Source organism: Chelonia mydas, chromosome 1 (assembly GCF_015237465.2).
Source record: "Chelonia mydas isolate rCheMyd1 chromosome 1, rCheMyd1.pri.v2, whole genome shotgun sequence".
NCBI lineage: Eukaryota > Metazoa > Chordata > Testudines > Cheloniidae > Chelonia > Chelonia mydas.
In genome coordinates, this window is record NC_057849.1 from 38,526,996 (window position 1) to 38,667,501 (window position 140,506).

General features: G+C 44.4%; 2 protein-coding genes and 2 long non-coding RNA genes across 5 annotated transcripts; 1 reads left to right on the forward strand and 3 right to left on the reverse strand.

Annotated features, from left to right (window-relative positions):
- Positions 1–2,389: 2,389 nt before the first annotated feature.
- LOC122462001 lies at positions 2,390–3,356 on the reverse strand. The gene is made up of 3 exons (XR_006284320.1): positions 3,224–3,356; positions 3,021–3,120; positions 2,390–2,496 (listed from the first exon to the last, which is right to left on the reverse strand). It is a non-coding gene; the product is annotated as an uncharacterized LOC122462001 (long non-coding RNA).
- An 895-nt stretch (positions 3,357–4,251) lies between these two features.
- On the reverse strand, positions 4,252–5,598 carry LOC119565807. The gene is made up of 2 exons (XM_037895488.2): positions 5,084–5,598; positions 4,252–4,939 (listed from the first exon to the last, which is right to left on the reverse strand). Exons 1-2 carry the CDS (start codon positions 5,231–5,233, stop codon positions 4,253–4,255), a joined length of 837 nt encoding a protein of 278 aa, XP_037751416.2. The 5' UTR covers positions 5,234–5,598; the 3' UTR covers position 4,252.
- A 19,194-nt stretch (positions 5,599–24,792) lies between these two features.
- Positions 24,793–25,987, reverse strand: LOC122463105. Its single transcript, XR_006286111.1, has 2 exons — positions 25,853–25,987; positions 24,793–25,187 (listed from the first exon to the last, which is right to left on the reverse strand). It is a non-coding gene; the product is annotated as an uncharacterized LOC122463105 (long non-coding RNA).
- Positions 25,211–73,969, forward strand: FDX1 (ferredoxin 1). Of its 2 annotated transcripts, XM_037890492.2 has the most exons (5): positions 25,211–25,352; positions 25,513–25,656; positions 49,242–49,366; positions 61,282–61,411; positions 72,724–73,969. In XM_037890492.2, the coding sequence occupies exons 1-5, from the start codon at positions 25,306–25,308 to the stop codon at positions 72,836–72,838; spliced, it is 561 nt and encodes a 186-aa protein (XP_037746420.1). In that variant the 5' UTR covers positions 25,211–25,305; the 3' UTR covers positions 72,839–73,969. The 2 variants fall into 2 exon arrangements, with proteins under 2 accessions (XP_037746420.1, XP_037746425.1); XM_037890497.2 differs by lacking the exons at positions 25,211–25,352; positions 25,513–25,656 and adding an exon at positions 25,944–26,233.
- The last annotated feature ends 66,537 nt before the right edge of the window (positions 73,970–140,506 follow it).

The window sequence follows — 140,506 nt, forward strand, 5'->3', positions numbered from 1 at the left end:
CCAATCAGGATGGGTTTTGTCCCCATAAGACCGGCCCCAAGAGGAGATTTGACCAATCAGGATGAGATCTGGGGCGGGGTGACCCGTCCGGAAATGATTCGTGTGACCCCTCTAACATCTCCTCCCACTAACCTCTACCAATCAGGCCGCCCCGAGAGCAGATTTCACCAAAATAGGGCAGGTTCAGGTAAATGAATGCTTAAGAGGTGACGGTCGAGGTTGGGGGTGTAACGGGGCTAGGAACCAGGGATTGTGTAAATCAAAAACCAAGCAGTGCGGTGCTTATGCTGTTTCTTTTCTAAAAAAAAAAAAAAAAAAAAACTCTCGACAGTTCGACGATGCCTTTCTAGAGGACACGGAGACCCTGGACAGCGTTGCACCAAGCAGCGAAGATGAACCGGGCCCACCTTGTTTTTGCTCAACGCCGATACAAAATGTTGAACAGGACTCCGGGGATGACAGCTATGAGGACTTTAGGAGGAGGCTTGGCATGGAACTGACTGAGCCAGTGCCACGTCGTGAGCGTAAAAAAGTCATGCGGACTATTGTACACGTTGCTGTTTATTCTGTTCTTAATCACTGTCTTAGGGAAAAGCTTTTTGAAGATTGTGAGGGCTGTGTCATAGATGCACCAGGCCAGCGGCACCATGACTGTGTGACTTGGACTTCAGTGGATATAAACTGCAAGCTCCGGGGCCTGTGTGCTGAGCTTTGTTTGGAAAGCTTATTAAACACTGTTATTGCCATAGGTTATGCTATGCAATGTCTGTGCCTAACCCAAGAACATTTAGCACAAGGGGTGACCTTGATAAATGCTGTGCAATTCAGTGGAGACCCTGACCATGTTTTAAAGAAAAAGACCAAACCGGAAGATGTCTGCTTAGAGCATTATATTGACCGTCTGGTCCGCACAAAAAGTTACAGAACCCTGCTTAAGAAAAAGGCTATTTGTAAGAAATCTAAAAGGATTAAGTTAGAAAATGGTGAGGGGCCAAACATGCGATATAAAACTTGGTAGCTGTAAAATTTAAAAAAAAAATCTATTGAAAGAGACTTTGTGACTATCTGTATTTCTGTTAAAAGGTCTCTGGCCCTTAAGGGAGCTTAAAGTTTTTTTTTTTCTTTCTTTTTTTAATGGAGCATCTTGGTTTGTTTTCAAGGAGCTGTATGTCTTAAATAAAAAAAAATTGTCCTGTTATAGTTACCTCTTGGACCAGATCCTGCACTCCACTTAGGACTAGATCGAGAGTTGCCTCTCCCCTTGTGGGTTCCTGTACCAGCTGCTCCAAGAAGCAGTCATTTAAAGTATAGAGAAATTCTGTCTCTGCATTTCATCCTGAGGTGACATGTACCCAGTCAATATGGGGATAATTGAAATCCCCCACGAATATTGAGTTATTTGATTTTCTTAGCCTCTCTAATCTCCCTTAGCATTTCATCATCACTATCACTGTCCTGGTCTGGTGGTCGATAATAGATTCCTATGGTTATATTCTTATTAGAACATGGAATTACTATCCATAGAGATTCTATGGAAAATATGGATTCAATTAAGATTTTTATTTCATTTGATTCTACATTTTCTTTCACAGATAGAGCTACTTCCCCCGGCCCCCTCATGACCTGTTCTGTCCTTCCGATATATTTTGTACCCCGGAATGATTGTGTCCCATTGATTATCCTCACTCCACCAGGTTTCTGTGATGCCTATTATATCAAATTGTGCAAGTGTCTCTTGTGGAGGTTTGACCCATGGAGGATATGATCTGGCTATTGATAATTTATATAAGTCAGTTTTTTCTTCCCTTTACTGGTAATACTAAAAAGGTGAGTTTATTCAAGCATGAGTTGCTGAGATTTCATCCTGCTGGTATCCCCACCAAGCCTGATGCAAAAGAGAATGAGGGAGGTGATCAGATTTGCTTCTTCTCCTTGGTCAGCAGCCATACATCTTCACAAGGAAGCAAGGAGCTTATCTTAAAGAGCACAAAGGACATATATGTGGGGCCTTACTCACTCGCCTCTGCTGGGGTTGGGGAGGTTACTCAAGTCCTATGACTCATTTTCCTCCACCAGCCCCAGTTGCAGCTTGGGTGTGGGGAAGGAGAGAGTGTTGAATACAGAACCCCAGCCATCAGCCTCCCAAGGGGTTACTGGGATGTGGTGATTTTTACCCTTCAGATCCATCACAAGCTGATGCCAAGGGGAGGGTGATGCACTAGCCCAATGATCCTTGTTGATAGCTCTTTTCAGGGCCTTACAGCTCATTCAGTTTCCCCAGAATTCCATCAGCTGAGGAGGAACCCCCTCCCTGATGAGACACTGGCTTCTGACATCTAGGGTATGTCAACATTGCAAAATTAACCAGACTAATAAGCAAAATATATTTACCCGGCTTCATCCATCCATCTGTCACTGATACTTGTGAATTTTTCTTTTCAGTTGTCTCTTTCCTTTTTCTTTTGAGCATTTTTACCCGCTCATGTTTTGACCGTGCTGTAAAGCAAACAACATTCTAATAAAACACATGAAACTGTCTAGTAAACTTTAAAATAAAATAAAAAATATCCATTAGGGTGTTTTTTCTATTTAAAAAAGTCATAGCTTTAAAACAAAATAATCCATTTCAGGCTGTACAACAAACACAGGTTTTGAGTTTATTTCTACCACTTTGAAAACAACCCCCACAAATATTTTTTTTTAAAAAATACATCTCATTTTGCAAAGTAAAAACCCTGTTAATTGGAAACACACCATCACCATCAGTTTGTAGACATATACTTTTTAAAAACCACCTATGTTTTACACACACACACACACATACATACACACACACAGAGTTTAAAACACTGTTTGCAACAAAATACTTTTCAATAAACCCACATGCTTTTAAAAAGACCCCTGGTTGTTCTGTCCCCCGTCCCGCCCCAGCCATGTGTGCTTGGGGTCTTTGGGGTAAAAAACAAACCAAAATGTTAGTTAGTATTAGCTCCCAAATCCCTATTCAACCTATGTAATACCTGAAGTTATTAAGCACAACTCCAGTTAAAAATGGTTTTTCCCTTGGCCTGGTGATGAACTGCAACTTAAAGTTACTGGCTCCATGCTAAACAGATCACACTGCAATAAAGATATGCACCATTATTTACTAAGACAGCATGGCCAAAGAATGGCATTATATAATATATATATTTTTTCAGAGTTAAAAAACCAGGGAACATACCTCCACTTGCAGTCCAGCAGCAATTCAAGAGAGTTTCTGTTGAAAGAGACAGTCTCCAAGCTACCTGAGTTTTTTGTTTTTTTTTTACACCATCCTAACTCTTTTGTTTCAAAACAGTTAGCAGGTTGATTAGATCACCCCTCCCTAGCATTCCCTTTTGTGATCGGGGGTGAGGAATAAGTTTTCTGCACAATTGGGCTCCTTTTCTTTTTTAAGTTCAAATACTTTTTGTTTTTTTTTCCCCCCTGTAGGGCCTTCTTACAGTAACCATTTCAAGTGAGGGGTCCTTTGCAGATATCAATGAATGTCTTGGGGCTTGTTTTTGTTTTTAAAAACATGTTTCTTTCATGCTTAAAGTTTGGTGGGGCGGGGGTGCTTTCTAGAAAAAGTGCCCCGTGGCCTTCAACCAACTCCTGGGCCATATTTAAACTGGCCTATAGCGTTCCACCAACTCCAGGGATTATATTTAAACTGTCCAATAGCATCTGTGAACTCCTGAGGTTTTATTTCATTTCATATTAATCAGAACTCACCATCCTCACCCACCTACCTCCCGTACTATGGGTGCACCCCCATCAAAATTAACCCTATGGAAACAAGGGTGAGTAATCACAGGCACCCTGGCTATTCAGTGAGGGGGGTGGTTAAACCCGTTCAGTTCAACAGAATAAGTCAGCTCTATTGTACTCAACCACATGTCTGAACTATCCCTGTTTGTTTTATTGTAAACACATTTTTAGGATATTTTTCCCCCTCCCACAACATACATTTCAGGTTTTTTTTTTTTTTTTTTTTTTTGCTGTAAATGGGTCTCTCTTACACAAAAGACACAAGAGCTAGGTTCTCACAAACAATTTTTTTTTATTTAAGACATACAGTTCCTTGAAAACAAACCAAGATGCTCCATTAAAAAAAGAAAGGAAAAAAAAAAAAAAAACTTTAAGCTCCCTTAAGGGCCAGAGACCTTTTAACAGAAATACAGATAGTCACAAAGTCTCTTTCAATAGATTTTTTTTTTAAATTTTACAGCTACCAAGTTTTATATCGCATGTTTGGCCCCTCACCATTTTCTAACTTAATCCTTTTAGATTTCTTACAAATAGCCTTTTTCTTAAGCAGGGTTCTGTAACTTTTTGTGCGGACCAGACGGTCAATATAATGCTCTAAGCAGACATCTTCCGGTTTGGTCTTTTTCTTTAAAACATGGTCAGGGTCTCCACTGAATTGCACAGCATTTATCAAGGTCACCCCTTGTGCTAAATGTTCTTGGGTTAGGCACAGACATTGCATAGCATAACCTATGGCAATAACAGTGTTTAATAAGCTTTCCAAACAAAGCTCAGCACACAGGCCCCGGAGCTTGCAGTTTATATCCACTGAAGTCCAAGTCACACAGTCATGGTGCCGCTGGCCTGGTGCATCTATGACACAGCCCTCACAATCTTCAAAAAGCTTTTCCCTAAGACAGTGATTAAGAACAGAATAAACAGCAACGTGTACAATAGTCCGCATGACTTTTTTACGCTCACGACGTGGCACTGGCTCAGTCAGTTCCATGCCAAGCCTCCTCCTAAAGTCCTCATAGCTGTCATCCCCGGAGTCCTGTTCAACATTTTGTATCGGCGTTGAGCAAAAACAAGGTGGGCCCGGTTCATTTTCGCTGCTTGGTGCAACGCTGTCCAGGGTCTCCGCGTCCTCTAGAAAGGCATCTTTGAACTGTCGAGAGTTTTTTTTTTTTTTTTTTTTTAGAAAAGAAACAGCATAAGCACTGCACTGCTTGGTTTTTGATTTACACAATCCCTGGTTCGTAGCCCCGTTACACCCCCAACCTCGACCGTCACCTCTTAAGCATTCATTTACCTGAGCGTTGTCTCTTCCGTTCATCTTGTCCATTAGTGACTTCCCCGAGCTGTGATCACCTTCCTCCTCCAGGGGGGTGGACAACAAGAGGCCATCACGCTCATCGCGGGGTCCCACAAGCGGCTGGGTTTCAGGGTCTGGGGTATCCATCAATGGCTGGGCCAAAGGGCTCCCCTCAATCGCCCCCTCCTCCTCCTCGGAACTGTCGCTGATGTATGCTTTCTCTGTGGTTTGTCGAAGGCCCTCGGGGCTAAAACAAAGTCTGAAGTTCTCACGGGGGTGGTAAAGGAGTCCATGTTTCCACGATTTGTAAAACACGCGCTCTTGGTAAAAGACAGCCTCTTCTGCCCGACGCTGGGACTTATGGGGTGATGGTGCTGCGCTCTGATTGGCAGAGGGGCCACACGCCCCTCTTCCGGGCGGTTCACCCCATCCCAGAACCTGCCCTATTTTGGTCAAATCTGCTCTCGGGGCGGCCTGATTGGTAGAGGTTGGTGGGAGGAGTTGTTAGAGGGGTCACACGAATCATTTCCGGATGGGTCACCCCGCCCCGGAACTCATCCTGATTGGTCAAATCTCCTCTTGGGGCCGGTCCTATAGGGACAAAACCCTGATTGGTAGAGGGTTGGGGTGGAGTCGTTAGAGGGGTCACAAGACCCACTTCCGGACGGGTCACCCCCGCCCCGGAACTCTCCCTGATTGGTCAAATCTCCTCTCTGAGTGGTCCTACAGGGGCAAAACCCATCTTAATTGGTAGAGGGCAGTGGGAGGAGTTGTTAGAGGGGTCACATGACACACCTTGCTTCCGGGCATGTGGCAGCCTTGACCCCGGAAGTAATATCCCCATGGGACGGGACTTCCGGTGGGGGGGCAGGGGTCAAGGGGGGGGCTAAGGGGCGGGGTTGGGGGGTCACACGACACACCTTGCTTCCGGCAGCCTTGACCCCGGAAGTAAAACCCCAGATGGGGGTGGGACTTCCGGGCAAGAGGGTGGGGTCAAGGGGTGGGGTTAGAGTTTGATTGATGGTAGGGCCCCCTTGAGCTGGGGGCGGGGCTAAGGGGTCAAGGGGTGAGGTCAAGGGGTGGGGTTAGGGTTTGATTGACAGTAGGGCCCTTATACTACTATTCCGCACAAAGATGGACTACCAGCTGTCAAGAACACTATCCCCGATAATGTCACGGCTAATCTGGTGGCTGAACTTTGTCCTTACCCATAACTATTTTACATTTGGGACAATGTATACCTTCAAATCAGCGGCACTGCTATGGGTACCCGCATGGCCCCACAGTATGCCAACATTTTTATGGCTGACTTAGAACAACGCTTCCTCAGCTCTCGTCCCCTAACGCCCCTACTCTACTTGCGCTATACTGATGACATCGTCATCATCTGGACCCATGGAAAAGAAGCCCTTGAGGAATTCCACCATGATTTCAACAATTTCCTTCCCACCATCAACCTCAGCCTGGTCTAGTCCACACAAGAGATCCACTTCCTGGACACTACAGTGCTAATAAACGATGATCACATAAACACCACCCTATACCGGAAACCTACTGACCGCTATTCCTATCTACATGCCTCCAGCTTTCACCCTGACCACACCACACGATCCATTGTCTATAGCCAAGCTCTGCGATACAACCGCATTTGCTCCAACCCCTCAGACAGAGACAAACACCTACAAGATCTCTATCAAGCATTCTTACAACTACAATACCCACCTGCGGAAGTGAAGAAACAGATTGATAGAGCCAGAAGAGTTCCCAGAAGTCACCTACTACAGGACAGGCCTAACAAAGAAAATAACAGAACGCCACTAGCCGTCACCTTCAGCCCCCAACTAAAACCCCTCCAATGCATTAAGAATCTACAACCTATCCTGAAGGATGACCCAACACTCTCACAAATCTTGGGAGACAGGCCAGTCCTTGCCTACAGACAGCCCCCCAACCTGAAGCGAATACTCACCAGCAACCACATACCACACAACAGAACCACTAACCCAGGAACCTATCCTTGCAACAAAGCCCGTTGCCAACTATGCCCACATATCTATTCAGGGGACACCATCACAGGGCCTAATAACATCAGCCACACTATCAGAGGCTCGTTCACCTGCACATCCACCAATGTGATATACGCCATCATGTGCCAGCAATGCCCCTCTGCCATGTACATTGGTCAAACTGGACAGTCTCTACGTAAAAGAATAAATGGACACAAATCAGATGTCAAGAATTATAACATTCATAAACCAGTCGGAGAACACTTCAATCTCTCTGGTCACGCGATTACAGACATGAAAGTTGCGATATTACAACAAAAAACTTCAAAACCAGACTCCAGCGAGAAACTGTTGAATTGGAATTCATTTGCAAATTGGATACAGTTAACTTAGGCTTGAATAGAGACTGAGAGTGGCTAAGTCATTATCCAAGGTAACCTATTTCCCCTTGTTTTTTCCTAACCCCCCCTCCCCCGATGTTCTTGTTAAACCCTGGATTTGTGCTGGAAATGGCCCAACTTGATTATCATACACATTGTAAGGAGAGTGATCACTTTAGATAAGCTATTACCAGCAGGAGAGTGGGGTGGGGAGAGAGAAAACCTTTTGTAGTGGTAAACGCCGATTTTTTCATGCTTTGTGTGTATAAAAAGATCTTCTATACTTTCCACGGTATGCATCCGATGAAGTGAGCTGTAGCTCACGAAAGCTTATGCTCAAATAAATTGGTTAGTCTCTAAGGTTCCACAAGTACTCCTTTTCTTTTTAATTCAGGAAGTATACTCTTTGGAGGAGGCTACTTTCTTAGATGAGGAAAGGAATAATCATGTGAATGAGTTGCTAGTGTATCCTTTTCAAGCTCCAATACAAAATCCTTATAGGAAATGCACAGTTTGCCTGCCCAGGCACACATGATAGCATTATAAATGGGACAAAAGCTTTGTGAGTAAGCAAAGGCATCTTTAAAAAAGAAAACATCACTTCACTCCTTTACAGTGAGTCAGTCAAGATATGAGCATAGGACTGAAGTGCTTAAAGATCTTGACTCCTGTAAATATTCTGGGAGGCAGAATCACGTATATAGAGTCCAAAAAACAAAGGGAAAGTGCAAGAAAGCCCACCTATAAATAATTTCTGGTTTTCAGCCAGGGCATATTGCGCAAGGCTTTGTCTGGATCTCTTTATTCCTCTGAGAAAGTATGTGTCAGAACCCACCGGGATTCCCAAAATGAGAGAATCAGCCACCTTTGCCTTCCCCACTCTTCCTGAGTCGAGTAGTCAAAAAATCCACGTGCATGTACTCACACCTCTACACCTTGTTTTAGTTGAAAAGCCATTTTTAGTTCATAAAAATCCCCCCAGAAGTATCTGACAATTTCCCCTCACTAGTTTTAGTCCTGAGCTGCACCAAGCGCAGCACAGGATCTGCCCCATGAACACACAAAGCTGCTCTGAAGAATACAGCTGCAGTCTGCAGAACAAAAAAGATCCTAGCATGAACACTTGCTTTATATTAAGAAACAAATAAGTAAACTTAGGTTACCCAACTGTTCCGATGTAGTATGGCTTTTTACACCTGTGTAAGTCCATTGATTTCAGTGGAGTTACTTCTGATTACTGCTGGGGAAATTCTGTGCCACTGCACGTGTGCAGAATTTATGTCCCCCGGAGATTTCTTTCTGCAGATGACTTTCTGTCAGGGAAGCAAAGGGAAGCTGCAAGAGCAATCACGCACCACTCCCTAGCAGCACAGGTACATCATTTCAGGCACCCAGAGCAGCCGGCAGAGAGATGAATCACAGTGGGGCTAAGAACACCTCAGCCAGTGGCTCCTACCCTGAGCCAGGATCAGCTGCTAGTCCTGCCTAGGCTTGAGCCAGGAGAGGACGGGACTTCCTCCTCCCCTGCAAGGAGTAACTGCGGCTGTGTCAGACCTACCTCCAGAAACCTCCCCCAGCTGCAGGAAGCTCAATATCCTCCCCTGCTTCCTGCCCCCATCACTCCTCAGCTGTGTGGGTAGGGGTCACTGTACGGGGAGCTGCTCCCCCCATCCGCCCAACCCCTGTGCATCTGAACATCCCATACCCAGACACCCCTGCCAAGCCTCATCCCATACACCCAGAATCCCCCTAGCCCTCTGTGACATTATGAGTGTAATATCATACCTCATTGAAAGGTGATGGGGCCAGAAAGAGTTAATTAACTCACAGACTGACCTGACCCATGGCCGAACTTTAAAGACTGGTTAGGAAGATATGTAATTGAATAGAGCTTTGAAACGCAAATCTGCATTGTTAGAGGTAGAAGGGTAAATGTTTGCTCAGGTCTTGTGATGTAAGCAAACAAGTCTTGTCTATTGCTATAGCTTTGATTCAAAGATCAAAAAAGGAATATTAACATTTAGGAAGACACTTGAGTGAAATACTATTATTGTCTATGTCTCTCTGAAGGTTGTGATAACCTGTATCTGAACGGTTTAATGGATAAATTATCCTGTGCTAATTGCCATGAGGTTTGGAAGAAGGAAAGTTAAGCCTATCATCTTCTCAGGAAACCGTAAGCCATAAGGATTGAAATCTCCAGTCACTGACTGGAGTCACCCTGAATATGGACCTTGGACTATAACCTATGGACTATTTCTAAAAGGACTTTTGGCAACTACAAGCTGAGCTCTGCTATGTATCTGAACCTCAAGAATTGAATTCAAGTCTGTATGTGTATTGATCTTTTAACCAACACTCTCTCTTTTTTCTTTTTTAATAAATTTTAGTTTAGTTAATAAGAATTGACTTTAAGTGTATATTTTGGGTAAGATCTGAGTTATCAATTGACCTGGGTCTGGGGCTTGGTCCTTTGGGATCAGGAGAACCTTTTCTTTTATATGATGAAATAAGATTTTCAAAATTTATCATCATATGTTTGACATGTGTGTCTGGATGGAGGCCTGGGGCTGGGTACTTTAAGGAAACTGCATTATTTGGACTTCTCAGTAACCAGCGAGGTACTATAGAAGCTGTTTTGTGCTGGCATGGTAAATCTAAGTATCGGAATATCCACCAGCGTTTGGGGTTTGTCTGCCCTGTTCTGTTTGCAGTTCACCCTGATTGAGTGACCTTAGCTGGCTCCCACAGGCAGCACCGTCACACCCTCCATACCCAAACCCCACCCCACTGAAACTCAACCCCTGCATCTGAAGCTCCCCTGCACCCAGACCCCCTGCCTCCAGACCCCGACCCCTGCACCCAGACTACTCCCTACTGAGCTCCCTGCACTCAAACCCCCAACCTGATGCCCCACCCCCTGCACCACCCTTAGCCCCCACATCCAGACCCCAATCCCACCAAGCCCCACTCCCCCAGCACCCAGATCCCCCCCACACTGAGGCCTCCCACACCCAGACCCCTCCGCTGAGCCCCAGCTACCTTCACCTGGAAGCCCCTATAGAATCCCATTGCCCCTGCACCTGGAACCCGCCCCCACAATGAGCCTCTGTGCATCCAGATCCCCCCACACCTGGAACTCCCACTGAGTTGCCTGCACCCAGATCGTCCCGCACAGAATCCTTTCACCCCACACCTGGATCCCCCCACACTGAGCCCCTCCACACTTGGATCCTGCCTGGTTGAGGCTGTCTGCCCCATACCTGGTGCACCTGTCCCAGAGGGACATTGGCCCCAGGGTGTGTCTGGGGCATGCCCAGGCTTTGTGCTGTGTCATGGTCGGGTGCAGCCTCACTGCTGAGTCCATGTCCAAGGGGTCGGGGGGCTGCAGGGTGATCTCCCACCTTCTTGCACCAATGGCCTGTACTCCCCACCGCAATGCTGGCGCCTCTGCATTTATTTATTGACACTTGCAGAATTTTAAAATATTGTGTGCAGAAATTTTAGTTTTTTGGTGTAGAATACCCTCAGGAGTATCTGTTGTATACTAGTGAAGATTAAAAACCTTAAAAGATTAAGTCCTCAAGCCTGGGTGGTATTCCTCCAAGAGTTCTGAAGGAATTTATCAATGAAGTGGCTGAGCTGCGAACAAAAGTATGTGTTCTCACATTAAAATCAGCTATTATGCTATTAGTGAAGTGAATGCCCACATCCTTTTTTACTTCGTGAGCATAGTAGGAGAGAGGTGTACCCAGAGATTTCTTTTAGAGGGGCTTGATTAATCCTACAAATTTGTCTTATGCTGTGTGATCTTTTACATATCTGTATGCATCCAGTTTCAGGACTGGAGCCTGAGAAAATAATTTAGCTTTACATAAGGCATGTGTTCACATGTCAGTTGTCAATGTTTTGCAATTTTACATTATCAGAGTGGATCATCCTTGATCAAAGTTCAGTGGAAGAGAAAAAACAGCAGTGGGGGAAATGGTAATACAGTTTGCTGTAAGAGAGTAAAAAAAAAAAAAAAAAAAAGCAGCCTTTCCCCCCTTCATGTTGTATAAAGAAGGCCTGAAAACTCATCTTTTTACTTTTTTTTAAAAAAATCAGATTTTTTTTAAAAGTTAAAAGTTCAGATCTTTCCTATCCTGCAGGAGTGTAGATGGCTGAAGAACCAGTAGGATTAGGATATAAAATTACCAAAGTAGTGAAACCAGATTAACTTGATAGGGAAGTTTTTATTTAGACTGTTTAAAACTCTGGGATGTTAACAAAAAACCCTCCCCGTTAAGGTTCGATTATATGTATCAGAGGCCCTCAAAGATTTCTGCAGCAAGGGCATGGAAGGCCAGCCTTGCCATTCCTGATAGTTCTGAGATGTAACTTTTTGTTGTGTTTTAAGAGTCTGAAAAAATATTTAAAGTAGTCCCTCTTTAAATCATAAAGCAGCAATAGAAGTACATCGAAGATACAGCCTTTCCTATCCATCCACACAGCTAGAACACTCATCATATTGTGTCTCAGTGACTGCAACATCTTTCTCTCTGGCTTTGACAAATGCAATCTTTCCCTGCTTATACCCATTCAGAATGCTGCTGCAAAGATCATCCTCCCAACATGTTCCTTTGACCACATCACATCTCTTTTGCATCTCTCCAATGGCTCCCCTTCTCTATCCTATCAAACATAAAATGCTTGACTTCATTTTCAAGGCCCTTCATGACCTATCCCCATCCCACCTGTGATCTCTCATTCACTATCAAGATATCTACTCCCACCTCCAGCCAGTGATTTCAGCCTTCATGCCACATTTCAGGAAATCTTGTTATTATAGAAAGCCACACCTTCTAATCCATTTATGCTTCAACAGTTAGTTTATATAATAAACAATTTCAAGTGTTATTATACAACTGACAGGGCTTGGACCCATGTTTCAGAAAACCTTGTTAGATATGCCAAAATACTGCAAACTTGGAAAAATTTATTTGAATCCAAACTTGCAACTCTACTTCATAATTAATTGCGTCACAAAGTTCGAAGCTTTACCGGCTCTTATGCTCCTCAAAGAACTCTTGCCATTCTTTATGGAAGGGCCCTATCAGAACTCTAGCTAGGGTTGTTTAAAGTTAACCATATTTGAGAAGATAGTTTTCATTCTCCCAGCCACAGATATCGGAAGAGTTAAAAGCCTACATTCAGCCTCAAGAAGCAGTTATAAATACATCAGAGACTGAAAGAAAGTCACAGATAGATACTGATTTACAAAATAACCCATATAAGTGGTAGTTGAGGTCCATGTTTTGCCTTCTTATATCCTGTTTAGGGTGTTCTGCTGGAAAAATATAGATGGCACAATAGGCCATGAATAATATTTTTGTAATTTGTCTGTTTGTTTCTGTAGCGGTACAGAAAGCGGTAAGGAATATTAAATATAAATTAACTTAATATACACATCAAATGATCAAATTCCTTAGACACACATGCTAGGCCTTTAGATTGTAAGCTCTTTGGTCCAGAGACTATCATTTCTCTATATGCAGCATCTAATGGAGTCTTTACCTGGTTGACTCTAGCAACTACTGCAATATGTGTTAATACTACACCTTTGCACAATAACCATCAGCTTTCACTCATTTTTGTTCTGACATCAGATAGGAAAACAACTTTCACAAAAATATTGCGCGCGCACACACACACGATAGGCTCTTTTAGGAATGCCTCAGCCAGTGAGTTTTTGTAAGGCATGCAACAACTCACTTGCGTGCCTTAGGCAGTCCAAAATGGCATCCTCCATGCAGCATGACCATGCACGTTCTACAAAATGGCATCCTCCATGGGAGACAGAAAGAATTATCTCATGGGCCAGATCTGGCCCACGGGGCCACCAGTTGGACAACACACAACTGGTCAAGAACGCAATGCATGCCTTGTATAGTCAGTCGCATGCCGTCTGTGTAAGGCCCAATACTCGTATCATATATGTTGGCATAACTATTGGCTCAGGTACCATTATTCCAGATGTATATCTGTGCAAATAAGAGCAGAATAAAGCGTTTTAATGTAGTAGGTTGTTTTTTCAGCAGTTGTGTAGTTATATTAGTGCTATTAATGGTGAAAAACTAGACTCTGGCATTTTTCCACAATGTCTTATTAGTATTGTGGTAACCCCAGTTATGGATCAGGGCCATACTGTGCTAGACATGATACAAACACATAACAAAACAAAAAAAAACAGAGGCTGTCCCAAACTTGGATTGTAGCCTCTTCCCAAAGTGGCTATAATCCAAGTCATTTCACGTGCTCTATTCATAGCAGGTTTAAAAGTAGTAAAAATCCTCACTTTCAGTCTGGATTAGAGCTCCCATTATTGATTGTGTGATGCAGCTGTACTGTTGAGAAGAACTGCCAGTAAGAAAATTCCTCATCTAGACAAGACCCCAGGAAGTCACCCTAAACAAAGAGGACAAGCCTCTGTTCCAGGTGTTATGATGTCCCAGGCAATTTGTCAGAGCCCCTAAATAAGACTTTAATTTTGGTAACATTTTACTCTATATTTCTGTTAACAAGATCATCCGGGACCTGCAAACTTGGATCTAAACTTATCCAGCACAGTCACAAAACTACTAGCTAGCCAGAAGCCGTTTGTACAGCACCTAGCACAAGCTAATCTTGATGGGCCTCTAGGCACTAATGCAATACAAATACAATACTCTGAGAGTTCAATCCTGCATACCCTTAAACCACACAAGTAGTCCCATTAGTTTCAATCAGATTTACTCATTGACTAAATATTGCTGAAGTGAATTATGATTGTAGGACTGACAGCCTAGTTCTTAGAGGTTTAGTTTGAATTCAAGATATTTAACCGGTATTCAAGCTATTTTTTAAATTCCTGTATGTAGTTACACACTGAAACTTTGTATATACTGTATAGATGACTCAGAGAACCTGCTGGGCAAAGCAATTATAACAAATCTTAGTTTATTTTTCTTATCCCTATCTAAAGAAAAGGTTCTCTTTGTGCAAATAAGATTAACGTAATATAATATTAAGAGTACACTTAATCAATGGTAAACAATATGTGATTAAAATAACATCTCTGATAAAATTTAAGCACTCAGAGTTCCACTGAGCCAATGGAAGATCTGGGAACAGAACCCAGGATTCCCAACCATTAGACCTACAAAGCTCTGCTTCTTACAAAGCAGAAAGTCTGATTTTAGGCCCTGAGCCCACAAACAATGATGCATGTGAGTAACTTTACTAATGAGTAGTCCCATCTTCTGTTGCACCATCTAATTAAAACATAAAATCCTGAAAATTAAAGCAAGCCTTGTTTTAATATTTGCATCAACCACTGTATGATAATATCTCACAATCAAAGTGATTGTCCAGGTCATCTGGCTTTTCACACAATGGAACTGGTCATGTGAGTAAAGTTGTTCACATGCTTAAGCGTTTGCAGCATCAAAGACTTTGGCCTTTTCTACACACAAGGGTTTGTACCAATTTAACTACATTGGACCAATTTATGAAAGGATGTGATGAAAGGATGATGTTGACCTTGGCACAAGCATAGTTTTATTGGCTTCAGAAGAAAGAGAAGATAATCTGGGTAGTGACATGCCTACTGTTTTATCCCTCACCAATATCTGTCCGTTATGATACGGGGCAGAAGATTAACCTCTACTTTAGTGCCCAAGAAGAGGAGTTCTTAATGCTTGATCCTCAGCTGATGTAAGTCAGCACAGCTCCATTGATTTCATGAGGGTTGTGCTGAATCTTGTGCCCGCTCAGGAACTAGCGCACACTGAAGTATTATGTACTGAGAACCTGAGGGCAATTTCTAGTAAGCAGACATTTTGGGGGGACAAGCAATGGCTAGGATACCTGTAGAAAACACACAGCAAGGTAATCCAGCGTGCAGTCTCTAATTATGCATCACTTGCTATCACACCCTGAAGTTAGTTTTACTGTTGCCTTTAGAAACGTAGGAAGAGAGACTGACAATATGTTCTTATGTTGGTTTGAAGTAGTGTTCGCTGTCCACATTTACTGCCCATAGCATTCCAATCTATCAAATACTGGTATTGTTAATCTGGAACATATGGACATTATGTTTCTTCATCTGTCTTTATGATTTAGCAATTGGAGACAAGGGAAGAGATCTAGCAGCAGGTGAACTAGTCAGCTCTCTACAGACCACAGGCAAGTGCTCTACAGCAGCGGTTCTCAACCAGGGATCTGCGGTGCCTTGGGGTTCCGCGAGCCCTTTCAGGGAGGCCACGGAGCCCCGCGGCTGAAACCCGGTGCCCCGAGCCCCAGCGCCCCCCACGCTGAAGCTGGAAGCCGCACTGGGAGCTGCCCCTGCCCATACACACCCTAGCTACCCCCTGCCTGCACCCTGAGTGACTCCCCTGCCTGCACACAGCCCCTAGCTACCCCCTCCCTGGACCCTGAGTGACTCCCCTCATTTCACACAGCCCCTAGCTACTCCCTCCCTGCACCCTAAGCGGTTTTCAAACTTTTTGAACTGAGTCCCCCCCTTTGAGTTATATTTTTTGGTTGCATCCCTCCACAGCCCAGACAGATTGGGTGGCCTCCTGAGTGAGTCAGGGGGTGAAAGTGGCGCTCCCTCCTTGGACTCTGCTGTGCGGAGCTGGCTCCAGCCCCATCAGGCCTTGCCCCCCAAATAGAAGTAAAACTATGCCTATGCCCAAGGGTCCCTCCCAGCCCAGAGCCCCAAGTTCCCTCCCCACCTCTGCTGGGCCCTGGCATTTTTATAGCACATTGAGGGGGCCTTAGAAAGAAAAAGGTTGAGAACCCCTGCTCTACAGGCCACAACAGATCGCTGGTGCCTCCCCATACTTGGGGAGGGGATGGGGGCACAAACTAAAGGGGAGGACATGTGACCACCCCACATATCTCCCCTGCCCAGCAACCCCTCCCACCCTGCACCCAGGGCCACAGCACTCTCCCCACCCCATGTTACCTGCAGGGAGGGAGAGGGGCTCTGTCCATCTCTCCCTGCACCTCCCCCCGAGCATGTTTGGCTGCTCTCCCTGGCAGCCGGATGGGGAGCGGGATGGAGCCACTTCTGCCTGAGAGAGCCTGGCTGGGAGGGAGAGCTCTCTGAGGCAGAAGTGGTGCCATCCCGCTTTCCCTCCCACCCCTGTCCTGGCTGCCAGCTGAGCAGCACAGCATGCCACGGGAGAGGCGCAGGGAGAGAAGGACAGAGCCCCTCTCTCTTCCCACCCCCAGTAGGCCAATCTGGGGGGGTCACTTGACCCCCCCGATGCCCTCCCCTACGCATCACCTCTGTTTGAAAATCCACTGCTTTAATCTAGTTATGATCAAGCCTTTGGCCTGGTGCAAATACTCCTGTTGATTTCTACAGAGACAAGTCAGAGAGACAGACATCTGTGGAAGATCTTCACAGACATGTTGCAAATGTCCTGGAGAGTAACTGAACAAAATGAAGATTTTGCCAGCCCAGTAACCCAGCACAAAGATATGGAAGGAAACTAATCCACTATTAATGCCATACTTAACTTTTCGCAATATTAGGTTTCCACTGCAATTTTGACAGTGGGAGCCCCGGATGCCCTGGGGCTGAGAGCAGGAGCCCCTACTGTCAGCTGCAGGCAGCCGCTGTCAGCCTGGGTGGCCAACAGCAGGAGCTGTTGCGTTCCCACTGTCAGCCCTGGGCCCCTGCTCTCAGCCCTGAGCGGCTGATAGCAGGGGCTCCCACTCTCAGCCCCAGTTGGACAGTGTCAGCCTTGGGCGGCCGACAGCGTGAGCCCTGCTCTCAGCCCTGTGTTCCCACTGTCAGCCCCAAGTCCCTGCTCTGAGCCCTGGGCAGCTGACAGCAGAAAAGTAATAATGGACTTTATTACTGCAAATAATAAGGTTCAATATTACTTTTCTGCAATTTTCCATAGTTTGTTTGCAACTCGGCTGCAATTTTTTGATAATCATCCTGCAATTCAAGTAGGACCTTACCCACTATTCAAAATCCACACAGCCAAACAGATACGTTTAGCGGTCTACACCCTAATAAATCATAAAGAGATACTCAAGGTGAAATGAGATGAGAAACATATAGAAATGCTGGCTGACAACAAAAATAGCTGTGATCTGATTTCTGGAAATACCTTTAACTTCTTCATTGCATAACTGAAAAGTTAAGGATTCTTTCCACCCTAATAAGATACTGCTCTACTCATAAGAGCTCTTAAGTACCATAGTTTCTCACAAAACTGGGTGATTGGGCAACAAAGTGGCAGATGAAATTCAATGTTGATAAATGCAAAGTAATCCAGATTGGAAACATAATCCCAACTATACACATAAAACGATGGGGTCTAAATTAGCTGTTACCACTCAAGAAAAAGATCTTGCAGTCACTGTGGATAGTTCTCTGAAAATATCCACTCAATGTGCCGCGGCCGTCAAAAAAGTGAACAGAATGTTGAGGATCATTAAGACAGGGACAGATAACAAGACAGAAAATATAGTATTGTCTCTATATAAATCCATGTTTCACCCACATCTTGAATACTGCGTGCAGATGTGATCGCCCCATCTCAGAAAAGATATATTGGAATTGAAAAAGGTTCAGAAAAGGGCAACAAAAATGATTAGGAGCATGGAACAGCTTCCGTATGAGGAGAGATTAATAAGACTGGGACTTTTCAGGTTGGAAAAGAGATGACTAAGGGGGGATATGATAGAGGTCTATAAAATCATGACTGGTGTGGAGAAAGTAAGGAAGTGTTATTTACTCCTTCTCATAACATAAGAACTAGTGGGTCACCAAATTAAATTAATAGGCAGCAGGTTTAAAACAAACAAAAGGAAGTATTTCTTCACACAACGCACAGTCAACCTGTGGAACTCCTTGCCAGAGTATATTGTGAAGGCCAAGACTACAACAGGGTTCAGAAAAGAACTAGATAAATTCATGGAAGATAGGTCCATAAATGGCTATTACCCAGGATCGAAAGGGATGGTTTCCCTAGCCTCTGTTTGCCAGAAGCTGGGAATAGGCAACAGGGGATGGATCACTTGGTGATTACCTGTTCTGTTCATTCCCTTTGGAGTACCTGGTATTGGCCACTGTTGGAAGACAGAATGCTGGGTTCGATGGACCTTTGGTCTGACTCAGTATGGCTGTTCTTACATTCACAGACACCCTATGTAAAATCCTGGCCCCAGGAAGTCAATGGGAGTATTACTGGGTTTCACTGCGAGTCCCTATACAGTAATACAGTTTTCTGACCACACAAGCCACTAAACAATACACTACACTCAAATATATAGGAATTTGACGTAAGTACTAGAAGTTCAGTTGTTTCTTTTATGTATACAGAGTGTAGAGATATTAGACCAAGTTTTCTGTTATTAACGGGGCATGGCTCCATTGACTTCAGTAGAGCTATACAAGTTTGAAATAGAATTTGGCTAGTTTTAAGACCAGAATACTGCATGATTTTGTTACGACTGCTTCTCTGTATGGAAGAACAAAGTCAGAAGAATAAAGTAATAAAACAGATTGCTGCCTCAGCCGTTTTGGGATTGCAGTAATACTTCTGTGGCTTTCTAAATTCAAAATGGTGCCAACATATTGGCAGAGAGCCCTAAAATGGTGCAAAGAATACCCAGGGAGTCACAGATATTTACAAATGCATTTCTCTACCTCTACATGAGAACTGTGACAAAGCAAATGCAATATATTTACAGCATTGTTTTACCACTGTCTGCGGGATTGCCGAATAGTTGAGAAATATTAGAAGCAGCTGCTGTAATGCTCCAGCAGGATGAGATGTGCTGCAGAGGTTGGGCCCACACAGTGTCAGCTTGGCATAGATCAATCGACATCACACGTAAATGCTAGAGAGAAATAAAAAATGTGACAAAGTCAGACCAGACAGCTATAAGAGTTGTGGAAGTCAAGCATATCAGTCCTAGAATGGTGCAGGCCCTTTTCCTATTAACGGAAAATAGGTTATCTTAGGTCAGCGAGCTGCAACTGAGTCCAATTAAGAGCTGCCTGTGACCTTTAAACCCCCCTCACTACCTGGCAACAGGGAGGAGAGATGAGACACAAGTGGCAGTAGGGAAAAAAGGCTCCTCTTCTCCGTATAGGGGAAGCTACTAAGCACACTGCCTGGGGAAGGACTGGCATCCAGAAGCTAGCATAACAAAGCAACACCCTACAGAGGGGCTAGGGAGAAGACTATTTTCCTTTCTGTGTTATGAATTTGTTTCTTTTGTTTGGTTGACGAGTACTGCTTGAGCCTACCCTGAGGCCCACCTTGTAAATATTGAAAAATAAATACAAGGGAGAAATAGAAAAAAAATTTCTGGAGTGGGACTGATTGACTCCAGGCCCTCCCGCTGCTAGAGGAAGAAATGCTGGACCCAGTGAGGTAAAGGAAGTGCAGTGCCACAAGAACAAATTTGCTTCAAATGCCAAGATGCAGTTCTCAGTCTGAGTTTCCAATAGAGGGCTCAGACAGGCATGAGACAGCCTGTCTTGTATTGCAAGGGGCATACCCCTCAGCTGTTCTTAATCTTGCCCTAAACGGAGGGGGTTTGGGTAAAGCCAAGAGCCAAATACAGTATTGCCAACTCCAAGCGTTCAAAAATCATGAGTCAGGCCCCAGAAAGTCATGCTTTAAAAAATCATTACATTTTAAAAACAGACTTTAAGTTCTCTTTACTTGGCTTCTGGTTTGAGCCTGTAGGGTTCACATTTTCAAGCTTCTTTACCCACAGCCATTAGAGCTGAAAGCTACTTTTCTTTAAATGGTTAAAGTTCTCACATGATCCCAGACTCCACGAGCTGGAGCATTAAGAAAACATACACCAGATGTTGCAAGAATTGGCAGCACAGCAAGAACCACCATTTAATATGCTGATACTGTTTGCATGATCCCAAGATGGTAGAGGAAAGGAGCCAACTCCGAGTTACCTCCTGTTCCAATTACATCACTGATGGGACAGCCTAGCTGCCCTGTAAACTGCAGGACTGTACAGTGTCCCAAGTGTCTGTGTACTTAGTGCTGACCCTTCAGTTGGTTTTATAAATTTTTATTAGAGTATCCACAATTAGGTAGTTATGGGTGTATTGTTTTGAATGGATCTTCAGATACTTGAGTGCTTCATAAATGAGCTCTATTGCTGAAAATATACATATATTGGGTTATGTAATGATAGCATTTTTGTTTCCAACATAGCTTTTGTGACTTTATTCACTAATAAATAACCATAAAAGTGCTGGGTTTTTTTAATTCACAAGTAGCCGCTTCTGACCAGCTATATTAATGGCAATGGGTTGGAATATGCCAGAGTGACATTTCCACTAGATGCAGGCTGTATTCCTTGAAGGAGATTTTCTTGCCAGTTCTCTCCACCCATAGTTCTCTTATGAAAAAATATACTATTTAACGATTATAAGTCTTTCATTTTCTATTGCTTGAAATTTTTTACTCCATACACTACCTCAGAAATGTAAAATACTGTTTAGGGGTGTTATGAGCAAGGCATATCCCTTTCTTAGCTGCTATGATGGCCCCTGACGGAGATGCAAACCTCTTGCATGATAGGAGACGTCACTCATGCACAGCACCTTTTCTAAACATCTTCTGCACATATTTAATGAGCATCAGCTCAGTTAGACTAATACTGACTTGCTGCTTCCCAGATCACTATTTCTCAATAACCAGTCCGTGGACCAGCACCAGTCCCTGAGATCTCCCTGACACAATTTAGGAAGGCAACAAGCTGGTCTCAGATTTTAAAAGGTTGAGAAACACTGCCCTAGAGGACCATACAAGGAACTACTTTTCAGAGTTCAATACAGCCAGGCAGACGGAGCCCGATTATTCACTTTCCTACTAAGTGAATGGAATTAAAACTGGTGTTATGGTGCAGACAACCAGATACACAGTAACTACAGTCTCCAACGTCAAAGGACATTCACTTATTCTTTTTGTATTGTTTGTGTGTTTCAGTGGAGGGTTGTAAGGATTCATTTTTGTCGAGTACCACCATCACAATGGTCCCTTCTGGCCTCGGAAACTACAAACTATATCTGTTACAGATAATAAGGTTTAACCAGCAAGAGAGAAATAACAGAGGAAGCACTGACAAGAGGAGTGAGCATTAGGCTGAAAGTCATGGGTTTGTAGTTCATGGCTGCCCTGCACCCTGTGCAGTCATAAACAGGCCTTTATTGTTATTTCCACTGGGACCTCTAGGTGCTACCATAATCAGGAGTTCAGACCACATTGTGCCATTATTACATACATTTCTAATAAAAAAAAAAAGATGATACCAGCCCCCCAGGAGTTTACAGGGTGTGGTAGAGGTAGGACCACTCCTGGCTTCCTGTTTTCCACTCCCCCCCCCACCCGGCCCCTATCAATTATATTGTGCCCCCACATAATAAAATACATGTAACCCTTCTGCCCGTCAGAGTTGGCAGCAACAAGGTCTGGGTTCAGTATCTAGGGGTTCCGTTTCAATAACACAATGCAAAACTGGCTGGAACCCCCACCCAGTAACCTGGGACAATTACATACCATCCCCCTGGGCGCCTCTAAGAAGCAATACTTCCCCTCTCGCAAGCACAGAGTCTGAGTGTAGCAAAAGCCTTTTAATAAAGGAGGAAAACATTGCAGCATTATGTGGGGGAAACACCACAAACATGATTCATAACACCAACCATGAGCAAAAGACCCACCACAAGTAAGTTTGGCAGTTTCCTTTTCCCCTCAGGGTCTTAAGTCCAGCAACGCAACATTCATCCTCCCTCCCCCTCCAGTTTCTGTCCTTGATCAATTCAGCCCCCCCAGAGTTCAGAAGTTCATCTGCAGAGTTTACCTCCCAGCCTGGGTGGAAGTGGAAGGCGGTATGGGTGAAGCATCTTATATGCTCCGCTGCTTGACAGCCAAGTGCCATGCCTCTCCATGGGGTTCTGCTGCAGTCTTCACCACCAGCCACACCTCTCAATCAGCTGCCCTGCTATCCACTCCACTCCGCTAGATGTCCTGCTGTCTGCTCACAAACTTGTCTTCAGGCCCCCCCGCCCTGCTTAACACAGCTCTCAGCACTTCAGCTCTCAGTGATTTTTAGCTGGTAGTAGGAGAGAGCCTCAGTGCTGGTACACCACTAGCCCAAAGTAGGTCTAATGCTTAGACCTAGCTGTCACTGATTTCAGCTCTGCAGCAGGTAACAAGACTCCTAATGGAGCCAAAATTAGCTCTGTTAGTAGCATTTCAGGCCCTCAGAAGGGGACCACATAAATATCCCCAACCTCTCTTAATTCACTGGGTTTTGGAACCCATGTCCCTTGCCTAGCAAGTGCTACTTAGTTGAGGGCGAGTCCCTTCATCATAAAATGCCAAGTACAGTTCTACTGTCCTTGATTCACATAAGCAGGATAACAACCCTTTATTACTCCTGCCCCAACAACAGAGAGACTGGGGATCCCACAGCAGCCAAAGTGACTATTTGGACAAGCAGTCCATCAAGTTATGCAGGCTGGGTGTGCCCATGCAAACAAGAGTGCCCATGGAAACGAGATCAGCTGCTGAAGTCCTTTTCCACAGCTTACCAGCAGATGTCAGGGTAGAGCTCATTCTGACTCTGCTTACATCCACACAAGATGGACTTTTAGAGGGGAAAAAAAAAACTACTTAAACTTACCCAAGTTGAAATTTAGAGCTCTCCTTAATGTCTAGGTAATTCAAATACTTTTTTAAATCACAGACTCAGGGTAAGCCAAAACTGGGAAGAAGATTCTCTTGATTTGTACAAAGCATGGAGATCTTTGGAAGGAAAGGAAAATGAGGAGGATCAACTTCGGAAGGGATCATAGGACACAGCCACCACTTCACTTACTCTTCTGAGTGCCAACTATTACGGGCACTGTGAAAGCTATGTTGACATAAACAATGACTAAAGAGGTCCAAATGAAGTTTGACAGAGAAACTTCAGCACCAGATTCAGACTCTATTTGAGGTTATTGTCCCTATTTGAACTGTATAAAAGCATTCTGCTCAAAAGAAATGTAACAAGGCTTGCCCCCACTCTCCATTACCTCTAACTCCACATCTGAGAGCAGCAAAGGCACTCTGAATTCAGCCAATCCTGAATTCATAAGGCAGCCAGGGCCAAACGCTCACCAAATCAAACTTCTGGAAAATCCAAATTCAGGGATTCCTGTTACCCATCCCTCTTCACTTTTGTTTAAATAAGGTATTTTGAAATAAATATTGCACTCTTTCCTCATTCACTGTCCAACCTGCATGCTGAAGGATGTAGGGAATCTGCAGATACAGTATTGTAGTGCATGATCATGTAACTAAAGACTGTGTACTAATGCATACGCACAAGGGGTCTGAGTTAAGATTGCATAGGCAATCTCAGCTTTGACTTTTCCTGACTTTTGAGTGCTTCATTGTGCACTTTCAACATTCTGTTATTATCATTGTTCATACGGCATGTATTGTTTCAGAGTAGCAGCCGTGTTAGTCTGTATTCGCAAAAAGAAAAGGAGTACTTGTGCCACCTTAGAGACTAACCAATTTATTTGAGCATAAGCTTTCGTGAGCTACAGCTCACTTCATCGGATGCATAAAAGTGGAAAATGCAGTGAGGATGTTTTTATACACACAGACCATGAAAAAATGGGTGTTTATCACTTCAAAAGGTTTTCTTCCCCCACCCCACTCTCCTGCTGGTAATAGCTTATCTAAAGTGATCACTCTCCTTACAATGTGTATGACAATCAAGGTGGGCCATTTCCAGCACAAATCCAGGGTCTAACAAGAATGTCTGAGGAACGGTGGGGGGGCGGAAGGGGGTAGGAAAAAACAAGGGGAAATGGGTTACCTTGCATAATGACTTAGCCACTCCCAGTCTCTATTCAAGCCTAAGTTAATTGTATCCAATTTGCAAATGAATTCCATTCAGCAGTCTTTCGCTGGAGTCTGGTTTTGAAGTTTTTCTGTTGTAATATCGCAACTTTCATGTCTGTAATCGCGTGACCAGAGAGATTGAAGTGTTCTCCGACTGGTTTATGAATGTTATAATTCTTGACATCTGATTGGTGTCCATTTATTCTTTTACATAGAGACTGTCCAGTTTGACCAATGTACATGGCAGAGGGGCATTGCTTGCACATGATGGCATATATCACATTGGTAGATGTGCAGGTGAATGAGCATGTATTGTCATTCCTTTGCTGAGTGGAATCAGATATTGGGGGGTTTGCTGGTTCCCACCTGGGAGGAGAAAGAGTCTGAGAATATTCTTAGTGTAACTTGTTTTATTCACAAATATACGCCAATCCTGAAATAGAAGTGGTCACAAATGGCATACAGGCAATCCCCTCTTCCAGGTAATCAATGCCAACAACAAAGCCCATGATGCAACTCTGCCTCAATAATTGACTCCAGCTGGAGATATTAAGGCAGACAGCAAGTTCCCTTGATGCTTGCCAGAGATCTCCTATAGAAACTGCACGAGATAAACAGCACCACAGCATTTTCTTCCATGACTAAAAGTTTCCTCACAAGCAAAAATAAAAAACTATGTTTAACTGTGCTGACCCTTGCCATAATAAGATTACATGACAGTGTGAAAAGTTTTATCAGACTGGGTACAGGAGGCTGGCTTCCTGCGGCTGGGGCTTGCCTGGTGCCCTTCCTGTAAAAGACGGGGAACAGAGCTGAGGTCAGTTTGCTAGGATCCAGCCCCACTAGGGAAAGGGCGATAATGATCCTTCTGACCTGTTAGATCCAGGGGGAGGTGAGGGCCCTGCTGCATGCTAGAAATGGGGCGATGGGTGAACCGGTCACCCCTGGAAGAATGGTTTGACCGCACTCCCGTCCCTGTTTTTCATTAGTTGTCCCCTGTAATTTTTTGGCCTCCAGGTCCTGTGGATCTCCCTTAGGCTGGGGGGGGATCCTTTAGCGGTGGGCGAGCTTTGCCCGCCCACTTCCTGGATCCCAATAGGACCCCTGGAAGAATGGAGAGTAAAAAGGACTGTCAGTCTCCGCAAACCCTGTGACAGGGGAGCTGGGGCCAAGGGACTGAGAAGCCAGCTCCTGAGAGCTGGGGCTCATGGCGGCACCGTGCCGTGGCCAGAGACAAGCAGTGGGGGCTGCAACAGCAGGTAGGGGCATTGGCGGGGCTGCATGTGGGGGCACCCAGAGGGGTGACTGGAGGGCAGGGCGCTGGAGCACGAGACAGGGGACGAGGTTGGGAAGGGCGCCCGGGATACGGCCTAACCCCCTCCACAGCTTCAAACAAGGAGCACGCTACGCAATTTACTCGTCCGCAGCTGTAGACTAGAGGACGGTTCTACGTACGTTGCGTATCTCCTGCACAGAAGGAGGAGCTTGCTCTGCGCCTTTTGCGTACCAACTATCACCACTCACTCGCAAGTGGAGCGAGGGCTACGCCCCGTAGAAGACGTAAGTGCCTTGGGGAATAGCCGTAGCTTGTGCCGGTTGTATAAGCGGGTGGACTTTACTCGCTGTGGACGGGGCCGGGTGTGCTTTCTTCCTGTCTACCCCTGCTATGGCTGCTCCGGGCACCGCCAGCCTCCTGCGGGCCGCCGCGGCCTCCTCCTGCCGCTGGCTCCTGGCCGCGTCCCGGGGAGCCGCGGGGAGGCCGGGCGGGGGCAGCGTCAGCGTCGCTGCCCGGACACCGGGCCGCTTCTTCGGCGTCTCTGCCCGGGCGCGGCTCAGGTAAGGGGGGGGGGGTGGGAGACCCGGTGGATCGCAGCCCCCCGCCGCCCTCCCTGTGGGGCTTCCCTCCCGCGCTCCCTTCCTTGGTGCTCCGCCCCCCCGGCGCGCTGCCCCCGCGCCCGCCCCTTAGACCAGAGACATGTTCGATCTTGCCAAGGTGAAAGTGTGATAAATATTGGTCACCTATTCAGTGTCCCAACCTGTATGAGCAGGTCAAGCAAAACCTGTTTTTTATACTCCACTTTCTAGTTAAATTTTTATGGGTAAATAAAAATTGTAATCTCCTCTGTGTCTTCATTAAGGCAACCTGATGTTAGTTTTAGAAGTTCAACTCTTGAAGTCATGCAAACATGCTGGAGATTTGTCCTGAACAGGGCAGGCTTGATACCTAGCCAGCCAAGTAAAGCTCTAGTTAGGGGGTCGGCAACCTTTTAGAAGTGGTGTGCCGAATCTTCATTGATTCACTTTAAGGTTTTGTGTGCCAATAATACATTTTAAAGTTTTTTAGAAGGTCTCTCTCTATAAGTCTATATATTCTATAACTAAATTATTGTTGTATGTAAACAGGGTTTTCAAAATGTTTAAGAAGCTTCATTTAAAATTAAATTAAAATGCTGATCTTACACCGCTGGCCCGCTCAGCCTGCTGCCGGCGTGGGGTTCTGTTCACCTAGGCCAGCAGCAGGCTGAGCAGGGCCTGTGGCCGGGACCCCGGTTGGCAAGGGGCAGCAGCTAGAACCCCAGACCGGCAGGGGGCTGAGCAGGGCTGGCGGCCGGGACCCTACACCAGCAGTGGGCTGAGCAGCTCAGCCTGCTGCCGGTCTGAGGTTCCGTCCGCCAGCTCCTGTCAGGCAGGGTCCCAGCTGCCGGCCCCGCTCCGCCTGCTGCCGGTCTGGGATCCTGACCCTGTCTACATACCTACCTTCTCCCTGGTTCTAGCCTATCTCTTCCTCTCTCTGCACTGAGATGAGGGTGGGAGTGCGCTGAGAACAGGACTGGGGGTGAAGGAGCAGGTTGGGGTGCAGGAGCAGGTTGGGGTGCAGGGTCTGGCCAGGAGCTAGAATGAGGGAGGGGACTCAGGGTTGGGGCAGGAGGTTTGAGTGTGGCGCGCTTACCTGGGCAGCTCCCATTTGGTGCATGGGGTGCAGGTGGGAATGTGGGGAGTGTGTGTGTGTGCAGGAGCTCCGTCTGGTGCTCAGGGTGGGGATGGGGATGTGGGGGGTGCAAGGGTGTGGGGGATGCAGGGGTCAGGGCAGGGGGCTGGGGATGTGGGCGGCTCACAGCAGGGGCCTGGAGGGGATATGCCAATTCCACCCCCTTCCCCAAGGTCCCCGGAGCAGAGAGCGCGCTGCTGCTCCGCTTTTCCGCAGGGAGGGAGAGGAGGAGGGGCAGGAATCCAGCACACTGGGGGAAGAGGCGCGGGGAGGGGGAAGCTTGCTTGCCCCGCAAGGAGAGAGCGGTGGGCTGGGCAGGATTTTTAATGGCACGCTGCTGTCTGCCAGGGTCCCAGACAGCAGCGTGCCATTAAAAATTGGCTCGCATGCCATCTGTGGCACACGTGCCATAGGTTGCCGACCCCTGCTCTAGTTCTTGCCAAGTCTAGAAATAAAATAGCTGTACCATGGGGTGATCTTCTTGAGGTTTCATCTAGAAGTGCAAACAATGGCACTGAAATAAATACAATATTTGTTGCAATTTACCAAATGACAAGAAATTGTATTTCCACTGTTTAGATTAAAAAATCCTGTATTGACAGGACAAATATTCCTAATTGCTTTGCGTTTTAAAGTAGTACATTAAATCCACAACTTTCTTTGGAAGTAGATTTTGGAATTTTACTCTAATTAACCACAGGCCTCAACATAATACAGCCTCGTTGTCCAAAGAAACACTCTTTTGAAGCCTCCCGATGAATGGGAGAAATTGGCTTTCTCAACTTATTGTCTGTTTAGGCACAGTTCTGCAAACACTTATGCATGTCCTTAATGCCAAGCAATAGTCCCTTTGATTTAAAGGCATGTGTAAATGTTTGCAGGATTGGTGCTGAAGATTATAGTCTGATCAGAGTTTCCTGGCACTACCATTATACAGAGCTCTCTTCTTTTTTCTGATTTAAAAACAAACAAACAAAACTTTTAAGTAGAAGAGCACTTTGAACACTTGATTTCAGAAGACATGCTATTATAGCACCATCTAGTGTTTGGTCAGCTTTGTTACATCTAAATATTGTTAATTCCTAACTTCAAGTTGCAGAGTAGCAGCCGTGTTAGTCTGTATCCACAAAAAGAACAAGAGTACTTGTGGCACCTTAGAGACTAACCAATTTATTTGAGCATAAGCTTTCGTGGGCTAAAACCCACTTCATCGAATGCATGCAGTGGAAAATACAGTAGCAAGATAGATCTATATACGTACACACACAGAACATGAAACAATGGGTGTTATACACAGTATAATGAGAGTGATCAGTTAAGGTGAACTATTACCAGCAGGAGAGGAAAAAAACCTTTTGTAGTGATAATCAAGATGGGCCATTTCCAGCAGCTGACAAGAACGTGTGAGGAACAGTAGGGGGGGAAAATAAACATAGGGAAATAGTTTTATTTTGTGTAATGACACATCCACTCCTGAGTCTTTATTCAAGCCTAATTTAATGGTGTCCAGTTTGCAAATTAATTCTAATTCAGTAGTCTCTTGTTGGAGTCTTCTTGAAGTTTTTTTTGTTGTAATATTGCGACTTTTAGGTCTGTAATCGAGTGACGAGGGAGATTGAAGTGTTCTCTGACTGGTTTTTGAATGTTATAATTCTTGACATCTGATTTGTGTCCATTTATTCTTTTACGTAGAGACCGTCCGGTTTGGCCAATGTACATGGCAGAGGGGAACTGCTGGCACATGATGGCATATATCAGATTGGTAGATGTGCAGGTGAATGAGCCTCTGTTAGTGTGGCTGATGTGATTAGGCCCTATGATGGTGTTCCCTAAATGGATATGTGGACACAGTTGGCAACAGGCTTTGTTGCAAGGTTAGGTTCCTGGGTTAGTGTTTTTGTTGTGTGGCGTGTGGTTGCTGGTGAGTATTTGCTTCAGGTTAGGGGGCTGTCTGTAAGCAAAGACTGGCCTTCAGGTTGTTTGCCTTCTTTTGATTAGATCTGTGCTCAAGTTTAAAAGTTAGGTTATGGCATGATCCCAAAGTGCACTTATGCACTTAATTTATTTTATGCATATAAATAGTCCCATTGAACTTCCACATGTGGAAAGTTTGTGTATGTAAGTGTCTGCAGGATCAGACTTTAGGATAAAAATCTGCTTTAATTGTCAGTCACTGACATGCCCATTTACATTACAAATACATGTTTACATTTTAAAGTATTTGAAATTCAGTTTTGGCCTTACTTAACCAATGTACGTAATGGAATTCTTGACATTCTGATAAGAGAGCTTAGTTTTACTATCCGAGCTTTTGCCTTAGTATTCCAGGCTTCCTTTTCCCCATCGGGGGGAAGTCCTGAATTTTCTTCTAGGAAGTTTTATTAAAACTTAGAAAGCTTGTTATCTAGTAAAATTTACGTAGAATCACACAATACCTAACTCTTACGTAGTACTTAACATCAGTAGATTTCAAAGCACTTCATGATTTTTTTTTTTTTTTTAATGCATAGTTCAAATTTAGCCTTAATCCTGCAAATCCATGCAGGTTCTTTAAGTGCACAAGTATTTCTGTTGCCGATGGGACAATTTGCATAGTTAAAGTTTGCAAGATTTGGGGCCTGAGATAAACTTGTGCCCATTAAGAGGGTCTGTGGTCACCTCACCTAGATTTGTCTAGCTTTAGAGTTGGACAGCAATCACTTCTGTGGCATTCAAGAACAAGATTGTCTAGTTCAGAATTTCTCAACCAGGAGCAGAAGCAGATTAAGATTTCCTGGGGTCCTGGGCCAGAGCAAGTGGGGGGGGGGGGGGCCCACCCCCACCCTTCTGCTCCTTCCTCGGGGTCCACCCCAGTTCCACCCAGGGTCCCCTCCATTCTGTCCCCCCCCCCCCCCCCCACTGCAGCCCGGCAACCCCTTTTGCTCCTTTCTGCACCTTCCCCCCCCCACCCCCCAACTGCGGCCCCCAGACCGGAGAAGCTCTGTCCCCACAGCCCTGGTGCCACAGTGGGAAGTGAGAGCTCCTCCAGTCCCAGGGCTGCAGCTGGGGTCTGGCTGCTGGGGCTTCCCCTGCCCCCCGCCCCTCCCCTCCCCCCCCCACACCCCCCGGCGCTTCTGCGGAGGACCAGGGTTGGGGCACTGGGGCTTCTCCTGGCCCAGCACTTCTGCTGGAGAGTGGGTTGGGAGTGGAGGCTTGTCCTGCTGCCCCACGGCTTCCGATGGGGTTGGGGGCTGCTAGTGGGAGAAGCTTCTCCTGTCCTGTGGCTGCTGACTGGGTCGGGGCACTGCTGCTGTGGAGGTGGGGGCTTCTTCAGTCCCGGGGGCTGGGACTCTGGGCTTCTTCAGGACCCTTGGGCACTGGCCCCATAGACCCAGTGGCTAATCCACCACTGGCCAGGAGGGTCACAACCTGCATGTGTAATGAGGGTGGGTCTTGAAAGACAGAGAGGGAGGGGTTGTCAAGGCATTAATTTTATTACATCCTAAAGCAAAGAATCTTGCTTCCCTACTGGCTGCACTTCTTACTCTTCAAGGTCCAAAACGAAACATCCAAAACATTTATAAGCATTTGATCAAGATATTTTGAAATGGGCTAATGCCAGGAGTGCTTAGACCCGTATTGGTTGGCTCCAACATGGACAGGCAGTTTTTAGCAATGAACCTCTGTAAGAGTTTACTTTTTATACCCTTTGAGAGTGGCTCTCAACCTTTCCAGACTACTGTACCTCTTTCAAGAGTCTGGTTTGTCTTGTGTACCCCAAGTTTCACCTCACTGAAAACTCTGCAAAATCAGACCTAAAAATACAAAGAAGTATCACAGCAGGCTATTACTGAAAAATTGCTTACTTTCTCATTTTTTACCATATAATTATAAATCAATTGGAATATAAATATTGTACTTACATTTCAGTGCATAGTATACAGAGCAGTATAAACAAATCAGAGTACCTCCAGGAGAGCTTCATGGAGATGTCCCTGGAGGATTCCCGCTCCATCCCCAGACATGTGAACAGACTTTTCCAGTAGCTGTACTGGCCGTGAATGCATCCCAATTCTTCAGGACAAGTTAAACATTATTGCTTTTAAACCCTGTACTGTAGTTACAAATGTGCACTCACCAGAGCTGCCTTCTCTGGCTTCAGGGTTGGGGATTCTGCCTTCGGAGGGTATTGGGTCCAGGGTGATGAAAAGGTTCTGGCTGCCGGGGAGAATGGATTCACTGCTTGCCTGCTGCGCATTCTCCTCCTTCTCCTCCTCCACAAAATCCTCCTCCCTGTTGCGTGAGACTCCCCCCCCGCCCCCTTTGCAGGTGTCCACGGACAGTGGTGGGGTAGTGGTAGGGTCCCCCCCGCCCCTAGAATGCCATGCAGCTGATCATAGAAGCGGCATGTATGAGGGTCTGACCCGGAGCATTCGTTTGCCTCGTTTGTCTTTTGATAGGCTTGCCTGAGCTCCTTAACTTTCACGTGGCACTGCTGAGTGTCCCTGTTGTAGCCTTAGTCCATCATGCCCTATGAGATTTTTGGCAAATATATTCGCATTTCTTCTTTTTGCTCGGAGTTCTGCATGCACAGATGCTTCTCCTCATACAGCAATCAGATCCAGTATCTCCCTTTCGGTCCATGCTGGAGCTCATTTGCAATTCTTGGGGGGACTGCATGGTCACCTGTGCTGCTGAGCTCGCCACGCTGACCAAACAGGAAATAAAATTCAAAATTTCCTGGGGCTTTTCCTGTGTACCTGGCTAGTGCATCGGAGTTGAAAGTGCTGTCCAGAGCGGTCACGTTGGAGCACTCTGGGATAGCTCCTGGAGGCCAATAATGTTGATTTGCGTCCGCACTATCCCAAATTTGACCCAGCAAGGTCGATTTTTATCACTACTCCCCTTGCCGGGGAGGAATACAGAAGTTTATTTTAAGTTGATGGAACGGGGTTGGTTGTGTGGATACATCCATTTTAAAATCGACCGAACGCGGCTAAATTCAACCTCAGCCTGTAGTGTAGACCAGGGCTCAGAGCTGGTTGGAATGTCAAGAGACCAACTCACAGAGGTCACGGTGGCAGCAGACAATGATGGCATAGGGCCATTGGCAACAGAGCGATGGAGTGAATGGTGGCACAATGAAGAACAGTGGCCAGAGGAAACAGTGAGTAGCTGGAGGAACGAGCAAGGTGCTTTCTTGCCCACCACCTGGGAGGTGAACTCATGTGAAAGCACCTCTGAACTCTGAGTCTCCACTGACCCAGGACAACACCGGGGAATGTTAATGAGGCTGTTAAGAATGCTGGAGACACAACACTGTTCATGCGAACAAACATGGCATCATACTTTCTATTTAAGCAAGAGATACCACACACTACAAACTGGAGGCCAAAGTTAAGTGCATTGTCACTTGGTCATCCTGAAATTGAACACTGGTTCCGAACAAGACCAGCAAATGCTCCCTAGCTTTCTGCAAGAAGCTCAACTGACTGGCTAGAAGCATGTGGTGCAACAGTGAAAGACTCAACAGTTGAAAAAGTGAAGAACTCTCTCATCACGTTCAAAAAATTTGCATACAGGGCTGATGAATGTACTGATGCAAATGGGCATCAAGTATTGAGTCATTGTGTACATTATCTTGATGTCAGTGGTAGGCCAGTAGATGCATTTCTATATCTTCAAGTTTATAGAAGACACATCGGCTGCATCTGTGACAACCCACATCTTAGAGTTAAATGCTGGTCAGTTGGACCCCAAACATATGGCTGCTTGTGCATTTGATGGAGCTGCACATGTCTCTGGAAGACATGGTGAAGTACAAGCTTTGCTCAGAGAAAAGTGTAACCCTAATCTCTCCTATACACATTGCAGAGGCCGTCTACTCCAACTAGCACTAGTACAAGCTGCAGACTCTTCAAAAGACATTTTAAAAAGCTGTACATTTAATGTCTTCATTGTATTCTTCTTTCAGAAAAGTCCAAAAAGACTGAATATCTTGGAAAATATAGAAGATCAAACTAGTCCAACCTGGGAAAACCCTCTGGCTTTCTCATGAGCAATCCTTAGCTGTTGTCTTAAAATTACTCCAGCCATTATTACTGACTTTGGAAAGTATCTACCAAGATGGGATGGATCTAAGTAATGAGGCTGGTGAATTACTTTTGCTACTACGTTCAGAGAAGACTATTGCCATTCTCTCTTGTAAGTCTACTGTTGAAACCACTTGGGTCATTAAACAATGTTATCCAGGCATCTGCTACAACAGTAGTAGATCTTTGTCTAGCAATAGAAGCTACATTTGGATGAATCAGAGAGCTATCCATTGAAAAAGTACTAGAAGCAGCAAAAACTTCAGTCCAGAAGCTGACTAATGAAGGCATTTATATTGAATCTTAAGTGAAGAAGACAAGAAGTGTTTTGTTAAGACAACCGAAAGTACACAGACTTGATTCTTAAAAATCTACAACAGCGACTTCTAGATTCTACTCAACCTCTACATAGCTTTTACAGATCCCTGTCCAATAAAACACTGACAGTCGAGTGGAGTGAGGCACTGTCAGCAAGTGCTCAGGATAGAATAGAGAATTTGAACACAGTAGAATATCATACAACAAATGAATGAAGATTTGACTGCAACTTCTTTTTTATCATCACTAGTGGCTCGACCAAATCTTTATGCTATGTGACTGGGAGTAGCAAGAGATGAATTCCTACTTCTTTCATCCCAGGAAACAACAGTTACAGTTGAGTGTTCTTTTTCATCGTTGAATAGAATTTTGTGTTCTGAAAGAAGTTGCCTTCTGCCTGATCGTGTGAATGAACTAATGAGCATATCAACTGAAGGAATGGAAGTACCGGACACACGAGAAGCCACCAAAGATGAATGCATTGCATTCAAGAAGTTCATTAACAGAGTTGTGCAAAATTTTATAACAAGAAACCAAGAAAGATGTAGATGTAGTGCTTCACAGAAGGCTTGAGTAGCCAACTTTAATTTGTGTGATTTTTAAAATGGTCATGAAACATTTTTCAGATTTTACTATGGTGCTATACAGCCCACCTCCACCCTCACGGTCTCACCCCGCATCGGCCGTGACACCACCCCCACACCCCTGTAAATTCAAACCCCACCCCCCATTTCAATTCCTGGGGAAAGCAGTGTGTGTGACAGCCCTTCTCTGGAGTCACTCTCTCTAGGGGGTTAGCCCTAGCATCCACTGCCTTCTGCAGCTGCACCTCTGAGCCTTCAACAGGCCTGTCTGTCTCCGTGAGCCCTCCTTGGAGAGTCCACTCGCTCTCGACCCCCTGAGAGGGCCTCCATACCCAGAGGGAGCATGGCAACCCTGATTTCTAGACTGGAATGACTCTGTCAGCTTAAACAAGAAGGGTTTATTGCACGTCTGGAACACAGCACAGAAAGTTCTCAGGGGCCTTGAGCATAGTCCAAAATAGGACTTTCCAGCATCCAGGTGGGTTCAGGCTGCTCTTTGTCCCAGTCCAGAAGTGACCACTTCTTCCAGTGGCCCACGCTGTACCACTTCCAGGGCCCCTGCTCGGTTTGTCGTCTTTTCTGGGCAAACAGATCACCTGGGATGTCTCCAGCCCTTAGTTCTCCTGCTGGTCAAAACTGGCTGGCTCCCAAGATGGAGTAGGCCTTCGGGCCATCAGTTGCTAAGTTACAAAGTGTGCAGGCTGTCTGGGTCCAGGCTACTATGTGGGACCACACTTGGTCCTCTGCAACAATAAACACCCTTTCCTACCACCTCGTTAAACATGCACATAGAGGAAACTGAGGCGCACACATAGCATTCATACAAATAAATTCCCCACTTCGTGACACAGCTCTTTCTTTTGTTATTTTTGAAATCATACATCCTTCCCACACTACAGTAATACTACTTGTTAGGGCTGTTGATTAATCGCAGTTAACTCTTTAACTAACTAATTTTGGATTTAATTGCACTGTTAAACAATAGAATACCAATTGAAATTTATTCAATATTTTGGATGTTTTTCTACATTTTCAAATATATTTATTTCAGTTACAATACAGAATACAAAGCGTACAGTACTCACTTTATATTTTTATTATAAATATTTGCACTGTGAAAATGATTTAAAAAATTTTTTATTTCATCTCATACAAGTACTGTAGTGCAATCTCTTTATTGTGAAAGTGCAACTTACAAAGGTAGGATTTTTTGTTGTTGTTGTTTGTTACATAACTTCACTCAAACAAAACAATGTAAAACTTTAGAACCTACAAGTCTACTCAGTCCTACTTCTTGTGCAGCCAATCGCTAAGAGAAACAAATTTGTTTACATTTACGGGAGATACTGCTGCCCGCGTCTTATTTACAATGTCACCTGACAGTGGGAACAGACGTTCGCATGGCACTTTTGTAGCCGGCATTGTAAGGTATTTACATGCCAGGCATGCTAAACATTCGTATGCCCCTTCATGCTTTGGCCAGCATTCCAGAGGATATGCATCTGTGACGCGCTTTTTTTTTTTTTTTTAAAGGTGTGTTAATTAAATTTGTGACTGAACTCCTTTGGGGAGAATTGTATGTCTCCTGCTGTGCTTTACCTGCACTTTGTCATATATTTCATGTTATAGCAGTCTTGGATGATGACCCAGCATGTTGTTCGTTTTTAAGAACGCTTTTTCACTGCTGATTTGACAAAACACAAAGAAGGTACCAATGTGAGATTTCTAAAGATAGCTACAGCACTCGACCCAAGATTTAAGAATCTGAAGTGCCTTGCAAAATCTGATTGGGATGGGGTGTTGTGGAGCATGCTTTCAGAAGTCTTAAAAGAGCAACACTCTGATGCAGAAACTACAGAACCCAAGCCACCAAAAAAGAAAATCAAGCTTCTGCTGGTGGCATCTGACATGGATGATGAAAATGAACACTGCTTTGGATTGTTATCGAGCAGAACTCATCATCAGCATGGATGCATGTCCTTTGGAATAGTGGTTGAAGCACAAAGGGGCATATGAATCTTTAGCACATCTTGCAACACCGGCTACAACAGTGCCATGCAAGTGCCTTTTCTCAATTTCAGGTGACACTGTAAACAAGAAGTGGGCAGCATTATCTCCTGCAAATATAAACAAACTTGTTTGTCTGGGTGATTGGCGGAACAAGAAGTAGGACTGAGTGGACTTGTAGGCTCTAAAGTTTTACATTTTTGTTTTTGAATGCAGGTTGTTGGGGGGGGGGTTGTTTGGGGGGGTTGTTTTTACATAATTCTTTATCATGAAAGTTGAACTTACAAATGAGATTGCACTACAGTACTTGTATTAAGTGAATTAAAAATACTCTTTACAGTGCAAATATTTATAATAAATTGAGCACTGTACGCTTTATATTCTGTTGTAATTCAAATCAATATATTTGAAAATGTGGAAAACATCCAAACATTTGTATCAATTGATTTTTTTTTTTAATTGCTTGACAGCCCTACTACTTATTATTCTCACTGCCTTATTTTACTTGCAGATTGGTGCCTTCATTTCTGTCTCTTTCTTTCTATAAATATTTCTCCTTAAGCTAACTTTAATTCTTTAATTTTATACTTATCATAGAAGGTGCTCATCAAAAAGCCTAAAGAAAATGCATCAAGTCCCAAAACTGGGTGCTCCCATTACATGGATCTTCACTAAGTCTGTTTAAATCTCCCATGTAGTCTTTACTCAGACCTCTATCATGGTACAAGTTGTACTGAGAGTTTTTTGTCTGGGAAAGGAGTGCAGGGTCTGGCTCTAAAGCAATATCCAAGATACATGCATAGGATTATACAGAATTTATTTATTCTAGAGGTATTCACCCTTTGACTAAAAAGGATTACAAGTACACTAACTGTTACATCATGATATTAAGATTTCCAGTAAGACTTCTATGTTATGCATTATTCACTATTCTAGGCCTATGTTTGACCTGTAAGTAAGAAATCACTGCTAATGACAGTGTTTCTCCTACTGTACGTAATTTAATCCGAAAACTAAACAATTAGAACTCTTAAATTCAAACTGTGATATGTACCTTTTGTAGTAAAATATTTTGTATACATCTGAATAAAAGCACACCAGAAAATTAAATATTAGATAGATAATAAAGACTGCACTAGCAATACTCAACTTTAATTCTAGTTCTTTAGTGTTTTCCTTTATCAAAATACTTATCTCGATTAGCATTCTGGATTTTTTCCCCATGTACGCTGGACACCAATGAAATCTCAAAATATATAGGATTTCCCACCGTGGGTAGATGTTAATTTTGCTGGACATATGATAAAGGCTTCTGTTCCTTTAGTCAAATTTGTTGTTTATTATTTTATTGTAGCAAGGTCTCTTCTCCTAGTCTTAGTGTTAAAGCAGAGATCTGGAAAGAAAAGCAATTTTACAACTTTAATCTCTGTCATTAAAATAATGCTGCTCACACTACTAAAACTTTTTACCGGAAAGATAAAATAGTGTTCCATAGATCTGAGTCATCTTTATTACTTTCTTCATAGGGATGTTGGTAGGTCTTTTCATGAGTAGCATCATGCAGTGGGGGAATTTGGACCAGACGAGTGGTCCCTAAGCCTCTTCATAGGCCCTTTTTGTCACAACCCCTGATGTACTGCTTTCCTATGTTGATAGAAGGTCCTTGGGCTTTCCCGCTCTGAGCCATGAGCCACTATATACCCATTCCTTCCCAGTCTGCTTTGCTGTAGCCTACATTTCCCAGAGTTCTTCTGGGAACCATATCTCCCAAAATTTGCTTGCTTTAAAGGGCCAAGATAATGGGCAGGCTTGAAGCTCCTTTCCTTAAAAGGCACACTCCTGTTACACAGCCCATGTTCACTGTTACGCCATCTACATTCAAACCAACCAGTTTTTATCTTATTCTGCCATGATCCCTAAATTTCCTAAAACTGTTCTTTTTTTCCTTTGCAATACCGTCAGCTGCACCAGTTTCCAACTCTACAATGTCAGCAAACAAATTTTTAAAATTTATTGAAGCTAATGTTAATACACAGTCTGAAAAAAGTGTCTGTACATCTGGGTATAGTGCTTAGATTATCCACAAATACAAAGTTTTGTTTTTAAAGTGATAAGATACATATAGTGCATAATCAGCAGTAACCCAAATTTAGGTGAGTAAATTTAAGAATACAGTTTAGATATTAGCATCCAAGTATTCAGGTTCATCACTCATGAAAAGTTAGAGTGGTGGTTGTGGAAAGCACATATATCAATGAGTGAAGATTGTCTCTCAGTAATTGAGAATTTAGGGTAGATTATCCATTTAGAAAATACAAACCATGAGGATATAAAATTACTATCCTGACCCAGTCTGATGTATGCGCTCAGTTGCAGATCTGTCAGTGGATCAAACAGCAAGCACAGTGACAGATCTATCTATCAGCCTTCTTGAGTGTTTCCTTAGTGGTTTTGCAGTTGCCTTTCTGCAGTCTTTCATTCTGTCTATTAATATAGATTGATCAAACAAACATTCAAACCACTTTTGACTTGAAAACTACAGAACAGTTCATTGCTAAAATTCAAATAATGTTTAGCAGCTGTGTAAGCTGTTAAACAAAATGGCATTTTATTTCTTTCCTTATGCTGTATTTTATGGATCAAAGTGACACATTTCTATTTCTGTGTGTTTCACACGAGCAGCTTGCCTATGTATGTGTGGTGAATAAGAAGCCTAATACTTATAGGAGGACTGCACTTTGTCAGAAAGCTTCTCCTGCTTTTTGCAAACCCACAGGTACTTATCCTTCTATGAATTCTGGAATTGTTTATATATTTAATACCCCTTATTGTTTTCTGAGCCACGTACTTCATTTGTCCCAGGGCCTTTCCTCTACTGATTTAGGACGAGGGTTTTTCACCCAAAAGGTTCCCAGACATTTTTCAAATTCTTTTAAATCCACCAAAACTATATGTAATTGTTTATAAAGATGTGTTTTTAAATGTTGGGCTGCAGTCCTGTGACGATTTACACATGTGCTTCACTTGAACATGTGAGTAGTCCCATAGACTTCAAAGTTAAGCATATACATACATCTTTTTAGGATTGAGGATTTTTTTACATATACATACATTTTACATAATATACGTACATTTTTTTTAGGATTTTAGGTCTTAGTGTGTAAGTCTGACTAATTTGGAAATGAAATAGCCTGGCTCTGATCATAGTCGTAGTTAAAATTGTGATTGTAATAGTCTCTAATACTTATCTTCCTACTAAAATAAAGTTAAACTGTTTTACTGCTGCAGCAAGTAATAGAATCATAATTTTTATACAGTGTCCTCCAGTTTGTTGGCAAATTGAGCTCGTGTGCATTGTTGACAAAAATGATTAACTTCATATCTGTAGCTAAAAATCCCAGATGCAGCCTCTCCCTGCCTCATTTACTACTAACAGGTGACACATTCAAACTGAGATGGCTTCAGACGTGTTCAGTTCAGCGGAGGGCTTTTTCCTTAGCCTCACCCCCTTCTCACGAGATATTACTTATGTGGCTGACATCAGCTGAGCTCACCACCTTCCCTGCTGACTAGTGACATACCTACAGTTGTTGTCTTTAAAGCCTTTTTTTTTTTTTTTTTTTTTTTTTTTTTTTTCCCTCTCCCCTCCAGGGTGGCAAGCAGGGGCATGGGGTTCCTTCAGCCCTGGGGCTGTGCGGGGAGAGCTGACAGTGTTTCTGGCCCCGGTGCCACACAGGGGCACAGAATGTGCCCCCACAAGAGCCATCAAATTTTTATTCCTGCACACGCCCCTGTTCCCCTCTAATTGGTTGCCCAATTTTCTTTGCTCCGCTCCCGTTCAGCCCTTCTGGCAATTCTACTTGCTGACTGGAAGCTTAATGCTGTATGCAGCCCACTCCCAAGTTCCCTATTGTCCTAGTCTAGTAGACAGGAAGACTGACACTTACCTAGGTATCCCTTCTGGGCAGCAGAAATGCTAAGCCAAGCAGGAATTTTACCAGCCTGACATCATCAGGAAGAATGTTCTTCAGAGGCTTAATGCCTTATAGCCATGTGGCCTGAATGGAAGAACGTCTCCCAGATGCAGGGCCAGACCCGTAGGAGCCAGAAACTGCTCTGAGCACTGCTGGAGCTGCTGAAAAACTGGTGTAGGCATCCAAAGGCCTTTTTGTCCTTCCTTTTCACGTTGGGGGCATGGAACAGAAGATGGTTAGATAGTGACCATGGAAGGTTGAATGAGAGTTTTGTTTAAGGGAGCACTTTTCCTTGAAAGACTTTTTGCATATTTTGGAGAAAGAAGCCTACATAACTAAGTAAGCCTAAATTTTTATTTTTGTAACCTCTGTCCCGCCAACCTATGACTTGCCCAACTATTGTTTCTCTCCCACACTTGTTGCATCATGTCTGCTACTGGATTTTGAGCACGTCAGGGCACAGAACATATCCATTCTAGATGGCCTGGCATGCGGTGGGCACTCTGAATAAATAATATTTTACATTTAGCACACTTACAAAGTAGTTCCATAAAAGCAGTCAGATCTGTATCTCCTTCACCTGCTGGGATAAAAAAGTATTCCAAATAGACTGAAACATGCTTTGTCTGTCAGAATGTATGCACTTCTGTGTTCTTAACGCTAAACGACTTTGTCCAGAAATTCAGAAACCCCACTAAAGTTAATGTAGTACATGCTTCACTTGAATTTTGCAGATTAACAAGGTCAGTCTTTCATCACTGATCATATTTTTTGGATTAATTCATTGTTGAAAGTAGCTTGTAGCTATCTTCTGGAAAATGGACTGAAGGAATATTTGAGAAGAATTGAACATGGCATCTTAATGAATCATGCCACATATTGCTGCCAAAGTTTTTTGCAGTTATGGCAAATATAACAACTCTTTTTCTCAAGAAACATACAATTTTATTTAAAAAAAAAAATAAGTGTAAGGATACTTCTAAATATATCATTGTATGACCTGTTTGAAAATCTTTGATTTAATGTAGTCGTTATTAAGGCACTTAAGGTTTTAGTCTAATTGTATAGTAAATTACATGTTTTGTGAAGAATATTAAAATACATTTTGGGGGAAAAATGTAAATTTCAGTATGAAAACTTTCATAATTTTGTTTAGCATTGGCTGTGCAGCTTAGACTTCTTATAGATTGGCTTCATGTACAGGATTGGTAATTATTATACATAGCAGGTCATCCAGAGCCAGTATGCATTAGAGGTAATACTTGGATTTAATTTCTTGAAGCTAGATGTAATTTTAAAGCAAACATTGTATTGGTCTGCCTTTTTGCTGGTGGGAGCAGTCCTGTTGCCAGTCCAAGGATAATTCTGTTTACTAGTTGACACACGTGCGCATGCTCTCATGTATACAAAATAAAATAGCAGGACCTCCAGTGAAGAATCTGATCCTCTTGGTTTGATTGATAATCCTTAAAGTATGGTTCTGCTCTTTAGAAGTGACTTTAAAATGGTATTCTTGAATTCCTAGTTGTTGTCTTTATTTTTTTTATTGAAACTACTAATCTCACAAATAAGGATTTCTTTTCCCTCTCAACCGTGCAAACCCAAAGTTAAATGGTGTTCTTTCATGCACATCATTAGTGGTTTAAAAAAAAGTTATTGCAGACACCTGTGCAGCCATATTGCGGTCACTGGTGTTGCCGGCACCCAGTGCCGAGAGGCAAAACAACAGCAGGGGTTGCTTCGCTACCCGGTGTGCTTCACCCAATAATCGCAACGGGGTGGAGAAGCAGAAAAGTTTATTTGAAGCTTCAAAAAGGTACAGGGAGAATAGAATCTCAAATCCTGTACACAGAGCAGGAAGTTACACAGGCTTTTATACATCCTTTCTTCAGCATACTTATCCAATAGCAAGCTGCCCTAAGTATCCATATAGCCAGCCAATCCAGTTACCAGCTAGTGCCCTTGTTTTTTGTATCATTTGTTAAACTATACATAAAGCTGCTTTATTCAGCATTTTTCTTCCATATCTGCCCTGTTTGGCCTTGTTTAGTTTCAGGCAGTCTGACTCTGCAACATATTATTGCAGATCCTCAGCATACCTGCTGTGAGCGCCTCCAGGCGGCGGGGCCAAGGACACTTGGGCCTAGTACACAGAGCTGCTGCGAGTGCCCCCAGGCGGGAGGTGGGGGCCAAGGACACCTGGGCCTAGTGCGAGGGGGGCTTCATTGACACTCGTGGTCTTCCATCCCCTCGAGTTACCTAGTGGCCATGCCCCAGTGTCCCCAACAACTCCCTCCTTTGAGAACACTCAACAGCCTTGGCTCTGAGTTTTCTCACTTGGGCTATTTATTTCTTTACAATAGGACTTTGCATAAGCACTTTGTGATAGCCCTGAAGAGAATGACTTATTAACTTTTGCAAAAGGGCCCTGACACATGATACTGCACAGCATAATACCATTAATACAAGCAATACAGGAAAGAGAAATTTCAATAACAGGCTAAATAAACCACCAAGCCAACCACCAGCCTGAAAACAAGGTTTGCAACCAATCGCTCTCTGGGGCAGTATAGGCAACCTCTGCTCCGGCTCGGGCATGGGCCTCCAGCCTGTACCACCTTTTCATAGATCTCATAACTGCTATCATTTACATATACACAACATCGGGGCCCAACGAGGGCACGGACCCCTCCTTGGGATGCCAAGAGATAGTCCAAAGCCAGCCTGTTTTGGAGGGAAAACGTCCTGAGCTGCTGTACCTCTTTATTTAATGTTTTTACTGCTGACCCTAAATCACTAACCGAGTCCTCTAACGCTAAGGCAACTTTCTCAAGTACCATTTGCAGCCTTACAGTATAGCGGCCTATGCATGCCATGGCTGGCCCGGAAAACAGTGGCGCTATTTCCAGTACAGAGCACCCTACAAGCTTCTCGGTTGTGAAGGAATTTTTCATATTGCCCTCCAATGCCGTAGTCAGTCGCCGCAGGGTCTCTTCTCGTGACTCAACAGAGGTGTCTCGGGCATTTCTAATCTTTCCTTTGGGCATTGTGGCAGTTATTGACAGATGAGGAACTCCATGAGCTATATAACAGCTACCTGTCCAGTTGGCTGGCAGTACCTTATAAGCCTTTCGGCCACATACAAAATAGTGACCCTGTAGGGCCCAGTAAGGACTGTTTCTTAAGGGGATTCCTAGGATATTTAAGGCTGTTTTTCCAAACAGTTCATATGCCCCTAAGGGGGCATCCCATCCTCCTGATTGGGTACAAGTGGGGGCGTTTCTAATTGTGCCGTTCAAATTACACTCGCCATAGGGACCACTACAAACCCACCGTTGGCTTGCTACATTGGAGATATTAACTGGACAGTAAGTTTTATATTTCCAAACCTTTCTTTTGTGGTAAGATTATTTGTAAGAGTTTCCCTAAAAGGGGAGGAACCATTACACCCACACTGCTGGCCTCCCCTTTTGGTCTTTATCCAATACTCATCAGCCCACTGTGTAATAACACAGGAGCTTTTCCCCACAGGACGCCCATAGTAATCAGATGGGTTTCGGGTAAAACATAACACTCCCTCAGTGAGTACTGCAACTGAATACTCCTGGTCCTGATTGGTGGCTTGCTGTAAAGAGGTCTTATTTCAGAACAGCGAGTCCATTCTTTCCTGCTCTTTGGTGGCGGCTAATTCTGCTAGGGTCAGGGGCAGCATGTCAAGGGGCATTCCCATTTTGGGGGACAGTGGAGTTGGAGCACATACTCGGCAATCAGTCTGGTTTGTTAAAGTAGCAACATGGTGCGCAAGCGAAACAAAGGAGTTATGCTCCTGATATGCACAGTTTGGAAATACCAATACAGAGAATAACAATGTTACCCAATTAATTATCACCAGAGTCTTCCCAACCCAGGGTCTCCAGTACCTGGGTGGGCCCATTTTAGTGTTAAGGTGCCCGCTATTTGTGTCTTTTAAACAGTCGCTTTAGCCCGAGATCGTCACTAGATGAGGAGTCAGCAGGTTGGACGGTCCACTGTTCTGCTGACAAGGGGGCGGGTACTGCCTTCAGACGAGAGTGATAGATCCAGTTCTTGTGTCCCTCGATCTTTGCCGCTGTATGGGAGACCAGCAGGACTGTATAGGGTCCTTTCCATTTTTCCTGGAGAGGCTCGTCTTTCCAGGTACGAACAAGCACAGAGTCACCGGGCTGTAAGGAGCGGACGGGAGAGTCCAAGGGGAGAGGCTGGGAATCCTTGGTATACCTGTGAAGAGACAAGAGAACAGCAGACAGGGAACACATATACTGTGACAAAAAACCATTACCCAGCTCCCATTCCCCTGACAGAACCGGGGTGCCATTCATAGGCCATGCCCTTCCAAACATAATTTCAAAGGGACTAAGCCCTAATCTACCCTTAGAGAGAACGCAGATATGAAGTAGGACGAGGGGCGAAGCATCAGGCCATCGCAGTGAGGCTTCTTGGCACACTTTTGAGAGATGCCATTTAAGGGTCTGATTGGTACAATCCACTACACCACTGGCTTGCGGTCTCCAGGGCGTATGGATTTTCCAGGGGATCTGTAAGGCATGTGAGATGCTTTGAATGATTTTTGACGTGAAATGTGTCCCGTTGTCAGATTCCATCCACAGGGGGAGTCCAAAGCGAGGAACGATCTCCTTAACAAACTTGAGGACCACTGTTCTGGCAGTGCATTTACGGCAGGGGAAGGCTTCTGGCCATCCGCTGAACCGATTCACTATGACAAGGAGATATTTGAACGCTTGGGTCCGGGGAAACTCAGTAAAGTCTATTTGCCACACTTGACCGGAGCCCGGAGTGGGTTCTAGGGCAGCTGGTGGCACAGGATGTCCCGGTTGGGGTTATTGTTTTGGCAGACTAAGCAGTCCGCTTGTACCTGGGCAGCCAGAGATAGGAGTCCGGAAGTGATAAAGTATTTTCCCATTAGCTGGATAAGTTCTTCCCTGCCAGCATGAGTGGTTTGATGTAGTTTCTGAAGCACTGGCCGGATCAGGCCCTTTGGTAAGAGGACCTTCCCTTCCGGGGAATGGAGCCATCCCTCCTTTTCCCGGAGACCGAGTTTGTCAGTTAGCTGTCTCTCCTCCCCAGAGTACTGAGGGGTTGGAAGCTCCCCTACTGATGGGATAAGTGCATGCATATGGGCGTTCTCAGTCTGAGGGGATGGCAGGGTGGCAGCATGCTTAGCCTCTCTATCTGCCCGGGCATTACCTCTTGCCACATCTTGATCTTCCCTTTAATGGGCTTTACAGTGTACCACTGCCACTTCCGAGGGAAGTTGTATGGCATCTAGGAGCCGGAGGATTTGGGGCCCGTACTTGATTGGGGAGCCTTGGACTGTCAGCATTCCCCTTTGCTTCCATAGGCCAGTATGAGCATGTAGCACACCAAAAGCATATTTTGAATCAGTAAAAATGTTGACCCGCTTTCCTTTTGACAGTTCAAGTGCACGGGTCAGGGCTATTAGTTCGGCAAGCTGGGCAGAGGTCCCAGCAGGCAAACCTTCAGCTTCTACAGTGTCATGGAGGGTCACAACAGCATAACCCGCCCTCCTTTGCCCATCTATTATAGTACTGCTACCATCAGTGTATAATAATCTATAATAATAATAGTAAAATATAATAAAAATAGTTGTTGTTAATAGTAAAATATCAGACAATCTGCATTTGGGAGGGGTACATCCTTTAAATTCGGATGGCTGGAGTACTGGGCATCTATGATCTCTAAACAGTCTTGTTTCTGTTCCTCTGTTTCTGGCAAGAGGGTGGCTGGGTTAAGGGAGGGGCAAGGCTGTAAAGTGACTTCAGAGTTCTCCAACAGCTTAGCCTGATACCGAGCAATCCGAGCCTGGGTGAGCCAAAGCCCTCCCTTTGCATCCAATAAGGCTCGGACTATATGGGGAGTATAGATTTGCATAACCCCTCCCAATGTTAGCGTCTCGGCTTCCTCAAGCACTAGGGTAGTAGCTGCGACGCCCGTAAACATGCCGGCCAACCCTTTGCAACCTGATCCAGTTGCTTAGAAAAATAAGCCACGGGACGTCTCCATGCTCCTAACAGCTGTGTGAGCACTCCTAGGGCCACCCCCTTTTGTTCATGTACATACAACTGAAACGGCTTAGAGAGATCCGGCGGGCCCAGTGCCGGGGCTTCCATCAATTTCCTTTTCAGGATTTTAAATGCCCTGTCAGCGTCTGGGGCCCAATAGAAGGGGTCATGATCTGCTCCTTTTACACAGTCGTACAGGGGTTTAGCCCACAGTCCAAACTCTGAGATCCGTATCCTGCAAAAGCCTGCCATACCCAGAAATGCCCTGAGCCTCTTACGATTACTTGGAGTAGGAACTTGACAGATAGCTTTCTTTCTTTTTTTTTTTTTTTTTTTTTTTTTTTGCTTGAAAGCTGACGCTCCCCTTGCCTTAGCTGTAACCTGATCCCCCTCCACCTCAGACAACAGGGTTCTCCGGAGGATATTTCAGTCGTCTCAATCCGGCTTGTGACTACTGAGGCACCCCTCAAAGACTGAAATAAACCGGCCTGGGTTCATGGAGAATTCCCCAGCCTGTGCTTTAAAAGCTGCTAGGTCTATTGGATTGAATGGCAGATGGGTGTAAACTTGCATAGTGGTAGCCTGACGTCTGTCTGCCCCTGGGCAAGCCACAACAGTCTCAGTAATCAAAGGATAGAGTCCCACCAAGGCGGCAATCTCTGTAACCCGAGGCATCCTACCCTTATAAGGTGGGGGTGTGGGGGGCCGAAGGGGACACCGGCTCTGCCATTACAGTGGGGGTATGGGCCTGGGGACTAACATTAGCTACTACTGAACCAGTCGGAGTCAAATTACAGCTCTGCAGAATTACAGCTCTGTTCTATTTCTTAAAGCCATAAACGCTTGTGCATACAAATGTTCATTCCATTTACCCATTCGCTGACAAAACAAAATTAATTGGAGGATCGTGTTGTAATTAATTGACCCTCCTGGTGGCCACCACTCCTGGTCCCCTAGTTGATATTGAGGCCAGTCAACTGTACAGAATCGTTTTAATTGGCTCTTAGTCATCGGATCCGCACCAAATACCTTCCAGTTTGCTAGAATGCACTCTAGGGGCATACACCGTGCCCTAACCCCCGAGCTCTGTCCCTGTCCCATACCTACAGGGTAACTCTGGACGTCCCCAGGTTCCAACAGAGCATACAATCCGGATTTCAAAAGGTTCCTACCTTATCCAAGGGACCAGTTCATCACTGTCATCCGCAGCTGCTTCTCCCCTATGTCCAAGGGACCGGTTCCTCACTGTCGTCCACAGCTGCTTCTCCACTATATGAGTGCGTTGCACCGTTGTGCCCTCCGGGGTCGATCAAATCGCGTCTCCTCTGAGGCCCCCGATGAACTCACCGGTGCGCGCTGGGCGTCGGTTCTCGCCACAATCCTCGACCTCCAGGAGGGGTCCGGGCAAGGCTAAATAGCAGCCTCGTCGCCCACCCAGGGACACCAAAAGCTGTTGCCAGCACCCAGTGCCGAGAGGCAAAACAACAGCAGGGATTGCTTCGCTACCTGGTGTGCTTCACCCAATAATCACAACGGGGTGGAGAAGCAGAAAAGTTTATTTGAAGCTTCAAAAAGGTACAGGGAGAATAGAATCTCAAATCCTGCACACAGAGCAGGGAGTTACACAGGCTTTTATACATCCTTTCTTCAGCATACTTATCCAATAGCAAGCTGCCCTAAGTATCCATATAGCCAGCCAATCCAGTTACCAGCTAGTGCCCTTGTTTTTTGTATCACTTGTTAAACTATACATAAAGCTGCTTTATTCAGCATTTTTCTTCCATATCTGCCCTGTTTGGCCTTGTTTAGTTTCAGGCAGTCTGACTCTGCAACATATTGTTGCAGATCCTCAGCATACCTGCTGTGAGCGCCTCCAGGCGGCGGGGCCAAGGACACTTGGGCCTAGTACACAGAGCTGCTGCGAGTGCCCCCAGGCGGGAGGTGGGGGCCAAGGACACCTGGGCCTAGTGCGAGGGGGCTTCATCGACACTCGTGGTCTTCCATCCCCTCGAGTTATCTAGTGGCCATGCCCCAGTGTCCTCGACACTGGGGTTGCACAGATATAACTATTTGGAATTGAGTAAACAATTCAGTTGATGCGGCAAAGAGTCCTGTGGCACCTTATAGACTAACAGACGTATTGGAGCGTAAGCTTTCGTGGATGAATACCCACTTCATCGGATGCATGTAGTGGATGCATCCGACGAAGTGAGTATTCACCCACAAAAGCTTACACTCCAATACGTCTATTAGTCTATAAGGTGCCACAGGACTCTTTGCTGCTTTTACAGATCCAGACTAACATGGCTACCCCTCTAATTCAGTTGATGTACTTCTGAAGCCAGACCATCAGATGTCATGTAAGCAGTGAATGAGGTTCCTCCGTTCCTGTCTGTCCTGGGCCACTCTTTGCATATCCTCTGTTGGAAGTGGCGTTCAACGAAGGGATTTCGTCAGTTAGCCTGTGTCTGAAATAAAATAGCTCTAACTTTTATGGAAAAAAGGGAAATTCAGGATCTAATACTCTTCCCTCTCTCTATCATTCATGATGACAAAACACAAAACTTAGCTGTTATTCCTTATTTCTTATGTTGGTGCGGTCAGCACTGTACAAGATGTAGCAGGAAATACTTTCTTTGTCATGAAGAGTGACAAACTTAATTATTTCCTGGGATTTTTGTGCTAAAAACTTTTGGTAATGTTTAGTGTTTTATTGGTGCTTCTTTAAAATTGGTAGACTACCATAAAGCTCTAAAATTCTTCTGCCAATCACATTATATGCTTTAGTAATAGTTAACAAGGATGTGCTTTTATTTTTCAGCTCAGAAGATAAAGTAACTGTCCACTTCATAAACCGTGATGGTGACAAACTAACAGCTGAAGGGAAAGTTGGGGACTCGCTGCTAGATGTTGTTGTTGATAAGAATCTAGACATAGATGGATTTGGTAAGTAAAATCACTTGAATACTGTACTTAATTTTTTAAAGTATAAATGACCAATTTTTTCATTTGCATGGGATGTGTCTAAAAACATAATTATCTTCTTTGGAAACTTCAGAATTTGTCTAACTTTTTTCTTTTTCTGTCTGGGGCTGCATAGAATATTTAGCATTTATTTAATATACAACATAACTTTTTGGAAAACGGAAACATTTGCTTTGAAGTTTTTAAAAATTTACACGAGATCTCTGCAGACAGATCTCAAAATGGAATTTTAAACAACATTAGCTATAGAACTTTCTCTGAAGGGGATGCACTCCATCTGACTGCTCTCTTCTAATAACAAGTAGTTTTTGCCATGAAAATTTTCACTCCTATGTCTTTCAAGCAATCTGTTTGGAGCCCGAGTCTTTCTCTGTTTTGCCCACTGTAGAGATGCTACACAGATAGCTACTGCCATTAGGAGATTAACTATTCCTACAGGTGCAAAATCTGTAGAACTGGCATATTCCCATCAATGGCAAGTTCCTTCTGCCTCTACTGTCACTTTAACTCCTCTTCATCTGTTGTAGGACTATCTGTAACACCCATCACTGTTGAATGTAAGTGCTGAGAGGAGGAACCAGCTAAGGCCATCTGCAGATATGGGCACACAGTTTAGCTTCTGTGCACAGGGATGGAGGGAAACCCTTTTACTCATCCCAGTTCAGTTATTTCAACTTCATCCTATTAAACTCTGCCTTCAAGGAAACCATATCTATTTTTTAGAGGGGTTGGGGCGGAGGGGATAAAAAACCTCCTTTCCCTTCCTCCCAAGAGAAGTGTGGTCAGGAGTATTTCCCCTTTTCCACAGAGTTTCATTAAGGGAACCAGAGTCCCTATTCCCCTCTGTCTCTCCCAGTCTGTTTCACAAATGCTCTGAGTAGTCTTCTAGGTACCTGTTTTTGCAGGGAGAGAACTCTCACACTTCTGTTGGCTTCTCCCTCTCCTTGTCTTTCCCAGTTTGTTCAGGACGTGGAATAAGCAGTCTCCACCTGTTAGACTGGGGTGCCAACTGGTTCCTCCAGATGAGTGCTTCCACAGAATGAAACTTATCTCCTCTGCCCCCTTCCCCCCGCCCCACTAGAAAAAGCCAGATTGCTCACCATGTAGGATTTAGAAGTTGCCTCTTCCATTTGTTATTTGTTTGGGGCAGAGTCTAAGGATCAGATAATCCCTTGAAAGGGGCTGTTGAAATTTAGGGAGAATTTTTCACGAGACCAGGAAGATCAGTGATATGAAGTTGGGGCGGGGGGCAACACACAATGTCAGATATTTGCTCCTGAAAAAGTGTCAGTGAATCTTGAGCCATTCTGGCATGACTTAGCACAGAGGTGACTTCAGTAGAAAAAATTTATTCCGCTCTTGGAAAAGGTGTGTATCCCAAAAGAATCTTGCAACAGACTCTAAAGCAGAGATTCTCAAATTGTGTTCTGCGGACCACCAGTGGTCCGCAAGCTCCATTCAGGTGGTCTGCAGATAGTTCCCTCTAAGATGAGTGTCTGAGCGGCTGCACAGAAGAGAATGAAGGGCCACGCACCTAATTAGTGGAGCCATGCCTGCGCGGCTCCACTGATTAGGTGCCTGGACCCTGGAGAAGACGCACATGTAAGGTGAGATAGTGGCCTTGGGGGGAACAGGGGGTAGGTGGGAGGGGGAAGTGGGGGTGAGAAAAGTGGGTGGGAGGAATTTGGGACGTGCAGGGCTGCGGTGGCCAGAGAAAGAGGCAACTTTCCCCAGCTCCAGGGCTGCAGCTGCCAGGGAGAGACAGCCCTCCTTCCCAGCCTCAGCTCTGTGGCTGCTGTGGCTGGGGAGAGAGGGCACATCCATCACATTAGAAAGGTAAGCTTTTATTTGTAGAACCAAAAAAGTTTATTAAGGTTTTTTTTTATATAGCACTTTTATCTAAAGCGCTTTACAATAGTTAGCTAACAGTACAAGCAACATTTGGAAAAATCATTAAGTGGTCTGTGAGACCCTCGGCAATTTTCAAGTGGTCCGTGGAAAAAAAGTTTGAGAACCACTGCTCTAAAGTCACAAGGGGCCATCGTGGTGATCTGTTCTGACCTCTGGCACGTTGTAGGCCACAAATTCACCCACCTGCTCCTGTTATAGACCCATAAACTTTGGAAGAATTACTGAAATCCTCAAATCTTGATTTAAAGATTTCAAGTTATGGAGAATCCACCATTTACTCTAGTTCAAGCCAGCCAGTGATGCATGCCCCTTGCTGCAGAGGAAGGGGCAAAAAACAATACCTCTGGATCTCTGCCAATCTGACCTGGGGAGAATTTCTTCCCAATCCCAAATACGGTGATCAGTTGGACCTAGACCATGTGGATAAGACCCACCAGCCAGACACTTGGGAAAGAATTCTCTGTAGAAACTCAGAGCTCTCCCCATTTAGCATCCCATCTCTGGCTGTTGGAGATATTTGCTAATAGCAGTCGCAGATGGGCCATATGCCATTGTAGGCAACTTCATCATACCGTCCTTTCCATAAAGTTATTGATAGTCTTGAAACAAGTTAGGGTTTTTTTGCCCCAATGCTCTTCTTGGACGGCTGTTCCAGAACTTCACAGAAACCTTAATCTAATTTAAAGCCTAAACTTGTTGATGGACAGTTTAAATCAACTTGTTCTTGTGCCAACATTGTCCCTTAACTTAAATAACTCCCCTCCCTCCCTAGCGTTTGTTCCTCTGATGTATGTATATACAGCAATCTTATCTTCCACCGTTCTTCATTTGGTTAGGCTAAACAACCAAAGCTCCTTAAGCTTCCTTTTGTAAGGCAGGTTCTCCATTCCTCTGATCATTCTATTAGTCCTTCTCTGCACCTGTTTCAGTTTGAATTCTTCTTTCTTAAACATTGGAGACCAGAATTGTGCTCAATATTCCAGATAAGGTCTCATCGATGCCTTGTACAATGGTAATGACACTTCCCCAACTCCTGGAGGAGTTGGAGTATTTCAGAATTCAGGATTTGATTTGACTTCATAATTTTGGCCTCTGCTTGATCCAGAGGCAGTCTTGGAATTGTTCTTTATGAATAGTAAAGCACCAAGCTCCTTTATGATGCTGTGGAAGTATTACTAATCCGTTACATTAGCCACCAGCCAGTATTGCTTTTTGAGTCACAGAAGTAGGAATAAATAGTCAACAATAACGGAGGCAGTGTCAATAAATCTGCTCTGTTAATGTACTAAAGTAGCAGTTTAGGTTTCATTTCAGAGATGCAGTACTTAACTATGGTTGGGGTGAGTTTGATGGCAGATGTAAGAGGAAACTAAGTTGTCACATTTTTTCCTTCTCCCTCAGCCAATTGTACTGGAGAATTTCACCTGTGTGTCTCTTGTACAAAAAATAAAATGTGATTGTAGACTAAAATATCCAAGCCGTTGAAGTAACATCTCTTAGCTTTTCCATATTTTTCAGGAAATGCTATATATTTTCATTTCATTTACTGAACTAAAACTTTTCTCTTTCATAAAATATCCATTTTACAATATTCAGAATGTAATATTCTGTAATTCCTAGATAAGAATCTTATCTATTGTTTTCCTGTTGTCTAATCATCTTGCAAAGTTTAGGTACATATTGCTTAGTCTGTATATGCAATAGTACATCAAGTCACTGGCCAAAAGCGAGTAATTTAGGACCTCATCTAGTGCTCACTGAAGTCTGTGGGAAGATTCTCCTTGATTTCAGTGGAACTGGATTGGGTCTTTGGCAAATAAATCGTAATTTTACTAAGTATCATGTGGAGATCCAAATTAATGGTTTCCAATTTTTATAATAGCATCCAAAAGCCCATATCAGATTGGGGCCTTGTTATACTGGGCACTGTATAAACTAAATAAGAGCTGGTCCTTGCACTGAAGGCCTCACAGTCTGACCCCAAACTGCAAGGTTGTCTATGTACGCAAACCACTGAGCTCCACTGAAGGCAATAGAGCTCTGCATGGCCAGGGATCTGCCCAGACAAATCAACTTTCCGGATTGGGGCTTGAGACTAGAGCTAGAATAAACAAAAGGAGGGAGTGGGAGAAGATGGATATGAGTGACTGAGATAGGAATACAGTAATTAGAGAGGAACAAAATAGAGTTAACTAGACTAGTGAGGTGCACAATTTGCAGGATTCAGTCTTGTTTAAAAAGCGTGTAAATAAACATATTGGTGATGTCAGTAATCCGAAAACTCCTTGGTACACTTGTAGAACCTCTGTTCAGGTCAATAGAAACTGCATACATATTGGAGAAGAATAGACTCCTAACATGATCATTTAAAACTAAAATGATTGGCTTAGTTAAATTTGTAACACATTCCAAAATATTATAGTTATTCTATTAAGAATTATAAATACCATCTAATACCTTAAATACCACAGCATATAGGTCTGTGGCTACTCTGCTTGTATTCTATATAAAAATATCCCTTGTTAATCTTGAAGCAAAAAGTGGTGGTCTGTAGGTTAAGAAGCCAAAATAAATATGTGAGCAAATTAAACTGGGGTGGGGTGTGGGGCGGGGGGGAGAATCACAATCTGGCTGTGTGAGGCTACCCTACATAATGTTTAAAGAAATTCTGTTTTATTAAAACAATCCTATGTATCGAAGTACTTGGTCTTGTAAAACCTTTGCTAGGAGTGCAGTTTGGTCACTAGGGGGCAATCCAGATGCAGCAATCGTGCTATAGGGATACTTAACTATAACCACCTCACTTAATACTACTTGTTTAACAAAATTAATTATTTAAATGGAATGGTCAGTGTAATGAGATTACATAATCTCAACTGAAAATTTATTTCCTCTATTTGTGTGGCTAATTTAAATAACTTGTTTGGCTGGCCAGCCAAACAATTTTTAGTATTATTTCCTAACTGTGAAGTCAAATAGTATCTAGAGGCATAATGCTACTTTTTACAGAATGGAAAATCTGTTCTATTTAATCATTCTTCCCAACAGCATTTTAGTTTTGATGGGTAATTGCTCTGTGGTGCCTTCTAGACCCTGGGTGATTCTTCAAGTACGTGTCAGTGTGGATCTCGCTCTGAATGCACCTCATGTGCGCCACAGCTAGATTGGAATATTTCGTACTGCAGTGTCCACTGCAGTCATATGTGGCTTGTGCCATCTATGCTCCAATGCGAGGACAAAGGTAAGAGCAGCCACGATCCTCTTAGTTTCCTCTTACTGCCAATAGCAGCAAGATGGAATGTAGCAAGTGTCTGACCAGGTATTCTTTTGAGAGCTTCAAAACTTGCATTTTTCACAAATTTGAGAAGAACTTTGTTTTCTACCCTTCTTTTAATTGGACATTGTCCCCTGTACAAGTTGAGACACCTGGTATCAACCGCAACATGTCATGACAGACTCTAAGCTGTTGGGTTCAAACCCTGCTCATCCCCCTTACTAACAAATGTAGTGGATGCTTGTTCTGCTTGGGAGAAAGCCACATCCCAAATAGGTATTCTCTGTGCTTGTCTTTCTCTGCAAGGACTTGCTAGTCCAGAAACTCTTGGCTCAAGCTACATCTTTTAGAGCAGGTTGTGTGAGTCACTTCTGACCCAGAGGAAATGTTAACCACCAGATAGAGCCAAACATCTAATCAGCCAGCACTCCTTTAAGTGGACACCATATTCCCGGATCTAGAGAGAAAAAGGTATCAGAGAAAGTACTGGCAGCCTCTGAGCCAACAGTGGCAGTTCTGGCACCTGTGCCCCTGACACCAGAGGGCAACTTTGAGAGATGAGGCCAGATGGAGTATAAGCTTGGCTCCAGGTACCACGCAGGACAGTCCTGCCAGGAGGACTCTAAGCATTAGTCATCCAGAGACACATCCTCCCTGGCTTGCAGTTTTGAACATGCACCGTGCAGGGAAGAAGACCGTGTGCCAACCCGGGTACTGATATTGGTGACTGTACCCATCAAGGGCCTGAGATGCATCTGTTACAGGTCTGGGCAAGTGCCTCAGTTTGGCCCCTCATCAGAGTACTGTGAGGGGATCCAACAACTGAATCCTTGGGTATTTTAAGCTTTTGGAGTCTGAACAGGAACCAAGCATTGTCCCCATCTTGAGGTGTCTAGGCATGCTTTCAGGGTGCAGATTGTTTGGCACTTTTCCCTCCTGAGAGTTGCAACCACTTGCTACAGCTTCCCAGCCCCTAGAGCAGGGGTGGGCAAACTTTTGGACCAAGAGCCACATCAGGGCGCAAACCTGTATGGAGGGTCAGGTAGAGAAGGCTGTGCCTCCCCAAACAGGCTGGCCCCTGCCCCCGTGACTGCCCCATCCAACCCTCCCCTCCTCCCCCCTGCTCCTTGTCCCCTGACTGCCCCCTCCCAGGACCCCCCCACCCCAATGGGACCTCACTCCCTGTCTCCTGCCCGCCCCCAGAACCTCTGCCCTGTCCAGCCGCCCTCTGTTCCCCGTCCCCTGACCGCCCCTCCGCCCCATCCAACGGCCCCCTGCCCTTATCCCAACCACCCGGTCGCCTTACCATGCCACTCTGAGCGGCATGTCTGGCAGCCACGCCGCCCAGCCAGAGCTAGACACGCTACCGCTCTGCCCGGCAGGAGCACGCAGCCCAGAGCACTGCCCACATGGCTGCGGGAGAGGGGGAACAGCAGGGGAGGAGCCGGGGACTAGCCTCCCCGGCCAGGAGCTCAGGGGCCAGGCAGGACAGTCCCGCAGGTCGGATGTGGCCCACCTCTGCCCTAGAGTCAGTGCTGACTCCCAGACTCTTCCCATAGCTTAAACACATCCTTCCACAGAACTCCAGCATATGGTGGTGGAAGTCCACAGTTTACTACTTGAAGGGGCATATGAATAGTGTAACACATGAAACATGCTAACACTTTGCACAAGATTCTACAACACTATTCTTTCTTTAATAGCATGAGAAATAAAGAGATCTGTACAAAAATAATAAATCCAATACACATTTCCCTGGACCCTACCTCAGTATTGTCATAGCTTCAGAGTATTTTTTGGGCGGGGTCAGTCTCATCTGGGGCTGTCCAGTGTCCTACACGGGCAGTGCCTGACACGGGTTCTGAAACATAGAGCCTCTCTCCGACATATTCTTTTCTTTCCTTGGCTGGTCTGTTCCCTTGTGGGTCCCAGTCTTCCCTCCTGAGTCTGTTTATAACCTCCTGCTTTGTCACCCCCATCTCTTTGTCCTTCTTGGGGAATTTCCATTCTTTCTGCTATCTCCTCCCTGCAGATAAGTTGGAGAGAACTGTTTGCCCCAGATACTGATAGGTCCTTAACAATTGGCTATTATCCCAGGCCTGGGAGTTGTGCTAAAATATTTTTCTGCAGTGGTGGATACACAAAGACAGAGGTCATATATGACACAGCAGTTTTCATGGTAACAACTGCATAATTTCATCTGATCAAACACAATTCATAAGTTGTAGATCGGTTTATCAAATCATAATGTTGCTGTAAAGGAGCCAGATACATCATCTACACCAGAATCTGCAGCTGGCACTGAGGCTGTATCACTCTCCAACCCCCTGTTTGAGGAAGGATACGTCTCACCAATTTTACCACATTGGATAGGGATCCCTTTTCTCTACCTTTTGGAGAGCATCCCCAGGGAGGGTTCCAGGGACCCCCATTTCAGGCCCCACCTCAAGTGAGACTGGGGCACCATCTGCAACCTGACCCAGTATCCTTACAGCACACCTTCTTGGCCATTTTGGCCTGATTGCAAACTATCATCATGTAAGTTCTGGAGCAGATCTTGCTTTCCAGCAGCATAGTTAGCCAGCCCATCCACACCAAAGCTTGACGTCAGCCTCCAGGAGCAGGCAACAGAGGGACAGCAGAAACCTCCATCAACACTGTCACTAGATGAAATGGAGGCAGTGCTGTTGGCTCCAGTACCAACAGCTGATCACTTCCAGGCATACCAGGATCTCCAGTTCTAAATCCAAGGCCCTTGGCCACCTCCTTCCTTTGGTAATGTTTGCCCCAATGTTGGCCGTCCCACTATGTCCATCTTCTCCATCTCCCACAACTGTCCCTGCCACCATCTCCTCTCCCTCATGCCACCATTCCTAACCCCACACCTCTCTCCCCTCCCTCACCATCCACGCCGCTGTTTCTGGAACACCGATTTCATCTCTTTTAAACCAGGCATCCATGGCTTCTTCATGTCTCATACGAATAATAATAATAATAAACACTGAAACAATGGTGATACAAGTTAAGTCCCGCAAGCTATTTGGCATACTGAGTTCTATGAACCCTGGCATGATTGCCCTGCTGATCAACAAGGGATCCTGTCACCTGTCTTTGTCCCTGTGTACTGCATACTTGAGCCAGTGAAGGCACTGCGTCAGGCCCGGCCACTCTGTTTGGCACATGTAAACAAATGGAAAAAGTTACCAGCTCCTTCCAGAGGGTTTTAAACACTTCTGTGCTGGCTTAAATCCAGAGTCTCTGGTGTTGGCAGTACAAGGTGCTCCACGAAGGGCACCCTGAAATAAAAAAAGATTTAAAAAACTGGATATCTTCAGGCGCAAGGCACATTCCTCCACTTTGTTGCAGATCTGCATTGCAACCTATCAGGCCCTGTTTGCAACATACAACTACTTCATCTAGGAAAGAGTCACTCCCTTTCAGTTCCTCCCTATTCTCCTGTGGAATTGTGGATAGAAAGATTACAAAGAAGGGTCAGATGGTGGCCAGAGCAGTGTTACAAACAGCCAAGGATGCATATGATGCTGCCTCATGGGCCATGGTTACAGCCATCAAAATTAGAAGATCCTCATTGCTGCTAGCATCAGGCATCTCAAAAGAGGTCAAGCCACCATAGAGGACTTGCCCTTTGAAGGGATGGAGCTCTTTAGAAGCAGAACAGATGAAGTGCTCCATTCACTAAAAGCCTCTCAGTCCATTCTACATTCCTTGGGAATCTACACAAATGTAAAAGCCAAATAAAACCCAATTTCAGCAGAGGACACGGTCCTACTCCCAGTGTTTACAGCCCATGTACCTGAGAGGAAGAGGCCCCAGTACTCCAGGAGACCCCATTTCTTTTGTGCTCCTTTGGTCACAAAGGAGGTGACAGGTTTGGTAGGAATGTTGAGAGCCATTTTAGCACTTACCACCACCTTGCCCCCTTCCACCAGACTTGGACTACTATCACAGCTGACAAGCAGCTGGTGGATATCCTCATCCAGGGCTACCCCATTCATTTCCATCCTCTTCTCACAAGCTCATCACAAAAAGAAGTGGCCTGCTCATTGCTTCCTCTAGGTGCCACAGAGGAAGTACCTCAGGAATATAGGGGAAGAGGCTGCTACTCCTGGTATTTCCTTATCCCAAAGAAGAAAGTGTCTTTGTCCTATATCTAAGACATGGGTAGGACTGAACAAATACATATGCTACCTCTGATTCAGGAGGGTAATTATCTCTTCAGGCTCAAGACTGATTCATTCTTGTTGACTTACAGGATGCATATTTCCACATATCTCTCCACCAGAGAGAGGTACACAAGGAAGTACCTCGTATTCACAGTGGGGCCAGAGGAAGTACCTCATATTTACAGTGTGGCCAAATCATATCTCTACAAGGTACTGCAATGTAGATTCTCCATGGCTCTGAGTCTTCACAGAATTCTTAGCAATAGTGGTGGCCCACATGAGCAGTAGGGGCATTCTTATGTATCCTTTTCTGGATGGTTGGGTGATCAGAGGCAGATCCCAGCAGGAGACAGTGGCAAGTCTAGAATATGCGCTCGTGCACACACGCTCTGTTAGCCCAACTAGCCCTGCTGGTGAACTATCAAAATATCTTCTCATATCCCATCACAGACGATAGCGTTCATAGGAACTATGATTGAGTCTTCAGGTCTGAAAGCGTGTATCTGCCTGAGGACAGATTCCTGCTAGTGCAATTACTATTACTTGAGATAAAATCAAACCAGACCATGATGGTACAGACTTCCTTAGGGTGTTAGGCTATATGTCGGCATTTATGTATGTAACGTCACTTACCAGACTCCACCTCCTGCTCCTTCAAATCTGGCTCAGGTCAGTCTACTCCCTGGAGAAAGATGAATAAGAAGGTCTTAGTGCCACCACATGTGATTGAAGAGCTGAGATGGTAGCTAGAACCCAAAAATATACGAGGAGGTGTACCGTTCTCTGCCCCTTCCTTTATAAAGACATTAATTGTGGATGTATCACACAGGCTGGGGAGCCCACCTGATTCAATGCAAGGGACCTGGTCCCCCAGAAGACATTGGACTTCACAAAAATGTCCTGGAACTCAAAGCATCAGGGTAGTGTGTATGGCATTCCCAAGTGTCCTTTGAAATTCCCTGGTGTAGATCCTGACAGATAACACATCTGTGATGCACTACATAAAAAAGCAAGGAGGAGCCTGCTCATCATCCCTCTGACTGGAAGTCATCAAGCTGTGAAACATGGTGCCGCTGATATGGGATTACCCCAAGGGTCGTCTCTTGGAAGTCAACAACAATTTGGTGGACTTCTTGAGCAGAAAATCTGTTACCAATCATAAAGGGTCACTTGTGAACCATCACAGAGCTGATTAATTCCATTGTTGGGGGGAAGGAGGGAATTCCTGTGAAAGACCAGTTTAGCACTGAAGAGAATATCAAGAATCTGAACCTTTCTTCCAGAGGGGGTAGGAGGAGTCCAGAAGATTATCATTGGAAAACCTTCCTTCTGTAATGGAGTCAAGACCTCCTATATGCCTTTCCAACAATCTTCCCAGGGCACTATTCATAGTTAAACCACACAGAGCCACAATCCTCCTCATAGCTCCCCTACTCATTCCCAGCAGTTTTGGCTGACAGACCTGCTCCGGTATTCATTCAGCTCCTAGACTGCCTGGACTTGATTTCACAGCACCATAGTCAGATAATCCATCCAGACCTGAAATTGTAGCATGTGGCCGCATGGATTTTTGTCTGGAGTACCATGGATGGGGACTGTTCTTGGCAAGTCCAGGAGATGCTGATACAATGTGGAAAGACATTACCAGAGGGACTTAATTATCAAAATGGGTTTTGCTTTGAGGGCCACGACAATATTGGTGTTGGAAGCATTCTGGTTACTAGGCTTATTCTTTGGGCTGGTGGGCACTGAGTGAATTTTTCAAGCCCTTTATATATTTGAAATAAGATATAAATATCACACATTTTTAAGTCGTTTAAGTAACATTCACATTCCTGTGATAGGGTACTACTTATTCTTTAGCCCTGCCTTATAGTTCAGTTTCTTCTTTTCACACTGGATGCATAAATTCAACAAAACTACAGTAAATATATTTGTACATATGGCTTGTGATGTCTGAGGAAAAAGTGGATGGATCAAGTAATGCTCTCTATGCTGCCTAATAAGACTTCTGATTTAACACAAGAATTTGTTGGAAATAAATAGCATGTTGTATCTTGGCACTTTAACTTTTCTTATTACTCAGTGGTTGACTTTTATTAACAAGTAGTTCATTGTTTAGTAAGGTATTCTACTGAAATTGTGCTATAATGCAGTGGCAGATGTAGTCTCCCAATTCAGTGGGTGAATGAAAGCAAGAGAGGCCCCGCTCTGCATCCAGACCTGGCTGCTCAGAGGAGGGAGAGGCAGTGAGTGCAGTTGAACCCATGAACCTCTGCAAGAATATAAAACTCAGGTTTCAGAGTAGCAGCCGTGTTAGTCTGTATTCGGAAAAAGAAAAGGAGTACTTGTGGCACCTTAGAGACTAACAAATTTATTTGAGCATGAGCCGTAGCTCAAGAAAGCTTATGCTCAAATAAATTTGTTAGTCTCTAAGGTGGCACAAGTACTCCTTTTCTTTTTATATAAAACTCAGTATTTCTATTAAACTTTTGTCTGTCTTGCAGGTGCATGTGAAGGAACATTGGCCTGCTCCACTTGCCACTTAATCTTTGAAGATCACATATTTGAGAAATTAGATGCAATTACTGATGAGGAGATGGACATGCTGGACCTAGCCTATGGACTGACAGAAACGTAAGGCACAGACTTTTCAAGTATGCCAGCGGGCTGAAAGAAAGGGATGGAGAAAGGGGCAGGAAAGAATTAAATGTCGCTAGAATAACTCAATCAAATGAGAATAAATAGTTGGGATCTATTACATAGAAAGGAATAGTAGGTTAGATTTTCTTGGTTAGCTGAAGTTTACTACATAGGTGGCACCTGTGCCAAACTAAAGAGTGTTTGCCAGTCCTCAGTAGTATCCTTTCAGTGTCCAGATGATCTTGCACAGAGCTATCATGTAGCTCAGTATAAACAAAGCATCCTACTAGTAGTTCTGCTACTGCTCTCCTGTTTATATTCTTTCTTCTGCTTTTCTGGACCATATTAACTTTGTCTGTAGAGGTTCTGAACAACACCGGGTTGCCATTTTGGAACAGGTAATTAGCAGCCATCTATAAAAGCAAAAGCAAAAAATATATGATTGTTGTTTAGTTTTAAGCAAGTTTCTTTGTCTGCCGAAAACCTTTTCCTGTTAACCTTTTCTAGCGTTAGTCTGTTATAGCATTCAGGTGAACACAGACAAGCACTCTTTAATACAGTGCTTCAAAAAGCCCAAGGAAGTTTTAAAAAAAAGTCTTGTGCTCAACATATGGGGTTCAGTCACTCACCCACACCGAGGAATTATGTACTACCCATTGAGGGAGACAACTACCCCTTAAAGAGCTATTCTAGAGAAGCTGCAAATCAACTCCTCTCCCCCTACCTCCATATATGTGGAGCCCAGCAGGCATACAAATTTAAATCCGCGGATATGAATCGGTATCGGCGGAGCTGCAGGGCTCTCCCAGGATCCGCAACAGTGAAAGGAGCAGAACATGGGGCCACGACCAGTGCCCCATGCCAGCAGCTGTAGCACCCCAGTCCCGCCCACTGGGACGGGCACCAGGCTCGCTGGCAGCTGTCCCTGATCGCACTGTTGTGTTCAAGTGGCACTCGTGCCCCCAGACAGGAGACGCAGACAACTATGTGGAAGGGACAGGGTCAGGGCTGCAGGCAGGGGTGTGCTGGCTCCTGAGAGAAGTGGCCCCACGTTCTCCTTTCACCACTGCAGTTCTCAGGAGAGCCCTCCGATTCTTGCGGATATAAATTTATATCTGCACAGGGCTCTACACATATGAATACATTTTCCCAACTATCAAAGGCTGTATATGATCAGCTTTTCCTTGTGAAGACTCAAAGACAGGAGAACAAGGTAGACAAGCACTTCATTTAATTGTTTTAAAGGCCTAATTCTATCTGAGGTGGGCCTCACAAAAGGCCTGATCCAGAGCCCATTGATGTCTTTGGGAATCTTTCCACTGATTTTTTGTTTTGTTTTTGTTTTCTCCTCCCGCTCCCCCCCAGTGGGCTTTGGATGTATCCCAAAACAGTTTTTTGACTCTGCAAAGAGGTGGGTCTAATTCAAGCGTCCTTCCTCCCTGCAATCAATGGGACTTCTGAATTAGTCAGAGACATTTCCTCACCCTCTGCCTGGCTTTTGGTCAGCCAAATATTTTTTTTAATTGCTATTTGTTTCTAGGATTTGTCTCCTAACTAAGACATTAAGCTATGAGAGAGTTGTTTTTGCTTCCTTTCCTTCATCCTCCTCCCCATCCCCTTCCCTAAATAGAAAATTAAAAAGAAAGGAGAAGAAAATGTAAGACTGTTAAACATAGTTACTTCACCCTTACCATCTCTGTTTACTTCCTCCATTGAGAAAGAGGTACTTTAGACTCTGGGCCAGAGCTATTTGGGGAACAGACTCCGGAAAGAATGTTCCAAGACCATATGTTTTTGATTTAACCACCTTTTATTTAAGGCTTTAGAGCAATGTTCTTTTAATGACTAAGGAGCAGAATGCCAAACAGATAGCTCAGGCAGTTTAAAAAAAAAAAAAAATCTGAATGAGAGGAAGCAAGATGGTGAAGTTTCAGAGTTTCTAAAGCAAGCTATACTTCATCAGTTTACCTGTCGTAGCTATTGCTTCTCTGGCCAAGGATGCTATGGTCTACTCAAGAGGGTGGCTTTTTATGGCTGACCAGACCAACAGTAGGAGAGAACTTTTATGTCTTCTATTGCATTTGCTATAGGTTGTCTGGCCTGTTACGGCGATATAATTGTTAGGTAGAGAGAGAAGCCTGCTAACTTTGCTAGGATGATAATATGCATGGGTTTTCCTCGCAGGTGAATCTCTAGACTGGGAAAGTTTCAGCAAGGGAAATATATTTGGTTAAAGATAATTGTTTGAACCATTCACAAAGACTCTAAAAGTATTGATAGAGGAACTTAATGAGAAATCTGTTAAATATTTTCATTACAGTGTACCCATCAGATTGGGGCTCTGTTATGCTGTGCACCGTACAGACAAACAGTCCCTGTCCCAAAGAACTTGCAACCAACTTGAGATCAATTTATATCTTAAAATTATATCCCTGTTTAAAGCAGACACCTATGATGTTCTCAGAGTTAAAGAAAAGGAGTACTTGTGGCACCTTAGAGACTAATAAATTTGAGCATAAGCTTTCGTGAGCTACAGCTCACTTCATCGGATGCATTTTTGCGGATACAGACTAACACGGCTGCTACTCTGAAACCTGTCAGAGTTAAAGGTGATTCTCTAGGCCAGGAGCCACATGAGACCACCACAATTCTTCATCTAAAGCATTAGACCAGTAATCAGAGCTTCATCTGGTTTCTTCTTGGCTTCTCTGACCCCCCTACCCCAGGGGTGGGCAAACTTTTTGGCCTGAGGGCTGCATCGGGTTTCAGAAATTGTATGGAGGGCTGGTTAGGGAAGGCGCTGCCTCCCCAAACACCTAGGTGTGACCCAGCCCCTGCCCCCTATCCAACCCCCCCTGCTTTTCGCCCCCTGACGGCCCCCCTGGGACTCCTGCCCCATCCAACCCCCAACCTTCCTGACTGCCCCTGGCACTCCTTCCCCCCTGCCCCCCCCTCCAGAACTCCTGCCCCCATTCAACCCCCCTGTTCCCCGCCCTCTGACCGCCCTCTGACCACCCTGACCCCTATCCACACCCCCGGCCCCTGACCTCTATCCAACCCCCCTCCCTGCCCCCTTACTACGCTGCCTGGAGCACCAGTGGCTAGCGGCACGGCTGCACCGGTGGCTGGCGGCACGCACCGCGCAGCACAGAGCACCGGGTCAGGCCAGGCTCTGCAGCTGCGCTGCCCCAGGAGCTCGCAGCCCCACTGCCCAGAGCATTGTGCCAGCAGCGCAGTGAGCTGAGGCTGCGGGGGAGAGGGGACAGCAGGGGAGGGGTTGGGGGCTAGCCTCCCGGGCCAGGAGCTCAGGGGCCGGGCAGAACGATTCCGCGGGCCACAGTTTGCCCACCTCTGCCCTACCCCCACAACTGTGTATCTGTGTATTTTTTCACTGCTAGCTACTGCCCTCTAGTGAAGATTGGCAAATAAGTAACATTAGACTGAGAAGGACATTTAGCCTGGTTGTTTTTATTTACTATAAAGAACATTGCTGATTTAACCCACCATGTGGGTTGAGGATGAATCTTCCTAAAGTTGTTATAGTCTCTCAAATTCAAAATAAAGTTACTATTTGGTGTTAATCTTTAATCTTGAGTATTATAATATATTCATCTAGTTGGAAGTGAAGAACAAGTGTCTTCGTATTGCCACCTTTGTTTGCTCTAGCTACCTCAGTAAAGCATGGGAAAGGATGCCACCCTCTTCTGATTGATTGTCATTATGAGCCCATTTCTCTGAAGTGCAGTTCACCTCCAGGGATATACTGATATTCCATTAATATGAGGGTTAAATTTCACCCGTGTTGTCTTTCAAAATTAAATTAATAGAACTCATTAATTTACCTGTTCTGTCTCTTCACGAAACCAGTCCATAAAATCATCCTCAAATGGGAGTCTTTCCTAAACAAAAGTTTTTTTTCATTTAAAAAAAAAATCTTTCTTTTGTTCCAGCAAACCCAAAGGGAGAGAATAATTTGCAGGATATTTTTATTAAGATAGCAGAATGATTTGTTGTGCTAATGAATGTCTGGCTCCTTGGAATATCTTTGCTGGTTCTGAATCGTTGCTCTAGTAATTGGAGCTGGATTTCCCATGTAATGAGTAAATGAACTGAGTTAGTGAGTCTTAGCATCAGAGTTACTGTAATTGGTGGCAGGGACTGTTTTGGTGGAGTTAGTTACTTTTGGTCCAGTGAAACTAGGCTAAAGTCAGAGACTGTCTATAGCTTGGCGCTGCAAAAATCAGTATATCTGAAATAGATGCAGTGTGAATAAAGTTAATGTTGGTCCTACGTGGAAGGTTGCACATGTAAAATTGATGTTTTTATTGGTCTAAAATGATGCTGGAGGTAACTTTTTTGACATGTCAGGTGTCACTTAGTCTCTTTAAAAAAAAAAAAAAAAAAAAAAAAAAAAGTGGTGTCTTAATAAATGCCTTTATTTGTGAATGAACTTGAATATTATCTTGCTAATGGTATTGCTAAATTACAGGAAGAACATTATGAAATGCTTAAATAAGAATATTAAATACTATTTTATAGGTGTTTGTTTCCCCTCAGTCCTTAAGTGCAACTGATATGACTTCTGTTGCAGTACAGTAACTCCTCACTTAAAGTCGTCCTGGTTAACGTTGTTTCGTTGTTACATTGCTGATCAATTAGAGAACATGCTCGTTTAAAGTTGGGCATATAATGTTGTTTGGCAGCCGCCTGCTTTGTCCACTGCTTGCAGAAAGAGCAGCCCATTGGAGCTAGTTGGTGGGGGCTTGGAACCAGGATGGACCAGCAGCCCCCCATTAGCTCCCCTAAGTTCCCTGTGCGGCAGCCGCCCAGCAGGCTGTGAATTGCCGGGCAGTTCAGCTGTCCCTCCCCCCACTGCCCTGTGCTGTCCTGCCCTCTGCCTTGGAACTGCTCCTGGGAGCCTCCTGCTTGCTGTGCAGAGTGGGGGGGAAGAGGGGTGCTGATGTCAGGATGTCCCCCTTCCCTCCCCCCACTTCTGTACCTTATCCCCACAGAGCAGGGGGCGGACATGACAAGTCTCAGGATGGAGGGAACTTGCTGGCAGCAGCTGCTGTCTCAACTTGCTGATCTGCTTAAAAGGCAGTGTACTTAGAGTGGGGTCAGCGTACTAAAAGGGGCAATGCGCGTCTCTCTCTCTCTCTCTCTCTCCCTCTCTCACACACACACACACGGCGTGTGTCACTGTCTCCCCTCCTTCCATTCGTGCTGCCTTGGAGAGTGTGAGGCTACCTTAACTACAATGTGTTAACCCTTGAGGGCTCAGCTGAGAGCTAGTTCATCATTTAGCAGTAAGGCATTCCCTGGGAAATATCCCACCCTCTTCCACCCTCTGACTTCACCACCTCAACCAAGCTTCACAATCATTTGCTGTGTACAGTATTAAATTGTTTGTTTAAAACTTATACTCTGTGTGTGTGTGTGTGTATAGATATAGTCTTTTGTCTGGAAAAAAAAATTTCCCTGGAACCTAACCCCCCCCCCCCCCAATTTACATTAATTCTTATGGGAAAATTGGATTCGCTTAACATAGTTTCGCTTAAAGTAGCATTTTTCAGGAACGTAACTACAACGTTAAGTGAGGAGTTACGGCATTGCCCACAAACCCCAATCAGGATCACTGTGCTTGGTACTGTGCAAACACATAGGGTGATATGGCCCATGCCATGAAAAGCTTATAGTCTGAGGCCTTGAGCTTGCAATGTGCAATGCATGGGCATTGCTGTGCCTGTGTATTGTACACTGATTGACTGAGAGAGAATAGAAGGGCAACAGTCAAGCAAAATGTTTTGAGGTAATGTTAGATGCACGTCTTAATTTTTTTTTCTTTTTAATCCTTTGCCTATTTATTCTTCAGTTTCTTAAATCATGTATTTTTTTTTTTTAATTTCCTTGCCTGTCTACTGTTTTTGTCTTAATCCTTCCCTATATTTTTAATAAAAAGAAAAGGAGTACTTGTGGCACCTTAGAGACTAATCAATTTATTTGAGCATAAGCTTTCGTGAGCTACAGCTCACTTCATCGGATGCATACTGTGGAAAGTGTAGAAGATCTTATTATATACACACAAAGCATGAAAAAATACCTCCTCCCACCCCACTCTCCTGCTGGTAATAGTGATCACTCTAAAGTGATCACTCTCCTTACAATGTGTAAGATAATCAAGTTGGGCCATTTCCAGCACAAATCCAGGTTTTCTCACCCCCCCGCCCCCACACACACACAAACTCACTCTCCTGCTGGTAATAGCTTATCCAAAGACAGGCCAGTCCTTGCCTACAGACAGCCCCCCAGCCTGAAGCAAATACTCACCAGCAACCACATACCACACAACAGAACCACTAACCCAGGAAACCTATCCTTGCAACAAAGCCCGTTGCCAACTGTGCCCACATATCTATTCAGGGGACACCATCACAGGGCCTAATAACGTCAGCCACACTATCAGAGGCTCGTTCACCTGCACATCAACCAATGTGATATATGCCATCATGTGCCAGCAATGCCCCTCTGCCATGTACATTGGTCAAACTGGACAGTCTCTCCGTAAAAGAGTAAATGGACACAAATCAGATGTCAAGAATTATAACATAAACCAGTCGGAGAACACTTCAATCTCTCTGGTCACGGGATTACAGACATGAAAGTTGCTATTTTACAACAAAAAAACTTCAAATCCAGACTCCAGCGAGAAACTGCTGAATTGGAATTCATTTGCAAATTGGATACAATTAACTTAGGCTTGAATAGAGACTGGGAGTGGCTTAGTCATTATGCAAGGTAGCCTGTTTCCCCTTGTTTTTTCCTACCCCTCCCTCCCCAGACGTTCTTGTTAAACCCTGGATTTGTGCTGGAAATGGCCCACCTTGATTATCATACACATTGTAAGGAGAGTGGTCAATTTGGATAAGCTATTACCAGCAGGAGAGTGAGTTTGTGTGTGTGTCTGAGCTATTCAACCCACTGCCTTCCTTCACTGTCACATATAACCCAGAATTCCTTGCTTTATATGCTTTCTTTCTCCGTTATACTGCTGAGGTGTAAAGAGAAAATATGTATTAATAGCACAACTGACCCTGGATTTCATTACAAGTAATCACAGATGGATGGGAGAGGTTTGCATCATCAGACTCCTTTGTATGCAGAGGAAAACTGCTCTATAGCTCTACCAAACACCACTGAATACATAACTTCATGTCCTCTTTATCTGAAGTTCTGCTTCTATGCATATATTTTTAAATTATTTTCAATTATTTATAACCATTGTTACATAAAGAAATGCACCGTTTTGCTCTTGCAATTTTGGCACTAGAACTTCTAGCTATAATTACAAGCCAAAGTCTTACATTTGGGGTACCTTGCTAATTATCGGGGGGGGGATTACTTTTAAAAGGTTTTAGGAATTTTCTTGATGCTCTGCTTCTCCCCCCAGCCCAGGTTTCAAAATTAAAACTACTAGCCAACTAGGCTTTCAGTAGTGCTTATCAGCAGCTGAAATGGTGTTTTACTTTCATATTTTATTATTAGAGATGAACTACCTGTTTTGTTTTCCAAACTTAGCTTTTTAAATAAAGAGTAAAAGCCAACCTAATTGAGTAAAAGCACAACTGAAAGCCTCAAACACTGGCTTCAGTATTTAGACTATCTGTAGTTCTTCAGATGATTGTTTATATGTATTCTTCCCCAGTTGCATACATACTCCATGCACTTCAGATTGCAGTCTTTTGGCTAGCAGTGTCCGTGGGGGTCATGTGTGTGCCCTGAGTACCCTTGCACCCTCCCTGCATAAAGGGCAGGGGAGGGCCAAACTTCCCTCAATACCTTGCTACGGGTCATGGCTGCGAGATGGAACTGTGAGCAGTTTTTCTATTTGTTGCCTACTTGGCTACCTTCAGTTATCCCTTAGTTACATTATATTTAGATCAGTGTGTAGGTAGTTAGCATAGGGTTTTTGTTTTTCTTATATCCAATACTGGTCTTCAGTCCTTATGGCTAAGCTCAAATATCCCAGTCTTAAATATTGCCCCTCTTATGAGGCAGCTATGCCCCTTAGTGATAGATATCAGATGTCTCTGTTTTGTCTGGGAAAGGGCATATCCCTGAAAAATATCCAATCTGCAGATTGTTTTCTAAATGAATACAGAGGCAAGAGAAGCTCTCCTAAACAGCTCTTCTCATGGGCTTGTCTAGTAAGACCTTTTTTTGATCTGGATAAACAAGACCCTTGTGGAAGAGAACAGGTTTCCTCTGAACGTGTTTTGGTAAGCTCTTGTTCCATTGATAGCACCCAGGCTCCTGCTCCTGAAAAGACTATCCAGTGTTCCTGCCTTCAGGTCTTTGTTGTCGGCTACTGAGGAGGGTATGAGAAAGCACTGCTCTGGGAAAGCATAGAAAGAGGTCGCCTTCTAAGGGAGCTGCTAAGAAAAAGAGGCTCAAATCACCTTATTTTACTGCCTTTAAGGGTACGTCTACACAGCAGTTAAACCCCCGCAGCTGGCCCGGGTCAGGTGACTCCAGCTGTGGAGCTGTAAAATTGCTATATAGATGTTTAGCTTTGGGCTGGAGCCTGAGCTCTGGGCCCCTGCAAGGGAGGAGGGTCCCAGAGCTTGGGCTCCAGCCTAAACCTGAATATCTACAGAGCAGTTTTTAGCCCTGCAGCCTGAGCCCTACAAGCCCAAGTCAGCTGACCTGGGCTAAACACAGCTGTGCCGCTAGTCTTTTATTTCACCCCAAGAATACCATGTGTCCCAGAATATGTCTGTCTGATATCCTCAGACTCCAGTGACTGAGTTGTGGTACTGTCTAAGGAACAGTTTCAGCCTGTCTGTACTGAAATTGTGATACCATAATTGGTGCTCTCAGTACTGGAACCAGTCTTTTCAGTATCCGCATCTTCAGCGTCTGCCACCCTGCTGCCATTAATATCTAGTGTCCTATTCGGGATACCAACCTTTTTGCCTCTGAGTTCACGGTATTGAGTGATCTCATGGTACGATGCTTCCTGAGTCAGTACTGTTATGCGAGGACATGCTCTTTCGTACTGGCCACTACCTCAACTCAGGCACCGAGTATTTCCACAGTACAGTTGAGGGAGTTCCCTATGCCTCACCCTGGGACTCTGGTATAATCAGCACCTCCACTCGAGGAGTCCAGTTGTCCACCCTTTGCCAAGAAGTGATTCAGCTGTCAAATTGGTGCAGTGGGCATCAAATCGCTTCAGTAGCTCTGAACCTTCTGGGATTACAAAACACCCTAGCAGATTACCTGAGCAGGCTATTGTCCATATGCAATCACATGGCAATCAAGGACTCAAGTCATTCACGTTTTCTGCAAATAGGGTCATGGATTTATTTGCAACAGAAATAAACATTGTCCAAATTTCTGTTCAGGGGAGAGGGTGTGTATGCATGCTCGTGTGAGCCCTGGCTCTCACTTAGATGCTTTCCTCACCAATCCCTCTAATATTGAAAAGCTCAGGCAAGATAGTTAATGATCCTAATAGCACTCGATGTCCCTAAGCAATCTTGGTATCCAGATCTTCTGAGCTATATATCTGACCATCAGTAACGTTACCTCAGATCCTGCACACGATTTCCCAGAACAATGGACAGATCTTTCATCCCAAACCAGCTTCACTGCATCTCTCAGCATGCATGCTGGCTGGTTGATTGTAGTGAAAAGGAGCTGTTTTGCTAGTATCAACATTTGATCCAAAGCAGAAAAGGCACCACAAATTTGATACATGAAGCTAAATAGAAAAGATTGTCCATTTGGGCAGAACAGAATCGCATTTCTCCCTTGGAAACTCGGGTTCCTTTTTATTCTGGATTATTTACTATTACTGTAGAGCTCTGGACTGTTCATTAGTTCTGTTTAGAGTACATCTGATAACAGCTTCAACATGTCATCCCCCCATCCAAAGGCACATGGACCTTTCACTTTTTCTGCCTGCTCACTAATCCTTTCTTTGCTTGCTGCCACGTGACCATAGAAAAGAGGCACTGTGTCACAGTCAGTAGGATTCAATATGGCATATGGTGATCCAGCACTCCGACAAAGAGATTGAGGAGAAGAGTCTTAGGAAATAGTCATTAGTGAGGGCACTTCTTCTAATGAGGTGGAGAGCAGAAACTAGGCTGGCGGGATGAGGAGAGTGGATGTTAAAGCATTGGGAAAATACAGTATTCCTTGGTTAATCTTGAGCAGGCTAAATGAAGTTTTATTTAGGATATATGCAGAGGGGAAAAGAGGCAGGGGAAATGAGGAGGCTGAGACGGGGAAAAAAAAGAAAGGGGCATTGAGAGAGAGCTTCCGAGTATGACAAAGGATCAAAAGGACAAAAGCAAAGCCTAATAACCCATGGAAAATATTTACTCCATTCAGTCTACTTGGGTGCCAGATCTATTCACTCCACTATTTCTATTGTTTTTTTTTTAAAATAAAGTTTCTGAATTGACAACAATGAAGAGTGAGGTCCTAGCTAAAGAATAGGTAGAAGTACAAATCGAGGCTGATTTTTCTCCCTCCATGCCCCCATGCATAGTTCTGTGACTATTCACTAGTTGTGATCTGCCTGAATCATCAGAAAATGTAGCCCTTTTTTATACCAGTTGCTATATAATGTGATTTAGACTTTCCTCTAGAAACTGGACTTGAGAATACCAACTTGTGTCACATAAACCACTTGAGAAAATCTCAAATTACTAGTGATTTAAAACCAGTTACGTAAGCTTAGAAGAGGTTCTGTGGTGCAGATTCTGAGATGGTGTAAATTGTCATAGCTCATTGAAGACTTCATTGGAACTATGACAATTTAAGCTAGCTGAGAATCTGCTCCATAGGTTTTAACTACCCCACGCTGCTGATTTTCAAACTTAGACCCCTCTCCTTAAAGCTATCATGTGCATACACCCAGGCAGAACCCCATTGATTTCAGTGAACATAATGGTTTACTCATATGGAGCAGCTTGCAGGATCACAATCTTACATATAAATTAAAAACCTATTTCCCTCCCTCTAAGGTAACACAATCTACCAGTTCACATTAAGGACTACATTAACTGTGTTTTAGCTGTATTATTTTGCATCTTTATGCTACAGTATTTACAGCCTGCCAGCTTTTTACAAATGCACTTTTTGGAGGGGGAGAGAAGGGTAAACGGTACTAAGTCTCATGTGAATAGGTTCTGAAAGATCAGATTTTAAACCCCATGCTTTGTGACTGCAGTGTTATAACACCATCAGCATAAGTATATGGCTAGAACTAAACATAGTGTTGTTCTTTGTTACAGATCACGTTTGGGCTGCCAGATCTGCTTGAAGAAATTTATGAACAATATGACTGTTCGAGTACCTGAAGCTGTTGCTGACGCTAGACAATCCATAGATATGAGCAAGAATTCCTAAAATAAAACTTATTCAGAGCTTTTCATGAAATTTTTAACTATTTTTATAACTTATTTCTAAATGTTTAAATGTGAACTCACATAATCATGGGAGTTATTTTTTGACTATCAATGTTAATTCTGTTCTAATTTTCTTTATGAAACCACTTATTTTGATTCTTAAAAAAAGGTAATACTTTTTAACAAGTTAAAGCTGAACTGTAAAATGTTGGCCAAATTATACTCAGAGAAGTCATTAATAGATTTATTTATGTAAAGAAGTCTTTTCTTTTTCAGCTGTATTTGAAAACCAGACTTTTTCACTAAAATAGTACGGGTTTTTTTTGTTTTTTGTTTTTTATAGATTCAAAACAATTTGTTTTTTAGGGTTTCAGGCCTAGAAACGTTAGGGTGCTGGACAGATGACAAATGTAGCACAGACTGTGTTTCTGTTTAATTCCTTGTGTACTTCATGTGGTGGAGTAGAAACAAGTGTATCCAAAGAGAGCTAATGTGCTGGTTGATGGTATGGTGCCTTCACAACAACTGGAAGTGTAATTAGGAAGACGGGTGGAGCTGGCCTATCCTAAATCTGGAAATCTTGATAAAATATGATAAATACTGTTGAGATGATGTTTCCGTCCAGTCCAGTCCTGCTGATGATAGTGTTTAATACCTGATAAAAGCAATTTTCTTATCTTCCCATTGCCCATTATGGGAATCCTACAGTTACTGTGTGCATAGGATTAAGTCCTCACTAAATATTGGACCCTTTCTAGATTTTTTTTTTTTTTCAGTATGGTTTAAAAAAAACCCGAACTCCATGCTTTTACCATCATTGTTTACCTTTTCAGTTTTCATTGCATACGTTATTAGGTGAGTCAACTACCATGAAATACAATGGTCATACCATTAGCTTATAAAGTCATTTTAAGATTTGGATGAAATCTTTATTTTGTATATAGCCTAACATTAATTTACATTTGAGTACTTAAGTATAGTCATCAGGTGCAGTATCTGAGCTGTCAACACTGACCCCTAGATTTTTTTTTTTTTTATGTAAAAGGTTCTTTCATGTTTCATTTATATGTGAAAAAGAATTACTTTTCTTACTATGCAGTACCTGTAACCCATAAACTTAATTTGCCATGTCTATTACCCAGGATTGACTAAATCCTTCTACAGCTTCTTACAGTGAATCAACATCTTTTTACATAACCAAAGAATTCCTTCTCTTCTAAATATTTCAAAAACACTCATTCTACTTCTGATTTCAGGGGTCCTCCTCTACACTAACCTTTTTTTTATTATAGGGATTCTTATTACCTAATCCATTTTTAATCTATGTAGGACTTTATCCCTTACCCTATATGTTCTGATGAGAGAGCTCATTTACTTGTATTTTCAAAAAAATACTTGGTTGAGTGGTCTGACAAAAAACAGCAGGAGTATATTCATTCTGAAGCCTCAGTGGGACATAAGCAGAACAAAAAGAAGAGGTAAATTAGGGAAATATATTTAAGATAAAATATAAATAGATATTGAGCTCTGTCTTTTCTTCTGTTACTGCTCTGTGAATAACATTGTAGGATGGTGGGAGTGTAGTATCAAAGGGAGTCACACTGTCCTCCTCCTCCCTGAATTCTTTTATGTACTGCAGTACTATCACTTAAAATACTTTTTTATTGAATAGCAGCTTTTTACATTTGACTAAGAACACACTTGCAATTCAGGTCACAAGAATGGATGTCGTTTGTTATACTGTCTACGTGTGCTGTAGAAAACTGAACTTTTTAGTAGGTTTTATTTAAGGTACAAGGCACTTTTCATTGTGGTGACCTCAAAGCACTTAAACACTGTGAGCTAGATTCACAAAGGGATTTAGGTGCCTGACACTTTATGTGCCTAACTCTGAAATGTAGGTTCCACAGGTAGTCATAAAATTCTGCTCACCTGACACTCAACTCTGTAGGTGCCTAAACTCACTTGACACATACATTTCTGCAGAAAAGCTCACTAGGTGTCTGTCTGTGCCTCTGTGCATATACACTGCAGCTTTCCTGTAGGCATCAAGACACCTCTCTCCCAACCAAGCTCCAGTGTGATGTGCAAACCAGGGGAAGATCGTCATTCCTCTGCCGAATTGGCATGTAGCGCCTGATCCAGTAGTTTTACTGGATCATGCCTTGCAGGTGAGCTCACCTCGTTCCACACAAAAGAGGTGGCAGAGAAGGAGGGCTTCTCTCAACTTTTAGCCCAGTGGTGAGGGTACTTACGTGGGAGGCAGGTGAAAGGTGTGAACATAAGCCCATCACTGTCCAACATTAAACAATGTTAAACAAGGTCTATGGTTTGGTATACAGAGACCTCAGCCTGCTTAGTACCATGACAAACGCACCATTAAACATTCTTTGTATCTTAAGGAAAAACTGTTAAAGCATTTGAAATATAAAGTATTAAGTAAGGCTTTCATTTTAACGTTTCTTGTTCCTTTTCCCTGAAGAACATTTCAGACCTTAAAAAGGAATGGTGCTAGTACTGATCTCTGTGGGAAGCCATTGTGCAGACTCTACTTTTTGCTAACGTGAATTGCGAGATTATGGAACGGTCTGTCCAAAAGCATTGACCTAATGAGTAGAAATGCCTGGTCACACTGAATTAGGTTGGATAGCGTCAGCAGTGAGTCCTTGTGCAAGAGTGTCAGGCTGATGACAAGTTGATAAAAGCTGTGTGCCTTTTAAGCTTCTGCTGGAAGCCAGCCTCAATATGTGTAGTCAGTGCAAGCACTGGCTCTGAGCAGCTTTGTCCTGCCCAGCAGCGTTTCCTGTCAGGGGGTCTTACAGGCTCTAGGATTGGGGTCATCCTTACCAGTATCGTCCACTCCAGTAATTGGTATTACATGCTGCAAGATCATTTATGCCAATGACCTGGTGCCACTGACACAGGCTACAACATTCAAGGACGTGAAAGACGTCCTTTTACTGATCTGAAGAGGATGAAAAATTTACATTTCAGTACTGGCGGATCAAACCCAATCCATCAAAAATGGTGTCAGCTTTCCATCTCAGCAGTTCTGAAGCTAAGATGCTGAATGTAAACTTCTGTGGCAAAGTAATTGCCCATGATCCTACCCCCACTACCTCAGAGTCCTTCTCAGTCACAGCCTTACCTATCAACAACATTTGAAATAGGTAAGCCATAAAATGAGGAGTTGCACCAATATCATGCAAAAGCTAGGAGGTTCTAGCGGAGTTCATAGATTCATAGATACTAAGGTCAGAAGGGACTATTATGATCATCTAGTCTGACCTCCTGCACAACGCAGGACACAGAATCTCACCCACCCACTCCTGCGAAAAACCTCACTTATGCCTGAGGTATTGAAGTCGTCAAATCGTTGTTTAAAGACTTCAAGGAGCAGAGAATCTTCCAGCAAGTGACCCGTGCCCCATGCTACAGAGGAAGGCGAAAAACCTCCAGGGCCTCTTCCAATCTGCCCTGGAGGAAAATTCCTTCCCGACCCCAAATATGGCGATCAGCTAAACCCTGAGCACATGGGCAAGATTCACCAGCCAGATACTACAGAAAATTCTTTCCTGGGTAACTCGGATCCCACCCCATCTAACATCCCATCACAGGCCATTAGGCCTATTTACCATGAATATTTAAAGATCAATTAATTACCAAAATCATGTTATCCCTCATACCATCTCCTCCATAAACTTAATTGAGTTTAACCTTAAAGCCAGATAGATCTTTTGCCCCCACTGCTTCCCTTGGAAGGCTATTCCAAAACTTCACTCCTCTGATGGTTAGAAACCTTTGTCTAATTTCAAGTCTAAACTTCCCGGTGGCCAGTATATATCCATTTGTTCTTGTGTCCACATTGGTACTGAGCTTAAATAATTCCTCTCCCTCTCCAGTATTTATCCCTCTAATATATTTATAGAGAGCAACCATATCTCCCCTCAACCTTCTTTTAGTTAGGCTAAACAAGCCAAGCTCCTTGAGTCTCCTTTCATAAGACAAGTTTTCCATTCCTTGGATCACCTTGGAGCCCTTCTCTGTACCTGTTCCAGTTTGAATTCATCCTTCTTAAACATGGGAGACCAGAACTGCACACAGTATTCCAGATGAGGTCTCAGCAGTGCCTTGTATAACCGTACTAAAACCTCCTTATCCCTACTAGAAATACCTCTCCTGATGCATCCCAAGACCGCATTAGCTTTTTTCACCGCCATATCACATTGGCGACTCATAGTCATCCTATGATCAACCAATACTCCAAGGTCCTTCTCCTCCTCCGTTACTTCTAATTGATGCGTCCCCACCTTATAACTAAAATTCTTGTTATTAATTCCTAAATACATAACCTTACACTTCTCACTATTAAATTTCATCCTATTACTATTACTCCAGTTTACAAGGTCATCTAGATTCTCCTGTATGATATCCTGGTCCTTGTCTAAATTGGCAATACCTCCCAGCTTTGTATCATCCGCAGACTTTATTAGCACACTCCCACTTTTTGTGCCAAGGTCAGTAATAAAAAGATTAAATAAGATTGGTCCCAAAACTGATCCTTGAGGAACTCCACTGGTAACCTCCCTCCAGCCTGACAGTTCACCTTTCAGTGGGACCCGTTGTAGTCTCCCCTTTAACCAATTCCTTATCCACTTTTCAATGTTCATATTGATCCCCATCTTTTCCAATTTAACTATTAATTCCTCATGTGACACGGTATCAGACACCTTACTGAAATCTAGGTAAATTAGATCCACTGCGTTTCCTTTGTCTAAAAAATCTGTTACTTTCTCAAAGAAGGAGATCAGGTTGGTTTGGCACGATCTACCTTTTGTAAAACCATGTTGTATTTTGTCCCATTTACCATTGACCTCAATGTCCTTTACTTTCTCCTTCAAAATTTTTTCCAAGACTTGCATACTACAGATGTCAAACTAACAGGCCTGTAGTTACCCAGACCACTTTTTTTCCCTTGCTAACATAGTTCCTATTTTTAAGAAATTCTCCAGTCATACAGTACAACTCCTGAGTTTACAGATTCATTAAAAATTCTTGCTAATGGGCTTGCAATTTCGGATGCCAATTCCTTTAATATTCTTGGATGAAGATTATCTGGGCCCCCCTGATTTAGTCCCGATTAAGCTGTTCGAGTTTCGCTTCTACCTCAGATATGGTAATATCTACTTCCATATCCTCATTCCTATTGGTCATGCTACCATTATCCCTAAGATCCTCTTTAGCCTTATTAAAGACTGAGGCAAAGTGTTTGTTTAGATATTCGGCCATGCCTAGATTATCCTTAACCTCCACTCCATCCTCAGTGTTTAGCGGTCCCACTTCTTCTTTCTTTTTCTTCTTATTTATATGGCTATAGAACTTTTACTATTTACTATTTAATTCCCTTTGCAAGGTCGAACTCTACTTGACTTTTAGCCTGTCTCGCTTTGTCCCTACGTGTTCTGACCTCAATAAGGTAGCTTTCCTTGCTGATCCCTCCCATCTTACACTCCCTGTATGCTTTCTGCTTTTTCTTAATCACCTCTCTGAGATGCTTGGTCTACAACTCCTGCCTATGAATTTTCTCCCTTTCTTGGGATGCAGGCTTCCGATAGCTTCTGCAGCTTTGATTTAAAGTAATCCCAGGCCTCCTCTACCTTTAGATCCACAAGTTCTTCAGTCCAATCCACTTCCCTAACTAATTTCCTTAATTTTTGAAAGTCAGCCCTTTTGAAATCAAAAACCCTAGTTGCAGATTTATTTTTGTTAATCCTTCCGTTCAGTTTGAACTGAATTAGCTCATGATCACTTGAACCAAAAAGGGCTCTATCCATATCCAAATTAGATCCCGGCGGTCTATAGCACACCCCAAGCACTATCCCAGTGGAGGCTCTAATAGTTTTCTTCCCCAATGTAATTTTTGCCCAGACGGACTCTGTCTTATCCATTCCATCGCTTCTAATTTCTTTACATCCTACCTCATCATTGATATACAATGCTACTCCACCATCTTTACCTTTATTTCGGTCTTTCCTAAACAGCACATACCCTTCAATTCCTGTAGTCCAGTCATGACTACTATTCCACCATGTTTCTGTTATCCCTACAATATCTGGTTTCACTTCCTGCACCAGTAGCTCTAGTTCCTCCATTTTATTACCAAGGCTCCTCGCATTGGTGTACAAACATCTTAATTTTTGCTGTTTGGCCTCACTCACATTCTGTACCCTATTAGGCACGGTCATTCTACAGCCAGTATAACCTATTAGACTGGTATCCACACTGCCCTTTCTCCTACCCACAGCTGTATCCTTTCTTACTTTGTTTTCTTCCCTCCAATGCTAAAATCTGGCATGGAGATTACCTGGAGATTACCTGGACATCTCCCAACCATCTCCCCCAAATTTCTAGTTTAAAGCTCTCTTAATCAGTTGTGCCAGCCTCCATCCTAGAAGTCTATTTCCTTTCCTACTCACATGAAGTCCATCCCGAGAGAACTGTCCTCTGTCCATGAATGCCTCCCAATGGTCAGACATCCCAAAGCCCTCCTTATAGCACCACTGCCTAAGCCACCTGTTGATAGTCATAATCTTGTCACACCTTTGTTGCCCTTCTCTAGGAACAGGCAGAATCCCACTAAAGGTTACCTGAGCCTCTATTTCCTTAAGCGTCTTCCCCAGCCTAGCATAGTCTCCCTTAATACTTTCCAGCGAGAATCTAGCCATATCATTTGTTCCCACATGAAGGATAATTAGGGGATTCTTTCCTGCTCCCTTTAGGATCCTTTTCAACCTCAGGTCTACATCCTGTATCTTAGCACCTGGAAGACAGCACACCCTCCTATTCTCTGGATCAGCTCTGGTTACAGGCCTGTCTGTTCTTCTCAGTAAAGAGTCCCCGATCACATAGACCTGCCTTTTGCTGGTGACGGTGCTATTCTCCAGTCTATCCCCTGTTCCCTCTGGCTGCAAGTTCTTTCCATTCCTATTCTCCCTTGTAATCCTCTTCAACCCATCCTGTATCCTCCTGGGGCTCATATTTGGTGTAGTCTCCATTGACTCTTCCCCTTTTCCTATAGGACTAGCAGCTCTTCTCTTCTTCCTTGCCCTTCCACCTTCAGCGACTACCTGCTGAGCCCCTTCATTTTCCAACTCTGCAAACCTGTTCTTGAGCTCTCTTTCTCCTTCACTAGCCCGTCTTTTCCTCTGCCTGGTTCTTTTAGTCACATGATTCCACTGACCACTTTCCTCACCCAGTCTCTCCTCAGAATTCCCCAGCCCTGCTTCCATCTACAAGTCTGAGCTTTTCCCTTCAGATACCTCATGTCTTTGCTCCATAATCTGCTCAAACCCCTTCCTAAACTCAGACAGACTTTCCATCTGCATCTCCAACCCTTGGATCTTTTCCTCCATCAGCTCTATCAGACGGCATTTCATGCAGACAAAACTCTTATCAGGTACCCCCTCCAGCATCATGTACATACCGCAGCTTCCACATCCAGTCACCCTCATTGCGTCTTCCACTACATGGGTCACTCCCACTGCTGCCTCTGTATCTGTCATAGCCTTCCCACCTAAATCCTGTTAATCTGGGAAACACAACCACACCAAAACACCACCACCCACAGCAAAACCAAATCCCAAACAAGTACCACAATACAAACTCCCCTCACAAACTCCCCTGTTTACAGCTCTGTTTGCTGGCTCCTGTGCCGCTGCAGCTGTCTGAGTTTGTGGTGCTTGAATGCTATGAACAGCAACACTGTTTATTCCATGTCCAAGTATTGCACACCTATTTGGGGAGGACATTCGGATACAGACCTTGATATCAAGCTAAATGGGGCTGGCACCCTGAAGTCCATTCTGCTGCCTTGGTTTCAGTCCTCACAGACATCTTCGAACCGTCTGGTGACAGCTGGCTATGTTGCATGAGTACAAGAAAGCTCTCACTAACCAAAAGTTGCTGCTCCATGACAACCTTGTTCACTTGCCTTACACTTGATTTAATGCCACCAACCATTCAGGGCAACTGAAGAAGCTCTTTTTTTCATCCATCTTCAACTCAGAAGACACCTGGTGCCTGCAACGGGCAGGGAGTGATGTAAACAACAAGCACCTCATAGATGATTCCGCTGTTAACTGCCTGGTTTCGTGTTCCACCAAAGACCATGAACGACCATCAATTGTATTAGGATGTTCCATGGAAGATGTGTGCATCCCATGCACAAATGGAGAATCGAGGATTTGCCACAGTGTGAATGTGGAGACCTCCAAACCATCAAACAACTGCTTCATCTTTTCATTTCCAATAGCTATAGAAAAGATGTACTCTGCATCTCCTGAAGCCCTTGAATTGGTTGCTGGCCTTTCTGTGAACTTGTAAATGTTTCTATGAAAGAAGTTTTGAAAGGAACGCCCCCCCCCCACCTTGTTTGACAGTCAGTCAGTGTCCAAGATGGTAACTGTCTTTTTGTGTAAAGGAGAAGAAGTTAATGAGCTGGAGCTGATAGTCTGCTTCTATTTTACTCCATGTGTTGTTTGGGATTCAGCTGGAGGTGGTGGTGGTGGTGATATTCTCTCAGTCCCTCTCTCTGGCCTGACCTAGTAAAGACACTCCTCAGGATTAGGATGCAGAAGGTCTGGGGTCCCAAAAGACAGTGTGGGGGTGGCATCCAGCTCCAGGAGACTCTGCTCTTCTATATTCCCCCCCTCATCCCACCCTCTGAAGTCTTTCTTTACGGACCCAAAACGGGAGTGATGGGAGCAATAGCCCATCCCGTCATTATTTTGTCTACCAGTGAGGTCTTAATATCTGACACACCAATTTTGGTTAGTCAATTGCCAGTTCCACATCTTATCTTTTTACCAAGCATGATTTCAGCTGACTCCTTTAATCATATCAACCTGCCCCTTATTTGATTGAATTAATTTAGTCTCTCTGCTTCTCTTCCACTTGTTTATAACATTCATTAGTGAAAGCAACTTAACCTGTTTTCTATCATCATTTGTTGTTATAGGTTTCATCTTGTTAACCCACAATTTGGACCTTAGGCACTCCCGTAGTGATTTGCCTACAATTATGCAATTTATTCCATACAAATGGGTAATAAGGTGTTGGCCCACCCTAGAGTTATTACCAGGGGTTTGCCTCTAGCCCTCAGAGGCAAGGCGTGGAGTAGGCTAATCCTGCTAATCCCTTGGAAGGACACTGATACAGCCCTCCGCTCAAAGGATTGACATGCAAACAGTAAGTCTTTGAAAACAAAGTATCATTTATTTAAAGGAAATAAGCAATTATAATATATTTAATAAAGCAAGAAAAGGTACACTCTATGGGATATTCTGGTGTGGGGCTCCCTCACTCTCTCCTGTTGAAGCTGTTCTGCTTTGGATAAATAGTCATGGGAGATGGGGAACTGGTTCCTAGGTCTCCCACATCCTAGGTGAATGCTCTATGCAGGCTATAAAGTCATTCTCATGTTCACATATGTCCACTTGCACTCTCTGGCCCAGTGATTCTAATTATTTATCCAAAGTGGAACAGCTTTAACAGCAGTGATTGGGGTAGCCCTGGATCAGAATATCCTGTAACCCAGTGATAGGATACTTACCTAAGAAGTGGCAGGTACTTCTCTGCATTGTGGGTGGGGTCCTTCCATAGCTAAGATGAATATTCTAACCACGGCTAAAAGTTATGAGAGCTTTTCTACCCCACCCCCCTCCCCAACAAGAGAGTGTGCACATCTGATAATCCCAGCAGCTGTCCAGCCTGAATTTAGGTGTTGAATTCCCCTTAGGCCACACTCCCCTCACATTGGCTAGTTTAGGCAGGGAGCTGCTTAGTGTGCTGGCTTTTGTGAATCCCATTCTTAGGTGCCTATGTCCCTCCCTTCACTGCACAGGAAATCTGTGTGCATAACTCAGGCACTGTAAATCCCAATGATTTTCTAGGCATCCAAAATATAGGCACAATGGTGTTCAATCTTGCAATGTCTGAGTCCCTTTGTGAATCTAGCTCTGTATCACCACACAAATGTGAAACCACCAATGTGCAACTGTCTTTGGTATAGCTAGAGCAGAGCTGTTCTCATGTGTTAGCACTTCACAAGAAGGCCTCCTGCAACGCGGGGGGTTTTTTCTTTTGGATTTTGTAGAATATGATTATTGGAGGAATTCATTCAGCAGAGAGAGGCAAACAGAGACCACAAAGTCCATTTTGGCTTCTGTGCGTGTCCTATGTTGTATAGGAATGTGGATCTGAGGAAGGGTGAAGGAATTGCCATGTACTTGAGAAAATACATTCAGCTCCCAGCTGTACTTGTTTTCAGTTGTCAAAAATGATGTGCAAGTAAATCTTATTTTATACCAGTTTCACAGACTCTGTTTGTCTTTCACAATTTTCTTCCATTTTTGCCTTTTGCCATAGCATGTGTTCCTAGATTTAATGCGGGCTATATATTGCAGGGTAAATAGTGCAAGAAATGCATACACTTAAATATAATGTGGTGATTGCACAAAGAAATATACCATTGTAAATAACTCAGTGTATGGTAGGATATTTGATCTACTGTAACCTTGTTGACTTCAGTAGGAGTACAGTAGGGACAACTTTGACTCATGGTATTTTCTAATTTCCCTATTAAATGACTTCATTATTGTGGATGACTACTTAAATAGCAAAATATATTACTGATCTAACTGTATCGTGGAAATAAAGACTAAGGAAAGGATGATTTACAATTGCATTTATCTTCTGACAGAAATTTAAGGGGTGAGAGGGGTCACAGCTTAATCCTTAGGTAACTAAGGCACAGTACACTACACTCATCCTTAGTTTTCCTATGTAAGGGAAGGAGCTGACTTAACCTGATTCTCTCTACTTTCATCCTTTCTTCATTATGCTAAGGACTGCAGCTCCATTACGGTGTGCATGTGCAGGTGGGGGCAGAACCATACCTGGCAGCAGTGGAATGCCTCACCTCTAATCTAACTCAGGATTGCATTTGCCTTTTGGGGAGTTTGTCCCCTCACCTCTGCTTTCTGAAGGGTTTGGTGCTATAGGTGCCCTTGCAGACTTCAGGGAGAGAGCTAAGCTAAGAAATTCCAAAGGCAAAAGGAGAGGATTTTGTCTCCTGTTTCACTTCTTTGAGTGTCTAGTCAGGGAGCTCAGCTAGCTCTCAGGTCATGTGATGATCAACCATCCAGCCCACTCTCAACTGAGTTGCCTCAGCCTCCTTGCCAGGGAAGGAAAGGAGCCATCCAGGACTGCAATAATTGGATTCAGGAGCATGAAATTCCTCCATCTCCATGCAGCAAGCAATCCTAGAAGGACTGTATGCCGGGGGGGGGAAATGACTACAGCATCCCTAGAGCCCCCACCAGCAGCCATGGTTCTGACTGGAAGTTTGCTGCTCCTCCTGTTCCACCTCCCTGCAGATTGTGGATGGAAGCCAGTGGATACAGCCTGGACCCTACTAATGTTTCAAAGTCTAATAAGGGACCTTCAGGCCCAGCCCTGCCCCCAGTCAGCCACCTCTATAAGAGGATTGCTAGCCTATGCCCCTGGGGAAATGCAGAACAATCTATACTTCATACAACAGAAAGGGGTAGAGCTGCTTACCAGTCCATTTGTAATTCACAGTACCATCCCTAAGAACACAGGCCACAGAGGTGGAGGGGATAACTGGGCCATGGCCTGACCAACTTTTGGCCTGCCTGCTCAGAGCAAGCGATCCAGCAGTACTCTGGCCGGAAAGAGGGCAGAGTGCAGTGTTGCAGGGAGCGAGCCTTACCTGCATGCTGTGGCAAGAGCCAATGGGCAAGCATGGGGAGCTGGTACCAGCCTGGAAGGACAGGAGCTGCTGTGGGATGGGTGGTGAGGATGGGCTCACTCTCCAACCCCACCCAAATATGCATTCCACCACATCACAACCCCTGGGGGTGGGATGCAACACCCCCCACCCATGCCCTATCTGGCCTCCCCCGCTTTAAATGGTGCTCCTACCTGATGGGACCCCTATTGGAGAGACAAGGTCAGCCCCTATGTGGGGGGGCAGTGAGGTTGAGCCACTTGAACTATATTTGGTGCAATGTCTGAGCCCCCTCAGGCAGGATTATAGGGACAAACTCCCAAAGCTACTATAAATAACTCAGCACTGGTTCCCCGCTCACCTTTACAGAGTGGAGCATGGTAGATAAGCCTCAGCACCCAATTCCCCAGTTTATCTTCATAGTATGCAGCATGGCAGATTAATGCAGAACAGACCAACCCAAAAAGCCATGCAGATTCCTCTGTGGTGCACACTTAATTTTTTTTTACAAAGAAGATGTTCGTCCTTCTTATGTGAAGAAGGCCAGCTGGCCAAATCAGAGTTAGGGCTCAAATCATAAAACAGGATCAGCAGATCACTAAATACTGTGAAACAATACTTAGGAGGGCTAGAGCTGCTCTGAACAAGCTGTAACTGTCCCTCCTCAAGTGCTCTGGAATGATATAATAAAGGACTGGGGATTTCCTGCCACTCCTAAAATACTAGGAAATGGGCTGTCATCCTCTTTGGGTTACCGCACCCTAAAGATTGGGCTGCTGTCCCCTGGTTGCAGTGGTGGGCAACCAGGCCAGATTAGCTGCTGCTGCATGCTGCCAAGCTTCACCTCTAACTCTGCCTTGAAACAGTTCTCCATAGAGTGATGAGGAGAGTAGCCCACATGTGGAAGAACAAGCAGGCACTGAGGAGTCTCTTGGCTCACCATTTCCTTGTTTCTAATGGTGCCTGGCCTCCATTTTATAAGGTCATACATTTTTTGGGGGTGCACTAGTCCAAATTCAACATGGTGTCGCTTCCAAAGGTAAATGTGATTATCTTCTTTGGTGGCCAGGGACTCAGCATTTTTAACTGGGGGAGACTCTTGTACCTGAAACAGTGGCCTCTTTACTATGGAGGCCCTTTACAGGCAGCCAAGTCTGGGCAGGTATCACTTTAGCTCCCTCCCCTGGGCATGAAAGGTCTGTAGGCCACTGCCTACCAACAGAAATAAATGCGCAAAATGACATTCAACAGCCTCTACATGCTTGCACAAGCAATGCTTACATGGGTGGTCAGTGTTGCCATATCAGCTCTCTGATCCTAAAATAACTCATAATCTAAGGGCTGCACCTTGAAAAGAAACGGTGGGGCACAAAGCTGTTTCATGCTGGTTTGAGGGGGCCTTTGCCATTGAGATCAGCTGCTCAGGCAAAACAGTTTCCAGTTCTTCATGTTGCAGTGGGGATCGTTACAGAAAGCTGTAGCTGTTCATAGACATCAGAAAAGTAATTTTACCATCCTGTCAGCTCCTGTCAGAGACTACAGAGCACGTGGCAAGTTGACGAAGTTGCTGTAGCATGACAGAGAATACCACTTTGGTGAGGGAAGGTCAGAGCATAACTTCTGACCAGCCCTACCAGGAGTTAGACCTGAAATTAGTTCCAGGTTCTTTCAGTTTGGTAGAAAATTATCTACAGCTTTGGTCAAAATGAGGTCCCTGGATATCCAGAGGGAGCACTCTATGGTACTGTGCAAGAATTAGAAGCACAGTTTTGTCCGATTCCCAATTTCATGCACCCCCCTGGAAATGGCAAGACATCCATCAGCTACTTTGATCAGAGTGCTATAGCAAGCACCCTGTGGATTTCTCAAATGCAAAATAACACAAAACAAAAGGAAGTAAAAAATGACAAAGTGAAAAACCTCACCTTGCAGCAGTGGCTCCTGTCACGCAGGCCTGGGCTGGACTCCCCACTCCGGGAGTTGTGACCTAGAGTACACAGTAATAAGTGGGGGACAGCCAGGCCAAATTTGAGAGAGTGGCATTGTGACCTGGCACATGTGGGTCACAGCACCACTCACTCAAATTTGGCCTGGCTGCCTCACCAACATCATGAGAAAGGGATGGTCAGGCCAAACATGACCAGTGCTGCGCCAGGTCACAAAGCTTGGCATTGGGCCAGCTCCACAGACAGGAACCACTACTGCAGGGTGGGCTTGCTCTGCAATCCTCCTTTCCCCCTCCCTCCCCGCCCCTCCCCCCAGCCAAGGACCTCCACCGCCCTGGAGGCTGGACCTGACACCCTCTTCTCCTGGGGGAGCAAGGCTAGAGGGGTGGGGTTAGGGGTTCAGTGAGGCAGAGGGAATATATAAAGGGGTATAGAGGAGGGGATCCCTGGAACTCAATGCGGGATGGGAAATATTAAAAGGGGGGAGGGGTTAATGGGGTGGGTAAGGTTCAGTGGCAGAGAGGGAATATAGAAGGGAAGATGAGGGTGCCCAGGGAGCGGTCCCTGACTAAATAGAGTGGGAGCTGGTGGGAGGGGGGTGCTGGAGAAGGAAGCAGTAGGGTTTGGGAGGATCTGCAGTGTCCCATGGGGTTTGTGGCACCAAGTGGGGAATGCAGTATTGGGTAAATTTCGAGGAGGAAAACCCTAAAGAGATGTCCAGGGTATTTTGGGGTGGTTAACTATGGTGTGTGGGAGGGAGGGGTGGTTGGTGAATGTCTCAAGGCATGGAATAATGATTAATGCTTAATAAAATGATGTAGTATAAATAACTGGCATTTTTACATTGTTTTTGTCTATACACGGTCATTTGAGGTACAGTATTTTATTAATGCAAATGTAATAAAAAGAAAAAAAACATTTTTGACAGCTAAAACAAGACATGATTTCTGGAAACATAAAATGGAAAAGTACAAAAACTAAAAAGAATTTAATGGGGCTCTAGAAATAACCCATTCCCTATCGAGGGCTGGTCCTTATTCTACTTCTAGCTGCAGGGACTCAGGAATAAATGGAGCAGGACTCAGTCTGAAACATCTGAATAAGTTCCTAAAAGAGGCCTGTTTTCAAATTTCCATTTTTCCGTCCCACAGACAGTTCTCCCACTTTGCATATGGCTGATGGGAATAATTACCATTTGATCTGACAAGTAGGCCCAGGGTCTCTTCTCAGCGGAATGTTAAAAGATGAAGATGAAGCCATGATGAAGATGGCTATAAACAAAAACAAGTGGTGTCACAGAAATGAAAATCCAATTCTTAGTGAAACCTATTGGGAATGCTAACCTCATGCACAGACCTGCTTCAGGGAACCAGGTTCACATGAGGCCTACCCAGTAAATCCTGTTAGCTCCTCCACATCGTACCCTATCACATCCATTGGCAGAGGTCAAGATCCAATTATCTATTCTTGGCTCCCTCAATCCATGAATGCAGAACTTCAGATTTTTTGAAAGGATCCACACATTAGTAAACCAGACAGAGAAATCCTTATGTCAAATGCTAGCTGGGGCTAATGGGAAGGGCTCTTTCTGTCTGGTACCCATGAGCTCTATTTCATTTTCTCAGCCAACCATTCAGGGCTCTAATGCAGGTATATGAAAGTGTTCAGGCTAAAGCTAGAACTTGCTGTCAGTACTGATGGCCTCAGTAGTTCCTAAAATTATCCTTTAAACTGGTTAAAAAAAAATAAACCCTTCTCAAACCCTTTCCAAACAATGGTTTTGCTATGTGGGGGACCCTATTGCTTTGTCTAGTTATAATTTCAGGAAGACTTGCCATTTCAAGGGAAGGCTAGTTCATTAACACTGGTAGCCAGCTGACGAATTGAAAGTAGAGCTGGGTGTAGAAAAGTAATGCTGTTTTGTAGAGGACTTAGATATTATGACATTTGGTTTCATTTTGGTTTGGAACAAAATCCAAACATTTAAAAATTCTTTGTGAAAAGGAATGGAATCCAGGCTCGATGGCAGTCCGCCTGGGGGACTGCCATAGACTCAAGAAGCCCTGGGGTGCTGAACTCTGGGACAGAGTGCCTGGCAGACTGCCCCAGAACAGGAGATTGGAAGCCCTGAGCTGCCAAAGATCTGCGTATCAGTCCACCAGGTGGGCTGATGATGAACATGGAGCCTGAACTACCCAGGAGCTGGATAGGCGAGTTGGCAGGAAACTCATCGGGTTTTTAATGGAACCTTGCCTGAGTTCTTTTGGAACTTCATTGGAATCAAACTATTTCCATAAAATGTTTGGATTTTGAAGAAACAAAATCCAAAGAAAAAATGTTTTGTTGGAATTTTTTGTACCAGCTGTAAATGAAAATCTATGTCAGTGTCACTAGCTTTCTTTCCTCTAGTGACTAAACCATGATCACAGTATGAATGAGCATACAGATACAGCTAGGAGACACCCATGGTCTTTGAGCCTATGCTTTTTTCATTTTAAAGAAACCTCAACTGGTTTTTAAACTTTCACTTTAAATAGATTCTTTTGCTTATGTAGATTAAAGAAAAAGTTATTTCTCACAATATTGTCTTTAAAACAGTAGTACTATATATGATCGTTTTAATTTCTCTGTTTGACCTGGGGATTTCAGATATTCAGTTTCATGTGTGGGTAAGGGGATTCGCTGGAAAGAGTGAGATAGTGCATGTCTCTTGTATGGGTTACAACAATCAACAGCTAGGAACATTATTCATATTTATACCTCATGCAGGAATTTCTGAAAACTGAAGTTATGAGATAAAAAATAAGCCATAACTGAAAGCTATTTATGATTCTTAAGATATTAAACCATTGTTGCTAATTGACATTTGCTGCTTGTTCGGTGTTGTATTACTCAACAGGAAAATTTACCTGTGCTTACCCAAATCATAGCCTTGAGTTCCTCCAGGAGGGCACTATCGCTGGTATATGAAAGTGTTCAAGCAAAAGGTCTAGGTTTTGAATGATAATTTTCTCAGTATGTTCAAGAAAAATATGCTTTGTACAAACACTGTTGTTAAATACTTCCTTAGGACATCTACTCTGATTCCAGACACACATGGTTATAGACCACAATCTTGGAATCTCATTCTGGTCCTGACCCCACTACACCAATTGAACCCCTGTGGGAGATGTCATTATCCTTCTTATCCATTAATGTAGCCCTATTGCTAACTACTATCTCCAATCAGATAAGTTTATGAAGTTGGGAGCTTTCTCGGATGAGACCAAGTAGTGTACTTTTAATTCAGACAAATAGTTCTTACAGCTGTCATAGCATTAATTCCCAAAGCAAATTCAAGAAATATTCTTCCTTCTGTCAGTCATAAAGTCCAATCTGAAAGAGCAGTGACACATCTCAGGATAGAGAAGTAATTTCTTCTGTAATGAGATTTGCTAGGCTGCCATATGACATCAGTACATACATTCACACTATTCTGCATATTCATCCAATATTTAAACAATACCATTTTTCAGTAGCAGTCTTCTCCAAACCTAAGTGAGGTTGAAAGATGGAGGATATATAATTTACCTTATTATAATCCTGCTTTCCCACATAGTTGTGAAAAACCTCATTGTGATAGCTCTGTGTACTTAAGCATGATGAAGAGTAGGAAAATTTATCTTTGCTGACCTGAAAATTTCTTTTCTCTGAGTAATAAGATTGACAGATCTAGTACAACCTGGAGAACAGAAATGAAAATTGACATTCAAAGATTCAGGTTTATTTCATTAGGGGAAATTATCGCCAGGGTCTTCTGCAGTAGGAGATGTTTTTGTGGTTTTTCTTCAAACTATACTTAAGAAAATTGGTAATTTAGGAAAGTTGAATGGAATTATCCTGGTTATGGAAGTTATCAGCTACAGGAAACTTAATGGGCTGGGGCACTCTCCTGTTGCCAGTGACTGACTTGTCTGGTTCTGCTCCCTAAGTACAAGCAGGCTGAAGTACCCATTTTAATGGATCTGTGGACCTTTTATTTGAAGAAAGGGCCTTTAAAATACTAACACCTTTAATTTCTTTTGCAGGCTTGCTTTGTCTAGTAGGCTGCTGAGCTTTCCTGCAACAGGAAATTACTGTATCTGCTTGAAATATGGGACCTGATTCTCTACTGCCTTGCCCCTTGTTTACAGGGTGGATTTATTTAAATTAAAGCAATTTAAATCACTGATTTTAATCATGATTAAAGTAGGAAACCTTGATTTAAATAATCAATTTTAATTGTGTTTTGCATATGTACTGTTTAGTTATTTTCCTCAAGAAAGGTTGATTCTCATTTGCTGGTAACCATGAAAACATGTTGTTTAGCAATAATTGCCAGGCAGGCGACACTGGCAGTAGAATCACTGTACCCAATTGGGTGAGGAATGTGGGCAAAGCCAAGCAGCAACAAGTAAGATGTTTGTACACCAATTCAAGAGCCTGGATAACAAAATGGAGGAATTAGAACTACTGGGAAGTGAAACCAGATATTATAGGGATAACAGAAACATGTGGAATAATAGTACAGGTATTGAAGGCTATGTGCTGTTCATGAAAGACAGAAATAAAGGCAAAGGTGGTGGAGTAGCAGTGTATATTAATGATGAGGTAGGCTGTAAAGAAACTAGAAGTGATGGAATGGGTAAGACAGAGTCTGTTTGGGCCAAAATTACTTTGGTGAAGAAAACGACTGAGGTTCCCCTGGCCTAAGTGCTGGGGTGTGCTACAGACCTCCAGGATCTGATTTGGATATGGATGAAATAAATATTACTGGGAATTGTGTGATTATGGGTGACCTTAACCTCCCCGATATCGATTGGAGGGCAAGTAATAGTAGGGTCCTAATAATAGTAGGGCCCACCTATTCCTGGATGTGATAGCTGACAGATTTCTTAACCAAATAGCTGCTGAACCAACAAGAGGTGATGACATTTTAGATTTGATATTGGTGAGTAGTGAGGACCTCATTGAAAAACTGGTTGTAGAGGACAACCTTGGTGTGACGGGTTGGGTCACAGAGACCCCCTTGGGACTGTCACCTGATGTGCTGAGACTGCCTCTGAGCCCGTTTTCTTTGCCAGCTTGGGACTTTAGAACCCTGCCTTGTTGAGCCAGACATGCTAGCCGGCTTGAACACAGATCCAGGGTCTGAAACACGCCCCCAAAGCTGCAGACTAAACTGAAAACAGCTCAGCAAGTGCTCCTGTCTCAAGCACCCGGACACCCAGCTCCCAGTGGGATCCAAACCCAAAATAAATCAGTTTTACTCTGTATAAAGTTTATACAGGGTAAACTCATAAATTGTCCACCCTCTATAACACTGATAAAGAGATATGCACAGCTCTTTGCTCCCCCAGGTATTAATCACTTACTCTGGGTCAATTAATAAAAGTGATTTTATTAAGTATAAAAAGTAGGATTTAAGTGGTTCCAAGTAATAACAGACAGAACAAAGTAAGTTACCAAGCAAAATAAAATAAAACACGCAAGTCTAAGCCTAATACATCAAGGGTATGTCTACACCATGAAATTAGGTCAAATTTATAGAAGGCGATTTTTTAGAAAGCGATTTTATACAGTCGATTGTGTCTGTCCCCACACTAATGCACTAAGCGCATTAAGTCGGCGGAGTGCATCTACAGTACCGAGACTAGCGTCGACTTTCGGAGCGTTGCACTGTGGGTAGCTATCCCACAGTTCCCACAGTCTCCACCACCCATTGGAATTCGGGATTAAGCTCCCAATGCCTGATGGAGCAAAAACATTGTCGCGGATGGTTTTGGGTACATGTTGTCAGTCACCTCTCCCTCCGTGAAAGCAACAGCAGACAATCATTTTGCACCTTTTTTCCATGCGGGCACCATACTGCTTTCAGCAGATGGTGCAGTAGGACTACTAACCATAGTCGTCATCCACCATTTCCACTGCCACTCTGCTCTCCTGATGCTATGAAGCCACCTTGCAGGTCCTCTGTATGACCGTCGTCATCCACTGCTTCTGCTGGCACTCTGCTCTCCTGGTGGTCTCGCAGGGCCGCTTCCTCTGCAACTCTGCTTGGCTGCTCTTGTCTCGCCATACCCCGGCAAGTGTGCAGCCCGCTCAACTGTTGTGTCCTGGCAGCAGACGGTGCAGTAGGTCTGCAACACTGGTCATCCAATCACCGCTTCCCCTGCAACTCTGCTCTCCTGCAGATGCCATACCACAGCAAGCATGGAGCCCGCTCAGATCACCGTGGCAATTATTAGCATTGTAAACACATCGCGCATTATCATGCAGTATATGCAGAACCAGAACCTGCAAAAGCAGGTGAGGAGGCGATGGCAGCATGGTGATGAGAGTGAGGAGTACATGGACACAGACTTCTCCCAAAGCACGGGCCCCGGCAATTTGGCTATCCTGGTGGCAATGGGGCAGGATCATGCCGTGGAATGCCGATTCTGGGGCCGGGAAACAAGCAGAGGCTGCTGGGACCGCATAATGTTGCAGGTCTGGGATGATTCCCAGTGGCTGTGAAACTTTCGCATGCATAAGGGCACTTTCATAGAACTTTGACTTGCTTTCTGTTGCCCTGAAGTGCAAGAATACCAAGATGAGAGCAGCCCTTACAGTTCACAAGTGAGTGGCAATAGCCCTCTGGAAGCTTGCAACGCCAGACAGCTACCGGTCAGTCAGGAATCAATTTGGAGTGGGCAAATCTTCGGTGGGGGCTGCTGTGATGCAAGTAGCCAATGCAATCACTGAGCTGCTGCTATCAAGGGTAGTGACTCTGGGAAAAGTGCAGGTCATAGTGGATGGCTTTGCTGCAATGGGATTCCCTAATTGTGGCGGGGCGATAGACGGAATACATATCCCTATCTTGGGACCGGACCACCAAGGCAGCCAGTATATAATCCGAAAGGGGTACTTTTCAATGGTGCTGCAAGCACTGGTGGATCACAAGGGATGTTTCACCAACGTCAACGTGGGATGGCTGGGAAAGGTACATGACCTTTCACATCTTCAGGAACTCTGGTCTGTATGAACAGCTGCAGCAAGGGACTTACTTTCAGACCAGAAAATAACTGTTGGGGATGTTGAAATGCCTATAGTTATCCTTGGGGACCCAGCCTACCCCTTAATGCCATGGCTTATGAAGCCATACACAGGCACCCTGGACAGTAGTCAGGAGCTGTTCAACTATAGGCTGAGCAAGTGCCGAATGGTGGTAGAATGTGCATTTGGACGTTTAAAAGTGCGCTGGTGCAGTTTACCAACTTGGTTAGACCTCAGTGAAACCAATATTCCCATTGTTATTACTGCTTGCTGTGTGCTCCACAATATCTGTGAGAGTAAGGGAGAGATGTTTATGGCGGGGTGGGAAGTTGAGGCAAATCGCCTGGCCACTGATTATGTGCAGCCAGACACCAGGGCAGTTAGAAGAGCACAGCAGGGCATGCTGCACATCAGAGAGGCTTTGAAAACCAGTTTCATGGCTGACCAGGCTACGGTGTGACTGTTCTCTTTGTTTCTCCTTGATGAAAACCCGCCCCCTTGGTTCACTATGCTTCCCTGAAAGCCAACCGCCTTCCCCTCCCGCCTTCGATCACCGCTTGCAGAGGCAATAAAGTCATTGTTGTTTCAACTTCATGCATTCTTTATTAATTTGTCACACAAATAGGGGGATAACTGCCAAGGTAGCCAGGGAGGGGTGAGGGAGGAGGGAAGCACCGGGTGGGGTGGTGGATGAGGGGAGGAGGGAAGGACAAGACCACACTGCACTTCAAAACTTATTGAATGCCAGCCTTCTGTTGCTTGGGCAGTCCTCTGGGGTGGAGTGGTTGGGTGCCTGGAGGGCTTCCCCCCACCACGTTCTTGGGCATCTGGGTGGAACTTGGGGAGGAGGGAGGTTGGTTACACAGGGGCTGCAGTGGCAGTCTGTGCCTTTCCGGCACCTCAACCATACGTCGGAGCATATCACTTTGATCCTCCAGTAGCCTCAGCATTGCATCCTGCCACCTTTCCTCTTGATCCCGCCACCTCTCCTGTTGCTCCAAACATCTATCCTCTTGCGCGTCGCTCCTGTCCTTACGTTCATTTTGTGCTTTCCTGTACTCTGCCATTGTCTGCCTCCACGCATTCTGCTGGGCTTTTTCAGTTTGGGAGGACTGCATGAGCTCAGAGAACATTTCATCATGAGTGCGTTTTTTTCACCTTCTTATCTGCACTAGCCTCTGGCATGGAGATGCTAGTCGCAGCGTTGAAACATTTGCAGCTGCAGGTGGAAAAAAAGGGAGATTAAAATTGAAAAAGACACATTGGCCATTTAAAAGGAGAGGCTGATGTTTTCGGGTTAACATGCAGCACAAACTCAACTAACCCTCCTCCCACACCCAATTCTCTGGGATGAAAGATTCACCCCTCCCCCCACCACGTGGTTAACAGCGGGGATGATTTCTTTTCAGTCACAGGCAAAAAGCCCAGCAGGAACAGCCACCTCTGATGTCCCCTTAATAAATTCCCTTATTTCAACCAGGTGACCCATGAATGATATCACTCTCCTGAGGATAACACAGAGAGATAAAGAATGGATGTTGCTTGAATGCCAGCAAACACCGGGACCACACGCTGCCATGCTTTCTTATGCAATGATTCCAGACTACGTGCTACTGGCCTGCCGTGGTAAAGTGTCCTACCATGGAGGACGCAATCAGCTGCCCTCCCCAGAAACCTTTTGCAAAGGCTTTGGGAGTACCTCTAGGACAGATTCATTGAGATGTCCCTGGAGGATTTCCGCCCCATCCCCAGACACATTAGCAGACTTTTCCAGTAGCTGTATTGGCCGTGAATGCATCCCAAGCCTTCAGGGCAAATTAATCATTAAACACACTTGGTTTTAAACGGGGTATTATATTTACAAAGGTACACTCACCAGAGGTGCCTTCTTGCCTTCAAGGTCTGGGAGCCCAGGTTGGGAGGGTATTGGCTCCAGGGTGATAAACAGTTCCTGGTTGTCGGGGAGAACAGTTTCTCCACTTGCCTGGTGTGTGCTATCTTCAACCTCCCCCTTCTCATCATCTTCCTCATCCCCAAAATTCTCATTCATGTTGCGTGAGAGTCCCTTGCAGGAGTCCACATACAGGTGTGGGATAGTTGTAGGGGCACCCCCTAGAATTGCATGCAGATCATCATAGAAGCGGCATGTCTGGGGCTCTGACCCCGATTGGGCGTTTGCCTCTTGGGTTTTTTGGTAGGCTTGCCTGAGCTCCTTAAGTTTCACGCAGCACTGCTGCGGGTCCCTGTGATAGCCTCTGTCCTTCATGCCCTTGGAGATTTTTTCAAATATTTTGGCATTTCGTCTTTTGGAACGGAGTTCTGATAGCACGGATTCATCTCCTCATACAGCGATAAGGTCCAGTACCTCCCGTTCAGTCCATGCTGGAGCTCTTTTGCGATTCTGGGACTCCATGTTCATCTCTGCTGATGAGCTCTGCGTGGTCACACCATGGTGGCCAAACAGGAAATGAAATTCAAAAGTTTGCAGGGCTTTTCCTGTGTACCTGGCCAATGCATCTGAGTTGAGAGTGCTGTCCAGAGCGGTCACAATGGAGCACTGTGGGATTGCTCCCAGAGGCCAATACCATCAAATTGCATCCACACTAACCCAAATTCGACCCGGCGATGTCAATTTCAGCGCTAATCCCCTCATTGGGGAGGAGTAAAGAAATCGATTTTAAGAGCCCATTAAGTCAACAAAAATGGCTTCGTAGTGTGGATGGGTGCAGGGTTAAATCGATTTAATGCTGATAAATTTGACCTAAACTCGTAGTGTAGACCAGGGCTAAGAAACTGAATACAGGTAAATCTCACCCTCAGAGATGTTCCAATAAACTTCTTTCACAGACTAGACTCCTCCCTAATCTGGGCCCAATCCTTTCCCCTGGTACAGCCCTTGTTAGTTCCAGCTCAGGTGGTAATTCAGGGATTTCTCATGACTGGCAGCCCCCTTTGTTCTGTTCCACCCCCTTTTATATCTTTGGCACAAGACAGGAATCCTTTGTCTCTCTCTGGGTTCCCGTCCCTCCTTCTGAATGCAAAAGCATCAGGTTAAAGATGGATTCAAATTCAGGTGATATGATCACATGTCACTGTAAGACCCCCTTCTTCATTACCTAGCAGCTGGAAGACACTACATAGGAAGGCTTGCTGGTAAACAAACCCATTCACAGTTCATTGATTCTGAAGCACCCTTAATGGCTTCCACTTAACATGCAAATAAATAGGATGAATACACTCAGTAGATCATAAGCTTTGTGATGATACCTTACAAGAGACCCTTTGCATGAAGCATAGTCATTCCAGTTACATCATATTCACACTTATAAACATATTTCCATAAAACATATGGAGTGCAACGTCACACTTGGTTTGAGTGATCATGAGCTAATTCAGTTTAAATTAAATGGAAGGATTAAAAAAAATAGATTTGCAACTAGGGTCCTTTATTTCAAAAGAGCTAACTTGAAAAAATTAAGGGAATTTATTAGGAAAGTGAACTGGACCAAAGAACTCAAGGATCTGAATGTGGAGTTGGCTTGGAATTACTTTAAGTCAAAGTTGCAGAAACTATCTGAAGCCTGCATCCCAAACAAGGGGGGAAATTCAGGGAAGGGTTGCAGACCAAGCATCTCAATCAGGTGATTAAGAGAAAGCAGAAAGCCTACAAGGAATGGAAGATGGGCTGTATCATCAAGGAAGGTACTTCTTGGAGGTCAGAAAGTGTAGGGTTAAGGTGAGGACTGCCAAAAGCCAAGCAGAGTTGGACCTTGCAAAGGGAATTAAAACTAATAGTAAACTAATAGTAAAAGGTTCTATAGCTGGATAAATAAAAAGAAAACAAGGAAAGAAGAAGTGGGACAGCTAAGCACTGAGGATGGGGTGGAGATTAAAGATAATCTACAGAATGGAGAAAAAAAATACCAAGCAAAAGGAGTAAATCAGTGTAGAGTCCCAATACAAAGTGACTTTAGGAGATTTGTTATGGTAATTCATTGAGACACCCTCAGCTAATCAATACTGCCAGTTCCCCCGACTTGTACAACTCTCAATTTGCCATAACTGCTCTGTTGAATATAAAGAAATCAATAGATTTGTTACAGTTGTGGCTCCGATCAACAACACAGAAACAGAAGTTACTTTATAATGGCTCTAGAACCATAATAATGGAATCTCATAATAATAGCTTTACTTCGGGCACTTCTTGGCTTTTTTTCAGTGACTAAGGAAATTTCTGACAATCTCAAAGTCCTTTGCTAGCATGTGAGAGGCTCATTGGTGGATTATTGAGGGCCCCTGGAAAAATGGGCACCCTGCCCCCAGTAAACAAGTGCCAGGGTAGGTTGGGGTGGGGTGGGGTAAGTCTCCACACCCCTAGACCCCGGTCCCCAGCAGCAGGGCTGGGCGGGGAGAGGAAGGGGCAGGGCCAGAGCTTCTGCAGCCACACTGCGACGCTGCCTGCAGCTGCTGTCTGGGAGAAAGCCTGGCTGCGGAGTGGTGGCAGCCCATTCCCTGCCCAGGATCAGCTTGTGGGGACATTGGGAGCCCCCTTCCCCTCCACTCCCCTGCCCTCCGGCATGTTCAGCCCCTGTCCCCAGAAGCCAAGCCTGGGCAGGGAGCGGGCTGCCGCCCCTCCCGAGCCAGGCTCTCCCCCAGGCAACTGGCTATGCTGCATGGAGCAGAGCCTGGGTGTGGTTCCGTTCCCATTCCCCACCCGGGCCTGGCCGCCAGGGATGGCGAGGGGCAGCCAAATGTGCTGGGTGGGCGGGGAGTAGCCAGAGCAGCAGGAGGACAAAGCCCCTTCCCTGCACAGGTAACATGGGGCGGGGAAGAGTCCAGGCCCTGGCTTGGGGCAGGGCAGGGAGGAGACACCTGGGGAGGTCACATGTCCTTCACTTTAGTTAGTGCCCCCACAGTATGGGGAGGCACTAGCAGGCCCGGTGCTGGGCAGGCACGGTGTGAGAAGCCCCAGCGCCCTGATCCTCATCCCGCGCAGAAGCACGGGGTGGCAGGGAAAGCCCCAGCGCCCGGACCCCTGCTGTGGTCCCGGCACTGGAGGAGCTTTGGCTCCCTGCCGCGGCCTCAGGGCTGCAAGAGTTCTAACTCCCCACTGAGGCGCCAGGATCTTGGTGCGGGCTGGGGGAAGAGCTTCTCTGGTCTTGGGGATATGCGGGAGGGGGGGCAGAAAGGAGCAAATGGAGGGGCCACAGTGGGGGTGTGTGTGGAATGGGGCAGGACAGTGGGAGAAAGAAAGGTGGGGATGCAGAGGGAAGGGGCAGAACAGTGTGGGGTTGTGGGCGGGGCCATAGGTGGAAGGAGTGGAAAGGGGGTGGGGCCACAGGCAGAAGGTGTGGGGAGAGAGCCTCCCATTTGTTCTGGCCCAAAGCCCCACGAAACCTTAATCTGCCTCTGGAGAGGTTCATCCCACCCATGTCCTAATATAAATCTGCATCAGACTTTATGATTTCTGAGTTACCATTGTGGATCTCACTGCTAATTTAATTTACTGGTACCTGAATTATCACTTGGAAAAGATGCAGTTAGTGGACTATGGAAATCAATACAAACAAGTGTTTTTCATCCTCCTCAAAAATATAAAAATAAATTACCGTCAAGAAGACACAATAAGGTCAGAATCCTGCAACCGTGAAGTCTGTGAGTATCTTTACTCCAGTAAGTAGGCCTATGTAATTTAATGGGACTACTCAGGAGAGTAAAGTTACCTGTATGTTTCTTCAACATCGAGCTCGAAATCTCTGTGTGTTAACCCTGTTGTTTTGGTAGGTCTTTGGGAAGGAGAACCACCGCAGCTTTACTCTACTTTGCTTCCCCTGCTCTCCAAACAAACAGGCCAATGTTTCTGCAAACTTTAACAAGAATCGTGAAGGAAATTACACTGGATAAAATTCACAACAACGTTTGAGAGCTAAGTGGCAACGCAGTGATATTCCTTCCAGAGAATCGAGAATATGTATGTATAAAAAAAATACAGTAAAGCCCCAATCCTGCAAACAGTTTGTTTTCTGTTTGTTCTCTTTTGCTTCCTAAGCTTCTTTCAGTGAAGTGCTGAAGTGTAAACTTCTACTGTCTTTCCTGTTTTGTCATCTGCAACTCCTTGCTCCCATGTCAACACCTTTCAGCTATAGCATTTACCTATTTTTGTTCATTTAGCTGCTTTTTTATATATACCATTTTTAATTGTGTCGAAAGACACACAGAGATAGACAACTTGCAAACATTTCCTTCTTATCACACTAGTCAATATTTGTGTGTTAAATGTAAACACTGGGAGGGTTTCATTATATTCTTAGTCTTATAAATGCATATATTGCTGATAAAAGGACCAAAATACTAAGTTCCAGTACATGGCTAAGCCAGCAAAGATCAGGTTTTTGCTGGAGAAAAGAGAGAGAGGGAATGTCACAGAGCTTTAGTCTTATATCATTCCTGTGTTATTGCTTTTGACCCTTCCTAACTTTGCTAATAGCGAGGCAACCTTTAAAAAGAGGATTTGAGAATATAGCTGTTGTGTAATGCTTAGAGGCAGCTCAATATATCTGGCTTTAATAGCTCAGCTAAAATGAGTTCCTGTGTTTTGGCAGGGCTTTTCATTTCTTGTATCAAACATGGGTCTCAAAAAAACAATTTCACTACTAGAGTCAAACATCCTAAGTAAAAGTATGCGTATGGAACATTTTCCATAGTCGTTAGTTTTACCATTATTAGGTGGGAAGTCAGAAACAAAAATCTAACCACTCGGCCTCCTGTATGCAGCACATACAGTTTAGAATCTATATAGCCACCTCATCCTTCCAATTTTCTATTCTGTGACTTTTGCCAAAGCTCATTGTACAAACTGCTGAAAAAACCCCCTTGGATGGTTGATCTGTAAGGTGGATAGACAGCTGGCTAGACTGGCGGGCTCAACGAGTAGTGATCAACGGCTTGATGTCTAGTTGGCAGTCGGTATCAAGCGGCGTGCTCCAGGGGTCGGTCCTGGGGCCGGTTTTGTTCAACATTTTCCTGAATGATCTGGACGATGGGATTGCACCCTCAGCAAATTCGTGGATGACACTAAGCTCGGGGAGAGGTAAATACACTGGAGGGTAGGGATAGGGTCCAGAGTGACCTAGACAAATTGGAGGATTGGGCCAAAAGAAATCTGATGAGGTTCAACAAGGGCAAGTGCAGAGTCCTGCACTTAGGACGGAAGAATTCCATGCACTGCTACAGCCTGGGGACCGACTGGCTAAGTGGCAGTTCTGCAGAAAAGGACCTGGGGATTACAATGGATGAGAAGCTGGATATAAGTCAACAGTGTGCCCTTGTTGGAAGGCTAATGGCATATTGGGCTGCATTAGGAGGAGCGTTGCCAACAGATCAGGGGAAGTGATTATTCCCCTCTATTCGGCACTGGTGAGACCACATCTGGAGTACTGTGTCCAGTTTTGGGCCCCCCACTACAGAAAGAATGTGGACAAATTGGAGGGAGTCCAGCGGAGGGCAACCAGAATGATTAGGGGGCTGGGACACATGACTTATGAGAAGAGGCTGTGGGAACTGGGCTTCTTTAGTCTGCAGAAGAGAAGAGTGGGGGGAAAAGGGGGTGGGATTTGATAGCAGCCTTCAACTACCTGAAGGGGGCTTCCAAAGAGGATGGAGCTAGGCTGTTCTCAGTGGTGGCAGATGACAGAACAAGGAGCAATGGTCTCAAGTTGAAGTGGGGGAGGTCTAGGTTGGGTATTAGAAAACACTATTTCACTAGGAGGATGGTGAAGCACTTGAATGGGTTACCTAGCAGTTTTTAAGGCCCAGTTTGACAAAGCCCTGTCTGGGATGATTTAGTTGGTGTTGGTCCTGCTTTGAGCAAGGGGTTGGACTAGATGACCTCCTGAGGTCTCTTCCAACCCTAATCTTCTATGATTCTATGATCTTAAAACAAGAGGCAACTTCTCTAGAAAATGGCTGCTCTAAAATCCAATCTGAAAATAGTTTACTGTGTCCGTGGTACAGTGCAAGTACTCTGCTCTGTTTTCTGTTAAGTTACTATTAACTCTGAAAGCAAAAACATTCTTTCTGCACAACTAATGTGGAAAGCAGCAGAAACCCTTAGCCCTTTTCCTATTGCTGCTTCTTGCTTATCAGCATCTGAGAATCTCCCTGCTGGTGGTATGCATCCTCTCTACTTGTTTCATCCGGCTACTTTGTATATTAATGCTTCTTTGGAATTCCCTATTGCAGAACCTATAGAAATAGGTTCTGGCTATGAGCTCTCAAACCTCAGACCCACCATTTGTGGAGTTTCAGGCTGTTATTTTCACAGACCTCACATTATATATCACAGAAAATGTGAAATTAACTGTTTCCTGTTAAACACCTAAACTCTGGAAAAAACATAAAATGCAAACATCGCTGAAAATCGCTCATTTAGAAGGTACATGCAAGAAATCAGCTCTGTCAGGCCGAATGAAAAACATCATCATTCAGCTCTGGCAGATTTCACAGAATGTTTTCCAGATTTGACAAATATTGCAGTTGTCTTTGAGTCCGTTCCCAGTGCAAGAGCTGAAAGATCCTTTTCACGTTATGCTGCACTGCTAAAGGATAAATATAGACACACAAAACCAGGGCGTTTGTCTATACAGCATGCTGTAACATAAACTCAGTCAAACAACACCGCCATTTCGAAAGTTATTCTTTCCTGTTTAGAGTCTCATTTAAGTTGATTTTATTGAAATTTGTTGTGGTTTTGAACACATCAGACATAAATATACCCCTTGAGTTCTGGAATGTTTCAAACCAAAGCTCCAACAAACTAAAAAGTACCTGGACATTATTTTTATTTTGTTAGCTGGATGGTGAACCATTTCTGTCACATTATAAAGCATTGGTTGGTTGATACTAACCATTAAAGTACATTTATGAACTTTAATGTTGGCCTATGAGATTTTGCTACTTTGGTCCATGGTTGCTGTAGTTAAAAAACAAAACATTAAAAAAATAAAACCAGCCTTCTTTATTGCAGGTGAGAGAGATCAATCACCTGAGGCTGTACCAGGCACCTGCTTTCCTGTGTGGTAGCTGTAGCCCTTATGATTAAAATTGCCACAGAAGTCCATTGGCCAGCTTTTTAAGTCACCTATTGGTGGTACAGGGGAGGAAGCAGCCATGATTATCCTGCTATTGCTGCACATCATTCTTCCTCATGTCATGTATGTTTAACTGGGGAATCCATCTTATCTGGAATAGAGCACCTGGGGCTGTCCTTAGACTGGATTTAATGCAATTAAAAGATCTGACAATACTGGATGCCTTATCGCCAAGCCTAGTAAGTGTGACAGCCATCAAAGAAACTTGTCAAGAGACCTTACAAATGGTACCTGGTATACTGAAGATAGAAAATAGGGGCTAAGTGATAATACTGCTAAAGCTGAAAACTTACAGGCTGTGTGGTTGAAGGCAGGAGCTAAAAGTCTGGACCTTACTAGGTTTGGTCACACCTTGGGACTACTATTGAAGCAAAACTCTAATCACCGTCTCAGGCTGAGTGTGAGCCAGGCGCCTGCTTTTGCGCAACATATGTTCATGGGAAGGCAGAGACCATGCCAAAGCTAAAATTATCCCCAAAATATGTCCAATACCTTTGCTCCCAATTGTGTATTGGTGACTTTGGGGGGGGGGGGGTTAATTATAATGAAATCTTTTAACCCATTTTCTTCCAGGGAGCATGTTTCCCTCCAAATTCGGCACCAAACCCATAAGGTTGTTATTCTTAGTGCAGAATTTTTGGCAACTGGAGCACAAACTACTGTGCTCTACCCTGCACAGTCTGAGTTCTGCTATGTGGTGCTCAAATAAATATTTCTGTGGGTAGCATGTTGTTTTAAGATGCAAAACGTCTATCATGGCCAGAGCAAGAGGCTGAAGAGGATCTTGGCAGAGACATATTTGATAATCTCACTAAAAAATTTTGCACCAGATTTTAGCTGGTGTAAAATCCACATAGCTCTAGTGAAGACAATAGAATTATGTCAATTTACAACTCCCAAGCATCTGTCTCTTTATCTTTAAGATTCTCGGGTTTGGGTTGTTGGGTGATCAACTTTGTTTTAGTAATTTACAGTTAGAGTTTCAGACACTATATGTGTCTATGTTTGTGACATCCTTGTTTTCATACCTACTCTATATGACACTTGAATTTCACTTTATAAAAGTCTCTTGCTTGGGGCTGCTTAGACAGATGTTGCATAACGAACTGATTGTGAGATTTATTGTAAGTCTCATTATCCTCTCTCTCTCTCTCTCTCCCCACCAGAAAGTGAAATCGCAATAGTAATGAAGAGTGAGGACTTCTGAGATGCATTCTCCTATGTTTAGGTTTTCCCCTTTTCTGTGAGCTGAGCCTAGGGAGACTTTTTTTAACCTAAGGAAATGGTGTGACAATGTTTGGAGCAGGGCTGGTGTACCAGGGGGTCCTGCTTTCTAATATTGACCTTACCTCTTGTCATGTGTCCTCACTGACCCACTTATCCTTCCTGTGCTTCAGTTTCCCTATCTGTAAAATAGAGGTATTTACTCACTAGGTAAAGCACTTGAACATTTGCATGAAAGGAGCTATATAAGTGCCAGCTGCTACTATTATTACATTTTTGATCTATAAATGAAAGTATAATGGACAAATATTATCCAGATGGAATGTAGGACAACTGAAAATTTCACTGTAGCTGCCTGTGACCCAAATATCCTGACAGTGTCTTCTGGGAACTCTCAGGTGTGGATTTAGAGAGGGAGAGACAGGGCTGGATTAAGTCAATGCAGGGACCTAAACACAACATGCACCCCCACCCATACACTTGGAGTGGTGATGACAGTGGTCCCCACCCCCAGAGAGTCACAGGCAATGGCATGGTGCCCCTTTCCGCCCCGGCCCCCAGGAGTAGGAGCAGGTGCCACCTTCTTCCTCTCTAAGATTGGCACCAGGGACACCTCATTACTTACACCTCAAAGGCTGGAATATCTGCTTGGGTGGATGGGATGGGATTGATGAACTCTTCTCTTCCTGCCAGACACACAGTCCTCTGTTGGAGAGGTGTTGGTAGGGCCAACTAAGAGCAGTGAGTATTGGTGTTAACATCCTATTGAGATGCCTGGGGCAATTCATACTGCTCAGAGCTTTTGTCTCAGGCTCTCTGCAGACCCAGGTAAGTTACAGTGAAACTTTTCTTCACAACCATTGGGCTAGAGATTTGCTTTTTAAAAAAAAATGAAAATTGATTCTGATGTAATTACATGACTTCAGGAGTTGTGGTCCTAGCATGAGCCTACAGTTTGTAATGCTCAATCCAGACCCGGAGAGAGAGATTATTTTTATGGTGAAATGAGTTTTATTCTTCCTCCTGTTCTGTGCACAGGAGTTCACAACTACAAAGACAACAATGGAAAGAAAAGAATGACTGTGATATCCACAAAACAGAGATCACTTAGAAAATAGGCTTCTAGCTTTCCACTGGCATTATCTCCTCTCGCCTGGGCTTCCAGTATGGAACTTGCTCTTCCTTGTTCTGCAACCCCAGGCTAAGCGAAGGAAAGACTTGCCTTTTTTCTCATTACTGCCTGTGGACTGGCAGGCAGGAAACTTAGAAGCTGCTATGCTATACCATCCAACTATACATCTCCAGGAGCCAATGTGCTTCTAATTCCCAAGTACCCTTGCTCACTCGGGACCACAAAACTTGTCAGTAGCACGTGGTTATATATGAAACTGAAAAGCAGGCTTATTGGAATGATCATGGAATGATCATGGCTTAAACAGTGGCACATGATGTTTGATTCATCCCTGGTGAGAGGGCAGGGGGTGGTAGCTCCATTTCTCTTCAACAAGGAAGGACAGCTTTGATATTTGGCCACGGAGCTGTAGGAACCTTGCTGATGGAAGCGTCTCATAAACTCTGAATCAGCACCACATCTCCCAGGCTGAACGCTGCATGACTGGTCACTTTTATGTACTTTTGTGGCTTTTTGTTCCTTGGGTTGGTTTATGGTGATTGATGCTTTCATTCCTGCACCTCTTAATTTAAAAGATTTTTTTAAAAAAAACAACTTTGTCACAGACTGTGTTCCCAGATGTCTTGATATAAAGCTTTGCCCATCAGATGTAATCTGAACATCAACCCAAGTTTACTCCCAAATACTACGAGGAGTCTGGTGCCATCTTAAAGACTAACAGATTTATTTGGGCATAAGCTACCCACAAAAGCTTATGCCCAAATAAATCTGTTAGTCTTTAAGCTGCCACTGGACTCCTCGTTGTTTTTGTGGATACAGACTAACACGGCTACCCCTCTGATACCTGACCCCAAATATTAATCTCTCTAGCTTGTCTTGTACTAAGCTAATACTTTCACTATGCTGTGAGGTGTCTTTCTTTTAATGCTATCTTGTCATCCAGATAATAGGTCGGAACAGCTCACTCTACAACAGGCTAGTTCTGTCTTGGGAAATGTACGTCACAGGGATGCTCTGAAGGGCTACACCTTTAAATATGAAGGAGCTGGACAGAATACAATTGTAACATTTATTAACGAGGCCAGACATCAAACAACTGCAAACCATGCAATAAAAATGGGATTATAGGGCAATTATGTTATTAAAACCTATCTAGTGGGTAATGTTGCTGCTATTGGAAAGCTTTTGTTACAGGGAAAGATAAAAATAGAATTAATAGCTCTTACAAGCACTTGAAAATCATGGCTTGTTTTCTGGCTTAGGAGCTCACTGAGAACTTGGAGGTGTACGTGTGTGTGACTAGAATGGTTGAGTGAGAATAAATGACCCTTTGTTCTCATCCTGTGTTTCTTTCCTCAACACCTGCTACCTCAGCCTTTTCTAGCAGGGGAGGCCCAGCCAAAAGGTTTATCTAGTCTACTTAAGGTATTTATAAAGCATCAGTTACTTTAGGATCTAGTCACACTGCAGCCATCCTGATTAGTTCATTAACCAACTCCTCTCCCCTTTTAATAAATATAGGGTTTATATAATCATCAGTAACTGACTCCACTATGTGTGGTGGTATAATATGTGACCGGCAAACTGACCCCCATACTCATAGGTAGTCAGACTTCTCAATCATTGGCCAGGACACTTATGTCTAGAAAAGCTATTTCAGGTCATTTTTAGAGGATTTACTGCTTGCTTTTTCTGAGCCTTGCACAGTTGGACTGGAAATAACTAAGACACCTGGCTTTGCAAAGGGCAGGATACAGAAATAGTCTGCCATACAAAAATTTAAAAACTCTCTAAAACGTTCCGATAATTGTTTTGCTGTAATGTATGTGGAATGTACCAAACACATGACAGAGTGGTATAGCATAAAGGTTCGATTAGCTCTCATTTGGGCTTGCCTGAGTAATCTGCTCCTGGACACGTGAGTAATGTGCCATTCCATTTGCATTAGTAAATAACAGCCTGGAATTGTGCATAGTGTGTCACACTGTTTACCATCCCGTCAGTGTTGATATGCAGAGCAACCTTTGCTCATTTGCATTTTAGTCTCCTCCTTTGTATTATTAAACGGAGAATTTTCAAACTGAATCCTGGACTATCTTAGGGGTTGTCCCTTTTCTAGCCTGTAGCATTTTGTTATCCTACACCCAAACTTCTTCACTGATATCTTTTACCTTTTATAAAATGTACAATCATCATGTATTTCCCTTGTCTGCTAATGAGTCATATTACGAAAGGATTTGATAGGTCAACAACACCTCTCTTGTACACATGACAGTCAGCTAGCTGTAGGCCAGTTCTGCACTGACAAGAGTTAATATAGTTTGCTACTGAAGCAATCAACTGACTGATATTGAAGCTGGCTATCCTCAGCTGTTAAACAGGAACTGTCTAGCTTTTCCCTCTGACCCTTGACCTCCTGAACTGCTTCCCTGAATGTTAATGAGCATAGATAACAATTCAGACTGCACAGAGTTCTGAAGCCACCCCTGAGAAAGTAAAATGTGCTGCTAGCCTAATGAGGAGACAGATTGAAAGAATCACAGTTCAATTTTCTCATTAGCCTAGGGCAGAGAGAGATGCAGCCAAAGATTCACTTGGCTAATTTTCCAGCCAGCTGCCAGCGCAGTATTCCTGCTGAGAGAAGGACAGGGGCTGAGAATTATGTAATAAATTGGATTGACATGGTGAGGTAAGGGCATGTTACAGGACAATTGATGCTACCCTAGAATTATCTTCATTTAGCAGTTCAAAACTTTCAGCCATTGCAATGGCTGGCAGGCAAAGGGGTAAGGAGCTGTTTCTGAAATCAGTGATTGTTTTCTCTGGCACAGCAGGACCTCCTGTCAGGTGACATGCAAATTTCTTCCCCATTTTGTTTTTTCGCTTTTGTGCAAAGAAGAGTAAACACTCCCGCCAAGGACGCACTTGAGTGACTGTCTGTGACAAAAAACTCCTTTCCGCCCTCCCTCCCTCAGCCCTTTTCTGCTATTTATAAAAAAATATTAACTCTGAACTAGGGACAATAAATGTGATTCATATCAAGGGGGGAAGTGGAAAGGAAACTTCCCATTTTCTACTGAAGATTAGTATTGGTTCCTCTTAGCCCAAAGTTTGCACAAGCTGTAACCTTCACAACATTGTGCAGTGTTACTTATACCAATAGGGTGATTAAGGCATCAGAAGGTGTGTGGGCTTGGATCCTGTAGACTATTCCAAAAAAGCCTGCTTCTGATCACTGCTGTAACTCCATTGCCTTCAAAGTTGTTTAGCCTGGTTCATACCAGGCTAGGTGAGATCAGGTTGAGGCCCATAAATTTCAGCAGCACTGTAGAACTTGCGTGATGCCTGTCAGTCCTGTTCCCACCCTCGAGCATTGGGGGAATTAGCAGTGTGGCTGGCGTGCACTGCACTATGACTGCTCTCTGCTTCTCAGTGCTCAGGGGCCAGGTGATTATTCTAACTTACAGCAGGGTTGTGTAGGTCCCTACATAGCTTCAAAATTTAGGGAGTGCAAAGGTGACTTAGAGATATCAGTGTCCATCCCCCAAGCACAGGGAGGAACAACTGAAAATCAGGCCCATACACGTTGTGTGTGTAAGCAGGGTCTGTATGAGATCTCCCCTGAGAGCTAGCTGGGAGGGGGAGAGACTTCAGGAGCAAACTGTATTTATATGAACATACCTACTCTGCCAAGATAGGCAGTAGAAAGAGCGGTGTTGCTCAAAGTGATCCACTTTGGCTGGTGTTGGGTTACAAATCACTTTAGTACTGAATGCAGGAGTAGTGAAATGTTATCATTGTTGTTGTCTTTATTGTATGAATAAAGGGAAGCAGAACTGTGCTTAACCTGTCCCAAATGAGGGGGGTTATCCTCAGCTGAAAGGACCTTGTTATGCCAGGGGCTCGAATGCCAGACCCCCATGAAAGTAAGAGGGGTGGTGTCAGGCATTCCCGCCAAGAGGTGTGGATGCTCCCTAAGGGTCCCCCGGTCTGGTTCAATATATTGCAATCAAAGATAAAGTTAAATAGGCTTCAATAGGAGCCTTTTGTTATTTTAGTACTCAAAAAGAGCTGAAATCACTTGGGGTGGGGAAGTGTTTCTGTCCAGCCTGCTGAGAGCTAAAAATCACTAGGAGACTGACCTACAGAGGTCACAGCAAAAAGGCAGGTGGCAGCAGAAGGTGACTGATGGGTGGCTATTTCTGCCATTTTAAAAAAATGGCACATTCCATTCTCCATAGTGCAGCTTCCCATTCCACTGCTGTCCGTCCGGCTCTTCTACCATCAACTGCACAGAACTCAATGCAACTACCAAGTACACTGAGGATTGAGAGGCAAAGTGAAGATGGGAGGTGGGTGTGTTTACCATAAAGAAATCCACCTTGACTTTCGCTAATGGTTGTCTTGATCACTTTGTTTGTATATTGTATCCCGTCTTCCTCTGGCTCTTTAGATCATATGTTCTTCAGGGCAGGGATTGTCTCCCCCTCTGAGCTTGGAAAGCACCTTCCACATTTTGGTCACTACTGCAATAGAAATAATAATCGACTGAGTTGACATTTCCAGCCAGAAACTGAACCTCTGGTTCCACAGAGGCTAAGTATTTCAAATATGAGGCTTAGACGACTAAGCCTTTGACTAATTAGCATACAAAATCATTAAGCACTAAGAAATGCCTGTGCTTGATGTAAATGCTAAGTAGAACAAATAACTAGAATGTCAATTCCATCAGACTATTGACGACTATCACAAAAGCAATGTTTCAGAGCAACAGCCGTGTTAGTCTGTATTCGCAAAAAGAAAAGGAGTACTTGTGGCACCTTAGAGACTAACCAATTTATTTGAGCATAAGCTTTCGTGAGCTACAGCTCACTTCATCGGATGCATACTGTGGAAAGTGTAGAAGATCTTTTTATATACACAAAGCATGAAAAAATACCTCCCCCCATCCCACTCTCCTGCTGGTAATAGCTTATCTAAAGTGATCACTCTCCTTACAATGTGTATGATAATCAAGTTGGGCCATTTCCAGCACAAATCCAGGTTTTCTCCCCGCCCCCCACACAAACACAGCAGCAGGAGAGTGGGTTTGTGTGTGGCGGGGGGGGGGGAGAAAACCTGGATTTGTGCTGGAAATGGCCCAACTTGATTATCATACACATTGTAAGGAGAGTGATCACTTTAGATAAGCTATTACCAAGCAGAAGAGTGGGGTGGGAGGAGGTATTTTTTCATGCTTTGTGTGTATAAAAAGATCTTCTACACTTTCCACAGTATGCATCCGATGAAGTGAGCTGTAGCTCACGAAAGCTTATGCTCAAATAAATTGGTTAGTCTCTAAGGTGCCACAAGTACTCCTTTTCTTTTCACAAAAGCAATGACATTTTTACTTCTCTCAGCTTTTTGCCACCAGAACAATTTGTGTCCTTTCTAGTTGCTTAACCTTATAAAACGGAAGTTTAAAATGTGCAACTCTATAAAATCTTCCTCTTTTTCCTCATTAGCATGGGGTTGGGGGGGGTCTGGATACTTTACCATTTTCATAATCATGTAAGTCACAATATAAGACCATGTAAAGAGAAAACTCTGGACAGAAGCCTTCCAGTGTGGTGAGGGATTTGGTATTTTTAGGAGAACTTCTCCCCTAGTCATAATGATTAGACTATCTGCATTGAAGCACAGAGACAGTATTGACAAAAATGACGTAATGAGCCAAGTTGAGCCTGCGGCTAGTGTGTGTTTTGAGAGAAAAATAGCAAGCGAAAAAAGAAGGGAAATTATAATGGCCCTGAGCTCACACAGTCCTTTAACTGTTTCTCAGAAAATGAAGCGAATGGCTGCTGCTTTGTTTGGAATTTAATTAATGATAGTAAATAATATTTCTTTGTGCTAGGAGTACATAGCGCTCTTCATCAGAGGACCTCAAAGTGCTTACCAAACCAATTAATTAAATCTCACAGCTAAAACTGAATTATTCATTGCAAATAAATTATCTGAAGAATACAGCCCTTTTTGCTGTTTGCAAACCAAACCCGATATCTGTGAATCTATTTGATAAGGCTCATCTTCATGGGGAAGCAATTGCAAAGTAAGCTGGGCTATAAATTAAAGCCAGTAGCTATTCCATGTTAGCCTTGGAGTAGAATAAGAGTGTCCACACAGGGACCTATGTCTACACGATGAGTTGGGGTGTGATTTCCCTCCTTGTGGAAACAATACTGGCTGTAGCTCTCAGTGAGATCGCGTGAGTACAAATAACAGCATAGCCATAGTAGCAGTGGGAGCAGCAGCGGAAGCTGAGCTTGACCGAGTACAAACGCACCTGAAACTGGTGGGTAAGTAGTTGGTCCAGCTCAGACATGCCTCTGCTGCTTTTACCCCACTACCCTGGCTACACTGCTATGCGGACCTGCTGCTGCACACTAAAAGTTCCCTAATGCGCTTTGATCTGTTCCCATTTCAATATGGAAGTAGATCAAAGCAACTAGTGAACTTTTAGTGTGGGGCAGCAGGGTCTACATGGACAGTTAGGGCACAGCCAGGCTAGTGCAGTGTAGATTTATTTCCAAGCCTGCTGTGCACTAGCTGCTCATATAGACAAGCCCAAAGTTTCATGGTACTGTTTCTTGTTTACTGATTGGATGAGTGAACCGTTTAAAGCAGAATAACGAACGGAGAACAACAAATACTCATCAGGCACAAATACATTTATTCACGCATGCATATGAGTGTTCAAGTGGGGCAAAATTCACCCTGTGCAGTGAACTCAACCAAGGCCTACACACCACTTAAGTCCTCAAAACAGGGCTCATGGGGGATTTAAGTGAGGCATATCCCTTACACTGGTCCTTTGTACAGGGGTCAGTTTCCCCCACAAACACCAGCCATTCTCCAAGTATTCAGCTGAAAAAAAACCTGTTTGCATGAATAAAAAGGCGCACAAATATAACAATGTTCCTGGCTGGGGCATCGAACACAGGACCTCTGTATTTAAAAGCATGGAATCACACTTGCTCAAGCTAAATGACTCATTCCACTCCCTTAACACTATTAACAGACTCTTTACATGGTTCAGCCACTTGAGATGGACAAAGCCCTGCACTGAGTCAGTCTGGGTAACAAATGCATGATCGAACCAAACGGCTGTTCACAAGTCAAACATCTGTTGACTCTGTATGTACATCTTCCAGCCAGGTCTTTGCCATCATGACACACACGTTAGGGTACTAAAATGAGTTGGCCAAGACCCCACAGGGAGGCGGTGGCAGAGCTGGGACTAGAAACCAGTGCTGTGCTCTAAGCACACTGTCTCACCACTCTCTCACGCATGTCTATGCACACTCAAGGCCAAGCTGGGAAAAAAATATTTGCTCTGAAATTCCACGAGACATACACTTGTCAGACCAGTCATCTACCTTACATGCACACTGAGCGTTCTTAGGCAGCATCTGTGCTCCCATTTTTCAGCATTGGTCCAACTGCACCCAGGATACCAATACTGCAAGTGCTAGCGTTGACAGCACTCAGGCTGAAAATGTTGGAGTCCCATCTACACTAGCACTTGCCCCACTGGTAACAAGGTGCAGCTGGACAGAGGCGGAAAAATGGGCACTACATTTGCACTGGCAATGCACCCTTAAATGAGTTAAACCACCTTCTTTGTGGATAAAACCAGTTTGTGAGAGTGTTCAACACCCCAGTGCTTTCACTTCATACAAATTACCCTGCCCACAGGAAACCTGGGGACAAACAAACCTTCCAGTGGGCTTTAAAAATCTCTCTCTGGGTGGAGTTGTTCAAGATGTGACAGGAGTCCAGGCAGTACATGAAACCCTGTCAGTGCAGTGCCACTGCTAATCTCTTTTCACAGAGGAAAGTCCAAATAAGTGTTACTTCCACATGCTTTTCTCAGCTGCACGGCGCTTAAATGCTACCTAATGAGCACTGTAAAGTCACAGTAAATGTGTTGCAGTAGGTTTGGAAACACACCCGCCTCTCTGCACTATAGCAGCTAATGTCATCCACTCTAGCCTTCCTTCTCCCCATCTGCCACAGCAAGCAAAGTAACAGGAACAAAAATAATGGTAGCACCTAATTCCCTCCCCATCTTCCATTTCCTCCACAAACTTCAGGGAGCTTTTGCAGTGAACTTTCTATTTAATTTGATTTTGTTGGAGTTGATTGATTAATTTCTTCAGTCTTAATTTCCTGCTGCAAAAGATACAATTATTGCCTGTATTCATCAGCTGCTTCCCTTGTCCAGCAGAGCATTACAAATCACTATGGGTTACATTCTGGGCAAGGCTGGATGAGACGTACCAGGAATTCATGCTCTCTGAAAACCCACATTATCTCCGGAGGGCAAGTCATCCTGTCCCATGATAAAAACCCACGTGAGGGGTCTTCGAGGAGGAAATATCTGAATGTCTCTTTATGAGGATCCTACCTGATTATTTCTGTGAGGGAGTGTAGGGATTACTCCCCTGTGGAACAGGCCACTGGACCCACCCAGAAATCCTGGAGATCCTGGGGGATCCACAGAAGGCCAGGGCCATCCACACAGAGTCTATGTTGCCATACCAGTTCTAGCTCTGCATTTGCCCCCACTCTACGGCTGCCGTGAAGCCACATTAGCAAGTACTCTTTTGGTTGCAACTGGCCTTCAGACACTGCGAGAGTAGGTTCCCGGGTAACAATTATCTGTAGGGGTGGGATGGGGGTGTGTGAATGATGTTCACTTCCTCCCTCAGCATACAGCCTGACCCACAGAGGAGCCTCTGAGGGTGCTGTAGGTGAAGGGGGAGAAGGATGGCTCTTTGTTCTTCCTGGATCTGTGGATGATCCCACTCCTTGTAAATTGACAGTATTTTCACATCCTCTCTTTGAACTTTGTCACTTGTTTGGTGCCAACACTAGGCTTAGCCCCCTGCACACAGACAGAAAGGAAGACATTGTCCCCAAGGACTTTACAATTCAAGGGCCCAATTCTGCAAGGTGCCACGCTCCCTTAGTTCCCATAAGGTCAATAGAACCACAGACCTGATTGAGTACTACTGCTTAATCCATTCAAAGTCATCTCAGATAGATATCCCAACAAACTGAGTAACATTTGGATTCCATTTTCACCCTAGACCTTAACGGTTACTGTGGAGTTGCTATGGTATATTGTCCTTAATGAGAAAACACTGTAGTATATTATGTTCCATAGTGTTATGTGCCTTTCGGACATTACATGGGTAGACGTAAAACATCTTCAAGCAGTCCATGAGACCTATTATGAAACAGTTATATATTGCAGAATGAATCTCATGGTATATAAAGATATGTTCTATGTTATGAATTTCATGACGCTATATGGGTTGACTATTGATCAGGGCGTGGCAAGAAAGCAGCAATGACAATAATTATATACATACAAATAGCATCTTCATCCTGAGGGATTACAAAGTGCTTTACAAACCTACCTCTGAAATGCAGCACTCTCTGGTCTGGAATGTGGCAGCCATCTTGTGACATTACCATAACACAAAGTAGTTTATATGTATATAACTTTTGTTCTTTCTCAATTACTTTTACTGAGAAAATATTTCAAGGGGGTGGAGGGCGGGAGAATGGATCTATGTGGAAATCGAGCACTTGGCTAACAGTCCTATTATTAGGGAAAGGACCATGGGATTTTTAATGACAACAGCTGGCCAGAACCTCTGTTTTATGTCCTGGTGCAGGGCAAGTACACCCCGTCACCCTTTGGGGCAGGAGGAAGGGTGTTATAGCCCCAAGGCTGAGTCCAAATGACCACCCTTAGCTTCAGGGTAATAGGGCCCTAATGGCCTGAGTCAATTAGGTATTCCATCTCCTTGTGACCTAGTGGCCACAGTGAATGTGGCTGTCCTCCCTGGCAGGGCCGGGTGGCCAGTGGGGAAGTGGGCCGCCACCCACATGTGGGTTGTGGCCAGGGTAGGGGGACCCAGACCCTCCCTACTCCACCAGCTGCCAACTCAGGGCCCTGTCAGCAGCAAATAGGTCCACCGCTAGGTCAGTGTGGATCTGTCTGAAACACGTTGCCTTTGTCCTGGTTCCACAACCGGACCAATGTCTCGTTCCCCTGGGTTACTTCCTACACTGTCTTCCAATGTGGGTGTCCACAGGTTTCCTGGCCCTCAGGTTGTCAGCTTGCAAAGCTCCCGGCAACTCTGTATCCTCTTGGGCTTCTGCGGGCAGCCAAGTGTCCACTTGGGTCTCGGTGCACTTCAGCTCTGCAATTCGAGGCTCCAGCAGCTCCTGGAAGGGAGCCTGCAATATACATCCTCTCTCCTAGGTGGTCATACCCAACTGAGCTGGGCTGCTCCCATTTACACTTAGGCTGCAGTTGGAGCATGCCCAGCAGTGGTGAGGGGGTGTGGCTTCCTCCACCCACAATGTAGGATTAACCCTTTCTTCTCCAGTGTGGGGCAAGTACACCCCGTCTAAGTCCCTTCACAAATAAATGTCTAATGAAAAATCATCAGTTAGTCAAACTTTTAAGATAGAAGGGGTTTTGTGTGCTTGGTTTATTTATTTTGAAGAATAAGGTCACTTTTTAAGTAATGTTTATTTTTCAGTTCAAAAGTATCCTTCTAAGACAGGTTTTCCCTTAGATAGAGCTAGACTCTTGCAAAAGAAATCTTAAGATACATGCTTTTGTCAACTCCTTTACGAATAACACCTACCTTTTAAAAAAAGGGAAAATCAAGCATCACCAATGGAACATGATGAATCCATAACATTTGGGCCGACCCGGTTGATAATCATATTTTCTGACAGAAAAATAAGCCTGAGTAAACCAATATCTTGTCTCAAATTTGATTTCACCTTGTTTTCATCAGGCGAGCTCTTGAATGCCTCCACAGACGTCAGTTCAGCAAAGAACTGAAGCACATTAGCCCCACTGACATCACGGATCAGGACGTCAAATGGACAGGGCAGTGTTCCACTATTCAGTAGTGAATCTTCTACTCCACAAGTCCTTTTTCACTATGCCAGCATGCAATGTGAGACGTTTTCATCTTGACTTGCAAACACATGGAAATTAATGACAAACTTAACTGTGTTTTCTTTCCATGTACCTCCCTACTAAACTTGGGGGAGGAGGGGATAGCTAAATTTGGAAATTCCACACATTTTATGGATTTGAGTCCCATAGTATTCACCTTGGTAGAAGGTCAATGCATTAAAGATTAATGGAAACTACAAATCGCAGGACACTTAATAAAGAGAGATTTGCAAATACTTTCTATGAAGCATTTTTGTTAAGCATCTGAAGACAGCATCTGAACCTCCATGTTACTGTCACTGCAAGTAAAAGAATATTGCAAACAGCTCTTTTTTTCCTGGACCGCCTTATTTGCTGTTGTTAATGATTTACACAGCAGTTATTACTGCTGTTATAGTAGCACCAGCTGTGCCTGGTACCCCATTGTGCTAGTCACCGTACATATGCATGGCAAGAGCCAGTGCCTCTCCCAAAGAGTGTTCACTTTAAACAGACAAGACAGAGGGTAGAAGGGGAAACAGAGGCACAGAAAAAAGAAGGAAAGTGATTCATCCAAGGTCATCGAGCAGGCCAGTGTTGTGAACAGAACCCAGGTCTGACTCCCAGTTCACTGTTCTAGCCACTAGACCACTCTGCCTCCCACAAGGCAACTTCTCTTAAAAGTAAGTTTTGAAATAAAATAGCTCTAGAAAAATTGTTTATCATTTAAAAAGGAATTGGGAGCTATTGGGATGCAGGACTCTGGACATGTATCAATGAGTGCTTCTTGTGGAGCCATATTTCTTATGGTCCTGGTCACTTCTGTCTCCTCCTGGCCTGGTCTGTGTGTCTGTGCATATTTATAAATGTGTGTGACTGTCTGCTCTTCTGTTCTATCCCTTCCCCATCCCTCGGAGCCAAACATTGCCAGTGCCGAGTGCCATGGTACTTTGGGCATATTCTATAAATGCAGATCTTAAATAGAAGTGGATTTCCCAAGCCAATCCAGGTAAAACATTAGAGCCTTTCAAATGCAGTGAAGAGAGACACTCTGAGGAATCAAAAAACAGACAACAAAGCGCTGAAACATTTTTCACTGGTTTCACTGCAGAAAGGTAAAGCAGCAGCTCTGCGGGGTATCATTATTTCTCTGCCTATGACTAGTGCTATACTACTGCCATTGTGATCAGTTCTAGTTTTCCACTTTGCCTCCTATAGGCTTAACTCCCATTGGAAGGGACCCATATTAAAAGGCGTAAAAGGAAGCTAAATTTCTCAGCCAATTCAGTCTCTATTCAGCCTCATTCTTAAGCATGATTAATTTGTCCTGCACATTCTGGTCTAAGCTGGAATCTCCCACCTCTTATTTTAAGACAGCATGACACAGTTTGAAAGATCCTAGATGAAAGAGTTAGAGCTCTGGGAAATGAACCACCAATCCTCCACAGACAAATATTTCAACACACGCAGAACAATTTAATGCAAATAGACTCACGGGATGGGGAATCAGGGTTGAAGATCTAGGCCAGGCCTACTCTGGAAACCTTTGCAGGTATAATAGGGTCACTTAAGGGGTGTGATTTAAAATTTTCAAGAAACAATCCGGGTGTGGATAAAAATGTAGTTGTAGGTGTCAATATGCGCTGCTAAAATAGTGCTGCAGAGAGAGGAACTTGGAATAGATCTCAGATGGGACAAACCAGAATAGTCATATGTAGAAAAAAACACAAAATAGACAAGGGAGACAGCGCCTCAGGTGGTATAAAGCCCCATAGCCTCACTGAAGTCAATGGAACTAGGATACTTTACCCCAGCACCTCTCTGGCCTCACCCCTGGCCAGGGCCTGCAGCTGGGCTGGGAGTGGAGCGGGGGCTGCGGGCCAAGAGTGGGGATCAGAGGCGGGGGCTGAGAGTGGGGACTGGGAGCCGAGCCACTGTGGCCGGGGGCAGGGAGCGGAGCCAGGGCCTCAGCTGCAACCAGAGGCTGGGGCCACAGGTGAGACGAGAGAGGTGCTGGGTAGTGTTCCTTCCTTGCCCTCCCCAGCTGGGCCCTGTTGTATCCCCCCCAACCCCTGCAGCATGTTCCTCCTTGGGGGGGGGCATACCCTACAGTTTGGGGACCACTGCTTTACACCATTTGAGGATCTGGTCCTCCAGACTGTTCAAGGGAGGATGATGCTACAGGCAGCCTGTCCTAATGCAGATGAAGGATGTGGCATTCTATATAAAAAAGACCTAAGAATGTAAAAACTTCCAAAGAACACTGGTCCTTCCTGTACATTTTTCAACATGAACGTTATCAGAATGAGGGGAAAATGTATCACAGACTTGTTTTACCCGTATTGTATTAGGCTTTATCAGAGCTATGTGAATTTACTACAAATATGAAAAATATGTTCTATTTAAGAAAAGATGACTTAGAAGTCCATTGATAGCTATATAACTTACAACTTACAGTTCCACTGTATCATTTGGATGAAATGTGAAATATACCATTGAACCTGTGAAACTGTGATAGATTAAAAGGGAAGGTGGAATATTTATAACCTGCAGGCTATGATGAAACAGACGGAACTGGGCCAAGTACTTTTGGAAGAAAATTAATTCATAATATAAAATGGCAATGGAGCAGCTTAGCAGCTTTGATTTCCATTCATCTGGTAATATTAACAGAGATTTCTGGCTGCAGCAAAATTACATAAATCCAGGAAACTAATCAAGCAGATTAAGAGAATTAGCATTACAAATATTAAAATCTGTAGTCAATGGGAAGTAATACCATGCATGTAACATATGAATAGAGAAAAGTTAAAATCACCTGGTGCTCAATTCTGCCACCATTACTCATGGTGAGCAATACTTTCTCATGTGAGTAGTTGCAATGTGAGCAAGGGTTGCAAAATCAGGTGGGTAATAACACTGTGTTACTGTAAGTAATAGTGGCTCATTCTGCTCCAGAAATGCAAAGCATTAACAGGTGGAACGGTCTACAGACTCGGGGTGCTAGAGGGCTCCCTCCACAAAATTTGCTGTTCTTGGATATGTCATCCCATCAAAAAAGCACAGGACCCACATATAACAGACCTGTGCTAAAAGGTCCAGATTCTAACACCACTGCAGGAAGCAGTCACTTTTACTGCATGAGCAATCCTATTGATTTCGATGGGACTACTCATGGAGTAACACTGGCAGAAGCTGGGCCATGGATAAGGCACGTTTTGACTGGAGGTGGGATGTTTTAACCCTAAGCTCCGATTGTTCACACACTGACATTAATATCAGGGCACATTTTATTACAATATATTACACACACACACACTTTTGCACTGAGACTATACTGCACCTTGCGCACTGTAGGCCCAGGGATTTGTCCACACAGATCCATTTGCAGGGCTGACTGCTTTGTGTGCTCTGTAAAAGTGAAAACAAAATGAGGATTGCCAAGTAGTTTTATGAGGTACAAAGCTGAAAACTGCAGTTTCTGTCCAATAAGTTAATTATTATGACACTGCCTTTCAGCATATTAAATTTACACTCCTCAGAGAAGTATACTGTAAGCTTATATCTGCAGGTAAAGAATGAAAGCAATGCAGACTTTGACATTGCCAAGGCCTGGAAAAGGCCTGGGTAGAGACCGTCAAATCGTGGAAGTCAACGAATGGCTACGCAGGTCGTGTCGGAGAGAAGGCTTTGGATTCTTTGACCATGGGATGGTGTTCCAAGAAGGAGGAATGCTAGGCAGAGACGGGCTCCACCTAACGAAGAGAGGGAAGAGCATCTTCGCAAGCAGGCTGGCTAACCTAGTGAGGAGGGCTTTAAACTAGTTGCACCGGGGGAAGGAGACCAAAGTCCTGAGGTAAGTGGGGAAGTGGGATACCGGGAGGAAGCAGGAGCAGGAGCGCGTGAGAGGGCAGGGCTCCTGCCTCATACTGAGAAAGAAGGACAATCAGCGAGTTATCTCAAGTGCCTATACACAAATGCAAGAAGCCTGGGAAACAAGCAGGGAGAACTGGAAGTCCTGGCACAGTCAAGGAATTATGATATGATTGGAATAATAGAGACTTGGTGGGATAACTCACATGACTGGAGTACTGTCATGGATGGATATAAACTGTTCAGGAAGGACAGGCAGGGCAGAAAAGGTGGGGGAGTTGCACTGTATGTAAGGGATCAGTATGACTGCTCAGAGCTCAAGTATGAAACTGCAGAAAAACCTGAGTGTCTCTGCATTAAGTTTAGAAGTGTGAGCAACAAGGGTGATGTCGTGGTGGGAGTCTGCTATAGATCACCGGACCAGGGGGATGAGGTGGACGAGGCTTTCTTCCGGCCACTCACAGAAGTTACTAGATCGCAGGCCCTGGTTCTCATGGGAGACTTCAATCACCCTGATATCTGCTGGGAGAGCAATACAGCGGTGCACAGACAATCCAGGAAGTTTTTGGAAAGGGTAGGGGACAATTTCCTGGTGCAAGTGCTGGAGGAACCAACTAGGAGCAGAGCTCTTCTTGACCTGCTGCTCACAAACCGGGAAGAATTAGTAGGGGAAGCTAAAGTGGATGGGAACCTGGGAGGCAGTGACCATGAGATGGTCGAGTTCAGGATCCTGACACAGGGAAGAAAGCAGAGCAGCAGAATACAGACCCTGGACTTCAGAAAAGCAGACTTTGACTCCCTCAGGGAACTGATGGGCAGGATCCCCTGGGAGAATAACAGGGGGAAAGGAGTCCAGGAGAGCTGGCTGTATTTTAAAGAATCCTTATTGAGGTTACAGGGACAAACCATCCTGATGTGTAGAAAGAATAGTAAATATGGCAGGCGACCAGCTTGGCTTAACAGTGAAATCCTTGCTGATCTTAAAACACAAAAAAGAAGCTTACAAGAAGTGGAAGATTGGACAAATGACCAGGGAAGAGTATAAAAATATTGCTCAGGCATTCAGGAGTGAAATCAGGAAGGCCAAATCACACCTGGAGTTGCAGCTAGCGAGAGATGTTAAGAGTAATGAGAAGGGTTTCTTCAGGTATGTTAGCGACAAGAAGAAAGTCAAAGAAAGTGTGGGCCCCTTACTGAATGTGGGAGGCAACCTAGTGACAGAGGATGTGGAAAAAGCTAATGTACTCAATGCTTTTTTGCCTCTGTCTTCACGAACAAGGTCAGCTCCCAGACTACTGCACTGGGTAGCACAGCATGGGGAGGAGGTGACCAGCCCTCTGTGGAGAAAGAAGTGGTTCGGGACTATTTAGAAAAGCTGGACGAGCACAAGTCCATGGGGCTGGATGCGCTGCATCCGAGAATGCTAAAGGAGTTGGCGGATGTGATTGCAGAGCCATTGGCCATTATCTTTGAAAACTCATGGTGATCGGGGGAGGTCCCGGACGACTGGAAAAAGGCTAATGTAGTGCCCATCTTTTTAAAAGGAAGAAGGAGGATCCTGGGAACTACAGGCCAGTCAGCCTCACCTCAGTCCCTGGAAAAATCATGGAGCAGGTCCTCAAGGAATCAATTCTGAAGCACTTAGAGGAGAGGAAAGTGATGAGGAACAGTCAGCATGGATTCACCAAGGGCAAGTCATGCCTGACTAATCTAATTGCCTTCTATGACGAGATAACTGGCTCTGTGGATGAGGGGAAAGCGGTGGACGTGTTGTTCCTTGACTTTAGCAAAGCTTTTGACACGGTCTCACACAGTATTCTTGCCAGCAAGTTAAAGAAGTATGGATTGGATGAATGGACTATAAGGTTGATAGAAAGCTGGCTAGATTGTCGTGCTCAATGGGTAGTGATCAATGACTCAGTGTCTAGTTGGCAGCCGGTATCAAGCGGAGTGGCCAGGGGTCGGTCCTAGGGCTGGTTTTAATCAACATTTTTATTAATGAGCTGGATGATGGGATGAATTGCACCCTCAGCAAGTTTGCAAATGACACTAAGCTGGGGGGAGAGGTATATACACTGGAGGATAGGGATAGGGTCCAGAGGGACCTAGACAAATTGGAGGATTGGGCCAAAAGAAATCTGATGAGGTTCAACAAGGACAAGTACAGAGTCCTGCACCTAGGACGGAAGAATCCCATGCACCGCTACAGACTAGGGACTGAATGGCTCAGCAGCAGTTTTGCAGAAAAGGACCTAGGGGTTACAGTGGATGAGAAGCTGGATATGAGTCAACAGTGTGCCCTTGTTGCCAAGAAGGCCAATGGCATTTTGGGATGTATATGTAGGGGCATTGCCAGCAGATCGAGGGACATGATCGTTCCCCTCTATTCAACATTGGTGAGGCCTCATTTTGAGTACTGTGTCCAGTTTTGGGCCCCACACTACAAGAAGGATGTGGAAAAATTGGAAAGAGTCCTGCGGAGGGCAACAAAAATGATTAGGGGACTGGAACACATGACTTATGAGGAGAGGTTTAGGGAACTGGGATTGTTTAGTCTGTGGAAGAGACGAATGAGGGGGGATTTGATAGCTGCTTTCAACTACCTGAAAGGGGTTTCCAAAGAGGGTGGATCTAGACTGTTCTCAGTGGTAGCTGATGACAGAACAAGGAGTAATGGTCTCAAGTTGCAGTGGGGGAGGTTTAGGTTGGATATTAGGAAAAACTTTTTCACTAGGAGGGTGGTGAAACACTGGAATGCGTTACCTAGGGAGGTGGTGGAATCTCCTTCCTTAGATATTTTTAAGGTCAGGCTTGACAAAGCCCTGGCTGGGATGATTTAGTTGGGGATTGGTCCTGGTTTGAGCAGGGGGTTGGACAAGATGACCGCCTGAGGTCCCTTCTAACCCTGATATTCTATGATTCTAAGTATGTTATGGTGCAAATTCCACATTTTTTCACCTATACAGAACACACAAGCATTGACTGCATTTGCTTAGTTTTCACCATTCGCTGGGAAAAACAAATGAAACATATCTATTCTATAGATAGAGTTAAAATTTAATCAAGTCATTTGATATGAAGCAATTTATTAGCAAATCTAGTATGCAAAGTAAATCTAATATTGTACATACAAAACAGGAGCACAGACTCCAATGCAGCAAAGCAATTAAGCACATTGATTTTCAATGAGACTACTTATATAATTAGAGCTAAGCACATGCCCAAGTGCTTTGCTGGACCAGGTCTATGCTATGAACTGATTAGTCAGAATAGAGAAAAAGTGCTTTCACTATGGCAGTGGACATTTAAAGAACACAGAAAATATTTTACCCTTCCAAGATGTCTGATGACATCTCTACCAGGAAAGTATAATGCACGGTTCAGCTGTTAAATATTGGAATATTTCTTAGGCTTGTGGCAATTTATCCTCTTCTACTATACTTAGCGCTGGAGTCAATAATTCATAGCAAATGATGTACAGAATAAGTGTAAGGTAAAATTTTCAAGAGCACCTAAGCAAGTTAGGGCCAGATTTTTAAAGATATGCAGGTATCTAAATATGCAGATAAGTGGTTTTGAAAATCTCATTAGCCACCTAGGGCCTAGTTCCCTTTCCTTGGAGGTTCAGTGCCTAGGTGCTTTTGAAAACCCCAGTAAGCACATATCTGCAGCTTTAGCTGCCTGAATACGTTTAGAACTCTGGACTTTAGGAGCCAACATTTCATTTTCAAAAGTGAGTTAGGTGCTTGGGTGCCCTACTTTCTATTCAACTTAGGCTCCTAAGAACCTAAGTTACTCTGGAAATGGGATTTAGGTACTTTTGAAAATTTTACTCTTTTTTCTTTGGCCATGAATTGACCACAAGCATCTTATAATTTTTTCTTATTTATTCCTCATTCAAAACTATCTGCTGACTAATTTCTACAAATAATTCTTGCTTTGGAGATGGCTCAAATAATTTCTACAAATAATTCTTGCTTTGGAGATGGCTTGTGGTGGGGATTCCTTATTCAAAATTTCAGCTGCATCGGTTAGTTTTGATTGGGTACACATGATATTATTTCTGTTCCCTGATTGGCTGAATCTACATTTTAGAGTCTAGTTCCTGTTGCAAATACTCATTCACAAGTTCAAAATTTGCTTGCTGGGAACACTGAAAAATGTTTGCTTAAAATGCATTTGTGAGTACACTGCCTGTAAATTGGTTGACTAGAATTGTGTAAAGGCCTGGGCCATCCCCATGCATCCCTTATGGCCTGGTGGGGTGCCAAGGGTGTGTCCCATTTTCATTTCCCCTGAGTGGGGCAACAATAGATTCACTGTAACATCCTGGAGCAAAGAAAGAGCAACACACACTCATATCACATCCCTTTTTAATAAGGTTTAGGGACAGGAGTAATTACAATGAACAGCTCACCAGCACCCTCGTTCAGATCTCCCAAACCTAAATGCCATAAAACCATGCTTTAGATTAGAATCAGGTTAGGCTGGCCTTCGAGAGCCTCAGAGAGAAACCACCACTGCTGCAGCCTACATAGCCTCTACTCCCCCATCCCTGGCTCAACTTCCCGTTCCTATTTAAATAGCTCAGTCCCAGGGTGAAGCAGGGCTTCCTTGATTATCCCCAGGCTGCAGACTCGAGCCTGTCCCTTAAAAGGGTAGTACACCCTTCAAATTATCACAGAAAGCAAACATGAAAGAGGTGCAAACACAGCTGAAGTGAATTACATGTTTTTGTAAGCAAATATTCGCAGAACATCTTCTGAAGTACCTGCCCAGCTGTACTTAGCACTTTTCATCTTCAAACTGTTTTAACTTTAACTAGCTAATCTCCACAATATCCTACTGAGGTACATTTTATACATGAATGTCACAGAGTCTGTTCACCACTATGCACACCTCCTCATGGCCAGGTGCAGCGTCACAGCTCTCTCACAGGATAGCGTGTCCCCCCTCCCTTGACAGTTGCTGTGGTGGTTTCTGTCAGGTAACATATCCAGTGACTCACTCCTCTGGCTAGGACACACTCTTTAGTTCATCCTTTCTGGGATCCCAACTGTTCAAACTAAAAGTCCAAATTGTCATTAACTGAAACAAAATCTTTCTGACCTCTCTGGGGCTATTCCTCAGCCTCTTTCCTGTTTGAAAGTCTCTCCAGCAGGGAGGCCTGGGAGAGACCCTGATCAATTTGTGACACAGAGGCCTATGGGTGGTTCACTACTCTGTGTCAGCAACTTTTGTCAGGCCTGACATACTCACTATACCTGAAACTCTGATGGCATGATATATACCCCAAAGGTGGCTGGTAATAGATAATTGGAAAACTAATACCACACTGATCAGTAATAATATTGCATGCTGGGTGTTGTGATAAGTGAAGCAGGGAGTAGCTCCCTTTATGGACACCCAGCCAGCCAGTTAGCTGTAAAATTGCTCTTTGTAGCTGTTCTCTACTTGCTTTACCTGTAAAGGGTTAACAAGCCCACAGGTAAAAGAAAAGGAGTGGGCACCTAACCAAAAGAGCCAATGGGAGGGCTAGAGCTTTTTAAAATTGGGAAAAAAACCTTCCCTTTATCTGTTGTTGTTGTTCTCCGGAGAGCAGAGACACAGAGCAGCAATGTTGTAAGCAGCTTAAGCCAGGTATGATCATAAATCGTCAGATCATACCTAGAACTACTTATCTGGAACTCCCAAATGTGTAAGTAGATCAGGAATGTTTAGAAAGACGCAATTAGGGTTATTTCTGTTTATTTGTTATGGCTAATGGACTCCTCTGTGATAATCCCAGATGCTTTTGCTTTGCTTGTAACCTTTAAGCTGAACCTCGAGAGCTATCTTGATGCTTAATTTTTGTAATTGTTTTTTTTTAAGAGCTAGCAAAAAGCCTAAGTTCCAGATGTATTTTCTTCCTTTTAGTTTTTAATAAAATTTACCTTTCTTAAGAACAGAATTGGATTTTTGGTGTCCTAAGAGGTTTGTGCATATGTTGCTTAATTAGCTGGTGGCAACAGCTAATTTCCTTTGTTTCTTTCTCAGCTCTTCCCCGGAGGGGGAGTGAAAGGGCTTGAGGATACCTCACAGGGAGCAATTCCCAAGTGCGCCTTCCTAGGTCTAAGGGGGCGTTTTTGCATTTGGATGGTGGCATCATTTGCCAAGCCAAGGTCAGAGAAAAGCTGTAACCTTGGGAGTGTAATACAAGCCTGGAGTGGCCAGTATTAATTTTTAAAATGCTTGCGGGCCCCCACCTTCTGCACTTAAAGTGCCAGAGTGGGGATTCAGCCTTGACAGGTGTATACAAAGAGCCATGGATATGCACTAGAATTCTGACCCTGCCAAATGAATGAGGTCATCAGGCAGAAACAATGAAGGCACATCTATATGAAAGGTAAACAAAGCCATCAACCTAGTGAGTGGGGGAAGATAGTCTCTTAACTAAAAAGACAGGAGGTCTGAACCTCAAATAATAAGTAATTGACTCAAATTGTATACAATATTGCTGTACTATAAAAGTGTATCAGGTAAGGTCAATGAAAGCTAATGACATACTGGTGATGAATATAATTGTAAAATGTGTGCATTAATACTATATGAGGAATTATGAAGCCTCATTAATATTATGCTTTAAAGTCTGTAACCAAACAAAGGGAGAAACAGCTTTTCCCCCAGACTTGAAGGAAGGCAATTATCTACCTGTCTCTGGTGAAATTAAGCAAGATGTGACCAAAAACAATAGAAGCCCTATTTACATTTAAATCATCCGGAGGATGCGAAGTCCACATGAAGGGAAGAACAGCATAAGGTCAACCTGAGTCTGGGAAAAGTGAAGGAGAGATGAAGCCATCTAGGTATCACTCGCGGGACAGACATGGGGCCAGGGCTCTTGTGAGCCAAGAAGGCTGGGTCCTTCAACCAAAGGTGTTGAAGTCTCTGGGAACTGAATATATGAGAGAAACTTGCATAGACAAACATCTTTCACTTAGGAAGACAAGGGAAACCAGCACCTTGTATTTCCGTGGAAAGTCCTGACTGAGACAAAGTCAGTCATGGCTGGAAAGAAGATTTGAAAGAAATCTACCTTGAACCAAGGCTGTAGCTTCTTAAGTATTAGCCACTAGAAAGTGGATTTTACTTTTATGTACTTGTAACCACTTGTGTCTTTATCTCTTGGGCTTGAACACACTTAAAATCACTCTTCTTTTGTTAATTTGTTTTACTTTTAATCCAAGCCAACCTAGTGCTGCATTTGAATTGAAGTAATTGCTAACTTCAGTTAAAGTAACATGCTGTTCTTTTGTCTCTTAAAGGAGCAATGAACCATATTTATTTCTGAGTGGTCCAGGAGAGGGCTGGACACTTCCTGGCAAACTGTTCTGGGGAAATTCCAGACTGGGACGGTGTTGGGATCACCCTGCAAGTAGTAACCCAGGCTGGTGGATACCAGGGTGTGGCTGTGGTGTCATAGGCAGACTGCTGGGATCAGAGCACTAAACCAGGGCTGCATAGCACAGACACTTGGGGAACTGCATGCTTGTCTGCTGGCTGTGGGGGTCCAGGCTATGAGCCACAGCAGCAGAACATTTAAGGCTCCCAGGATTACAGGGCAGGTGGAGATACTAACCTCTCACTGGTTATATTACACCCTAAAATGTCACCCAGTCCCTTCCCTGCTTTTAGTGAGGGTCTCTCCCAGGCCTCCCTGCCTGGAGAGCTTTTCCTTGGTCTCTCCGGGACCTTTTTGCCCTCTGCAGTCTGTGCAGATATCATGACAGTTTCCTGGGCTTCCCCACCCCCTTTCATGGCTTCTTCCTGCCTTCACAGGAACCTCCCTCCAGCTCTTTCCCTGGCTGGGCTTTATTACTACTTAAAACTGGCTCCTTCTACACAGGAATCACTTGATTCTTCTCAGGTGACGCCCATCCTATGATCAGGGTTAGCTGAGCCCAGGCTCTCCCGTCCATGGGGCAAGCATCCCTGTTACAGTGAGGAAACAGCAGCAGAGAGGTTAAGTAACTTGCCCATTGCCACAGAGAGATTCATTGAAAGAGGTGGGATTAGTTCCTTTCTCCTAGCCCTACTCTCAGACCTCTCCCTGGTAAGTTCTCTTGCCCTCTGAACAGAAAGATGTTGAGGTTTTCCACAAAAAAGAGGTGATTTAGAGTGACGATAGCCCTCCACTTACATGTGAGCACTAGAGCCACGTTTGAAAGAGTGACTTTACAACACACACTTTGATTGAAATCATATGTGACAGCAGGATCAAGTGAAGAGCAACAATTTCTGTATTGAAAACACCCCTCTTATACACGGTCATTGAATGGCTACATTCTGAACTAATTTACTTAGCTACTGCCAGTTGTGCTACTAGACTACTTGTCCTCTAGGAATGGTTGAAATGTGCAGTCAAGCTGCTGAAGAACCTGGACAAAATAAAGCCTAGAGCAGTCCTTGTATTAAGAAAAGAATCAGTGTATCTTGTGCAGTACACGTTTATAAATACAAGTGAAGCACCAAACCTTTTAGAGCTTACATGGCAAACACACCCTAGAAGAAATCTTCAGCACCTGAACACATTTAGTATTCTAGATTTCTATGGATCAATTAATGTCTATTTCCCTCATGGCATCAATACAGCAACAGTATTAGCTACTCGGCGGAATAAGTGAAATCATGCGCATGCTTCTCTGAATTAAAGAGGGTTGTTCTATATTTATTTAGGGCTCCATTTAGCCTTCAGTTGCTGCACAGTCCTTGCCCTTTCACACTGCAGTGGTGAAGGCAGCTTCCCATTCCAGGGCGGGAAGTGGGCCTTCATGAATGCCTATATAAGGCTTTATGCAGCTGCTCATGTAAATTCTCTTGGCCAAGGGCAAAGATACTCCACCCCACTCAGTGCTTGGCAATGATGTGAGGGGGAAGCACTGAGCATGCTCAGATCCTCACGGGGGAAAGTATGTTCTTGGGTTCTTCCCAAGATGATTATCAGAAGCTTCTGTCTACAGCCACAAGGAGATTACCCAGCAGTGTCACCAAAGTCACCCCAGTGCCATGGGCTATGCTGGATATTCAGTGTAGATGGTGGGAGAGGTTAAGAGTTGCTGGAAATGGTCATCTCTTTTTCCAGTTACTTCTCCGATAAAGGGATGCCAAAGATTAGTATCCACATTGGTTTCTTGAGAGCTGTCCGGATTATTGCAAACTTTAGGGAGGTTGCCATCTCTAGAGGAGGCATTCCTGATTTTGGTCCCCAGACGCCCTTTGCTGGATTTCATGACCCATGGTGTCTGACTCCTTCTGTGCTGCTAGCTGGGAATGAATTCTGGGGTTGTCTTCTTGCCTACAAACACCACAGACATAGACCTGCAGGTACATGTTAGCTACAGCAGCTCAAGAAAATGAACAAAGGGACATGGCCCACATAGAGGAAGGGAAGCAATAGGCACAGGACTGACCTTCCATCTTAATCCAGCAAAGGAAGCAAGCAGAAAGGCCCAGTTGCAGCCTCTCAGCAAAATGATGATTAGAAAATCTCAGAGAAGCAATGGGCAGGTAGTAAAACAGCTGGAATCCTCCACAGCCAGCCAATCAACCAAACTCTGCAGGTAACATAATCCAGTGGAGTGAGCAGAACTCCCAGCAAAGCAGAGTCAGAGAGAGGGAAAACACATTTACAGGCTTGGAAAGCGACAAAAAAAAAACCAACCCCAATATATAACCCAGCTAAGCGGAATCTGACTCATTCTGCCATACGCCCCCACTCTAACCGTCTACCAACTGAGCAGAGAAACGCCTCTAAACTTGTGGCTTGCCCTTCACGCATCATGTCCCAATGTTCCCCCTCCTCCCAATGCTTTCTTCAGGTTTATTAATTTGCACAGCTGGAAACCAGATGTAATGGGGGTCTAAGTGGTTTTCTCAAAATGACCTTGGTTTAGTCAAGGCTCCATGTGTAACAGATGAGCTGTGACACTTCACTGTGGGTATGCTGGTGAAACTGTAAACATAGCACAATGGCTACAAGAAAGTATTTGCTATTTCAATCCAGCAAGATCTATCTGGGTCAAGGAGCTTCAGATACTTCCACCCTACCCTCTGCTGCTCTGCTGTACAGAGAATCATAGAATATCAGGGTTGGAAGGGACCTCAGGAGGTCATCTAGTCCAACCCCCTGCTCAAAGCAGAACCAATCCCCAACTAAATCATCCCAGCCAGGGCTTTGTCAAGCCTGACCTTAAAAACTTGTAAGGAAGGAGATTCCACCACCTCCCTAAGTAACGCATTCCAGTGTTTCACCACGCTCCTAGTAAAAAAGTTTTTCCTAAGAGAAGGGGCTTTCCCAGCTGAAAGAACACAGTCAGTGGGGCCCATCAATCAAAGGTTTACTGCCTTCTGCTCCATGTGACTCAAATGTTACAACAAACAGTTGGGCAATCCCTTGTAGTCTAAGAAATCTTTTGCATGCATGATGTGACGTACAACGTCACATTGCACTGAGAACATTCTGCTGGGTAATTACATATGACTCAGTGTCCCTGTCATGGCCTAGCAGAGTCGAAACAAGGAAACATTCTTGGAAAAATTTTAAAATGAAGAAAATGTCTTTCTCCAACACATGGCTAGAGATCTTAGGGTTTTTTTACAATAAGCTGTTGCGGAAAGATCGGAAAGGTTCCAACACCTGGTTCGGGAATTATTCATAAGAGTTTCCCAGGTGATGATTGGTACTACATACAGATCTGTATTTTCTTTGTTCCCAAAAAGGAGTGGATATTTCAGATCTGCCACTTTTCTGATCTACCCAGATCAGATACACATTTCCATGACGATGCTTTTATGTCATATTTGCTCTGTTTATTAGCTGAAGCAGTTTGTGGCCCTCAGGGCTAGGGCTTTTGACAATTTTGCATCCTCTTTGGTTTCATGCATCAGTCATCAGCAGTGAGAGCTCTGGGTTATGAGCAGTTTCTGCATCAGGCAGAAGGCTGACAAGCTGATTCCTTATTAGCTCTTGCAAGTTGACCCTGCAGGGCTGAGTGTGGACACATTTGTTTTCATTAGTAAACTGAACAAATATGACATGGAAGTTAAAAAAAATAGTAAAAGGGACATGCACACAATATAATTCAGTTTAAACATGACATCTGCCAAATATTACATAATTGTTCCCTACCTGTGATTCTCCCATGCGTGATGCACATCACTTACAAGATCCACTGAGATTATTACTGTATCACCCCAGATCTCAGAAATTACAGTTGCAAAGACCATTTAATCCATCTCACCCTGCTACTACAGGACTATTTCTGTAACCCTTCTGCCAGGTGAAGCCAGCAGCAACCAGGGCGAGGTTCAATATCTAGGGGTTCCTTTTCAACAATACGACACAGAACCGGCTCGAGCCCCCACCCAGTAAGCTGGGAAAATTACACACCACCCCTGGGTGCCTCTGAGAGGCAATACTTCCCCACTTGCAAGCACAAAGCCTGAGTGTAGAAAAACTTTTAATGAAAGGAGGGAAGTCACCCGCCATTAATTAGGGAAAATGCCCCAAGTAGGATTCATAATCATAAAGCTGTGAGCAGGATGCCCACCCCAGAGTGCGTGGGGCAGAGTCTTCTGTCTCATGTTCTTGAGTCCTACAATCAAAAGTTCCTTTACTGTGCCCCTCTCTTCTCACTCATCATACCCCATTCTCAGTGGTTGTCCTTGGTCAGAGAGGACCCAAGGTTCAAAGGCACATCTGTGTGAGTTCACCTCTACCCCAGGAAAGAAGGCACGTTGCTTGCTCTGCCATCTGAACACTTGCTTTGGCTGGCCGCCCCAGCAGTCACTGCTCCTCGCCACCTGGCCTCCCTGCCAGCCGCTGCTCCTCTCTGTTGGCTGCCCCTCCAGCTGCTGCTCCTTACCACCTGGCCACCGCGCCAGTCGCTGCTCCTCACTACCTGGCCACCGCGCCAGCCACTGCTCCTTGCCACCTGGCCACCCTGCCAGCCGCGATTCCTCACTAGCAGCTTGTTCTGCTCACCACCTCACCAGCTACTTGTTCACCAGCTGACTTTCAACCACCTTCTGCTGCCACCTGCCTCTCTGCTGTGACCTCCGCACATGAGTCTCTTAGTAATTTTCAGCTCTTTGCAGGCTGGGCAGAAACACAGTCCCTTCACAACTGATTTGACCTCTGATTGAGCATTTATTATAAATAAGAGGCTCCTGATGAAGCCTATTTAGCTCTGTCTTTGAACAGTGGGGAGGAACAGGTTAAGCCAGTCCAGGGACCCCTAAGGAGAGTCCCCACCCCTCTTTCATGGGGCTCTGGCATTCAAGCCCCTGGCTTAATGAGGTCCTTTCAGCTGAGGGTGACCCCCTCATTTGGGACAGGTTAAGCAGAGTCCTACTTCCCTGTATTCATACAATAATGACAAAAACATTGGTAACAGCATTTCACTACCCCTGCATTCAATACTAAAGTGATTTGTAACCCAACACCAGCCAACACTGATTATTTTGAGCAACACCACTCTATCTGCTGGATATCTAAGCAGAATAGGTGTGTTCATATAAATAGTTTGCTCCAGAAGTGTCTCCCCCTCCCAGCTAGCTGCCAGAGGAGAATTCATTCAGTTCATTTAGACCCTTATATTTCCTACAGTACAGCTTAGAGTGCTTCATCCAGTTAAATTTAAGATGTATCAAGTGATTGGGTTACCCTGGGAAGAGGATTCTACAATCTAAGGGAGGAGAGGAAGGATAATCTTGTAGTTAAGGCTTTGGATTAGGACTTGGTTGATCTGGAGTCTATTGCGGGCTCTGCCACAAGTTTCTGGAGTGACCTTGGTCAATTCACTTAATCCCCATGCCTCTATGAGAGGCAGACGCTCATGTTCTTAGCAACACAGAGTGCTGTGAGAATGACACTGGTGCTTTGTAACCAGGGGAGATAAGAATGAGCTCGAAGCTCAGCATGTTTAGAAAAAAATGCAAAACTCACCCTTAAAGCTTTCCCTTGCTAAATTCTTCATGGATTAACACCACACAAGGTAGACACTATACTAATTAAGCCATTTCTCCTGCATGTTGAGATGGTAGAGAGAGAGAGAGAGTTAGTTCTACAATATTTTTAAACACGTGGGAGGTGTGTTCATATGTTATGGTGACAGACAAGGCTGGATGAAGGAAATCTAAAGTCAGAGGTGCACCTTGACGGGGATTTCTCATGTCTCTGCTCCACCCTCCAACATATGGTGTGGCAGTAGCAGAGGCGACTACACTTCTGTCCCAGAGAGGAATAGGCGGCAACTTGGCCTCCCTGAAGCAGAGAATAGCCATAGCAAAGCAGTTTATTCTGGACACTCCCAGTGCCTAACAGGTGTCCAAAACTGGGAGCAGGGCCTGCACAGAGCCATTAGATCAGGTCTCCACAGATAAGGGAAGGCCCCTGCAGAGGGAATGTTTACAGGGGGCCATAGAAGATGACAGAACAAGGAGTAATGGTCTCAAGTTGCAGTGGGGGAGATTTAGGTTGGATATTAGGAAAAACTTTTTCACTAGGAGGGTGGTGAAACACTGGAATGCATTACCTAGGGAGGTGGTGGAATCTCCTTTCTTAGAAGTTTTTAAGGTCAGGCTTGACAAAGCCCTGGCTGGGATGATTTAATTGGGGATTGGTCCTGCTTTGAGCAGGGGGTTGGACTAGATGACCTCCTGAGGTCCCTTCCAACCCTGATATTCTATGATTCTATGATTCCCACCTCTACTTCTTTATGCTAGAGCAGCACAGAGCGGCCTTAGTGCCCCAGAGAATCAAGCCCATGGAGTGCATTGGTTCTTGGGGGCTGCTCTTGGAAGGCAGATTGAGCTGGTGAAGACTAGGGTTATTACATTTCTCCCAGAGGCTCAGATACCACCAGCCCCTCTCACACTGCAATCGGCGCTCGAAGCACCTCTCTCTTGCTGCCCATATGTCTCTCATTCCCCCAAAGAGGTGAAAAGATCCCCCATCCCATTGCCCTCTAACCTTTATACTTCCACCAAGGGGCTGTCTCTCCAGCTCACTCTGGAAAAGGATGTTTGACATGGGAACAAAATATGACCTGAGCCATCTTTTAGCAGAGTGAGTAGCTAAAGCTCCTACTAATCTGACCCGCTCTCTCTCACATACATGCCCTTAAAGCAACTGGTTTTTGGCTCTCAGTGCAGATTGCCTCACCCCAATCCCATTGCCTCTTTGAAAGCATTTCTGCAGGAAGAAATGTGAGTGTTAAAGGCCTTAAAAGTCACCTCCAGGGCCAAGCAGAGGTTACTACTGGAGAGATGGCCAGTTGGTCCAGTACCTGGCAATCACTGCCCCATGGATGTCCCCTTTCTCTGCCAACCTCCCTCAGCACTAAGAGACAGGCTGTCCTTCCTAGTGCTAGCTTTGAAACCAGACAACATCCTGAAATAAAACAAACTGACTCATAGTGGATGAAATTGCCAAAGTATCTGCTGAACTGGGAGCAATAGAGCTGCTGTTGCCCACTTCTGGCCTAAGAAGTAAAAACCACAGGACTTCCACCTACTTCTTTGAAACTGAGCTCAGATTCACACTTGCTAGAGCAGCACTGGGCAGTAGGAGCCAATAATAGCTAGATCTCTATGTCCATAGGCTGGTTTCTGGGGAAGGAAGAGGTTTCTCAAAAGAGTCTACTCCCTTTTATTAAATGATGGTATTTCCAGCCACAACAGTGGCAGTTTACATCTTCTGACCCAAAATGTAACAGCTAGTTTCAGCTCTTCATAAGCCTCACACTTAAAGAGGAAAAGATTCAGTTGGGAGCATGGGCAATCTGGGTGGTTCAGGTGTTAAGTCACAGCCACTGTCAGAGGCAGCTCAGGGACATGCTCCCAGGTGGGAGCTAATTAAGTGCAGTCAAGTGTATTTAAAAAGAAGGCAGTTATGGCCAATGAAGCTAGAACCAAATCAGATGTCAGGGAGCTCTGGGGAAGCACAGCTGCTCTCTTGTAATATGGTTTATATTTTACTGTTTGTAAAGCTACATGGAAGGAAATGCAGCTGGAGCCTTCTGCTAAATTGGTATCAATTTGGTTAGCCTCAACCCCCAGCTCTAAAACCTACAAGAAAATGATTTTTGCATTCAGACCTGAGCCTCCAGGTAACTATTTGTTCTTGTTGTTCCACCTCTGGTCCCATGACAGGGAGATGAACTGTTTCTGAGTTTAAAATGTTCTCTCTGCAACTAGCCAAACCTTCACTCCAGACTTGGGCCTTGCACCTGAACAAGCTGCACCCTGGGCTTCCTATTCTGTGCAAGCAACACTGCTACCTTCAGAAACACTGTGGTGGGAGCTATGTGGCACCAGCACGCTCCCAGCTTTAATCACGTTTGACAGATGAAGATTCATTTATACACAATTACCATAAGCATGGGGTTTGTTGAGAACAGTAAATAATTTAAATCTTATTTGCCATATTAATCTTGAATAAGATGGCATCAGTAATCTACTCAGGAACCTATCAAAGGACAAAATATTAGTGCAGTCATATTTCTTTCAAACTAGTTTTTTTTATATCTTGTTGTATGGGGTGAGGTGTGTGTAAAACATATAGGTCCAGAGAGAAACACAGACAGCTTGAAGGAACATCTGAAAGCCTGGGGTCTGACTGTGGACCAAACCTGGGGAGAAGTTTTTTGGGTCAGCAGGAAGTAGGTAGGAATGGGAGGATGCATTTCCTGTTATTTGATTTGTGTCTCTGAACACAGGACGACTGTAAATGCATCAAAGAAATACTTATGACCAATTTCTCCTCCAAACTGGAGCAATCCAGGGCCCTGAACTTTGACTGCTCCCTTCAAAAAGGGGCAACCATACAATTGTGAATTGTTACAGTTAAGAGTCTGAGAAAATCATCTACTGGGCCACCAAACTTTATTCCCCTTATTGCTCCAGGTATAAAGGGATGACATGGTAGAATGCTATGTAACAACAATTTCACTAGCTAATTGGTTAGAATACAGAAAGGTCATTACATTTTTAATAGTACAGAAGGGGTTAATAGCTTATAATTGTTCTATTATTTGTAGACCAGTAGCACCTAGAGGCCCCTTGTGCTTGGAGCTCTACAGACGTATTAAGAGAGTCCTTGTCCCAAAGAGTTTATCCTCTGCAACAGGCAGCAGGTCTATGGCAAAATTGGGAGTAGAATCATAGAAGATTAGGGTTGGAAGAGACCTCAGGAGGTCATCTAGTCCAACCCCCTCCTAAAAGCAGGACCAACCCCAACTAAATCATCCTAACCAGGGCTTTGTGAAGTCGGGCCTTAAAAACCTCTAAGGATGGAGATGCCACCACCCCTCTAGATAACCCATTCCAGTGCTTCACCACCCTCCTAGTGAAATATTTTTTCCTAATATCCAACCCAGACCTCCCCCACTGCAATTTGAGACCATTGCTCCTTGTTCTGTAGTACCTAGTCACTGGAGTTCCAGTCCAATCCCCTGGCGGTTCGGGCACATTGCCTCCCTCAGCTGTGAACAGACCAAGAACAGTAACTATTAATTAAGAAAGGCTGTGTAATTTTGAGACCAGATAAAGGGATGCCATCAATTAAAGAATCATTTTAGTTTGAATCTTATCTCTTGTTGCAAGTGGTGTGTAAAATTGCTGTAGCAGAGATTGGAGGGAAAACATCTGTACCCCTCCCCTTTTGGTTACTTTGTGCATTTGACACCAGTTTTTGTGTAATTACTTTCACTGTTTCTCCTGTGACGTCCTTTATTTTGGGGGCCTTTCACACAGCAACAGGAAAAAGATAAACATCTTGAGGCCGACTTAGATTTCAAGTCAGCCGTGTCCTTTGGTGGTTATTAAAATCATTTAAAAATTTTGTTCACTCAAACGAGTGAATTTATAGACCACAGTAGCAAGCAACTTAACACTTGAGTCAGATAACACTCTTATCTCAGCCAATGCACCTCAGTACTGGCCTTCCACATCTTCTGTTATTCCATCTGCCAGCCCCTACCGCTTTGCCATTGTGTCATAGGCCTCAGCTGCATCCTTCCCTTCCACTCCAGTTGTAGGCTGACCAGCGTGTCAAATGGGCAGTGTAGAGTGGACTCACTGACAAGCACCCCCTTCGGCTGAACATGGCATAGCTGTTCTTTCTTGTGTAGCACCCCTGCTGACAGTTGCTGTGGTCCCATGGTGGTCTGCCCTTTCTTGTGCCTCAACATTGCAACCGGGTCATGCTTTACTCCCCACCCCTTCTGGTCTAGCAAACCTGCCCCTATCCCTGCCCCTGCCCCTCCACGATCTCCATTCCTTCTGTCCAGTCTGACATCCTGGATTCTAGGCCAGTGGTCTGTGAGCTACGGTAAGCCTGGAGCAGGGATGTATACCTCCTTCTCAGGGGCTTCATGCCACCTTACCAAGGGGAACCCAGGGCCATCCTCACCCCAGGGTTCCAGTCCAGGGACCCAAGCAAGGTTCACTTCACCTGACTCCTTGCTGCCACCTCCCTGGACTTAGAAGTGTGGAGTGTGTTCATCCTATTTGTATGAATGTATCATTCTTGTATCTAAAACTAGAAATATGAAGTATTACTCTGATGTCCTATTGTAATTATGGAAAGTGTGGGCCATTAATGGTGGCTTGGAAGCTTGATGGCTTCCATTAACTAGCACAACTGGTTGTAAATGGCTCTGTTTACTTGTAAACCTTCCTGTATACATGGGTACCAGCCCGTGAGTAATGAAGTCTCATAGGACATGTGAACATAACACCTGAACTGGAATCCATCTTCAACCTGGTGCTTTTCCATTTAGAAGGAGGGGTGGGAACCCAGAGAGAGACAAAGGATTCCTGCCTTGTGCCAAAGATATAAAAGGGGGTGGAACAGAACAAAGGGGGCCGCCAGTCATGAGAAATCCCTGAGTTACCACCTGAGCTGGAACTAACAAGGGCTGTACCGGGGAAAGGATTGGGCCCAGATTAGGAAGGAGTCTAGTCTGCAAAAGAAGCTTATTGGAACATCTCTGAGGGTGAGATTTACCTGTATTCAGTTTCTTAATGTAGTAGGCTTAGACATACATGTTTTGTTTTATTTTACTTGGTAACTTACTTTGTTCTATCTGTTATTACTTGAAACCACTTAAATCCTACTATTTATTCTTAATAAATCCACTTTTGTATATTATTAAACCCAGAGTAAGTGATTAATACCTGCGAGAGCAAACAGCTGTGCATCTCTCTCAGTGTTATAGAGGGCAGACAATTTATGAGTTTACCCTGTACAAGCTTTATACAGAGTAAAACTGATTTATTTGGGATTTGGATCCTATTGGGAGCTGGGTGCTGGAGATAGGAAACCTGCTGAACAGTTTTGGTTAAAGTCTGCAGCTTTGGGGTCGTGGTTCAGACCCTGGGTCTGTGTTGCAGCGGAGTAGTGTGTCTGGCTCAACAAGGCAGGGTTCTGGAGTCCCAAGCTGACAGGGAAAACGGGCTCAGAGATAATCTCAGCACATCAGGTGACAGTCCCAAGGGGGTCTCTGTGACCAAACCCGTCACACTACTGTTAGACAAATGATAAAGAAATGAGTGATGGCATCTGCTGTCACCTACAGTTTCAAGGTGTTCTATAGATTTTAGCCACTCAACTCCCAGGAGATTCCACAGGAGCTGTGAGGCTAAGTACCTGCATACAACCATTGGGAAATGTAAGGATAAATCTTTTCACTGGACAGCTGAGCAGTTCAGTGAAGAAAAGTAAAGTCGTAAGAATGGTCATACTGGGTCAGACCAATGGTCCATCTAGCCCAGTATCCTGTCTTCCGACAGTGGCCAGTGCCAGGTGCCCCAGAGGGAATGAACAGAACAGGTAATCATTGAGTGATCCAAGCCCTATCACCCATTCCCAGCTTCTGGCAAAAGAAGATGCTGTAGCTTTCAAGTACCCAAGTGTAAGGTTTTAGAAGTCATGAACGTTAGGAAATATACTCCTCGCTCACCTCATAGGCCTTGAAAATAGTTCTTCCCGCCTGGAAAATGTTCTTAGGAGTTTCTCCAGCATGAGCTGTCTTCTCTTCTCTCTTTTTATGTTTCCCCCATGTCTATTTTTCTTCGTGCCCTCAGATCTTTATGTCCCTTCCCATCTTACATACTTTAAAAGTTCTTTTCCTTTTCTATTGTTAGCCAAAAAGAGCAAGGATTCCTCACTATGGCATGACTACGCTATGGATCCTATAGCTGTACAGCTATGGCAGCATAGCCCCTAGTGTGGATGCAGCCTACACAGACAGGCGGAGTTCTTCTGTTGGTGTAGGAACAGCATCTGCCCCAAAGAACATTAGCTATGTCCACAGAAGCCCTCTTCCACCACCACAGCTGTGGACATGCTGGGAATTTAGTCAGTATAGCTCGGTCGGTCAGGGTTGTTGTTTTTTAAGTTTATACCTAGCCTAAGATGAGATGCTACTTGTAGCCATATTAGTTCTGTAAAGAATGGAGGCGAAAGTAAGTTGGCAGATAACCTGGATTTTCCCTTGACTTGTAGTGGGGTAGGGAGCTCTTGTACACTATTAGCCTCCAACCATGTTGTAGCATAGAAGTAAATACTATGACTATTCTATAAAGTTCTCTAGGGTTGCATCTGACACTCAGATACAGTATCATTCACTTTGCTCCCTAGCACCACATAACTCATTCAGTAAAAGGCTGTTTATAGAAAAGGAATCCTGAGCAAATGTAATCGGACTGCAATGGGCTTGAAGTCCACGAGCAACTCCGCTCTAGCTCATGCATATGATAGAGGTAGGCCAAAAATCTTCACGTCGCAATTTGTTTCCATACATTAAATGTTACAAAAACAAATTTGATAGTTTTGTAATATAAACGTTGAGTCCATTGCGTGGTTCACGCAGTTGATCTAAGTCATTGCTTGATGCACTCAGTTGATCTAAGTATAGTCAGCTGTTGTCTTATGTTACCTGATTTTTTCCCCCTGCAAAGACAGCACATCTAGGAGAATTAGCCTGACCCTTGGAACCAGTCACTTACCCAGGGCAGAGAGTGTCGTATTTATGCCAGAGCCCTGTATAGAAGGGACTCCTCTCGGAAGAGCATCAAAGGGAATGTGCCTCAAGCAGGTACAGTTTCTCTTGATGCTTTGTGCTTCCTGCTACCCCCATCAGGTGCACAATCTGCTCTACCCATTACGACTCCACCCACTTTTCAGTTTACGTCTCAGGGGGCAAAGAGAAGCAAGCAAGCTCTCCATGCCGGAGACTGCAATTACGGGAGACATTTGTGAAGCTACAACTTTTTTTGTACCTTCTTTACGCACAAGGGTCACTCACATGTGGGCCCTGAACGTGCTCTTCGATGTGACTGTAAAAATGGCACAATGGAATTCTGTGTTGTGCATCACTGACCTCCAGACAAGATTGTCTTTTTTACAAGTAAAACTACAGTGGTTTT

Excerpts from the sequence above, each read along its gene's own strand:
- FDX1 (XM_037890492.2), top strand. The coding sequence starts at position 25,306 with ATGCTAGAAATGGGGCGATGGGTGAACCGGTCACCCCTGGAAGAATG. Across the intron at positions 25,657-49,241 it reads AGTGGGGGCTGCAACAGCAG|CTCAGAAGATAAAGTAACTG; the intron begins GTAGGGGCATTG and ends TTTATTTTTCAG. Across the intron at positions 61,412-72,723 it reads GCCTATGGACTGACAGAAAC|ATCACGTTTGGGCTGCCAGA; the intron begins GTAAGGCACAGA and ends TCTTTGTTACAG.
- LOC119565807 (XM_037895488.2), bottom strand. The coding sequence starts at position 5,233 with ATGGATACCCCAGACCCTGAAACCCAGCCGCTTGTGGGACCCCGCGAT. Across the intron at positions 4,940-5,083 it reads ACGGAAGAGACAACGCTCAG|TTCAAAGATGCCTTTCTAGA; the intron begins GTAAATGAATGC and ends AACTCTCGACAG.